The sequence below is a fragment of the Gossypium raimondii genome, chromosome 9, assembly GCF_025698545.1.
Source record: "Gossypium raimondii isolate GPD5lz chromosome 9, ASM2569854v1, whole genome shotgun sequence".
NCBI lineage: Eukaryota > Viridiplantae > Streptophyta > Magnoliopsida > Malvales > Malvaceae > Gossypium > Gossypium raimondii.
This window is the reverse complement of record NC_068573.1, coordinates 47,537,185-47,667,155: the sequence shown is the minus strand read 5'-3', so window position 1 is coordinate 47,667,155 and position 129,971 is coordinate 47,537,185. Positions and strand designations below refer to the sequence as shown.

The following is a 129,971-nucleotide window of genomic DNA, read 5'->3' as shown; positions in this document are numbered from 1 at the left end:
ATTTTAAAATCTATAAAATAAATGGATTAATTATAAAATAAAAGTAGAGAGCTAAATTGTGAATATACTAAGAGTATAAACACCTTGAGTGAATATTAACCATGACTATAACTTTGCTTAAGATCACAATCATTAATGTTTTCTTGGGTTTTGGATTTCCCCATTAATGATGCTTTTGTTGTGTCTTGTGCTTTGCTGAAGAACTCTGAATTCTACAAATTCTATAATATTTATTCTAACAAAATATTATTTTCATTTAATATAAGTTGAATATATATAGTTTTTTTTAATTTGTGGCTTGTGAATAATAATAATAAATGTTAAGATTTGGTTCTAAATTTACCTAATATTAAATTTTAAAATAATTATATGATTTCATTGATATTTTTAAGAAAAATGTTGAAGAAAAGAAAATTAATAGATATTCTAATTTTAATTAAAATAAATCTGAACAAAAATTATTTTGTATTAGTTGCCACCTCTCATTATAAGCCGATTGAGTCTTAACTTGATTGGTATCGGTATTATTGCTAATGCAAGATGACGTGGCTTCGAGTGCACTGAAGCTAGAGGTGCTCATGGGCAGGGCCGGGTTCGGGCCGGGCCCATAAAAAATTTTGACCCGGGTCTTAGGCCCGGGCCCGAAATATGGACCTAAAATTTTTCCCAGACCCGGCCCGAGCCAGCCCATTTTTTAATAAATACAAAAAATTTATTTTAAAAATTAAAAAAATATTTTAAAATTAAAAAAATTAAAACAATTAAAAAAAGTATTTTAAAAATATTTTAAAATTAAAAAAATAAATATATTTATTATATCGGGCCGGGTCGGGCCAAAAAAGTTGTGCCCGAGGCCCGGCCCATCGTTTTTTGCCCAAACCCATATTTCGAGCCTATATTTTTACCCAAACTCTCCCATATTTCAGACGGGCCGTCGAGCCGGGCCGGGCCACCCGGCCCATGAGCACCTCTAACTGAAGCGCATTATAAGAGTTAAGGAGGGGCTAAGAGTTAAGGAGGGGCTATGGTAGTTCTAAATATTGTATCAAAATGAGCAGATATGATAAGAACCTATAATGAGATTAATGTTAAAAAAAAGTTATAACCAAGTACAAAGCATAACGAATAATAACCAAAAACTATATATATTTTATAAATAAAAAAGGCTACACACTACCTTAGATTAAATTATTTGTGTATAAATAATAGATATTATTCACATTTAGTAAGGTATGATCAAAATAAATCTGAAAACAACTATTTATAATATTCACAGTTTTTGTTTTAACTATTCATATTTTTCCTTAATCATTAATAAAGTAAAAATATTTTTTCTTTTTCATAATAATTATTTCGTTCTGCTTTTTTTTTTTATTCAAAAAAAATAATTGTGATTAAGCTTAAATGCATATCCAATCGCACAACTATTTTTTGAAACAGTTGGTAAGCTTTCACACAAATCACACCCTCAATAATAAACCTAACTTGCTTAAGGAAGTCATATGCTTTTTTAAGTTAATTAATTAGAACAATTAAGCACTTGAGTGGTGGATACGTATTTCTACGTCTCAATAATAAACCATGTTTTTTTTATAAATTTTCCTGATATTCTTTCGTAATTGTATTATAAATAATTAATTTGAAATAAATGAATATACAGATATTTAAAATTTTATACATTTAAATAACATTTAAAATATTTGAATTTTATATTTATTAAAAAGCACACCACAAAATAAGCAATATAATTTACAAAACAAAAGGTTCATTACATTTAGGTCATATCTTGCAGACAAAAAAATATCAAATTTCTAAAATTCGAATCCAAGGATATGTTTTTTTATAAATTTATTTGGGTTCAAGGATTCATTATTGCTATTACAACTTTATTAGCTAAGCAAGTTGACTCTTCAATAGAAAACACTTAAATTATATTGGTTAAATCAAGACAACCAAAAATTGTAAAAATTACTCTATATTATTGATAAATTAAATAACAAATTTATTACTTACCACCTTTTCATCATTTTAGAACTGTCCAAATTCTTCAACCATTAATATGTTAGCATTTGATAAATTAAATAAAGTTCTTATTAGCTTGCATGCAATTTTTATATATATAATATTCATGTAAACTATTATTTCATTTTGAAACCTTCAACTAATTGATTTTCCATGATAATAATATTGAATTGGTTTAAATAATGGATTACTTGAAAAATCATGGTTTAATATATTTTCTTTTACAATTCATTTTATATAAAATCATGATATATTTGAAATTTTTTTATCTTTTTTCTTTAAGTTGTTTATTTCTTCTCTTTTGTTTTGTTCAGCGGCGGTGTTAACTTCCGGATTATGTATCGCCCGTCTTTTTCTCCTTCCCACTAACTCTCTCATCATTTATTCTCTTCATTCACTCCATGTAATTCTCTCTTTTCAGTTTGCAGATCTATTTTGCGAGTCTTTTTGTTGTATTCACAAGTTGTGAAGGATAGATAATGGTGGCCGATGGAGTCGGTGTCTGTTGTCATTGAAACTCCACCGGCCACCAACAGTTTCTCTTGAAAAGTGGGTGGCTAAACTGTTGGTAGCTTTTCGTCAATTTCTTAATTTATTTCTGGTTTGAGAGTATTTCAAAATAATAATTGATTTCACGAGCAGTGGTAAAGCCAGGAATGTTTTATAGGGGCCATAATTAAATTGTAATTTTTAAGATAGTAAAATGCAATTACACTATTTTTCTAGCCTATATCTTTATAATTTTTAAAGGATTAAAACAGATTTTATCATTTTTAGCGGGCCAAAGTATAATTTTACTTCTAATAATTTAAAATTTTAAAGGGCCTAAATGAAAATTTTTCTATTTTAGGGGGGTCGGGACCCCTGCCAGCCCCCTTGCTACGCCCCAGTTCACAAGTCAGTTTGGACCCATGTTGTCTTAAGTTTTATATATATTTTTGTTTGTTTTTCATCGTCTAATAAGTTTTAGTATTTGAAATTTTGTCTGCTCTTATAGCACATTTTTTAGTTTTGCTTATGCATGTAGTATTGCTTTTGCAAGTGATTTTAGTGATGGTTTTGTCGCCGTCCTCTCTAGTTTCATGGATGCTTGATTCTTTGGCCAGTTTTTGCCCGCCAATTTGGACCATCTGGGTTGATTTTCTTATAAATTAAGTGCTTGCTACCACTCCAGATATGTCATGCTTAAGTTATGACAAAGTCAACCGTCAATATGTCATAATATTCTATTGATGCTGAGACTCAAATATTTGTTGTGTTGGTGGAACTTATCATTCCCTGCTTACAACAAGTGTTTGTTGTTCTTTCGCTCCAAATTATCCGATCCCATTTATGAAATGAATTAATGAATTTTCCTTTAGAAGAAGTTATATATTTTAATTTCCGGTGTTTTGTTTATATAATGTATTTATATTAAATTAGTTAATTTAGTGGATTCAATGGTTACTTACACAAACTTACCATTGATGGAATTAATATATTTAAATCAATTTAGTTAAATCTAATTATACCGATTAATTCAATTAAATGGTCATCACTAAATTTTCATTCCAATAATATGGATTGCAAGTAAATCAAATACAGAATGGTACGGAAAGAAAATAATATGAGTAGTTATATTATAATTAACAATATACAATGAAATAATTGTCATTTTCTTAAAAGTGGTTTCCTTTATTAAGGTAGCTTGCTACTTTTCAATGGTGGGCCCGTAGAAATGTTGAAACTTCTGTCATTTTATAAGAAATCCATTCTCCTTTTAGATATTCAACTTTTCTTTAAAATAAATAAATAAAATTTGTTTCATTGTTTTTATAACTAAATTTACAAAATAAAAGTTTAAAACATTTCTTATAAAATAAGGGTAAATTTTATCCTCCCCTTCAAATTAGAGTAAACTCTTCTTAATTATTAGATCAAGAGGATTTTGGATTTTTTAATTATTAATTAAGAAGATTGTCGATTTTTTTATTCACGTTATTCACTCACGAAATTAGAGATACTAATAGATCAAGATAAGTCAAGGTCAATTCTTAAAAAATTTACAGACTCGAGCTCGGTTAATCCAAGTCTCCCAAAATGACCTATTTTATTATTTAAGTTTAATTATAAAAAATACATGAACAGTAATACCATTTTTTATATTTTTTATTATGTTTAAACAATAAAATAAATCAACTTAGGGTTGAAAAATATGAACCAAGGTCGCTTAAAACACCTTGGCCAACCAATTCATTAACACTTCTACACAAAATTACAATTATATATGTATATTTAAAATGCTATAAATACAATCACAAGTATAATTAATACACGTCCAAATAACTACAACTAAAATAATCATAACAATGTATAATCGAAATATATTTAAATCTAAATTAAAATAAAATTAGATAAAATACATACACTATAATACATTTATCAACACTACCTAAACTTCATTGGTGCAATTCTTATGGCAATAATTAAGTAATTTATGGACACATTTAAGGTAGAGATAAAACTACTCCTAACAAAGTGGTAGTTCGTCCATTAATTTTGGCCAAACTTTGGCCTATTAGTTGAAAATATTAAAATGCTATGGTTGACAAACTTTGTATTATTCACATGCTTCATTTACTATTTTTTTATTTAATTTAAAGGTAGGAAGGCAAAGTAACAACTATTGAAAGTCTAATGTACAAAAAGTAAAGGTGATATATCATAATCAATTTTTCATAAAAGGAAATAAAATGAAGTATTAGATGAGGGAAGATGCTTACCAACAATGGCCAATTAAACATGATTACATAAGGAAAGTGAATTTAAGGACCTTAATCATGATTTTTGGGTTAAAATTTTGAATTTTTTGGTACAATAAATTGGGTTTGTGTATAATTGAAACCCAAATTTAGGAAATTAGGTAATAAGTAATAACCAATATGTTCTTTTTAATTTCTTTTAGGTCTGCAATTAAATTTTGGAACTGTCCAAAGTCTAAAAATCAATACCGTAGAATTAATAATATATCCCCCACATGTACTGGTGACTAAAAGCTGGACCTTTGACTATGAAACTACATGTGAATCAAGTGACGATTATGCATCTTATCGATTTTGATTTAATAGATTTAATAAATTAAGTTTTAGTTTAATCGTTATAAAATGAAGAGTTTAATATATAATTTGATATTTGAGCATGATATTCTCTTTTTTTCTTTAATGTGGAATTTATGTTATTTTTATCTAATATGATATCTGTAGTTGATAAAATTAGACATTTTGGTATTCAAGGGTAATGGTGTCAATTTTCGTTGTTTAATTGGATTTAGAGTTGATTTGATGAAAATTCATATTAGCTTACAATATTAGCAATTAACTTTAATCGATCAACTATAAAACCTAAACTAAATCACTTCTATCGATTATGTTTGACAAATTAAACACAAAATCATGAAAAAACTAAACCTAATAATATTAGTAATTAACGTTTATCAAATAAATGCTAAAGCCCAAATTAAACATTAAAAAAATTAGCACCGTTACCTTTTTGGGTACCAAAATATATTTTTTTAAAAATATGAACAATTATTTTATAAATTATAACAAACAAATTAAATATTTAAACTAGCTTAAATTAAGCTCAAACGATTCTTAAACCGATTCAATCAACTTTGCATAGGTTCATTCCTCTAGTTTTATAATACCGATTCAATCAGCTAGCATGGTTCTAACATCCATGACGAGAACAATATCATAAATTTTCTTATCATCAATACAATATCAACGAAAATGATGAGTCATTTAAAAGTCGATCAAACACTCTAATCATTATTCTAAATAAATTATTCATAAGAATTTTGACTTATTTAATAATTTATATTACGTAAAAGAAAGGTATGTATACACAAAACAACAATATCATGCCATATAAGTCTAACAATTGGAATTTTGATAAATCATTAATGGTTTTTTAAACTAAATTTTGTTAATCAAAACTGATCTAATCCAAGCTACATTCATATCTATATATATATCAATGAAAGCATTGGCATTGGCTCATCACCAAAAATAGATGATAGGGTTACTTCGAAGTATCAAATTTAGGGGTTAATGATACGATAGGGTTACTGAAAATTTTGAAGTCTCGTATTCGAATAATAGATAGATTATTTTAGTTAATTGTAATTAATTAATTAACATCATTGAACTTGTTAAAAGTACGCGACTCGAAACAGAGAAAAACAAATAAAAGTTTACTTAAAGAATAGTTGGGAGTTACAGTGTCATATTTCTCATCCATTTTCAAGCACTATTGATGTTTACTCATTACCAAAGGCAAGCTGCCATGCTTTGAAGGCACCAGAAGACCTTAAACCACCGACACTTCAATCTTTTTCTTACCCTAGTCTCCTCTCACATCTACCTATTTCTTATATGTTTCGTATTAGAAAAGAACACACATCCCCGATTTGTCTATTCTATGAGGTCTCGTCGGCAAAAGAAAATTAAGAAAAAAAAAGCATTTTGTCTCACTCTAAATATTATTAGGTGTGCAAAAAAGTAGATGATGGATGAGAGTAGATGGAATGGGGGAGACTTTAGGGTTCACACCAATCTAAGCTTTTTGTTTAAATCAACCTTTAAATTTAATAATTATTATCATATACTGGGACTTAATATTTTAAAAAAATTAACGTTTTATATTTTCTTGAGCATAATTACAACTTTTCCAAGAAAATCCGAAGAAAGAAGACAAAGGTGGAGAAAGGGGAAAAGAGAGGATGAAAATGGGAATGGGGGCACCCACGCCGACATAAAGATAATAATTCCAGATTGTGTTATCGTCTTGTAGTGAAAAAGCCAGCTAGGCTTGTATCTATTGTTAGTAGTTTCACCCCCACTTGAAGATTCTGAAAAGCTCATCAAAAGTAAACCATTATTTGTTTTTTTGTTTTTTGATTTTAGACAATAACAATGTAAATTTTAATTAGGGTTTATAAATTTCAAAATATTCTAATTAAGTTTTTAAAATATTAATATTTTATCAATTAAGTCATTCGGTTAATCTTATCATTAATCTGGGCCTTAAATCACATTTAAAATTAGATTGATTAATATTGTAATATCTAATAAAATATAGATTCGAGAGTGTTTAAGTGTACATTTTTTTCAATTTAATAGTTTAAGGGTATAATGAGTAACGAGAATTAAAACCAAATAATTTATTCACACATTCTTATTTTTAACATGTTGAATCAAAACAATCAATTCAATAAATATACACATATTTACAATTTAATAAACATATTTTAAAATTCTTTCACATGAACCTAAAACGTTTTAAAAATTATATGATCAAATTAAAATTTGAACCGTATTTTGAAGGAAAGAGAATTCCCACATAGGGTGGGATGATGAAAGATAGAAAATGACAATGGGCTGTTCATAGGTGGTGGACATGGCCCATGATGCTTTGCTTCAGCAAGTTCATTACTTTCCCGACATGGAAAGGAGTGAAATTTGTAAGTTGGGAAACCATTTTCAGATATCAAATTCTGCCTTTTTAGGGTTTAATCTCTTTGTTGAAGCCACTATGCATCCCACTACTCAGACAAAATGCCTACATATTTTATTTCCCCCTAGTCATTGGAAATGATTCTGTTTTTCTACTCATCATTGTCTTTTACTACAATTTAATTTCAAAAATAAAATGATTTTGAAAATATGATCTAAATTTATTTAAGTATTGAATGACCTAAAATCCAATTTAATCTAATATCTTAAAATTCTTTTTAAGTTTATGTATACAAATCATATAAACCATATCAAATTTTATATAAAATTTGCTATACGTAACCTTTCCCAAAGATGATATAAGCGCTTGTATGAAAGAGAGGACTCAATCCAACAACTATTTGAATTGTATTAAATGGAACCGTTATACCTATTACTTTTGACATTCACACTCAATAACCAATCAAATCGTATTAAATGTGTCCATCACTCTTATCACTCACGTCGAAATTTACTACCAAACAAATTAACTCAATCTAATCATGTCCAATCCTGTCGTATAGGATCATTTCCCCTGTTAAGTGGGTCATCGTTCCCTAAAAAACTAATGATATATTTTTTCCTCGAATAAAGACCGTTGAAAATATCAGATGTTAGTTTCTCTTCTCCATAACTATTTTTTCTTTCTCTTAAAATCATAACATCAATTGTAACTCTCAGCACCAAACAGAATGTGAACCACCCTCAACCACCAATTCCGAACCAAGCATCAACAATATTGAGTATTAATGTTTCATCGTAGACTAAATATGATTAAAAAGAAAGAATAAACCTTTATAAAAACCCTACAAATTCCCAAAGAAAATAAAGTGGCCCCAAGTAAAAATGCCCATAAAATGATAAAATCACCAATGAATCTTGTTTTATGGTCGCCTTAGACCCACCAAAGCACCAACCCAGTCCATCAAATGCTAATCATCACTGGGATTCCTGGAAATTCCAAAAACAGAATTAATGAGGTGATACACATATCATTTATTTATATTTTATGTTTTTAAATATTTTTTAAATTAAATATACAATAAATAATGAATTTTAATTGAAAATTCTAATCGAATAAAATTAGAACAACAAATTTGCTGATCAAAATACAATAAAATATTTATAAAAATAAAAAGATTTTTTTAAGAAAAGCCTAGAAAACTTACCCTTTAAAACCTGTATATTAATTGACACATTCTTCAATAAAGATTAGTTAGTGTGACCCATTTTTTCATGCATGTACAAAATTATTTGGGATTTAATAATTCCTTAGATCCTTCTAAAAATTGAAGTTAGCTAACTCAATCAATGCTATTGGCCCAATTTCAAGCAAGAAGGGCCCAATGTTCAGCTGGGCCATACTCCACCACATTATTTCATCTTAGTGTTACTATATATTTCATTAATATAGATATTGCATGTTAATTTTGCATAAATTAAAAAAGTTTAAATATTTATTTTATACAAAAAATTTTAACCATTCAATAAAAATTAATTCATACAATATTTTAAACGATTCAAAATTTTATATACATAATCAGAAGTGAAAAATAGTATATTTTTACGAGAGTTGAAATGTAAATTTATCATTTTAATAGTTTATATAATTTTAAATACAATATTATCATATAGTAATTTTTTTATAAATTTTAATATTATCCTATAGACAAGATAAATTCATCCGTAAAAAGTTCAAATTTTAAACTAATATGGTTCAATAATGTTATCATCGCGATTAAGGGTTAGCTCTTCATTGCTTTTGAAAAGTGCTTTTGAAAAGTGCTGTGGAAAAATGCTTTTGATAAGTGCTTTTGAAAAGTTTGGTTTAAAATTTGAGTGTTTAGCATTGCTGTCAAAAAGTACTTTTGAGAAATAAAATGTTCATTTTAGACATGTTATTATCAAGTAACAAATATGCATTTAAATAATATTTAAATTAGTTAATATTATTATATTCTAGTAAGAATATAAAAAATTATTATAATTTGTTGTTAATATTTTAATATATGAAATATAAATTTAAAATATTTTAAGCAATAAATATTAATTATTTATAAAATTTAATTAGAATATATAAACTATATTTTAAATATTTAAATATAACCATTAAATATTTGTAATTAGTATTTTAAAAATATTTTTTATTTTTAATTAATGATTTGAACACAATTGTAATTAAGCACCAAGAAAAAAAAATAAAAAATACCATGTTATTGGATGGGTGAAAAAGTAATTAAGCACCAAAAGTGCTTTTGGGAAATGAAAAGTTAAAATTTTCAACTTCTGAAAACCTAAAAATTTCAGCCAAATGCAGCTTGTTATTCACAACTTTTTTTTCAAAAGTACTTTTAAAGTCAGAAGTACATTTTTTAAGCAATGAAGAACTGACCCTAAGTAGTTGGCGCATATCCCCAACATGGAAACTACATGATTGAAACTTGCAAGCTAGAAATTCTATCAATTTTGCAAAGAGCAAAAAGTTAAAAAGGAAAAAAAAAGGTTGGGGTGGAAATCGAATTACAATTTTTTATAAAAATTAATATGTAATTTATGTGATAGTTTAGTTCGGGTAACGATTGGTATGAATATTATTGTTAATGTAGGAAGATGTGAGTTCGAGAGTACTAAAGCTTGAAGTACATTATCTTCCTATTTATGTGCTGAGGAGAGACTATGAATAATTTTAGATATTGTATCAAAAAGAACAGATATAATCAGAATCTAAAATGAGATTATTTTTAAAAAAAGAATTTATTTATAAAATCAAAGTGACCCGAGTTTAAAACCAATTTGAATTAAAATTAAAATTTATTTTAATTGTAATTTTACATTGACGATGTAAAACAGCTTGCAAAGGAATAAGTCTTTGTTGATATAATATGTGATTATGATGCATTTGTCTACCATTCACCATTGGAAACTCAACATTTCCAATTAAGAATAATGTATGCCAACTTACGTAACACTTATGATTTTGATATACATGTATTTATATATTATTTTATACTATGATATGATGATAATTAAAGAGAACTCTCCTTATACACTTCAACTTCTTGATTTTGAGATTAAATTAAATTAGTCAATATTAAATTTTGTGACTATATTTAATTTATTCAACCCTAACATTTTATTTCTTTGTAATAAAGTTTTAAAAACAAAAAAAAGAGGAGAGAATAAAATCGTGTAAAGTAAGGTTGTCCTCGGTAGAACCGTGAAGGAACAAGGCAGATTTTTTATTCCATAAATGACAAACATTATGTTCCAATATTTAGCAAGTGTCGTAAATTTGTATAAATGCCATTGGATTCTTTCGCTTCATATATGCCATTATTTCACTATTATTTTAAATTTGAGATAATGTGAGATTTGGTATTTATATTTTTATAAAATGTTAAATATGACTCTTGTATTTTTAATTGTTTAATGTTGTATTTGAATTATTAATATGTATTTTATTATAAATAAAAATTCTTGATATATGATTAATAAAATTTTAAATTCTACTGGTAAAGTTGAAAGAATAACACATCTCATTTAGAATGGAATAAGTATAAATAATTAATAATCTAATAAAGCACGTACTAAGAATTGGAGGAAGGGGCGACGTTAAGGGGGTTGGCAAGATCTTGATTTGGAAAATAAAAATTGTTAATTTTTTTCTTTAAAGTTTATAAAATTTTAAATTAGTACATGGTACACAAAATGATAATTTTTTATTTAATATTTTAAAAAATTATGAAACTATTAGGTTTCATAAATATAAAATGAGCTTGCATAATTCAATTAAAATGAGAAACAACATAAAAAAAATGAGAAACAACATGGTTCACTAATATTAAAAGACAGAAAACGGGTTTTTTACAAAAATATTATAAAAAAATAAAAATTTACCAAAATATTACAACTTTTTTATTTACCAAAATATATCAAAAAAACAAAAAAAAAACAAAACCAAAAAAAAAAATCAGACTAATGTGACAATTTACTGGTCACGTCAATGGTATTGGCGGCACCAATTGGTATTATAGGGGGGGTCGGTGGTGGGGGCAGAAGGATTGAAAGAAAGAAAGAAAGGAGAGGAAAGAAAGAAAGAAAGAAAGAAAGGAGAGGAAAGAAAGAAAAGGAAAGGAGAAGAGAAAAAAGGAAAGAAAGGAGAAGAAAAGGAGAAGAGAAGAAAAAAGAAAGAAAGAAGGAAAGAAAGGGAAAGGAGAAGAGAAAAAAAAAAGAAGAAGAGGGAAGAAAGGAAAAAAAAGGGAAAAAGGTAATTTTATTTATAAATTTGAATTTTTTGTAATATTTGTGTGTTTAAAATTTATGTAATGTACATTATAGTTATTTTATTATTTTATTTAGCATATATATTTTATGAAATATATTTAGAATGAAAAAATAAGTTAAAGTACATTGTATGTTGATTAGGAATTTTTTATGAAATTTACTTATGAATTTGAAATTAAAATTTTAGGAAAATAACATTAAAAGAAAATGATAAAGAAGTATGTTTAAGAAAACATAAAATACGAAAAGAAAAACGAGAATTGTATATTTATCGAAAATAATAAAATGCGAAAAATGTACATGTAATAAATGTAAAACATAATAAATTGAAATAATGTAAAATTATAAAATAAAAATTACGATTTTTTAAAATAATAATATGGATAAAAAATACGAATAAATGGTCAAGTAAGATCAGTATTAGTAAATGTTTTAAAAATTCAGAAATAATTTATACAAATATTTGGAAAAAATGTAGTGAAATAATATAAAATAATAAAATACAAAAGAATATAGTTTTATTGAAAGTAATAAAATCGGAAAAATAATAATACGACCAAAGGGCGGGAAAGGGTTTATTTCGGTTATTTACCAAAATATTACAAAAAAAACCAAAATATTATAAAGTTTTATTTTATTTACCAAAAGAATAGAGGAAAAAATTGTTATGGAGGGAATAAAAGGCGGTACTAATATGTGGGTACTTACTTTTAATCCTTCTTATTTATTAATAAATTTCAAACATTATGCACTTTGAAATAATGTAAAATTATAAAAGACTAAGTTAATGATATTTTTAAAGTAATAAAATGCGGAGAAAAAATACGAACAAATGGCGTAAGTAAGAGTGTATTACTAACTTTTTAAAATTCGAAACAATTAATACAAAATATTTCAAAGAAAATATACTGAAATAATTTAAAACAATAAAATAGGAGAATAATATATTTTTATTTAAAGTAAAAAATTGAGAAAATTATATGAGCAAAGGGCGTGGGGTAAGGGTTAATTTTTACAAAGAAATTAATTTAAATAACACACTCGATTAATAAATTTCAAACATTATGCATCGAAAGAATGTAAAATATAAAATTAGGAATTATGATATTTTAAAGGAATAAAATGCTGTGAAAAAATACGAATAAATGGTCAAGTTAGATTTTTTACTAACTTTTTTCAACTTGCGAGCATCGCAATGGCTGAATTGATTCGAAGCGGTATTAGACACATATCTTATGCGACTAATAACGCGGTATGATTTATTATTTGTTAATCAGGAGTTCTATTTATTTAAAAAGGATATACACAATATATAGAAATAAATTATGCAATCGTAATATTTTTTCTGTTATTTAACACTATCAGGACTCCTTCCGAGTATTAAGGGGCCGCGTGAGTGTTTTAAAGATAGCTCCGGATGCACGATTTATGCCGTACCTGGAGCTAGCCGGATTTGGGTCAGTAGCATTGATCCGGTCCTCCGACTTGCGATTTGATTTATTATCCGCGCTAGTGGAGCGGTGGCGTCCGGAGACCCATACTTTCCATTTTCCGTGCGGGGAGTGCACGGTGACGTTGGAGGACGTTGCAGTGCAGCTTGGGCTCCCAGTTGACGGGAGTCCCGTTACGGGACTATCTTCATTAATCGATCCGGCTGCAGTTTGCTATCAACTCCTAGGAGAGTCACCAGATGACGGTGATAAATATTTTTCCGGCATAAAATTTACATGGCTAAGAGCCAAAATTTGTCGACTATCAGTGACCGCCAGTGAAGATGAGTTGATGTGCGCTGCTCGAGCGTACATCATGCATTTGATAGGGGCACTACTCATGCCTGATACAAACGGCGACAGTGTGCATTTGTCGTACTTGCCTGTGCTTGCTGATTTGTCCACGGCTAGGTCGTACAGTTGAGGTTCGGCCGTTCTAGCAACGCTATACAAGGAGCTTTGTCGGGCGACAGAGCCGAAAATTAAAGACATCGGCGGATGCCTCATACTGCTGCAGTCATGGGCACTTTATCGGATGCCATTTTTGGCACGCGTTAGTCACTAACCCTATCTATATCCACTGCCACTCAGGTGATAAAATAAAAATTGTCATTATTGTAGTCATAATATATTGAGTAATGTTACCAACCCTAAACCCTATACTATTTTTGGTAGGTAGACGACCCGTCCAGGCATCAGGAAGTCGTGTGATGTCCCGATATACCTCATGAGGATTGAATAGCATGCCCGGGAAGGGGTAAGTTTCTATTCTAATATTTATGACATACATGGTATTTCTATATGTTACTCACATGTTATCGGTCTAACTCGTTACAATGTTATTACTCATGCAGTTTATATGGATGCCGTACCGGAGGCCGGAGATTACAAATGTTGTACCCCCGTCCGCACTCGTTGATTCCCACACATGGTACACAAACACACCAATTATAAATTTCAACGTCGTCGAGTGGTATCACGGCGATCGGGTGTTTCGGCAGTTTAGCTGCATCCAACCTATCCCGGATCCACCGTGCCAGTTGGGGGGAGATCACGGCTTGACAAAGAGAGGAAGAGTTCAATTAGACTGGGGAATATATCACCGGAAATACGTCGCACTATGGTACGATTGATTGTGCTGAATTCCTCAGATGGTTATGGCTACCGGCCTGCAGCCATCTCGACCGTATTTACTTGGAGCGCAATCGACAATAATCCCCCCGTACGTTCAGCAAGTTGGGGGATCGGAAGCAGACGGCTCGATAGATCCGGATCCGACGGTATTTTATCCTTCACAACAGGCAGAGCCCGGACAATCAGAATCAACTGAGGAATCACATGGCTACCGACCGGATTTGTTGGGCAGTGAATATTATCCGAGCTACGCAGAGGGTGAATATGCATACGATTTTGAACTGTTTGGCTCCCCTCGGCCGCAGTACGGCATGCCCAGCCTGTCTAACAAGTATCTGCCGCATTATGGGACTCATGATGGTTCAAGTTCGTCGGTGGCGAACGAGCGACAGGACATTCCCTCTATGTTTTCCTCGCCCCCACCTGCGGACGATGAGGATGTTGGTCGTCGCCCAGGCCGTGAGCGTCGACCTCCGCGTAGGTATACCCCCCGGACAACACCATCGAACCATCAACTGTAGGGGTTTAATGCACTTTTTCTATAACTCGTACTATTTGTATTTTAGATATCTCGGATGTTCTTAATTTTATGTATAGATATCAATTATTTAATTTTTTCATTATATTAAAGCTCAATCGAATTATGAATGCCTCTATTTTCGATATAATCTTAATAATTCCACAACGCTCACATTGTATCTTATAACTTAATCTGGAAACAATATGGATACAATTTTATAACAACATACATAAAAATTTTATAGCTTTAGCTCAAATTTGCCCCGATCCCGACGACTGTCCAACATGAAAGTTTCGGTTAGGGCATTTATTCCGACTATGACCACTTAACCTACATATTTCACAGCGCTTTCCGTCAGATTTCTCCCTAATGTCCATCTCATTACGGATTCTGCTCGACTGCGGACGACCCTTTGGATTCCTCCGTAGCCCTCTGTCTGGGAGAAGCTCGAAAGTGATCGACGACACCTCCTACGTAGATAGGTCCGGCAGGACGGGGAACTCATTCTCCTAGACACGCAATGTGCGCTCCAGCGTGTACACATCATCGACATATTGTTCAGCATCAAGGTTGACTTTAGCACACGCTGCCACGACATGCGCACAGGGGTAATGAAGTGTTTCGAACTTCCTGCACTCGCACCGTCTGTTCTGGAGATCAACTCCGTAGGACCTAGGTCGACGACCGATGTTTTCAGTAACTCGAAACGTTTCCAGTCGTCGTGAATATATTTTCACGTTCATTGACCTCGCCAACCGACGGTTTACGACCATTGCATCCCTCACATGTTCAACAAACACATGTCCCGCCTGAATCTGGTCGACTTGCTGCTAACCCATTCTTGGCATCAAAGTGGCCAGCCTATAGAAAGTAGCAGAAAATACCGATGCAATCGGAAGATGATGTGTTTTCAATAAGACTGCGTTGATCCCCTCGACTAAGTTTGTGGTCATGTGGCCATAACGAAAGCCCTCGTCAGCACTTTGAGCCCACCGCCACGGCTCCATTATGCGCAATCATTGTCAAAAAGATGTGGCTCTAACTCGTACGCTGCATACGTATTAACGAAAAATAAGTTAAAGTAAGTCGATAACATCAAACATTACAGTTTATATTGAAAATATAAGGTTATCATTTACCCATTGCCACGACTTGTCTCTTCTAGTCTGCATTCTTATAATCTTTATGGAAGTTTGACGCAATGTGACGAATGCAGTAAACGGATCTCCACGGCACACCAGAACGCCTAATAGCTGTAATTAAACCCTTCCCTCTATCGGAGATTATGCAAATGTTATCGTTCCTAATAACATACCTCCGCAGATTTGTGAGAAAGAATTCCCAAGACTCCATGTTCTCTTTATCTACGATAGCAAATGCTATCGGGAGCACGTTCATATCGTTTTGAGCAACGCAATAAGCGATTCGTGTATATTTTCCATACAGCCAGGTCCCATCCACCTGCACAAGTGGCTTGCAGTGGGGAAATGCCCGCACACATAGATCGAACGTCCAGAACATCCGATGGAAAATCTTTTTTGCCGGCTCTAACTGCTCATCCGGGCCGTAAGATTGACTGGTCTGCAACTCAATCACAGTCCCCGGTATGTACTCTCGCATAGCAGCTATCCAGCCTTGAATCTCATTACACAACGAATCGTAATCCCTATACAGTTGCTCTATCGCCATCTGTTTAGCTACCCATGCCTTCCGATATGAGACTTGATACTGTAATCGTGCTTGCATTTCCGCAATGAGTACCGAAACTCTAATGGTCGGCATATCCTTCACCATTGGCATGATACACGTACAAATAGTTTTCGAATCAAGTTTTCCATGATCTTCTGTCATACGTGTTGATGTGCATGTATGAGGACCAACAAATTTTCGTATCTCCCACATCTGAAAACTTCTAATGAATGCAGCTCGTACCCCCCAATTGCAGCCTTCCGCTGCCTTCCAACACTCCCCAACATATATTGTCGGAGTAGACACGGAGACTTTATAATCCACCGATATCTTCATGCTGCACTGCTTAATGGCATATACGCAATCTTCTTTACAATCAATCTCGGCCTATGAATAACTCATCATCATCGATGTTACGGCCAAATTGAGAATGAACTATTTCGTGGTACTCCGAAACTCAAATACATACTGCTGCGTCGGGATCTATGAGCGACATGTGGGCCCAAGATTATTGTGTATCACAATACGCCGATCGCTCCCCGACCAAGAAGCGTTAATGCCTTCATCGTTGTTGACATCTTCAGCGTCAATATCATCAGGTACATCGTCCAAATCGGGATCAGCGTCATTATCGACCTCTTCATCCCAATGATCGCCACCACCTTCTTCTTCGCCGGTACCTTCTTCTTCACCACCAACCATGTCAACATCGGGTGTAATATTCAAGTCGATACTGATCCCACCCATAGTTGATTCACTATCAACGTATGATATTGGAGCCACCATCCGCGGTTCTTCAGCCCCGTCTTCTTCATCAGATGCATTTTGCTCCATACCGACTAACTCAGCAAATAAGTGAATCGGTGCATTCTTCTCACTCCCATTCCCATAGTAGAGATCGACCATTGTCTCCACGTCTTCGTCGTCTACAAGTTCCACTTCGACGAATTTGACCGGGTTTGTCGAAACTAGAAACTTGTAGAAAATTTTTGATATCTTTCTCCCACAACGTCTATGATTTTTGCATTAATCATTGCCTTCATTTCATCGAACGATACATTTCTATTAAATCTCATTGCTATTTGTTGCCGACATTCAAATACACATCCAACACTTGTTGTCAATATGACTCCATCGAAATAAACGCATACAAGAAACTTAGCATTCATCTTCAATATTTAATCTGTAAAAAAAAAAACAAAATCTCATAAAAAATCTCGAACAGTAACTGAATTACTTAAAAAAAAATTTATACTCAAAATAATATACAAAATAATACACACTAAAATTATTAAATTTATACTACGAATAATATTAATAATTTTATACTCAAAATAATACACACTAAAATTATTAATTTTACTAAAAAAACTAACTATAATAATAATACTAATTTTTACTAACTAGTTTATTTTCAGTAAATAAAATAATAAATAACCATAATAATAATACTAGATTTCTACTAACAATAATATTACTAAGTTACTTCTTAATACATTAATAACATCTTCATACTAACAACAACAACAACAACAACAACAACAACAACAACAACAACAACAACAATAATAATAATACTAACTAATACTTTTATTTTGAGTTTTATTAATCTTAATAACTAAACTAAAACAAAAAATATTACAAAATATACAAAATAATAACAACAATATAATCAATTATTTTAAAAAAAATACCTCGTTTTTATGCTCTTTTTCTCTTCTTTTCCGCGCCAACTCTTCTTCTTTTTTTTTTTTTTGATTTTTCTCTCTTCAGCTGGGTAGAGGTCGTATTTGTAATACGAGTAGTGCCACCAATTAGTTTGGCACCATTGGTGCCGCCAATGGCATTGGCACCTTTGGTGCCGCCAATTCCATTGGCGTCACCAGTAAATTGTCACATCAGTCTGATTTTTTTTTGGGTTTTTTTGACATATTTTGATAAATAAAAAAAAGTTTATATATTTTGGTAAATAAAAAAAAAGTTGTAATATTTTAGTAAATTTTTATTTTTTTATAATATTTTTGTAAAAAACCCACAGAAAACAATAAGGAAACAGAACATATGCAATATGAGTATTTTATGAACCAGGAAATAAAAACAGAGTCCTTTTGTTCTTAGCTTTTTCTCAAAGGTATAAATTTGCTCACAGTCCATATACTATTTTGCAGAATTGAAATTTATTTTTTCTACTTTTAATTTTAAGAATTTAATACTTTCTTTTATTGATTTAATAATTAAAGGATTGTATTATATTTAAAAAAAATTTGACATGACCAATCTAAATCAAGGTGGAAGCCATTTAAGAATAAAAAGTATTGACTTTCACTCGACTTATTTGAAACAATTTATAACCCCAATTTTAGCATTAAAAAATTACAATTTTATTTACTTATTTGACTTTCCATACATGTGATGTTGACCATGTGAGCAAATTTTTATTTTAAAATGTCACATAATCTAATACTCATTTGACAGTGTTATTAATTAGGTTTCAATTTTTAAATCAAAAGTCTTGTGAGACTAAAGTTAAAAGTAAAAGGACTAATTTTTAAATGTGTGAAGAATAAAGGTACTAAAGCAAATTTATACAATAAAATATAATTTTATTTTAGTTTTTTTCGAATGTCTTTTTTTTATTAAAGGTAAACTACACTCAATGTCACTAAACTATTAGTAACTTTACGTTTTGGTCACTCAACTTTAAAAAGTTATAAAATGGTCACTAAATTATTCAAAAATTTTCATTTAAGTCGTCAGGATCTTAAAATCACCGTTATGCAAGTTCACCTGCATGCACTAATCGAAACCTCTCATTCCCCTTCTTTTCCACTATTCAGTCTTTTTTGTGAAACAACCTTGAACGTCATGAATCTACTGAACAAAATCTAAATAGCTTTCTTCTTTGATCTTCGACACTGGCTGTCAAATTGACTTGGATTTAATGTATGTTTTTCTACTCATTGATAGGTACTGATCCTCCGTATCGGTAGTTGAATTGTCGCTTGGAGCTCGACAGGCAGACTTTAAAAAAAAAACTTAACATCTCAATGACTTGAATGAAAATATTCGAATAGTTTAGTGACCATTTTGTAACTTTTTAAAATTGTGTGGCCAAAACGTAAACTTACTAATATTTTAGTGACCTTAGATGTAATTCAGAAAAATAAAAAACGAAACAACCCCGCACCTTTCTTTCAAGTTTCATTTAAAAAAGTTTTTTATCTAAAATAAATAAAATAAAGAGTAAATTACACCAAAAGTCACTCAACATTAGTTAATTTTTGTTTTTTTTCCATTGAAGTTTTCAAACTTACAAAAATGCCAGTAATGTTATCACGTTATTACAAAGGTGTCACTCCACTCCACTGTTTTCTGTTGTTACTTAGGTAACGACATCTAATATGCGTTAAATGAGCCACATGTTTAAAAAATTTATTTTCTTTTTTTAATATTACATTATCTGTTTTCTTATTTTTATTTTATTTTATTTTTTCCTCTATCTTCCTTCTCTTCTTCATTTTCACCTGATTTCCCTTTCTCAGCAAACCCTAGCCAAAACAACCACTCTTTGGTGCTACTTTCAATGTTGATGAGTAGGCTTTTGATTCATCGACAAAAGCCAAAGCAACCCGAATTTGAATCATTGTCTATAATTTAACTTGCATTTAGAAAATTACCCGGATTTCGAAACAATGAAAAAAAAGTTATCTTTTTTACCCATTCCACAATGTTTCCTCCTTGTGATAAAGCTTGTTGGGTTTTTGCAAAGAGCTTAGCTAATATTATGGTATGTATTGCTCCAATTTTAGCAATAAGAGGAACCACAAAAAGTGTAGCCAAAGCTAAATGTCATATTGCTATGAAACCTACCATACAACCAGATACAAATGTTGTCTTGTAATGAATGAAATTGCCTAACTGCAACAAAAAATAAGGCTAAAAAAAGTGTTCAATTTTACCTCATAGAGACCAAAAAAGATTAAAACTTTAAGAATACCTTATCACTATCATCATCTTTGACCATAACAATATCAGTGTTGATACCAGTGTCAAAATATTGAATGTCTTGATTCAAAGTTGCTTATAAGTACCTGATTCTCATATTTGTTGTTTGTTTTTCACTAGTCCACATCCAGCATGAGATTTCTACATCAAAAAATTCAAACTTTTTTGTTTTCAACAATCAAACCCCAAGAACTTCTCTTATCTTTTTTATTAATCTGCCCATGAAGCACTCACCATAAGGAAGTAAAAAGGTAAACATTTACCTTAAAAATGCCCAAAAAGTACATGTGTATATATACAAATTACAAAATCAGACAAAAATAACTGTCATATGCCTTAAAATACGGGATTTTCCCCTAAAAATCAAAATAGGTGATAAGAAGGAGAGAAGGAAAAGAGAGAAAAATAAATAATAAATAGTAAATAATTTAATATTAGAAAAACATTTTTTTAACATGTGATACATTTAAGGTGTGATGTAACAAGACTAAAGGATAATAATATTTTTATAATAATGCGATTTACCTTGTAATTCTTATCCAAATCCAATTAAATTCTTCAATTTTGTTTATCTTTTCCGTTAAACTCTACCGTAAAAAAACCCATTCCTTTTTTCAGCCGCAAAAAAAGATATAATTTTTTAACTATTTCTCTCGGTTCCTTTATCTTTTCAATTACCTTTTTTTTTTTTTTTTTGATAATCAAAACAATTCAATTAACGACACCACCACCGACCCTCTTTTTTTTGGTTCCCTTTTTCTTCAAGTTATTCCTTATAGAATTTAATTTTAAGTCAACCTTTTCGTCCTGAATTTTAAGTTATTCTATGTTGCTTACTCTATTTTGCATGCCTGTTTCTCTTTCTTGGGTTTTAGTTAAAATTTTCGTTTAATTTTTTTTAATTTAAATTCTGGTTCATTCATTTCGGGTAATGGTGGGGATTGGGTCGTTTTCTTAGGGTTTACTTTCTCTTCTGTTTTTCTTTTTTTTGGGGTTTTTGTTCTTTTCTGTTTAGAATTATTTAATTAGTTGGTGACATTAAAGATTTTGTTTTTTTTTGTTAAAGCTACCAGGTTTCATTAAATTCGGGTCTAAACAAAAATCCAGTTTCCTTTTTTTTTTTAAATGCAAATCATAAAATTTGGGTTATAAGTTCACTTTTGAATACAGGGTTCTAATAGGATTTGGGGTTGGTGAAACAGGGTTTTTTTTATCCGATCATATTTATACTTGGTTGATATTTAATGCTCTTGTCCTGAATTGGGGAATCTTGCAACTTATTTTTTAATTTGAGTTTAAATTCCATTGTTATTATCAGTTTTGCAGTTTAAGGGTCTTTAATTGTGTTTTTTTATTTGGTGATTTTGTTATATTCTTTTAACTATGGATTTCAAAACTGGTGAGGAAGATAAAGGTATCAAGGCACCAAAGAAACAAGATGGACTAGAAGGAGGTGGAAATTCAAAGATGAAGGGCAATGGAAGCATTAGTGGCAAAGACATGATCTTTAGAGCTGATCAAATTGATTTAAAAAGCTTAGACATGCAGCTGGAGAAGCACCTGAGCCGAGTTTGGTCTAGGAACATTGAGAAACAAAGGCCAGCTGAGGAATGGGAGATTGAATTGGCTAAGTTGGATTTAAGGAATGTTATAGCTCATGGCACCTATGGGACTGTTTATCGTGCCACTTATGATAATCAAGATGTTGCAGGTAAATTTTCAGATTCCATATAAATATATATACTTGTATTATCTATGTTAGTTCTTAAGCTTTGTAACTTGTTTGCTTGGTGCAGCTTTAAAAATTATGTTTTGTTAATTCTTAATCTATATATATATATTGTGTGTGTGTGTGTTAATTGTGATTGAACTTTGTATTGATAGTTTTTCGAGTTAAAATATCGATTGGTAAGACCCTTTGTAGTTTATTCTGCATGTTGAAGCAACATGCATTATGTAGAACTGAATTAGGGCCTAAGGCATGGTGATAAAGGGTCCCTGTTTGGTCTGACCATCTCTATCCTTTGTGTAGAGCGCTAGCCGGTTCCGGTATATAAGATATCTGTGTGCTAAACTGCCAATCGAAATAAATATGGTTATATATAAATATTGTTTCATTTAATTTAGCTGTTTATATCTTTAGTGGAGTTCTCTTTGCTGTTCATGATTAGTAATACTAACACGGTTTGGTTTAGAATACTGACTTTATAGGAGCTGATAGTTTCTCACTCACTGGGCTTTTAGCCTTTGCTGAACTTAAAAACAATATAGTAGAGGACATGACTAGTGTTACCTCGAGGATTGGTGTAGTAAGGACTAAGGAGTTATGCTTTCGGGTTTCTATAGGAGGATATGGGGAAATTGTCTTAGTCAGCTCTCTTATAATATTGACTATTTGTAGAACTAATAGCCTCCTGACATCTTATTGATTACAAGCTCTCAGTGTGCTGTCATATATATTGATATTGTAGTTAAGCTGCTGGACTGGGGCGAGGATGGTATCGCCACAACTGCTGAAACTGCTGCTCTACGAGCATCATTTCGGCAAGAGGTTGCTGTTTGGCACAAGCTTGATCATCCTAATGTTACAAAGGTCCAAACTTTTTTTTTCTGCCTTGAAATGTTTATTTGTTGAAAATCATCATAACACCGGAAAGCTTAATGTAATCTTGGCCTTCTAACTGAAAATTTTATGCAATCTCTTTGCATAATTAAGCTATTCTCAACTTGGTAAAGGTTAAAATGTTAGAGTTCCTCGTCTTTTTTGAAAAAATTCTGTTGTAACCTATGTTTTTTCTCCTTAATTTTGAGTTACAGTTTATAGGGGCCTCAATGGGAACTTCAAACCTTAAGATTCCTTCGAAAGTTCCTTCGGCTGACAATCACAATCCCCTTCCTTCTAGAGCATGCTGTGTTGTTGTCGAGTATCTCCCTGGTGGCACACTGAAACAATACTTGATAAGAAATAGGCGAAAGAAACTCGCTTTTAAGATTGTGGTCCAACTTGCTCTGGACCTCGCCAGAGGGTAAGGGGATGCATCTTATCATTGGTTTTGAGAGTCTGTAAATGATTTTTTTTTTTTGTGCTGACTATTATTTTTATTCCAAATTGCAGTCTCAGCTACCTGCACTCGAGAAAGATTGTACATCGTGATGTCAAAACAGAAAACATGTTGCTAGATGGTCATAGAAACCTTAAAATTGCAGATTTTGGTGTTGCACGCGTTGAAGCTCAGAATCCACGAGACATGACAGGTGAAACCGGTACTCTTGGCTATATGGCCCCTGAGGTATGCCTTCTTAAATGTATTGATAAAGCATGAGTGGTTCAAAGCTTTAATCATTTATTTGCAAACTTGGCTTATGAAGAATTAATCCTCCCTCTCTCTGTGATATGCAAGCGGGCCTTGCATGAGGATTTGAGGGAACGTATTTTTTTTCTAGACACTTGGTCCTGTTTTCCATGTTAAAACAAGAAAGCTAAACTGTAAACTGTAATGATGTAGGTTCTTGAAGGTAAACCCTACAACAGAACATGTGATGTCTACAGCTTTGGCATTTGCTTGTGGGAAATTTATTGCTGCGATATGCCTTATCCGGACCTTAGCTTTGCCGATGTGTCATCTGCTGTTGTTCGACAGGTTAGTTCGCTTGTTATTCTATTTCATCAGTAAAGCATAAAAGATCCTTGTATCCTAATCTTGGTATCCGGCTGCTCTAACCATTGTTAATAATGTGGAGTCATTTTGCTTGTTTGCTATTCTATATGTGCTTACATGTATATTGTTAAATGATATTAAACCTATTTTTCATGGTATATCGGCAGAATCTACGACCAGATATCCCGAGATGCTGCCCGAATTCTTTAGCAAACATCATGAAAAAATGTTGGGATGCGAATCCGGAGAAACGCCCTGCAATGGAGGAGGTTGTGAGAATGCTAGAAGCTGTTAATACAAGCAAAGGAGGAGGGATGATACCGGACGACCAAACGCCAACTTGCTTATGTTTAACCTCGCTTCGTGGTCCATGATTCTCGCCTCACAGTCCAAATTCCGACCTAATAAAGTACCATATCGTAAGAGTGGTTGCATGAAGCACTTAGATGAATTCTAAAATTAAAAGGTTTTGATCTTGTTATGTAACTATCATACTTTGATTTGTGTTAATATTTCATTACCATGAAACTCCATTTTACATTTTGTTAATGAAATGAATTGAGTTAAAAAGCTATTCCTACTAATTCAATTATTAGTAAATTCTATTTGTTAATTATTTGAAAGTTACCATATGCTTTTTTTTAATTATCACCTGATTAAATGCGACAATTTTTAAAATTGTTATTATGCAATTTTAACTCTCAATACCTATAAATATTTTAATTTTAATTTTAATTTTTCAAAAGAAAAGTTAACCTCAATATTTATTCAATGTGTAAAAGTTAATTTAAAAAAAATATGAAAACAAATAAAATTTATTATTTTAGATTTTAGTGTTCTCATTTTTATGTCTTCAATTAAATTTTGTTGATAACTATGTTTATTAGCTTTTTAAGCGAACAGTCACAAAGAAAAATAAAATTGTAAAATTAAATATTTAATTAGATAACCATTTAATAACTTTCATAAATAAGTGATCAATAAAAAAGTTACTAATAATTAGACGATTACAAGTGTAATTTAACTAAAAATAAATAAACAGGAAATTTCCGTCGGAAAAACTTCAAGATTCAAACTTTGAGATCTCGAGTCCGAATTTGACAAATCCGTTTGACAAACAGAAAGGTATATGTGGTGGGAACGAACGGGGTGATGGGGTTAATGGATAAATACATGGTAATAGTAGTTTACATTTAATCAGAGGTATTGTCTTCTCTTTTTTGCCATTAATGAATTTAACTTTCTTGATGTTGGGTTTTGGAAACCAAGCCTTTCAAGGAATTCCTCAATTAACCTACAAATCCAAAACATTACTAGTAAGGTTAACAATGGAAAGCAAAGCAAGTGATTTAAGTATGGCAAAGGGTACTCACATACTGCAGATGGCCTTTTGTGATGAAGCCAACTCGTGGTCTGGAAACGATTCGTCCAAACGAAAACTCAACCAAACATAGAGTTCCAACACCTTCAGATGGAGCAAACAACAATAAAGTTGGAAACGATTCATCCAAATGAAAAACTCAACCGAAGCTTACACACAACGCATGAGAAAAACAAACTCATACCTTGTGAATGGATTCAAGCTCCTTGAGAGCAGAATGCGTTTTAGGCACCTGAAGTGAACCAGGTGAGAATATTTCTTTAAGACGAACGAGGCCTTTCTTTGCATAATTTTCGGCAAACTGATCCACAACGATAGAATAGAAAGCCGTTAGTTTCCATATTCAAGATAATCAAGACTGTATACAAATATTTACCTGTGTTAGACCCTGAGATGAAATTTCATCATTCATGTCAACTGGACTGCACAAAGATTTACCTGTGTTAGCCAGTTGATTCCAAGCAAGTTCATAAATAATAATAATAATAATAAGCAAACTCGAAACTGCATTGGTAAAACTAGCAGACAAACTCAAATAACAAAGTTCGGGTTGTTGGAGGGAGCAAGATTGAAAGATGTTACCTGAGGCAGAAAAGGTACTTATCTTGCAAGCTTAGAGGCAGTTCATCGATTACAGCAGCAACTTTCTGATGACAATAAACAGCCTTTTATCACTCATTGATTCATATTGTAAAAGCTAAATATCCATAACCAGAGATATTGTTATCTGACAAGAAATTTTGATTTGTAAAAGGGAACATGACTGAATAAACTTACCAACATTTCTTCACAGTTAGCGAAGAAATAGTTATCGGATAGTTTTGCATTCTCGAGAAAATCTTCCTGCAACAATCAAAAACAGGGCAGTGGGGTTCGAATTATTTTTAACCCTCAATGGGTTCATTTTAGCTGTCACTAAAAAAGGAAAAACGAGAGGAAGGAGATAGACGGAATAATATCATAAGATAACCTACCAATATCTGATAGAGACCTCTTTTCTGTTGTAAACGTGAATACATATAAATGAAATCAAAGGATGGAAATACTCCAGCTTGCTGTGTCGTAAAAATGACAGAGTCAAGATACAAAAAATGCTGAACCAATATGCAAATAAATATAAAAGCAGCTTATTCAGGTCCATTGAAAATGGAACGTCAGATCAAGGCGGTATTCTTAGGAAAGTTAGTGATAAAACAATCACCTGTAAAGTAGGAGAGGCGGATTTCAACGATGAATGAAGCAAAGGTAGATCTTCTGCATCTAAACAGGTTACTTCACCCATGGGATACTTTGAACCGTACCTACCACTTCTCCCTACAAGAATATAAAGCCGTCTAATGAAAATTTATCAACTTTACAGGGTCTGCCCCCATGGAATAAGAAAATTGGCAGTTGACAACTCGAGCAAGCAGATTCTTGTTATATTTTTCTACCACCCTTAGCGAATGTCTTAAGACGGAAAATTGACCAAAAAAGTTCATTGTTCATATAGAAATAAAATTTCAAAGTACAGCTAAAAATGAAATGGGAACCTGCAATTTGCTTGACCTCTGGTACTGTAAGATCCCGCATTTCCAGACCATCAAACTTTTTCATTGTTGAAAAAATTATCCTAGAAATGTTCAGATTAAGACCCATCCCAATTGCATCACTGGCCACAAGAACATCAAACTCACTGCTTGCATCATTAAACATCGTTGCCTGCAATCCTAAAGGCCGTATTAATAATAAACAAATATAAATAAATAAATGAGCAACAATGAGAATATAATTACCATCAGTCACACACACATACTTGGTGATCAATTAAAGCCAGAAAGAGACAATACCTGTCTTGTCCGAGTCTCTGGTGGCAATGAGCCATAAACCACGGAGCAAAGATGCTTTCCCCCAGTTTCAATTTTTTTCTATGAAAGATGGCGAAATCAGAAAGCATATTCAATTTCTTTTCTATGAAAGACACCACTGACACAAAATAGTAAGAAGAAAAACTAATGTTTTAACGTACTGAAACATATCAGTAGTTAGCCAAGAGAAAATAAAGCAAGCACTACTGACCTTCAATTTGTATATCTCCTTGCGTGAAAAACTTACAATGCAATCACCTGTTCTTATGTTTGAAAAAGAACCAAGTGGAACTTCCAAGGGAACTAATGGTAGAAGCCTCTCATAAGATCGGACCTGGGATTTTAGAAAACCATGTGATGCAAAATACCGACAATATAGAACAGATATATCAAAAGTGGGTCACGAGCATGGCCGCAACAAGAAAGTTATTCTTCTGGCTAGTCAGTAACGCTAGACACCAAATACCGGTAAAAAAACAATATTTCTACTTATCCAACAGTGCATTATATAGAAGAACAGCAATTCCATACTATTGCTTACCTGGACATCATCACCAGTCACTTTCAATAATTCTTGAATAAGAGGAACAGCAGCTGCATCTCCACAAAGATGAAGTTCGTCAGCAGCAATTCCCAACAGGGCACGTGTAAATGAAAAACCCCTAGTCTTACAGCCCAACATCTGCATGGAAAGAGAAATTTAACTGGAAACTAAGTGACTTGCCATTAAGGGAAAAAGCTTAAAACAGTTTCTGTTAAGTTGCACAAGAATCGTATAAGTCGTTCTATTCAATTTATGTTTAACAAATCTGCACGCACACTGAGAGAATAATTAACAGCAATGTTCCTTGTGAACTTGGTAAATATTGTATGTGAATCTTTCATTTAAATATGGACTTACCTGTATTTCATCAATAACGGCACATTCGTAATCAGATGTTACATCAGCCATCTCAACAGTTACAGCCTTATGCTTTGCACCATCCACTTCATCCTTCTCTTGTCCTGTAATTAGATCACAGGGAACTCTCGCTTTGTTCAACCGTTTTGCCACTTCCCATGCCAGCAATCTTAAAGGACCACAATATACACCTGAATAGGGAATGAACCAATGGAAAATAGTTTTTCAGTTTATTTTACTAGTTTCAATCCCGTTCAATCATTCACTGACTACCAAAAAAAAAAGTAAGCCAGTCCTGGTAAAAGTAGCATTGTAAATATACCAGAAGAACTTGATTCAAGTCGCTTCAGAGCATGGTATGTTTTACCACTATTTGTCGGACCTACATGCAAGAAAACCTTGCGTTGCTTTTTTCGAGCATTAGGATACCATGTATGAGGACGGCTGAGATAAACAAAAAATAATTTCACAAAAATGCCAATGATATACAGAAATTACATAACAAAATTCAGTGAGCAGAAACATCTTCCTTTCTTTTTTTATAATCTCCCAATTAATGGAAATTTTGAACAAGGACTATTACCTTGTAGTAAGAAAAACTTATAGCCAATAAGTTTTGAATTCGGAGAACGGAAACAGGTATGCTTTAGTTACATAATCCAGAAAATTAGTATTCGAAACTAAAACACAGATAATTAATCAAATTTAAAAATCTAGACATTTATATTTGTAGAGTCTATTGTCTTTCAAGATTTTGTATTCCTATAACTAGAATGAAATGGTGCTATTGGAACAAGCCTCAAATTGTAGATTTTTAACCAACATAATTCGAAACCAAAAAAAGGGCTGCCTATGCCTATCCAAGCCAAACAAATCACTATTAATAGCTGTAAGTCATATAGTTCTTACGTGAGATCAGTAAAATCGAACTTTGCAGTACCCTTTCCACTGCTGTAATTCCTTATTATTACACCAAATCTAGCAAATGTCCTGCAATTCGATTCCGGTTGTAGTCGAAAGGAATCACCATTAACAGCTGAAACATTAAACTTAAAAAATGTAAATCAAAACTGAACCAGAAATTTTTATTTTTATTTTGCTAATCTCCTGCAATAAAAACTAAGAAATGGGCAATCAAGAATTCCATCTATCTAATCAAATTTCACATGTTCATAATGAATCTATAACAAAAAGTGGGAAAATTTTTCCCTTTTCTCTTTTCAAACAAATAAGGTTGAAAGTCAAACCTTGAAGAATCCGGGAAACACCCAAAGCTGAAACTCTTCGTTGACGAAGAAGTAAAGACGCCATTTTTTTTATTTTTGAATATTAAGAATTGTTGTTTGTAGTTGCAAAAGGAAATGAGAAGACGAAGAAAATAGACATCATAAGACAGATACGAAGACCAGGGAAATATGCGGTAGAAGAGAAGGATCGCTGGTTTCTCTCCTCCTGAGTTCGCGGTTTCCGCCGACTCTAGAGCCGGAGGCCTCGCTGGTTGTGTTCGGCTTTGAGGGAAAAATGAACTTTCAGATGGATTAAGCCCAATGCATTGAAATTCCACATCGGTTATGGATCTGTTTAAGAATATGTACAAGAGTTATATAAGTTAGCCTCAAAAAGTATTGTGGGCTTATAGTATCTTTGACTGTAACTTGTGGACTAAATTACTTGGACTAATTTAGGGTTTTCACAGATTAAGTTATGGGCCTTCTAGGCCATTGTTTAGGTGATGTATATTTTGGTACATTGGTGATGAAGGTCCGATAACTGTGACATATGACGGATTTTAATACTATTTGTGAAGTTTATAAACAATTTAATGGCGTTTGAAGTATCATCCATTCAAAGTGGAAGCAGATGTTAACATTTTCTTACGTGTCCTTTACAGTCCGACTTGACCAAATGTTTTCGGTATATTAAATTTATCACTTTGAGTCGAAAAACAAAATCTCATAAAAACAGTACTGAATATGTTAAGAGAATTATTGACTTCTCCAAAAAAATTAAAAATACCTTAACATCAATATACTAAATAATAATTTTGCATGCATATTTTATATATTATTTAAAATAAAACATACTGAAAGTGGATAATATACTAAGCTTATAATCAAAGAAAGAATTAATTGATTACTTTTTCTTTAATTTAAGTAAAAGTAATATAACATAATCGAGCTTTTAGTTCAATTGGTGGTGTTGTCATAATAAGGAAAATGGGAATTCTAACATGCTTTCGATTCAATAGTTGGAAAAAAATAATACTAATAAATAAAAGTAGGATTTGTATAAGAAATAAAAATAATATAAAACGTGAAACAATTTTCTTAAAATAATAATTAAATTGGATTGTTTGATCATTTATTGTCGGAATTTATTTTTGTAAAAATAACTACATGTCCCTTTGGGAGAGTCTAATATTTGTCCAATCCCCGACGAAATGAAAAGTCATGGAATAAATGATTAACTTCACGTAGGATTAAGGTTAAAGAATATTCTATAGGAAAAAAAAGTCAAGGAAATATATGCTTATAATAATATAAAAGGAATTATAGTTTATAGTCAAAATATGTAAGACAGTAGAATCCATGGAAATCTGATTAAAGGAAAAAAATAAATGGGAAGTAGAGTTGGGTAGAGAGGGACATGAGGTTGAAAAAGACTGTTTGATGAGCAAGTGGTGTGTGTTTCTCCTGACCCATTTTTCTAGTTGCGTCATCCATATATACATATACTCTCATTGTATATTAAAGTCAATCCATATCAAAATATTCATCACTTTAATCAATTCATTTCAAGATTCCAGAGCTAGCTCTGGTCTCATGGATGCATAATCTACCCAAATTCATAAAATTTTAATTAAATAAGGAAAATTAAAAATAATAAAGAGAGTGGGTAAATAAAGAAAATGATTTTACTTGAATGAAAATCAAACTCAACATGCATTTATTATTAACTAGATATATTGATACCCATTCTATTCGTCGAGCTAAATCGACATGGAATATGAGTTAAAAATCACGATTATTAGAAACTGAATTGAATTATACTTTTATTTAATTTATAATTAATTTAATTATTTAAAATAACTTAAAAATCTTGAAAGTTATTAGAAATATTTATGAAAATAAAACTTTAAAATTTTATTTAATAACATTCAAAATCCCTAAAATAAGATTCATCTTATCAACATGAGACTAAAATGCAAAATAAAAATTAATAAAACCCGAAAATAGAATCCAACCGAATCAAAATTTGATGGACTATTTAAAAATTCAAAAATAAATGGGTAGGTTTTAGGACAATACAAAGAATTTAATGTGATAATTATTGAGAAAAGGAGATAACGAGTAATTATATTTAATTTGTTTTTAAGAGAAAAATAGCAAAATACATAAAAAAATCCTATTCATTTTATTATTTTATTTTTAAAAGGGTTGTTTTATTTTTCCATAATTAAATCGATGTCTCTTCTTCTCCTAGCTCAATCAAAAGTATTATAAATGACATCGAAGTAGATACTTTTAATTATTTTAATAGAATATTGTGTATAAATATTTTAATATTCAATTTTAATTTTCTAGTGTTTTTGTTTTTCATCAAAGACAATACCATTAAGCCAAATAAATTGTTTGTTATAACAAATTCATTTTCATTCGATTCTTTTTAAAATATTAAGTTTGAGACTAATTATGATTCAAAGTTTTTAAAATTAAAAAATTGAATTTACATTCTCGGTCTTAGCAATATAGAGTCATTACACTTTAATCATCAATTTATTGGTTTTTTTTTATTTTTTATGTCTATTTTACGATTCATATTCGGGGTTCATAACTGCTCCTCTCAACAATATCATCTTCAAGATTTGAATCTAGGTCCTCCCCTTAAAGATGTAATGTATCTTATCATTACATTCAACTATATTTTATATCATATTTATAATCATGCATGTAGCCATGACACATGCCAAAGAAAGTGACATATTATGAGCCGTAAACCCATACCTTAAAGAACAAAAATAGATAGAAACATTGGTAAAGAAAAAGATTTAAAAAAAAAAGCACCAATAATAAATTTAAATTAAAAAAAAAAAAACTCAAAGAGAAAACGACTACTAACCCTCTTTTGACTGCCTCGTAAATCATAATAATTTTAGCCTTTAAGGCTTTAACTTAAGATTCACCCACCAAAATACAAAAAGCATAAAGCATACAAAATCTTCTTCCCCATTCTTTATTGTTTTTTTAACCCTTTATGTTCTTCATTTTTCCTTCTCAAATACCTTATTTACATGAAAGTCATACTTTGGATATATGTTTATAAAATTATTTTTTGAAGTTTTAGATTCGTATGTTAGATTTGATATTTTATAATTGAAATTCTGAGAATTTTTATTGATAAACAGATTTTTGTTGTCCAAATGATTTTATATGGTTTAGGTGTTATCTGCAATTCATGATTTTATGGATGAAAGATTCTCTTTTATTGTGAGGTGACATTGATTATTATATAATATGTATATTCTTACGAAAAAATATTATTTTTGAGAAACCAATAAAATTTTATTACTACTAATAAAATAAACTAATTTGAGCAAATATGCCGTAAGTCAAAAAAAATTGTTCAATAATTTATTTAAATATTTTTAAATATCAAATGAATTGAATTTAGACTAGGACTGCACCATAAAACAAATTTATCAAGGGCAAGTTCTAGGGATGGAAATTAAGCATATATGCGTATGAAATTAGTAGAATAAATTTTACATTTTAAGTAAAAAATTCATTTATGTACAAACAAATAAAAATAAGTAAAAAAATGTCAATAACTAAACAAATAGTGTTTTTGTCTCCCATACATTGAGGCAAGAAAGAAAATGCTGCATCCAATTTCTTCTTTCATCATGTTTTACTTGAATCCAAAAGAAGCTTGTTCCTTAGATACCATCTCAATATATATATATATATATATATATATATATATATAGTGGAAAGGGTAAAGCCAATAAATTGTTCTAGGGTTTAAAACGAATACAAAATTTTGAAAGGTGAAAATATGATTTTATCATTTTACTAATTTATGATTTTTTAGAAATTAAAGGAATTGTATAAGCAATTTTCTTAATTTTAGGAAAACCAAAACCCCTACTAATTATGTAACATTTATCTATTTAATTTATTTTACTATAATCTACCTAGACACGTATTACACCTTTAACTAATTTATTTAAAAACGTTGTGGATTGAGTCTTAGCTCGATTGGCATAGACGTTGTTGTTAGTACAGGAAGACGTTGGTTCAAGTGCACTGAAACGGATAATCCTCATATTTAAATGTTGAGGAGAAACTATAAATAATTCTAAGTATCGTGTCAAAAAAAAAAAGAAAATAAAATTAAAACCTATAATAAAATGGTTCAAAAATAATATAAAAATTTATGTAAATTGAAGTACAAGTTGTGAATGCAAAAAACAGGGATTTCCCAAAGTAGGGTCATTCCTTTTGATCTTTAGATATCCAAATACCACAAATATGGCCCCTTTCTTCTTTTTTTTTCATTTGGTCTTTAATACAAGCAATCACTTTTTACATGTTGCTTTGTATTATTCAAGTTTTTGCTTTTTCTTCTTATTGCTTCAAATGATTCCCAACGAGACCCACATTAAAATACGACAGAACATTTCAGAAATTTAATATAATATTAAATTTTAAAGTTTTTAATTCTATAAATAGAATTAAACAATTAAAAATATCCAACATAAATCATAAAACGAACACAAAATTATTATTTAAGAAAAATATGTGACAACTTCTTATTTTTATTTGTGGAATTAAAAATATTAATATCGAATTATAATTATTTTTAAAATATCTAATCATAAAATCTGAAATCACGTCCCAATCCATTTCATGGAGTCAAATAATTTTATTTTATGCCACCGATTAAATGAAACGTTGTTGGAACAGATGGAAGTCCACTCATCATTTCATGCTTTGAAAAAAAATTGGGTGCAAGCATTTCCTATCGTTCTATGTTGATTCATTGCTATTTGAGCTAAAAACTTTAATCCATTTTGGTTGACCAAAAAAATAGTTTGTTTGGTATTTTCATCACCATGTTTGAATTTAGTTTTGTGATTATACAAAAACATTATTGGTTTTTCATAATTGCAAACTTGACTATATTAATAAACCCATCACGTTATTGGTTTAATATTTTATCTCTATATATCACGGGAATTAGGTGAAATAATAAAGATTTTTCCTACTTTAACAAATAATCGAAGGTTCGATCTTCGCTCTGGGTATAAAATAGTTTTAAATCTTGTGATCAACATCTATCTCCTTAATGAGCTTACAAAATCGAAGATTAGTTACTGAGCTCATTCTTGTAAATACCTTTAGAAAACAAGAAAAATATTCCACCTCTATATTTATAATAATAACGTAATAAAAATTTAAATTCAATAAACAAATAAAAATAAAAGAATTCACAATTTATAACCCTAATCCCAACATATGGAATGTTCTTCAGCAGTCGGCTCAATAAAGAAAAAAGCCCGTGAACCATATTCTAAAATGCAGTCTTTGCCAAGACTAGTCAAAATAGCAAACTATATGTATATATATACATAGCTTTAAAATCTTAAATGAAGCACATGTTTGACTGCATTTTTTTATATAAAAATATAAAGAGAAAATTGGAGTTTGTATAATCAAGGATTGTTTATGGCCCGAGGAGCCGCCCTAGACGGCGGAGACTTTAGAAATCTCCTCCACTCTACCATTAAAGAAATTTAGAATTAAGCTTGCTTTTTTCCCTAGAGGCTCCTCATTCGGCTCTCATAAGTGGCTGAAATTTAATAGAAAAAAAAAGCCCAGATTAGATAAATCCAAAAATGTGGTCCTATTGAAAGTAGCTTCTATTTAAGTAGTAGGTGTTTCGATAAAAAAAAAAAAAGTAGTAGGTGAGTGAGTGATGAAGAATAAATAACAGTGACACCTTAAAGACTGGGGCATTTGCCTTCGATTACAAGGCCATTAAACCCTGTATTTAATGAAAATAGTTAGATCGGTTAACAACCAAATATTCTATGGCCCGGATTTTAATTTAGTCTTTATCATATCAATCAGTACCATATCGGACTATTCTGATAATTAGTCCATTCAATTTTTAGGAGAGATATATTTAAGACGTGAACTAAATTATAAATATGTTTACAGTTTGATCCATGTATTTATGTTTAATGTCTAAATTAAAATTAAATTGGTTGAAGATTCTGGTTGATATATACAGATTCTTTTAAGGATTTAATTAGAGTGATTTGAAGTTGAAAGACTAATATGAAGATTTTAATGGAATTAACCCAGAGAAAATATTTTCCGGGGAATCTTGAAAAACCTCAAAATTTCTAGTTTTCTACAGACACAAAGACAGATGACCCTTCTTTAATTGCTTTTTTTACTTGGATGAAAGACCAATAAATGACTTCGAGAGTTTAATTTTTTTGATATCAAGACATGTTTCATAGGCTATTATTCATAATAAAGTTATTATTTAAAACAACATTAGTATGGGAATTAGAGGCAAATGTTGAGCATCTTGAATTTTCCTCATTGATCTGCGTTGTCATTTCCAATCCTTCTTCCTCATAGCATACGTTTCCCAGCCTCTTGATGTCCTCCACCAATGGCCTATATCTCCAGTTTACTCTTTCTGCCTTAGTGTCTATCGTTTGGTTTAGAAGCTTCCTGTTTTTCCCGATCATTCTCACTACCCAACCGCTTTTCTTAGCGTGAATAAGGGCTTCCCTCGGAGCAAAAAGTGATACTTGCTTCCTGTCCTCGTAAGCTATATTCCTACAAAATCGAAATCGTGTATGCATATCTACATGCAATACCTATATGCTTGTCTCCGTTTTATTTCTATCATTTAAATACAATCATGTAAATATTTTTTAATCTCAACTCGATATTTGATGAGATTTCCACATAATTTTTGTAATTTAAAAAAGCCTCGCTCCATAACAGTCCTATCTCCTTCTCTTTAATATCTGGCTTCAACATTTAAAATGGTAATTGAAAATTCTTTAATTTGATACTTCATTCTTTTTCCAAAATTAAGCACTTAAACTTAGTTTCAATATTTAATTTATACTTGAATTTTATTTTTAATTTTAATTAAGTATTTTGGTTAAATATTTATCAGATCAAGTAATATTATTTGACCTGGATATCAAATCGAATAATAAACCTAAACTCACATAGGAAATAGTATATTAGCCCAAAGTGATTCAAAGACAGCTTAAATTTGAAACCCCCCTTCAAACACTTTGCTGACCATAAACCCTTGTCGTTTTAACAGTACATGGTACAAAACGACATTACCTCTTTGCTTCATTCATGTTGAAATAGCCTGTAACATTAGATGGAACTAAAAAAGCCTCTCTATAAATTTTTAAATCTCTTAAAAGAAAAATCCATAAAAAAAAAAAAGCAAACATAAACAAGAGATAGTGTGACAGAGTTTCTCTCTATATTTATTTTGCACTTTATTCCATTCAAAATTTCATTACTTTGCTTTTTTACTGATAACGAGGTGTGCTGCTGCTCTCTTTATTTTTCTAACAAAGTAAAGAGAAGGAAGAGAGAGAGACAGAAGGGGCTGCTTTGCCTTTGCCTTTGCTTGTGTTTGTCTTACGAGCTTTCTCTCTCTAGACTTTCTTCCCCTTGCTTTCTCTTTATGTTTGCCCACATTGTCTTGTTATAGCTTCAAGAATCTCCCTTCTCTTCATATTATTTCCTAGCATTAAAGTGTTGTCTCTATCTCTCTCTTTTTCTTTTATATTATTCGTTGGAGCTTCATGTTTTCTGGGTTTTTTGAGCTTGTTTCTTTGCTTTCACTTACTGGGAACAAGAAACTAAGGCAAACCCATTTCTTGTTTAGCTCTCTTTGCTTTAGCTTTAGCCTTTGATTTTGAGGAAGGTGAAGGTAGGGGACTTGGGACATTTGTTTTCTTAGTTGAAGATTATCTGGGATCAAATAATTCAGCTTGTTTTTAATCTAAGTTAAAAAAGGCCTGAAATCGGGGAAGGATCGGTGGAGTTTGCTGCCTATATGGGGTTGTAGTAAGTAGCAACAGTGTTTTTTTTTCTTGGTGATTGTTAGCAAAGTTGAGAGTTTCGGGAATAGTAAAAAAGAGTAAATTTGGAGGTGTATGAAGCAAAAGTCCAACAATGAGAGATGGGAAAGCCAAGAAAAGCAAGGTTTTTCTTTTCTTTTCTTTCTTCCTCTTTCTCTCTTTCTGGTTTTCAATTCTCAAATTTGTGAAAGAACAAAAAAAATTGAAGGTTTTTAACTGACTAAAATTTCCTTCATTTTGTGTAGCTCTCATGGTCCAAAAAGATGGTCAGAAAATGGTTCAATATCAAGAGCAAAACTGAGGATTTTCAAGCAGATGATCATGTTTGTGGAGGAGGTGAGTACTTTGAGGAGCGTTAATTTTCACAGTGATTGCTTGGTATTCATAAAAAAAATAGCTAGGATCTCAAGCTTTCATGTCAAAAAAAGAAAGGGAATATTCTTCCTCTTATCTGTTCAGACCAAGCTAACTTATTTAGAATGGATTACTTGGTTATTTCAAGGCTTTATCTTTTCCTGGATTCTATTTTTAAGTACTCTTTTTCATGCAATTTCCCATCAAAACAGACAAGGCATCCTAAAAATGATTCCATTGTAACTTCAATTTTTATTCTTTTTGGTTGGTACAGTTCCTGTTCTGGTTCATAACATGTATATATAACTTTGTTTTTTTTGTTTTTAAATCTTCAGGAGGTGAAGTGGAATACAGGACTAGCTTCTCAGAAAGGGAGCCATGCACAATCAAAAAGAGTAAAACAGGTTCCTAATCTTATTTCACTAATTTTTTTGGGGACTATTTTGTTGTTTTTCTATTAATTGTCTAAATGCTGCTATGATTTGTAGAAAAATTTAGTAGGAATACGGAGCAAAGTCGGAGCCGGAGAGGGAGAATGAATCTTGATCACCCTCGAATCATAGATGTCGAAAATTATAGGTATGTTTTTCCTAAAAAAATTATATGTTTTTTTTGTGATGCATGAGTACCAACTGTTCTTCTATTGTCCTTTGGAGCAGCATTTTTGCATCTACATGGAATGTGGCCGGAAGATCGCCACCGAGTAATTTGAATCTAGAAGATTTGCTTCATGCATCATCTCCTGCAGATATATATGTCCTTGGGTATGTTTTGACGGTTTTGATCTTCATGTCTTGTTTACCAAACTTTGAATTGTTCATAGAATAATTTGTTTCCTCTTTGATTTCTTACAGGTTTCAAGAGATAGTTCCTTTGAATGCTGGGAATATTTTGGGCGCAGAAGACAATGGTCCGGCCAAAAAATGGTTGTCTCTCATTAGGAAGACTCTTAACAATCTTCCCGGAACAAGTGGAGGTGGGGGTTGCTATACACCATCTCCTGTTCCTCAGCCTATTGTGGAGATGGATGCTGATTTTGAAGGGTCATCTAGGCAGAAGAATCCGTCTTTCTTTCACCGCAGATCGTTCCAGACAACCAGCAGTTGGAGAATGGACAATGATCCCTCGATTCCACAACCACGACTTGACAGGCGGTTCAGTGTTTGTGATAGGGTAATATTTGGTCATAGGCCAAGTGACTATGATTCTAGTTATAGATGGGGTAATAGGCCCAGTGATTACTCCCGGCCTAGCGATTACTCTAGACCTAGTGATTACTCCAGATGGGGTTCATCAGATGATGATAATGGAATCACAGAATCACCAAGTACTGTATTGCACTCGCCAATGTCCTATGGTGGATCTGCATCGAATGAACCGGGATATAGGATGCCTGGACATTCAAGGTACTGCTTAGTGGCTAGTAAGCAAATGGTTGGTATATTTATCACAATTTGGGTGAGAAGCGAGTTGAGAGATCATGTTAAAAACATGAAAGTATCTTGTGTTGGCAGAGGATTGATGGGTTATCTTGGAAATAAGGTATTACTTGACCGTATCTAATTTACTTATCTTATGCTTGAGAATAAGAAGCACTTCTGTTTAACCTATATGTCTTGGTTTGCCAGGGTTCTATATCTGTCAGTATGTTGGTACATCAAACAAGCTTTTGCTTCATTTGCACTCATTTAACTTCGGGACAAAAGGAGGGTGATGAGCTAAGGAGAAACTCGGATGTTATGGAGATTCTTAAGAAGACGAGGTTTCCACGGGTTCATAGTGAAGCTAATGAGAAGTCCCCTGAAACAATCCTCGAGCATGAGTAAGGACTTGGTTCATATGCTAAAAATACCAATGTTTATGTTCTCATATGCTTTTTTATTTTTTATTTTTTTTGCATATACTGACTAATTATATATTAATCCAGTCGAATAATTTGGCTCGGGGATTTGAATTATCGTATTGCTCTCTCTTACCGGTCTGCCAAGGCACTTGTTGAAATGCAGAACTGGAGAGCATTGTTAGAAAATGACCAGGTATGCTTTTACTTCTCCATATCTTCACAGGCCCTGAATAACGTACAACAAATTCTACTGTCAAATTTAATAAGAAAACCTTTCATTGATGATAATTTGGCAGCTAAGGATAGAGCAAAAAAGAGGGCGCGTTTTTAAGGGATGGCATGAAGGAAAGATTTACTTCCCACCAACATACAAGTATTCAACTAATTCAGATAGGTATACAGGGGATGCTATGCACCCAAAGGAGAAATGTCGAACTCCAGCTTGGTAAGAAACTGCCTCCGCCGTATGGCACGATAAAGTAGTTAAAACTATAGCTCTGAAGAAGTGTACTGACTTGAACTTTTTTTGTATGAAGGTGTGACCGGATACTGTGGTACGGAGAAGGTATTCATCAATTATCTTATGTCCGTGGGGAATCTAAGTTCTCAGATCACAGACCGGTTTATGGTATATTTTGGGCTGAGGTTGAGTCAAGCCGTGGTCAACTTAAGAAGAGCATGAGTTATTCTAGTTCGAGGAGGATTGAGGTAGAGGAGCTTTTGCCGTATGCGCATGGATACACCGAGCTAAATTTTTTCTAAAGGAGGTTACGACCTGCATTCAATGTATCCTCTCTCTCTATACACACACACACACGTGAATGCCTATTTATATTTGCAAATATTTGTTTTTTTTAACCATTACTTAAGTGATTCCTATTGTTTAAACCAGGAGCTTAAATATCAATTGGCAAGAATTTCAATGTGCTTCTACCCATCAGCAATAATTTGTCTTCTGAATCAATCAGGTAAATCTAGTGCTTTTCCTTTTTCCATCTAGTGCATCAGATTTGTCTGAAATAAAACAAGTATCCATACTCAAGACTCCTTTGTGATTGTGGTCCTTGGACTTTAATCCTTTACTCCCATAGCTTTTAAACATGGAAAAGATTGCCTTCAACATATCTTCCTAGAAACTGAATCATGGCCACTTGACAATAGATAACGACAATCTACATGAAAAACCAGCTTTGAAGTGTTTGATAACGTTGGTCCCATGTGCAGGTAAAATTCACTTTGAGGAGATCCATTTTTGAGGGTGATAGAGACATTCCTTTGCTCACTAACCAAAAAAAGGTTGGTTCTCTCTTCTTTCTTCTTTCCCTTTTTGGTTTACTATTTCTTAATTTCTTCGACTAATCTTGTTTTCATGTTTGTTGATCAGGTGTAAACTTAACTAACTTGAATTCCAACTCAATCATAACATGATGTCAGCTTACAACATTCCAATCTCAATGCAACTGATTAACAAAAAAGTCCACTTCTAATCCATCTCGAAACAAGCTCCGATAGTTCTCCACAGGTACTGCTGACTACTTCTTCGTACTTAGAAAGCCAAAAATTAGCTTCCTTATACGATAATGATGTAACCCTTTTTTTGGTTTTGCAGGAAAAGAAGTTGAGAGAGGGTACTTGAAGATTGTTTTATTCATGATTTGTTTAGTTTTAGGGGAAATATTCTTTTGATGAACTAAAGAAAAGATGAAAGTATGGTCAAATATATAATCATTATATGTTTGTTAACTTTTTGTTTTAAATGCAAAGAGAAGTAAAGGGTTTTATGGATACTTACCAAAGTGATAGAAGAATTAAATGTAAAGAGAAAAAACAAAAGTGAAAAAAATAGAATCAGAATATGCTTTGTTTCTTCTCCATGCTGCTTTTGCTAATGATTTTACTGAGAAAAGTTGGTTTCATTGATAATCTGATAGCACCATCATTCTTTTTATACTTTTACTTTTTTGGCATATTGCTGTGGTGTATGAAACCAGAAAAAAGCAGCAGACAGATTTGCAGGCTTGGCAGGTTTATATGGAAGCCATGAGTATATATGTATATATATGTTGATTGACCATATTATTAGTTTGTTCTTACCTGTCTGGAATGTAGAGAAAGTAAAAAACAAGAGTGGGGGCTTTTCTACCAAAAAGAAAAAGTGGGGAATATTCCAATCACTTTTATATTATAGGTCATTTTTAGTACACCATTATTGCAGGTCTTAAATCTCACAAATAAGCAACCAAAAAAATTTGAAAAAAAGTTTAATATATCGATGTTGGACTTATGTTCATATTCGGGTTAATACCGAAATCCGAGTATAATGAGTATTTAAGATGAAAAAAGGGGGTAGGGGGGCAAATGGTGTATGTAAAATGCATGTGCATTCCATTCCAAATACGGTCAAAGAAGGGACCAAGAAAAAGAATTGCAGAAAAAGAAAGGTATATATGTTCACTTGAAAGCTATCAAAGGGAGAAACCTTATCAGTGAATAGTCACTTTAAAACTGAAGGAGTTGCCTTCTGGTCGGCTAATTATTAATTCCAAGCAAATTCACCAGATTCTGGCCACTGTTTGTTCATTAAAATGGCATTAATTCTATTACTTTTTGGCCAAGCTAACAACGGGACTGATTTTAGGATAGTGTGGTTTTTTGTTTTGTCACATTTATATACTCATTTCAACATGACACGTGACAAGACATGGGTTATCTTCAGACAATTTTTTGTTATTTGTGCGCAACTCTTCATAAGGAATTGTCCGTAGTAACCTTTTATGTAAGACAATCCACGGATGAACTCTTGATTATCTTATCCAAAAGGCAGCTTGTTATGCATCCCATGAAGACCATGAAGCCATAATAACCTTGTAAAACCCCCAAAAACGAATATATAAAAGCAAAATCACTCAATACACTTTATGATGACAATTGAATTGTAATTGCATTATCATCTAATTAACATGCACAACTTTACCGGACACCATATTATCGATTATGTGACACTAATCATAAATGATAAAAGATGACCTCCTATATAAGCCTAAATGCACGAGAGACTAAAAGGTTGGCTCCTTTTTCCCTGAAAGCCCTACACAACAACCTTCTCCTTCTCCATGTCCTACACTCTTTCTCACCATCTTTCCCTCCTTGTTAATTACTTGTATTAAAAACAGTAAATACCACAATAAAAAAGCCCTAAAACGGAGCCCTCATTGTTATTTTCTTGTCCTTAAAAAAAGGTGTTACAACCTGCAATATTCTATAATAATTGTTTGTTCAGATTCTTCAGAATGTTGAACTGAAACAATCTAACAGTACCAACTGTTTTCTTGTATAAAAGAATCAAATACCTAAAACCAACATGTCTTCTAATTAGACTGTGATGAACTTTTCGGTGTAAAAGTATCAGAACCTGCAACTGATATAATGAAAGAAACAAAAAAAAGAAAGAAAGAACATGACAGTTCATATACCTGACAAATTACATTGGCAAACTCATGATTTTAAGGCTTCTTTTTTTCCTTCTGAACCTATTATTCTTTCTCTATATATATTAATCCAAGGTTTTAAAAGGAAGTTTAATAAATAATTATCAACAATGGGGTCAGACCAAGTTATATGGTAAGATTCTTTTGGTTATATAATCTGAAAGTAACCCTTTTTTGTTAGTGGGCATTGGCTGGCAAAAGCATGTTCCTTTGTCTCTTGCAATGGAGACCATACCAATGAATAGCTCTTACATTCCCTCTGTAATATTCAGCTGTAGCAGACAATGCTTGTTGCTTAATCCTCTCTAAGGACACCCTTTTTTTTATTTCAAATCTATTCGGCACGAATTAGAATTTCGATACGATGATAGCTTTTAAAAAAACTGAATATTTGTATCCGATACATATCAGGAAAATGTCAAATTTGTGGTTCAAAATCTCTTTGAGGGTCTCATGTTTATTGGTAATTTGGGAACAACTTCATTGTCGATACCGTCCAAAGCTATTCGATCATCTCGGCAATCAACGGAGCAGAATGCGCCTAGGTAACTGCAATCATCAAACAATGATTCACTTTATACTGTAAATATAAACTAATAAACCCGAATATCCAACACTCATGGTAAAAAATCGTGTCTAACGTACCCATATATATAAATGTCTTTATCCGGTTTGAGTTTCTTCTTGCACAAGGAACAATTCTGAAAAAAGATCCCGAACCCTTCGTCCTTTTTCATCTCTCTTATTCTTTCGGGTGACCCCAACATAAATATTGTCTTCTTTGGCAGCTGCTGTTTTTTCGGAACCGCCGTTCTTGGCTGCTGCATCGGAACCGTGTTCGGTGCTCTTCTTACAGCTGAATGGGCCGGTGTCAGCCGATTCGATATTGGAGTTGGAGAGTCTATTGGCATTATCTGATTAAACAGACCTATTTCGCCTTGGCTCGATGAACGAATAACCTTTGAACGTCTTGAGGCCATTGAAGTGTTAGGATTTGCTAGGATTTTATTGTTTTTTGTTCTTACTGAAATTGGGTTGTAGGGTTCTTACGTGAAGAGAAAAAAAATTATTAAAAGAAAGAATCATCTATATCTATATATATAGTATATATTATACATGTAAAAAGGAATCAAATATGAATTATATTACATAAAAATAGGTTGCACTAAGTGCAAAAAGAGTTTGAAAATTATATTTTAACAGAATTATTATTATTATTATTATTATTAATAATGTACAAAAAGCAGTTCACTTTTTTTTTTTATATATAAAATTCTATAATTATTTTTCATTTGTTTTTTTTTTCTTTTTTGTAATTACTGAACTGAAGTTAATTGACTAACTTATTTAAAGACTTGTATAGCATAGAGGTGAGGACTGAGGACTAGAGGTGCTCATGGGCCGGGCGGCTCGGCCCGGCCCGATGGCTCGCCCGAAATATGGGAGGGTTTGGGTAAAAATATAGGCCCGAAATATGGGCTTGGACAAAAAATGAAGCCCGTTTAGAAAACGGGCCGGGCTTCGGGCATCACTTTTTGGCTCCGGCCCGGCCCGGCCCGATATAATAAATATATATTTTTTAAAAATTTTTTAATTTTAAAATATTTTTAAAATACTTTTTTAAATTTTTAAAATAAATTTTTGGTATTTATTAAAAAATGGGCCGGGCCCGGGCTTATGATTTTTTCCCGGTCCGGGCCTGGGCAAATTTTAGGCCCATATAGGCCCGGCCCGGCCCATGAGCACCTCTATTGAGGACCAACCAATTACATTAATATAAAATGGTTAAAATATGTTAAGTTTTTGTATTTTTGTAAATTTAGAATTTATTTCTTATACTTATATTTTAGGAATTTAGTCCTTAATTTTCTGATTTCAAAATTAAGATTCAATTGTTAACCTTGTTTAAAGTTTTTTTATTAACTTTGTTGGTGTAACATTTTGAATTAAAAAAATTTACTTGATAGCCATATAACTAAGAAAATGATGTAATATTAAACTTGAATTTGAAAAAAAATAAATATATAATAATATATAATATTATAATGTAAAAAATAAACAACATGCAAATTATCTAGTTTAAAATTTTAATAAAAATGCTAAATTGTTAAATATTGAATTAAAAATAATATTTTTTTGTAAAAATTGAAAATATAATATAATGAGCTTAAAACAAGCTTTTCAGTTAGTTATTTACCGATATCGGTAGGAATGAGAAAATTTTGTGACTTATATTTTGAGCTGAGCCGAATTTAATGAAAATAAATTGTGCTAATACCATACATAGATTTGACTCAGCCCATAATACCTCTCGACAATGGTACGATAACTTTTATATTAAAATCATTTAGTAACATAAATTATGTAATTTGTTTTTTCACGGTTAAAAGTACCATGGAGGCTCTTATACTAGGAGTTGGATTTTATTTTACCCCCTCTACTAAAAAAATGAGCAAACTAGTCCCTGTATATTGGATCAAAGAGTAAATTGGTCATTCTATTAAAAATTTCATCTATTTCTATTGTTAAAAATTGTTCCCTATTCGTTGGCATAAAATACATGTGGCATGACACGTATCACTATTTGGTTATTCTGTCAGTCATGTCAATTGTTAATAGTAGAAATGGATGAAATTTTTAACAGAAATGACCAATTTGCTCCTTGATCTAATGTACAGGGACTAATTTGTCTATTTTTTAAGTAGAGGGGGCAAAATACAATTTAACACTTAGTACAAGGGCCTCCATGATATTTTTAAATGCCAAGACATTATTGGTGAATTATATTGAATTTAGGGTGCATTGGGCCTCAAATGTAATGGGTTGAAGTGATTTTTAATAAAGCCTTGAGAGTCCACATTGGATCGGCCCATTTGTTTCACAAGTCCAAATTACCCGATTTTAATTTGCATTGATGTTGGTATAAAATATATTATTATTTGGGTAAACTACAAAAATGTCACCCAACTATACCTTTCATTAGATTTTCAATTTAGTCATTAAATTTTTCAAAATCAATATTTTAATCACTCTACTTTTAGTTGCCCTAAGATGAGTACGGGAAGCTGGCATGGGTTTTTTTTATTAGTCTAATAACAAATTTAATCCTCTGATAGTTACACATTCTATCAGTTTGATCCTAAATATAAAAATTTCAATAAATTTAGCTCTTAATGTTTACAAAATTAGTCAATTTAGTTTGAATTCTAAAAAATTAATAAATTTAACTCTCATCATTTACAAAATTTATCAATTTAATTCTAATTTTAACATTTTCAAAAATTAAAATTTTTTCAAAAAAATCATTTTTAAAAATGATAACAACGTGCGGCCGCTTCTTTGCTTAGAACCATGGTCCAAATCATCCATACTTGCCATTCTATTACAAAGACGAAAATTCACCATTCAAGGCTACGAATTTGGGTGTGTCACTCTTTTATAAGCCAGGTGCAAATATAATAATCTCCGTTCATTAAAATTTTCGTGGTCGGGTTGATTTTTATTTTTATTTTTATTTTTTTAACTCCGTGCCTTTGGAATAGCTGATGTATTTCAAGGACATTATTGGTAGCCCATATTATATTGCACCAGAAGTGTAACACCCCCTAACCCTAAACCGTCGTCGGAACAGGGTTACGGAGTATTACCGAATATATCAGATAACCTATAACTAGTTCACAAATAAATAGCAGGCATAGCATATTTGTATCAAATATGTCATATTAGTTCCATTCCATACTTGTAACAAATTTTAACATAGTTGTAAAACCATAATCACAATACTTTTATACTTAACCTATACATCACTTAGGTACATGCCCCATTATCACAAGAAAGGTACATCACTAAAATTTCTCTGAGGTCGGGTGTAACAGCCCGATTTTGACCCAAATCGGAACAGTGGTTTCGGGACCACACATTAGAGTCTGAAAAATATTTTAATATTTTTTTCTGTGTTTATTATGTGTGAATTTATATGTGTGAAAGTTTCGTAAATTAATTTTATTGTTTGAATGCTTAATTTGAGAATAGGGCTTAATCGCGTAAAATAAAAATTTAGTGGTTATTTTTAGAAGGGCCAAATAGTCGTTGTTCTTCTAATATGAAGGTTTCATTTTGCAATTTTACCATTGAATTAATGAATGGACGGCACTATGTATATATTATATAGTTTTTATAATAATTATAAAGGTTATAATAATAAATAATATATTATAAAGTTATTATAATAAAACAAACATAAGTTAAAAAGCCATTATCATTTTTTTGTTTCTACTAACCGAATGTAAAAGAAAAGAAAAAGGAAAGAACAAGCTAAGGGTTCGGCCATTTTGAATTTTGATTAAGGTTAGTTCTTTGTTCGGTTTTTGATAATTTTTACGTTTTTGATATCGTTGTTTTGTGTTCTTCAAAACCCATGCTTCAATTTTGTGAATTGATGATGATTTTGAAATGTGCCATTGATGGATGTTTGAGTTTTATGATGTTAGTTGATGAAATTGAAATATATGTGTTAGATTTACATGTTTTGTCTTGGGATTTTTGATGAATTTGAGTATTTAGGGCTAAATTGTGAAAATAAATTTTTGAGGGACTAAAATACGAAATAAATAAAATGCATGGACTTGTATGAGTATAATGAAGTTTCAGCCTAACCATAGTATAGTCAAAATTTGAATATTTTGTGTTTTGTGTAATTCGGACTAAATTGTGAAAAATGTAAAATGTTAGAGGCAAATTTGTAATTTTCCATTTATGTGTTTTTGGATTAAATTGAAGTTAATAATATTTAAACTAGCTCATTTTGAATATGTTTAGATCAAAAACCAAAGAAATCGGAGCTAGATCAGGAAAAAACCAAAATCGTCGACTAATTATCCGATTTCAATTTTTCACTATCCGAGGTAAGTCTAATAGCAATTTAAATGTTATAAATTTGAAATTTATATAAATATATCTATCATACATTTAGTAAGCTGGAACTAAAAGTATATAAATTGAATAAAACTTAGTGATTTTTCTATGTGATAGCCGAACATAGAAATTGATTTTGGAGGTTGATATTAATGGTATAGATTACATGTATATTAGCTAAAGTATGCTTTAAGTTCAATAATATGAAACTAATAGTAGAATTTACATGGATATGTAGTTTGAATGTAAGATTTAATTTCTTGAGTTGAATTTAAAGTTATGAATTATATATATAAAGTTTGAATGTATGATATAAGTTCTTTGAGTTGAACATAGTATTATGAATTATATATATATATATGCACATATGGTTCGAATATATATATTTAAAGTTCTTGAGCTGAATTTAATGTATGAATTTTACATACATATGTGGTTCGAATATAGGTTACAAATTCTTTGAGCTGAATTTTAATGTTGTAAATTATACATATGTGGTTCGAATGTTTGTTTGCTATGAATAATTGAATATAATTCAATTCTTACGAAGATACGGTTAGTGAGTAAAACTTATGTAAACATAAAGAATTATACATAAGATCATCCTTGTATTTGAGATTTTCAGGCTTAATGCCTAGCAGGCTTGATGTCGGTGAATTACATCAGGCTTTATGCCTAGAAGGCTCAGTGCCGGTGAATTATATCAGACTTTATGTCTAGCAGGCTTTGTGCCGGTGAAATGTATCAGGCTTTGTGCCTAGCAGACTATATGTCGGTGTTTTATACAAGGTTCTATGTTCTATAAATCTTATGTGAGCAATAGTAAAAGCAAATAAATGTGTTAAGAAAGCTAAATTATTTAGGTATGTGTTAGCCATTTGCTTAATTAGTGTTAAGGTAAGTTGATTATTTTAAATTGATAATAGTTTCAAATGAAATATAGAGTATGAGTTAACCATTTGAATATAAGCATGTTTTGGCATAATGATTTGTTGAAAATTTGGCTTTGTTAAATATTTATGTGTATCTGCCATATGGTTTGTTTATATGAAAATACAATGTGATTTTTATTAAAGTGTTATATGGTACAAAATATTAGAATATTTGGTTTATTTTAACTTAATGATGGAATAAGTATTAGTATATATATATGAATTTTTGCTTATGACTTACTAAGCTTTTATAGCTTACTTTGTGTGTTTTTGTTTACCTTTGTTTTATAGATTTTGGAGTCACGTTACGAGCTCGGGGATCATCAGCATTAGAGGTGCTCATGGTAGGCAAGTGTAAGTAGCCCGCTCAAAATATGGGAGGGTTTGGGTAAAAATATAGGCCCGAAATATGGGCTTGGGCAAAAAAACGAGGCCTATTTTCTAAACGGGCCGGGCCTCGGGCACCACTTTTTTGGCCCGATATAATAAATATATTTATTTTTTAATTTTAAAATATTTTTAAAATATATTTTTTATTATTTTTAATTTTAAAATATTTTAAAATTTTTTAATTTTAAAATATTTTTTAGGCTTATGATTTTTTTCGGTAGGCTGGGCAAAATTCAGCCCATATTTCGGGCAGGCCAAAATTTTATGGGCCGGCCGAACCCGGCCTACCTTGGCCCATGAGCACCTCTAATCAAGATAGTCTATCACACTATCGACTTCTTTTGGTATTTTGTTAAAGTTTGAACTTTATCTTATGGCATGTATAGGCTTGATTAGAGGTGCTCATGGGCGGCGGCTCCACCGACGGCCCTTGAAATATGGGAGGTTTGGGTAAAATATAGGCCGAAATATGGGCTTGGGCAAAAAATGAGGTCCGATTAAAAAGCAGGCAGACCTCGGGCACCACTTTTTGGCCGACGAATATAATAAATATTTTTTATTTTTTAATTTTAAAATGCTTTTAAAATACTTTTTTAAATTTTTAAAATTTAAATTTTTTAAATACTTTTTAAATTTTTTAATTTTAAAATATTTTTAAAATACTTTTTAATTTTAAAATAAATTTTGGTATTTATTTAAAAAAGCAGGCAGGGGCAGTTCAGGCTTATGAATTTTTCGGGGCCTGGGCAAAATTCTAGGCCCATATTTCGGGCCGGGCCCGGGCCGAAAATTTTTTGGGCCCAGCCCGAACCCGGCCCGACCCATGAGCACCTCTAAGCTTGATTATGTTTTTGGTTAGTTTTGGATCATTAATATATAAATAGCCATGCGAAAATGGTTTAATTTCCATGCTTGTGTTCGGTTTGGTTTAAAAATGGCTTATTCATGATCATTTTGTTTAAATTGGGTTTTATGTGTTTTTGAATGGGTGCTTGATGTCTTTAATTTTTATGCTTGAATTTGACTACATTTGATCATGATTTGAGCTTGCATTTGAATGAGATATTCAAGTTACATGTATGTGATAAATTTGGTTTATGTTAGATATTAAAGTCTTGTGATATGAGTTGAATAAAAGGTGATATTTAGTTATGTGTTTCGACAATAAGATTAATATTGGATGTTAGTTGAATTAAGATTATGTTATGTGATAATTAGGTATTTAGAAATATTGTATATACATGTGGTGTATTTAAATTATGTTTGATTTGAAAATGTAAGTGATTATAAGATTTAGTTTTGGGGTTCGTATTTATATTGATAAGTATGTGTTAAGAAAACATAAATATGCTATAGTTTGAGTGTTATAATGGCGAATATGTCTTAATTAATTTTGTAGTGATAATGAAATATGGATGTTCGGAAATGACCCATTTGGAGTACACACATGCACAAGCTTGTAATAGGTGAATAAGTGTTTAATATGTACATAATGAACTAGTTATGATTAGTGTATTAAGCCTACTTACATACGGACATGTTATATATATATTAGCGATGAGTTTGTTATAAATTGCTAATTATGGAACAATATATTTTAGTTCGGTACTATGCAATATCAATTATGTGCGATGTAATTTAGTTGAATGAAAATAGATATTTACTAAAACATATGAATTAGCAAGTTTATTTCCAGCTTTTGTATTTGGGTTTGACCATTTGAATAGTGACTTGTGTTATAATAAAACTAGAAGGGTATATGTGTTTTAAGTAAATTGGTTTTGTTATTTGAATTTTAATGACTAAGTTGTATGTAGAATTATAATGATAAGTATATTACATTCAGTCAATGTAAGTTATTGAATGTAAACGCATGATATGCCGATTATGAAAAAGTGATTTTTGATTTATTTGATATTTTCTTTTATGATTTATGTGACTATATATATGTTCGTTTTAAAATATGGAATAATTCATAAAGAGTTTATGTTAGCTTTATGATTTAAAATTTGATTGATTTAAGAGACTTGTTTATGTGTACTTGTAAATTGTTCGGATGTGTGCTTTGTTTAGTAATGCCTCGTAACTCTAATCCGGCGACGGACACGGGTCGGGGTGTTACATCGGGATTGCTTTGGATGCTAGACCAGATACTGACTTTCTATTAACCTGCGCACGGAAACAACCGTACACTGAGTATGGGTATACTCAGTGGTATTACCATAATTCAAATTAATAATATTAATTGATAAATTATATACATTTAATTTATGTCTACAATTATTCATTAATTATCTCATACTTTAAATCAACTTGATCATTAATAACAAAAAGTAATATTTCAATCTTGTATTTAATTGTATTCATACCTTATTTCACTATCTCAATTTTATTGGATTTTCACATCTCATTCCAATAGTTCATTTAAGTTCATATGCAATTCATTCAATTTATCACTATATTCAGTATCAATTCTATTGCAATTTGTACTCACTAATATCATATAACAAAAATTTACTCTTAATCAAATCATGAACTTTGGGTTCATATCTTCAAATCTCATATCTCGATTTCTAATTCACAATTTCACTTTCTCATTTCTTTCCATAGCTCAATCAATCACACTTATTCAATTTTTCTCATTCCAATTATTTACCCCTATTAACAAGACTCGGACATTGGAGGATACACGGATCAAACCAAACACACCAGAATGGCACCCAGTGCTTCATCGGATAGTTCGAAGCAATAAAGTGACACCCAGTGTCTCATCGGCAGAGCCGAAGAAAATTGGTACCCAGTACCTCATCAAAACTATCCGAAGAAATATAATGACACCCAATGTCTCATTGACTCTAGGTCGAAGTATCCTTGAACTCTTCCAATCCTATGGCATGCCAACTATATCCGACTCATCCCGACTAGTTAATAGGGTTTCCGAATCACATTTCAATTCAATCACTTTCTCATACTTTCAATTCAAATCATTCCAATTTAATCACAATTTAATTCAATACATTTTTCACTTTCCAATCAGTATACCATCAAATGCTCATATATATGTATATATATATATATATATATATTCATACTTCATTTTAATTTCATTCAATTCACAATTTCTCATGTTCACAATTTAAATCAATCTTTCAATCCAATATGCATTTCAATACCACATTAATTCTTTTAATTCAAATCATATCACTAGTAATTTCCATTCAATTCACATGCAATTAAATATCATTTAATTCAATATCGATATTTACCTTATTTTTATTTACTAAACATATTATTCAAAATTCAACAATTACTATTAATAAATTCAATACCAATACATATTTTTCATTTAATTCAATCATGATACTTACCTCAATTTGCTTATCATGTATATTAATTTAAATTTTAACAATTAATAATTAAATTCGAATTATGGTAATACTAACCGTAATTTTCTCGAGTCACTCCTTATTCACCTTCTCCTTTCCTTTCTCGGACAATGACTCTTGCACGATATTAGCAATTGAGCTTGGAACCTCAAAACCTTACTTTTCCCTTTTCTTTCTTTCTTTTTCTTCTTTTCTTCTCTGTTTCGTTTTGCTATTATGTTTCTATTCTCTTTTTCTTTTATTTCTTTTATTTCTTTACTTTATATTATAATAATATAATATATAAATATCTTTTACTTAATAAGTACATACATATATTAATTACAAATGTATACATATATTTATTACACATATATTTATAATTACCACACATTTGTCACTTTTTATGATTTAATTATTAGTTTAGTCCTTTCTCCTTTCACTATTCTATAATTAACTTTCACACTTAATTCAATTTAGTCCTAATACTCAATTAACTTTAATTCAACTAAATTCACTTAACTAAAATCCAATTGGTCTTATAATTAATTCTATAAATATTTTTAATAATTATTTACAAACTTGTTTCACTAAAATGGAGGCCCGATAATTCACTTTCCAATGCCTGCACTTTTTAGGTCGTTACAAGAAGCATCGAAGAGGAAATATGTACTAGATGTTTGTTTATATATATATATATTTATTTATTTATTTTTTAGATTTGTATATTTTACATGTCAAAATAATAATAAAAATATAAAAAATCTAATATGTTATAAAAAGCTAAAATATATAAAAAATACTAAAAAGTATGTCTAAAATGAGATGTATAAAATTTCTAAAATTTTTATTATTTTTACAGCGATGTCAAAATGTGATGTTGACACATGTTGCTATGTTATTGGTCGTCAAGATTATGTCAACAATTTTAATGATATTAGTCAAATATTCAAAGAAAATATCAAATTGATTTACAAGTTTAAGTATTAATTAAGTTTAAAAATATTTTAAATACCAAATAAATATAGGTTACTTTGTTTTTATTAACCCTAAATTTTAAGATTTTTTAAAAAATAGTCATAAAATTAAAGAGTCATGTCCCTAGCCCCTAGCCTACTTGTTTGTTTTAATAAACTAACATAGTATAATATTGTTAGGATTATATAAAATTATTAATGAATAAGTATAATTAATTCAAAATTTATGAAAAATAAATTACCATATTTCTTAACATGTGGCACCTTATGTTAGCTTGGACTGTATAACTTATATCCTATCATCTATATTGAATCCAAATCCTTACTTTGAAGTGTTTTAGTGAAACATTTTATTTTCCATTGTTATTATAAATTTGTATAATGATATTATATGTAATACTTAGATAATGTTATTGAAAACGAATAAAAATACCTCAAACTTTGAAAGGACTAATTTGTCTGAGCATCAAACGTACAGGATACCAAAAATATACATATCTGAATTTGTTCATATCTCCCGCAACTCATAGATCATCACCATGCACAGCAACATGTGTACACTTGAGTTGTCCTCTATCAACTCAAACCTTAACTCAGTGAATCGGGACATCTCTATCTCACTTTAAAACCCTTCCCAGTTTCAACACTCTTTGAATTCAACTCAGTCCACGTACAACACAACACGGTCCATCATCTTTCTGCTGTTAAAGCATCATCATTTCGCCCCTTCCAGTTACAGATACAACCATGAACCCCCCTGCAGCAAAGTTTGTCCGAACCTTGCTAGTACCACGTGAAGGGATGTGGCATCTCGATATCTACCCCCCACTATAAAAAAAGAAAGACAATATTTCGTCTTCTTTAATTTGCACACTCGTCACCTTGCATGTCAATGTCTTCAACACGTTGATGAAGATTTGCATGCAAAAATATCAGCTTCCACAGCTCCACCTTCTATAAATACATTACCACTCTTTGCTATTACCATCACACAGTAACAAAATACAGAGCTATCGTAATCATGGTGAGGAATAAGTCAGCTTGCGTAGTTCTGCTCTTTTCTCTTTTCCTTTCCTTTGGCTTGCTTTGTTCTGCCAAAGACTTTCCCGGCAGAAGAGGCGACGATGATCCTTCCAAGAGGTACGAGGACTGCCGGAGGAGATGCGAATGGGATACACGTGGACAAAAGGAGCAACAGCAGTGTGAAGAAAGTTGTAAAAGTCAGTATGGGGAGAAAGATCAACAGCAGCGCCACCGCCCTGAAGATCCCCAGAGGAGATACGAGGAGTGTAAGCAAGAATGCCGACAACAAGAAGAAAGGCAACAACCACAATGCCAACAAAGGTGCTTGAAACGATTCGAGCAAGAACAACAACAATCCCAGAGGCAATTCCAGGAGTGTCAGCAACATTGCCACCAGCAAGAACAAAGGCCGGAAAAGAAGCAACAATGTGTGAGGGAATGCAGGGAAAAGTACCAGGAGAATCCATGGAGGGGAGAGAGAGAAGAAGAAGCAGAAGAGGAGGAAACTGAAGAAGGAGAGCAAGAACAAAGCCATAATCCTTTCCACTTCCATCGCAGATCATTCCAATCTCGATTCAGGGAAGAACATGGCAATTTCAGGGTCCTCCAAAGGTTTGCTTCAAGGCATCCTATTCTTAGGGGCATCAATGAGTTCCGCTTATCTATCTTAGAAGCAAACCCCAACACTTTCGTTCTCCCACACCATTGTGACGCTGAGAAAATTTACCTTGTCACCAACGGTGAACATTCTTCTATTTCCTCTTCCCTTTATCAGCATATATAATATAACACCATTAACTAAAACATGGTAAACTGTTTACTTTCACAGGAAGAGGAACGCTTACGTTCTTGACACATGAAAACAAAGAGTCCTACAATATAGTACCGGGAGTTGTAGTCAGCGTCCCAGCAGGAAGCACTGTGTACTTGGCTAACCAAGACAACAAGGAAAAGCTAATCATAGCAGTGCTTCACCGCCCTGTTAATAACCCTGGACAATTCGAGGTTCCTACATTTTTAAAACATTTACAAATTTGTTTGGTTTTGATTATATAGATATTTACTTATATTTTTGCTGCAGGAATTCTTCCCAGCTGGAAGCCAACGCCCTCAGTCATATCTCCGAGCCTTTAGTCGTGAAATTCTTGAGCCTGCCTTCAATGTATTGCTCTTTGAACTAATTAATCAACTTTTTTTTAATAAAACTTGATTATTCATTGATTCATTCATGTTGTGTTGTATTAGACACGAAGTGAGCAGCTAGACGAGCTGTTTGGTGGGAGGCAAAGCCGTCGAAGGCAGCAGGGACAGGGAATGTTCCGTAAAGCCAGCCAGGAACAAATAAGGGCATTGAGCCAAGAAGCCACTTCACCAAGGGAGAAAAGTGGCGAGAGATTCGCCTTCAACTTATTGAGCCAAACCCCTCGCTACTCCAACCAAAACGGCCGCTTCTTCGAGGCTTGCCCACGTGAATTCCGGCAACTCAGGGACATCAATGTCACCGTTTCAGCCTTGCAATTAAACCAAGTACTTAAAACCAAACCACCCTTTATTTTCCCTCTAATTTCCATCATTATACTAACCAAAATCAAATCCTTTTTTTGTAGGGATCAATCTTTGTGCCGCACTACAATTCAAAGGCTACATTCGTGATCCTTGTTACCGAAGGAAATGGATACGCTGAAATGGTTTCTCCTCATCTTCCTAGGCAAAGCTCATATGAAGAAGAAGAAGAACAAGAAGAAGAACAAGAACAAGAACAAGAAGAGGAAAGGAGAAGTGGACAATACAGGAAAATAAGGTCCCGGTTGTCGCGTGGAGACATATTTGTAGTCCCAGCAAACTTTCCAGTTACATTCGTTGCATCCCAAAACCAGAACCTGAGGATGACTGGGTTCGGTCTTTACAACCAGAACATTAACCCAGACCATAACCAGAGGATCTTCGTGGCTGGGAAAATCAACCATGTGAGACAATGGGATAGCCAAGCCAAGGAGTTGGCCTTTGGGGTGTCATCGAGGTTGGTGGATGAGATATTCAACAACAACCCACAAGAGTCTTACTTCGTGTCTCGACAGAGGCAGCGTGCATCTGAATAAAGAGTTAAAAGGCAATAATAATCACATAGTCTCGTGTTTATGGACTAATGTGAAATTTTCTAGTTTTAAGCAGGCATGTAATGAAATAAAAATGGTGACCTATGTAAAGGAGGAGACCCTTGTTTTGTAGTGCAATAACTTGTATGAACTTTTGAGTGCGTTTTTTTGTCTTTCTATGTTAAGGAATAAAATGTTAAGTACTTAAGTAATTAGTATTATGTCATTTGATGTTGTTAATGTCTCTAAAAATTATACTAATACCAAAATTTTCAACCTTGAGAAAGGATAAATTTTTATAATGTTTGATAGTGAGCATTTATGGATTTTGTAATATTTTTGTGGAGCTACCCGATCTCATGTTTAGATCTAACCATTATATTTGATTGGTGAATTAGCTACATTCTATTTTAGGGTTGTTAGATCCCTGTTCTATCTTGTTCAACAGCTTGAGTTTAAGTCGAATGGAGCTTATGAAAAGCTTCTTGCATGAAGACATAAGGAGGATGCTTATACCAACTCTCAAGCTCTACAGGGGTAAGGTCAGGTTCGTTTTCATTAAATGAGCAAGTAACCCTTTATGGGTCATTTCGTAATTGGCTAGCCTGCTTATTGCTTGAGCCTTTTATTGCTATTTGGACTTCAGCCGGTGGTTATGACTCTAGGTCTAAACCCACATATTTTGGGTACAACAATAATCCCTCCAATCTGCTTGTCTGTAGCACAACTTTCTGAACAAAAAAAATTCCAACCGGAGGTTTTAGCTCCCCTCGAATTTCACCAGTGAGGTGAGTTTTATCAAATGCAACGAAGGTAAATGCTCCAATGGGTTAACTAGTGTTTATTATTACAAAATTAACCTTGCTTTAAGATATATATTTCTTTTATTATCCCCAATGCTCCATTGAAGTTTTTTTATTCATCACTTTTGCCTTTCTTTCTTTTCTTATATATATAAAATTGATTTAATTAAACAAGTTTAATTTTCACTAACTTTCATGTTCAAGATATGGTATAATATCAAGAGAAAATATTTCCTTTTTGTAATGAAAATGAACTTGCATTGCTAAGCAAAATGACATTTAATTAAATAAGTTATTTTGTCAGCAACCTCTAGACCTAGTAACAAAAACATTATATTGTAAATATTAAAGGTTAAAATCGATCTCAAACAACTTTATTCTCATTCTCATTTATAAAAAATTTAAACAAATCGTGAATCAAATTCTTTTAATATATAGTTAAAGTGGTATAATTTTTTTGGTAAACTTCAAGTCAAAGAAACAAGTTCCAGGCTACGTATGCCAACCTGTTGACTGTTGCATGGAGTGGGTATCGTTCCTCTTGTACGTATAATCAGATCCCGTTTTGCAGGTGTTTGATATCTGCGAGTATTGATTGTAACTTCCAATGGACATAAACTTGGCCAAGGAGGTACCTGCGCCGCTTCCTGTTTGGGGGGTATACAAACATGTTGAAAACCGGAGCCGTTGGAGATGACATGGTAATTGTCTGATAAATAGTAATTTGCAGTGAGTTTGGTTGAAGTGTTGTAAGGACGTAGCAAAAGTTAGTGGATAAGGGCTGTCAGTGGTAAGTGATGCTGCTGCGCCGTACGGTGAATCTTGGTGATTGTATTTGAAGGAGAATGTTAGGTGGTATGTGGGATAATTTCTGTTTTGAGGAGATGTGTTGTGAATCGAGATATTTTGTTGTGTGAACCGTTGATTCTGTTCGCGAGGTAGTCTGTAAGGTGCCATTCGTCTGCAAGGCCCCGTTGTAGGCATTATGATCATGTATTGCGCGGTTGATTAGCTCCATGAGATGGCTAAAGTGACATTGAACTTGTAACATTAAAAGAAACCATTATGACTTTTTCATAAATTTGGCTATTAATATTTGTATGTTTTGTTAAAATAACTTTAATTATATTTTTGAGTCTTTTTTAGCCATCAATATTTAACCTTTTTTACAAATTATATTTTCTAACATATTTAATGAATAAATTTAAAATTTCAATAATAATTTTAAAATTTATTTTAATATAATCTTTATTCTACTCATAACTTCTCTCACCCAACTAAAAAACCAGGTATAAGCATGCCTTCATTTTAAAATTCATTTTTATTTTTCAACATGTGACATGTTATCTTAGTTTTTAAATTTCAGTAGCATGAATTTATACAATTAGATTATATCAAATTCAAATAGTATCTATGTACATGTCTTAATTCGTTCATATCTCAAGCAACTCATCAGTCATCACCATGCACAGCAACATGTGTACACTTGAGCTGTCCTCCATTCTGCCCAAGTGCAGATAAAAACCAACTCAACCTTAAAACTCAGTGAATCGGGACATCAACTCGTCTCTAATTCACCTCATAAAACAGCCACATCCCACTTTTTACACTCTTTAAACTCACCCGAGTTGACACAAAGGACAACTCGGTCCACCACTCTACTGTCAAAGCATTATCACTTCGCCACTTCCAGTTACAGATACAACCATGATTCCCCTCTGCAACAAAGCTTGTCCGAATCCTGACCGTACCACGTGAAGGGATGTGGCATCTCGATAAAAAAAGACTCAAAATATTTTGTCTTCTTTAATTTGCACACTCGTCACCTTGCATGTCAATGTCTTCAACACGTTTATGGAGATTTGCATGCAAAAACATCACCTTCCACAGTTCCACCTTCCATAAATACATTACCGGTCTTTGCCATTACCATCGTGCACTAAAAAATACAGAGCTTATAGTAATCATGGTGAGGAACAAGTCAGTTTTCGTAGTTTTGCTCTTTTCTCTTTTCCTTTCCTTTGGCTTGCTTTGCTCTGCCAAAGACTTCCCCGGCAGAAGAAGCGAGGATGATCCTCAACAGAGGTACGAGGACTGCCGGAAGCGATGCCAATTGGAGACACGTGGACAAACGGAGCAAGACAAGTGTGAAGACAGGTGTGAAACGCAGTTTAAGGAGGAGCAGCAGCGTGACGGAGAAGATCCTCAGAGGAGATACCAGGATTGCCGACAACACTGCCAACAGGAAGAAAGAAGGCTGCGTCCACATTGCGAACAAAGCTGCCGGGAACAATACGAGAAACAGCAGCAGCAGCAGCCTGACAAGCGATTCAAGGAGTGTCAACAGCGTTGCCAATGGCAAGAGCAAAGGCCCGAACGGAAGCAACAATGTGTGAAGGAATGCAGGGAACAGTACCAAGAGGATCCATGGAAGGGAGAGAGAGAAAACAAGTGGAGAGAAGAAGAAGAAGAGGAAAGTGACGAAGGAGAGCAACAACAAAGGAACAACCCTTACTACTTCCATCGCAGATCGTTCCAAGAACGATTCAGGGAAGAACATGGCAATTTCAGAGTCCTCCAGAGGTTTGCTGACAAACATCATTTACTTAGGGGCATCAACGAGTTCCGCATTGCCATTTTAGAAGCAAACCCCAACACTTTCGTTCTCCCACACCATTGTGACGCGGAGAAAATTTACGTTGTCACTAACGGTGAATACTCTATTTTTGCTCTTCCCTTTTATTAACATATATAATATATCACCATTAACTAAAACATGGTAAATTATTTACTTTCTCAGGAAGAGGAACAATTACGTTCGTGACACATGAAAACAAAGAGTCATACAATGTAGTTCCTGGAGTTGTAGTAAGAATTCCAGCAGGAAGCACTGTGTACTTGGCGAACCAAGACAACAGGGAAAAGCTAACCATAGCAGTGCTCCACCGACCTGTCAATAACCCTGGACAATTCCAGGTATTTTACCTTTAAAACATTCAGAAACTTATTAGTAATATATAAAGTTATTAACCCCTTTTATCTGTATTTTGCTGCAGAAATTCTTCCCTGCTGGACAGGAAAATCCTCAGTCATACTTACGAATCTTCAGCCGTGAAATTCTTGAGGCTGTCTTCAATGTATTATTCTTTGAACTAATTATTATTTTTTGTTTTTTTAAATAAAATTCAATTATTCATTGATTCATTCATGTTTTGTCGTATTAGACACGAAGTGAGCTGCTAGACGAGCTGTTTGGTGGGAGGCAAAGCCATCGAAGGCAGCAGGGACAGGGAATGTTCCGTAAAGCCAGCCAAGAACAAATAAGGGCATTGAGCCAAGGAGCTACTTCACCAAGGGGGAAAGGTAGCGAGGGATACGCCTTCAACTTATTGAGCCAAACCCCTCGCTACTCCAACCAAAACGGCCGCTTTTACGAGGCTTGCCCTCGTAATTTCCAGCAGCAACTCCGAGAAGTGGATTCCTCCGTTGTTGCCTTCGAAATAAACAAAGTACTTAAGAGCCAAACAACCCTTTCTTTCCCTCCTTAATTCCATTACAATACATCTCTTCACACTAATCAAAATCATCCCTTTTTTTTACAGGGATCGATCTTCGTACCGCACTACAATTCAAAGGCTACATTCGTGGTCCTCGTCACCGAAGGAAACGGCCACGTCGAAATGGTCTGCCCTCACCTTTCTAGGCAGAGCTCACACTGGTCCTCCCGAGAGGAAGAAGAACAAGAAGAACAAGAAGATGAAAGGAGAAGTGGACAATACAAGAGAGTGAGAGCCCAGTTATCAACCGGTGACCTATTTGTAGTCCCAGCAGGCCATCCAGTCACATTCGTTGCCTCCCAAAACGAGGACCTAGGATTGCTCGGGTTCGGACTCTACAACGGCCAAGACAACAAGAGGATCTTCGTGGCTGGGAAAACCAACAATGTGAGACAATGGGATCGCCAGGCCAAGGAGCTGGCGTTTGGGGTGGAGTCAAGGTTGGTGGATGAGGTATTCAACAACAACCCGCAAGAATCTTACTTCGTGTCTGGACAGAGTCGGCGTGGATTTGATGAGAGGAGGGGAAGTAATAACCCCTTATCGCCGTTCCTGGACTTTGCACGCTTGTTCTAAGTAGTAGTTTTGTAAGGCATGTAATGGTGGAATAAAATAAGGGTGGCCTATGTAAAGAGGAAGAGCCTTGTTTTGTTGTGTGTTTTGGAGTCCTTTTGTTTCAAGGAATAAAATAAGAGGGAAATCTTTACTTTTTCCTTTAACATAATCTTGTGTTTTCCCTTTTATTAAAATAAATAAATAAATAATCAGATAGATTATATTTAGAGTGATAAAATTCAGATTAAATTGGTTAAAAGTTGGTTTTATTTAAAGACTGCATGGGCTATTGTTTAACAATGCACATTATTGTATGGAAAATCTGGGAACAAAGGAACTCCATTATTGTCAGTTCAGGTGATTTTAATGCTGGATCTAGGCAAGTACACTTTGGAGGGTGGTGAGAAGAAAGATTTGCTGGACCAAATTGAATATGGATGGCTGTAATTGGAGGCTTGCTTCGAGACAGAAATGGAACTTGGATCATGGGCTTCTCACGCAGCGTAGCATTGGAGCTTGGAGTTATGGGGTTGTGTCTATGAAGGTTTAAAAACTAGGCTGGAACAAATGACTGATACTTGAGGTTGACAACATCAGGATATAAGTTTCCTAAGTTTATGTATTATTGATGAAATATAAGATGCTACTTGTTGAAAACTATAGTAATATATTTATTGTTAATAGAATGATTTTTAAATATCTTCATTTAAATTTAATTATAAAAATATATAAATATAAATATATTTTATTATTTTATTATTTTATTATTTTTTAAAAAAAAGAATATAAAAATTTTGAATTCGCTTAGTCGAGCTAGGCTTGGGATCTTTTTAAAATCGAGTCTTAATCCGACCTTGCAAATAGCACCGCGTGTTACAATAAACCAAGTGTTCTTTCTATGACCAAACAGCCCTCGATCTTTCCCCAAAATTCCCCATTTTCCCACTCTAAGAACAACTTTTTCTTCAAGGCAGTTCTACTAACTTATATTAGCTTTAAAAGCCTCAAAATCAAACCTCAAAAAAAGAAGAAGTGAAAATGGAGTGCGTGTTCGGCTTCGTAGGCAATGGCTTTGCCGTAGTGGCGGCGGACACATCGGCGGTTCACAGCATCCTCGTCCACAAATCCAACGAAGACAAGATCATGGTCCTCGATTCTCACAAACTCATCGCCGCCAGCGGTGAATCCGGTGACAGGTTTCCCCCTTTTTCTTTCTCTCCCTATAAATCTACGTATATACTTCCCTGTTTTCCTTTCCTCCTATATAACCTTTTTTCCTTTTCCCTAGAGTGCAATTCACGGAGTATATACAGAAAAACGTGGCTTTGTATCAGTTTCGCAATGGTATTCCTTTGACAACTGCCGCCGCTGCCAATTTCACTCGCGGTGAGCTTGCCACTGCATTAAGGAAGGTATCGATACTAGTCATATATATAGTTTCAATTAAGGGTTATGCTCTTTAATTGCAATTTACTTGCTTGTGGAAATTTTACCGGCGAAGAGTAATGAATCTATGTGGAATACAATATTTGTTAGGGTTTGCACTAGTTTCAAATGATGTATTGTGCGTTGGGATTGAAATATTAGCTATAATCTGTGTTTTACCTCTGCTTGATTTCTCATTATGGTGATATTCCATAATTGAAGAAGCTTCCGGTTTGGAAACTATTTGTATAGAACAATGCTGGAAGGGTTAGATGAGTTAGAATTGGAAGCAAAGTGGTTTGATATAGCTTTACCATGCCCTGAAATGTGCGACGATTGGTGTAGCCTGATATGTGCTTTGGTCCCTCTTTTACCAGAACCGATTGCAATCACTTCTTTGCTTGATTTACAGCATAGGACATTGAACTAGTACCTAAGATAAGCATATGTTATGTTAAAGCCAATTTTTTTTTGGGATTCCTGGGTGATGGTAACTACTTTTGGGGCCAGCTGAGTTATTGAGTGCTTAGCTAAACCACAGGAAGTTTTGAAGTTGCTCGGCTATCATTTCCTTTGCTTACTTAAACATTTAGTGTTAACCTGTGGATTTGTTTTTTGGTGCAAAGTTTGGATGCTACCTCACTAAGAGACTGTCTTATTCATCTTGGCTTCAAGGTTTTATTTGGCCTTCTATCTCTACCCAGTGTTGTCAAGAGCACATGGGGCACTCTAGTGTTAGAACCCTTATATTGCCCAAGACACAAAGCACAAAAAAAGCACTTGACTGAGTAAATGCGCAATTTTATGTCTTTGTGTATATATAAAGCTTGAGGCATGTAATTATGATAATAAACTCTAAAGAGTGATGCAATTTATCTATAAAACATGCAAAGCTTTCTTTTATTTTTATTGGCCAATATGCTTGATTCCCTTACGGTCCCATATTTGTTGTCGAGTTCTCCAATACTGGAAGTAGAGGTTTTGATTTATGGGTTTGGCTCCACTCAATTACTTTTTCATCTATTAATATCCAATGCATGTTTAATCACCATTCACAAGTTGATTTTCACATTTAATAGATGGGTCCTACCATTTGAATGGTGATAATCATTGTATTGGATATTAATGGATGAAAAAGTAATGGAGTGGATCTTAGCCCTTGATTAATTCCCTTTTCTTACTAATAAATGTATATCCAGTGAAAATGTTTTTTAAAAAAAATTAAATTAAAGGGAACTTTAAAAGTATGCTTATGCACATCAAGCATGTGCCTGATCAAATGCACCTGGCCTGAAGAGATCTGAGGCTCTTTTATCTTTTGACGCTAAGATGGAATGCCTAGGTCCATCCCTTGGCAATACTAGTGGCACCTTCACTGAGATTTTGTGTCTGGTTTGTGGGTCTTCTAGTTAGTGGTTTCCCATTCCATATGTTTTTGAATGAGATTCCTGTAAAGGTATTCTTTTCAGCCGAGAAAAGATGGGTTACATCTTGTATTAAACAATCTAGGAAAATATTCCTTCAGATTTCCACTAGACAATCAGCTGTGCTTGCTCGAACTAAAATTTTTTGAGCTTGAAATTTATAATGAAATATGTAAGCTTGTTATAGGATTCAAAGAGGAGTTGATGCTTTTATGGCACGAGACCATTACCATATGACATTTTATTTCAATTTAAGGTGTAGTTTCTGATAGAACTTCTTGTCAAGCTTTATGGATTAATTGCTGTTGTTTTGGATAGGAAGATCAGATTAGAATAAGGCCAAGGAATTTTGAAAGTACAATTACAATACTCTGTGTTTTTTTTTTGGAGTTCCAATGATGACTCTTGGCACATGTAGTTTCTTTTCAAATCTCTGTTGATCTTTGTTGCTGCCATGCTTGATGCTCAATGCACTTATTGGTCTTTGCGGTTCTTGGATCTTGCAAATCTAGTTTTGAAGTTCCTTATTAGATTGCCTATGCATATTTTCCTTCTAGCAGTGAGTTTATTATTATTATTTATTTCTTGTCCTGTCTGACATGAGAATGCTGAATTAAGGTCTCTGCTCACCCGCCTGTTCGTCTTACTATCATTATTATTAACAATGGCATTTGGTTTTTTATAGAACCCATACTTCGTGAACATTCTTCTTGCTGGCTACGACAAAGAGACAGGCCCCTCACTTTACTACATCGACTACATCGCTACACTTCACAAAGTTGATAAGGGAGCATTCGGGTACGGATCCTATTTTTCTCTCTCTATGATGGACAGGCACTACCACAGCGGCATGACTGTGGAAGAAGCCATCGACTTGGTAGATAAATGCATAATGGAGATAAGGTCACGACTTGTTGTGGCACCTCCAAACTTTGTTATCAAGATCGTCGACAAAGATGGAGCGAGGGAGTATGCCTGGCGTGAATCCGTCAAGGATGCTGCAGTTGCTTCAGCTTGAAAGATTTTTATCCTTGATTTGCTCTTTCATAATGAATGTTTTAATTTGCATTTTAACAACAGGAAACAGTATGTTTGACTTGAGCAGCCAAACCTTTTATATTAAAAACTAAATTGTTGCTGTGATGGTGTTCGAAATCTGGGGATGTAGGGATACTGTATTTGATTAAAATATGCCATTAGTCTCTATACTTCTCAAAAAATTAAAATTTAAGCTTTGTATTTTTTCAGGAATTTAGTCTTTTTACCTTTCAGATTTCACAATTCAAATTCTACTTTTAAATGTTGTTTAACTTTTTTTTAATTTGTTAGTGTGATATTATGAAATAAAAAAAACTTACTTGATAGTCATATAATTTTTAAAAAGAAGATATAATTAATTTGAATTTTAAAAATATTAATATTAATGGTTAGACTTGAATTTTAAAATTTGAAAATAGAAAAATTATTTTTAAAATAAAAATAAAGAAGTTAACATTTAAACTTTCAAAAGAGTACAGAAATTTGTGGCTGCCACATCTTAACCAATGTATTTTGAGATGGAAATTTTTATGGAGAGCAAAAGATCTTTGAATTATGTTTCTAATCTCTTAGTAGCATATTTTTATATTTGAGTTCTATTAATTTATTGGTAAAAGAAAAGGATTGCCACACATTTTTATTTATTAAATTAGATAAAATAGATTATTCAATTGTTATTTTGAAATTATAGATTCACATAAAAAAATTTGAAGTTTAAAATAATTAGATTCAAATTTTTTACAAATTATTAATAATATTATTATCAATATAATATAATTTTTACAGTTATATATTACATATACAAATAATTTTATTAATATTTTAAAATGAGGAGGCTTCAACAACCCATATTTAAAATCATTTAAATTTATATTTTAATTATAAAATATCCCAATATTCTAAATTTATTCATTTATATTACTTTTGGTTACTTACTGGATATACCAAATTAAGTTTCTCGCTTTCTATATAAATTGATTGTTTTCACGCTCGAAAATATCACTTACATATATTAAACTTCTATGATAATTACCCAGGTGTTAAAAGAAAAGAAAAAAAACCCTTTTTTTGTATATTTGAAGATCATCTCTTCCAATTTTGTCAAAAGAAAAAAAGATCATCTCTTCCAAGGATCTCCCTGAAAGGTTATATAGCTCCCTCATTCTGGTATGTATTTTTAAGATTTATTCCTTTTAACTTGCTTTGATATATCTTAGCTAGTAGAATAATAAATGCATATTTCATATCTGAATCCAATAATAAAGTATCGAGTTTTTGAGGGCTGAAATTTAATTTTGATAATTGGAATTTTATAAGGGTCTTGGTCAGGAACGAAGTTAGAAAATTATTTTAGGGAGGGTCAAAATTAAATTGTAATTTTTACAATAGTAAAAATATAATTTCATCATTTTAACAACCTATATCTTTATAATTTTTAAAGAATTAAATAAATTTTTTTATCAATTTTAGAGGATTAAAATATAATTTAAAATTTTAAAAAATTTAAAGGATCTAAATAAATTTTTTTATTTAGGGGCAGCCCCTAGCTACGCCCCCCGGACTTGGTAGACAAAGGATTATTGCATAAAGGTAGAGAAGCTTTGGCATGTTATTTGTCTCACTATTTATGTTAAGATCACAACAGGATTGGATGAATTCGGTTTTTAAAAAAGATTTCAATTTCATGAAAGAACAAAATTAAAAAGAAAATTTATTTATTAAAAAAAACTAGGAGAGAAACTCCTATAAATTTCCCCTACAAAAAAAAATAGATACAATTAAAAATCAAAGAAAATTTAAAACTCATTTTATTTTAATTTCATTACTAAAAATAGAAAATTTTTGGACCCCTTCACAAGCCAATTGGTGAGTGTCATAATAACCAATAGGGTTTAGCCACGTCAGTTCTAATTATTAGTTAATACATTCATCAAAATGGAAATTAACTGTCTCTATCACTGAGAAAGCCAATTGGCTAAAAGAGTCATATCAGCCAATGGGATTTATTAGTAAGAATAAATAAAATATGTAAGAAGAAATTTTCTCTGTAAAATTTGTCAACTATATCTATGAGTTCCTTTTAATAGTTTGAATCAGGGTATTTAAAAATATCGAAAAGAATTTTAAATTTCAAATTAATTGAATCAGAGTTAATTTTGAATTTTAAATGATTTGCATTAACACGAATAACTCGATTCAAATTTTGAGTTCAAGTTAAGTTGAATTTCACAATTGAATAATGGTGTAAATACCTTTTAGTCCCTATCAACTTTGAAAATAAATAAATTGGTTTTCTCTCAACAAAATTACCAAATAATTCAAAATATTTATAAAATTTCAAATTTTATATTTTTAAAAATTATAAAATTTTTAAAAATTATAAAATTTTATAAAATAATAATTTTAGAGACCTAATTAATGATTCAAATTTATCATACTCAAGTATCTTATTATTATTATTATTATTATTATTATTATTATTATTTTGCTTTGAAAATTATTTTAAATATATATGATTTCAAATTTATGTGCTCTAACATAAAATTAGTCATTCTGTAACAATATTTTTATTTAACATGTTTAATTTTTTAATTTAACTTGAATAATTTCACTCAATTTGACTATATTTGAAAAAAAATTAAATTGAGTTAGGATGATAAAATAGGACTTGTGAACTTGATTAACTCAAAGTTTTTCACTTGATTCGATCGAACTCTCACCCTAATTCTAATTGTACTCTCAATTTCCCCATTATCCGTATTTTTAAAATTTAATCATTCTCTTTTAGTATCTTATTTGATTTAAACATTAAAATTAAAATTAAATTAATAACAACTTTAATTTATTTTTGTTGAAGTTAATTTAAATCCAATAAATAAAGGGATTAAATTAAAAAACTAAAAACTAGAGGATTGAAAGAAAAATTAAACCTTTAATATCTAAATTGTTTATACCATTTTTAATTAAAATTTACATTTTTATACTTTATTTTAAGTGATAGATAAGTGAAACTAACTTCCTCGTCTGTTTATGAATTCCCTGTTTTTGCCAAAAAATGAAATATATGAACCTATGTGTTTTTTTATTATTTGCAGCTTGTAGGGCAAAATCTGCTGATTGTGATGGGTCATATTATTTTTATTTTCCTTAAAAATTGTCTCTTTCATTTATTTTAATTAAAAAACTTTAAAAAACTGAATTCAAGGTTCATTTGATTTCTCTGCATTTAAAAAAAAGGAAAACCTCTCATTCATATGGTAGTTTCTAGCTTTGGTTTATGATTCACTGAGGTGAGTTCTTTTTCCTTTTTTTTTTTTTTTACCCATAGAGTAGTTCATGCTAACGTACTCTAAATGTTTATAATTTTGGCACAGTGAATTTGAATAATATTTTTTTCTAATTTTTTCTACATTGTCACTATCTTGTTTCTGGGTTTTGTTAATTTCTGCTTTGTGACCTTGTTTTTGCTTTTGATCATGAATTTTAGATGATCGTTATTGCCTATGATTCACGTACTGTACTATCTATCTATCTATCTATGATTGTATTATGTTGCATTGCAAAAATTGAAATGCTGGGTTTCTTTTTCTCTTTTTTTTTTATGACATTTGAAAATGCTTAAACTTGATTATCATCCTGCTTTATTTATGCATTCGTGTTAATTTCGTGTATTTTGTTGCGTCATAATCGTGTTTAAAAGTGTTATTTTATCGGTATATATATATATATGGTGGTGTACTGTATCTTACGAGTGTGTTCCTGCTTGTATAAGGGGTTTTTTAATGATTGCAGATTTGTGGATTTTGTTGCAAAGCAGTTCTTCCCTTTCTAGTTAGTGATGGGAACAGTTGGTGACAAATCCGATGATGAGTATTCGGTCATCGGGGACAAACGCGAAATCAATTTCATCGATTATGCAAACAACAAATCTGTTTTTGATTACAATCATGAGGGGGGTCCTCTCATAATTTCTGCACCATTCCCATTCTCGAAAGGGAATCCTCAATCTGTATTCGTGGGAGCAACTGCATTTGATTTGATCAGTATCGAAAACACCACTAGTGAACCGGTTGAGTTGTGGACTAAAATTTACGCATCAACGCCTAAGGATTCTTTCGTTCTTTCTTTGATGAAACCCCCGTCGGCAAATTCTGAAGACGATATGAGCCAAGGGTTTGTCGAGCTTTTCGATTTAGAGGACCGAATGATACAGCCTGGAGAGACTTTAACCATTTGGTTGTCTTGCAAAGCAAAGGAAATTGGCTTGCATACTACCATAGTGCATTTTGATGTGGAGGGTGAAAGATTGGAAAGAATGGTCTTTCTCTTGGTTGAAGATAAGATCTCACAATCTTTGGCTTCTAAGAAGCCATATTCCAGAGCTCAAAGAAAGAAGCAATTTCCAGTGGATGAATTTGTTACAGGGCCACGCCCGGTAAGGGCAATGGGTCGAGGTGTTCGAAATAGGCTTCTCCCATATGACATTCCGAAGGATATTAGAGAACTGGTCGAGAATAAGCAGACTACTGATGCTATTAAAGCAGGTCTTACAAGGGATAATTATGTATCTTACTTCAAACATCTCTTAATCTTGGAAGAGTTACAACTCGAGGTAATTCTAACCTTCGGTAGCTTAGATGGTTGATATTCGTGTTACAAAACTGAGAAATTCCCTTTTTTTGGCTTCAGGAGGACATGAGGGCCTATAACATGGAGAATATCAACATGAGGAAGAAAGGGAATTATTTATCACTTCAGGTCCCTGGGCTCGCTGAAAAAAGGCCTTCCCTTGTCCATGGAGATCATATTTTTGCTAAACTTGCATGTGAAGATGCTAGTGGATCAGGCAGAGTTTATGAGGTCTGCTTTACACGAAAAATACTATATGCTTTATCCTTTTATCATTGAAGTACTTCCTCTTTGGCTTAAGTGAGAATTTATCTCGGTATCTTCTGTTGTATACTCTTTCCCTTGTGTTCATTTAGTCTTTCCAGTCCCATGGCCTCTATTTCTTTTGGAGAATTTCTGTCTTTCTGACAAGTGAATGTGGTGATTTTCAGGGTTGTATCCATCGGGTAGAAGCTGATGAAGTGTACTTGAAGTTTGCACCAGAATTTCACTCGAATCACATAGATGAGAATCTTTATAATGTGCAGTTCACCTATAACCGAATCAATATGCGGAGGCAATACCAGGCCATTGATGCAGCAAAAAGCCTAAATGTAAGTCTCCTTTTTCCATCTGGGTCACCCAAAAGTAGGGTGATTGAAACCACTCCACTAGTGCCCATATGTTGTACACTTAACGAGGAGCAGATGTGTTCAATTGAGATGATCCTTGGCTGCAAAGGAGGACCTCCTTATGTGATTTTTGGGCCACCAGGTACAGGGAAGACCATGACAATAGTGGAGGCAATCCTCCAGCTCTACTCAACCCAAAAATCTTCTCGAATTCTTGTGTGTGCACCTTCAAATAGCGCGGCTGATTTCATACTAGAGAGACTCCTTAATGAGGAGTCTGTTGAGATTAAAGAGAATGAAATATTCAGACTAAATGCAGCTACACGACCATATTACGACGTCAACCCGGATTTTCTCCGGTTTTGCTTCTTTGATGAGCTTGTTTTCAAATGTCCTCCACTTAGTGTTCTCGCCTGCTACAGAATCATCATCTCAACTTACATGAGTTCCTCCCTTCTGTATGCAGAAAGTGTTGGTAAAGGCCATTTCTCTCATATTTTCTTGGATGAGTCAGGTCAAGCTTCAGAGCCAGAAAGCATGATCCCTGTAGCGAACCTTTGCCGAAGAGAGACTGTTGTTGTTCTTGCTGGGGATCCAAAGCAGTTAGGTCCAGTTATATACTCCAAAGAAGCCGAGAATTTTGGACTGGGGAAGTCATACTTAGAAAGGTTGTTTGAACACGAGTTTTATTCTAATGGCAATGAAAACTATGTGACAAAACTGGTTAGAAACTATCGATGTCACCCAGAGATCCTCTATCTCCCTTCACTTCTCTTCTACAATGATGAATTGATCCCTTGCAAAGATGACATAGGTTCATTATTGAACTCAGTAAAGTTTCTTCCTAATAAGGACTACCCTGTTTTTTTCTTTGGTATACAAGGTTGTGATGAGAGGGAAGGAAGTAATCCATCATGGTTCAATCGGATTGAAGCCAGCAAGGTTGTAGAAATTGTTAGTAGTTTGACAGCAAGTGGGATTCTGAACGAGAAAGATATCGGGGTGATAACCCCCTATAGGCAGCAAGTCCTTAAACTAATGAAGGCCTTCGAGAATCTCGACATACCAGATGTCAAGGTTGGCACCGTCGAACAATTTCAAGGCCAAGAACGAAAAGTTATCATTATATCTACCGTCCGATCAACAATCAAACACAATGAGTTCGACAGAACCCACTGTCTCGGGTTTTTGAGCAATCCTAGAAGGTTTAATGTGGCGGTTACTCGCGCCATAGCTTTACTTGTTATTGTTGGAAATCCTCACATAATTTCCAAGGTACCAATCTTCACTTGTGATTATCATCTAATGTCTACAACCAAAGGCTTTTAATCATTGATAATAAATGAATGGCAGGACCCTTACTGGAGTCAGCTTATATGGCGTTGTGCCGATCATAACTCTTACCAGGGTTGTGCTCTGCCTGAAAGGCAAGAGTATGAAGATGATGCAGAAGTTTCAACTCCGGAGGATTGTCGGATCGATGATGAAAACAGCATTGCTGAAATGTGGGGTGAAGATACCAAGGAAATTGGAAATCTCATTCCTTTCACGGATGAAGCCGAGTGGTCCGATGGGTGGAAATGAAATACACGCATCCTACAATGGTTCTTTTGCTTTTTTATGCTTTTGTTTTCACAGTAGCAAATGTGATGAACTTACCTGTTCACTTCAAGAGACAGTACGACGGCATAGTGGTAAAAGCAAACGAAAAGAGGAGAGATCTTCATACACTGTTACCATCTGTTTTTGATGATGTTTTTCTGCTAATAAAACTCTTTCCATCATATCATTTTGCTGATTACAAAGTGTTTATCGTATCAGTAAGTATAATCGAATGAAATCGGGAAAATCTTAGCTACTGTCAGACCAAGAATGAATGTAGATTAAGCAGAAAAATCACCATTCCAAGTAGGAACCAAGTAATATGCTTGTAAATCTGGTTTGTTGCAGAAGAAAAAACAGCTTCTTCTACTGAGGAACTTGGCGGTGTTAGCGACTTGACCGCAGATTCTGGGGGTGAGCTTGTTGAATCATTATCTAAACCTGTAGAATAGTTTTCATAAGGATTCTACCACCAATAACAGATCACTGATAAGGCCATTGCCTTGATATGCTTTTGGTATCGGCCTTTTACCAGTTTTAAAATCAGGTCTATCTTTAAAACAAATAATTTAGGCTTATATTTGGTCAATCTACAAGCAAGAACGCTGCAAATGAACATTTCCTTTTAGGTAATCTTTTATTACAGCCATGGAAGAACAAAATGCAAGGTTGGCCGGTTGGACGGGAACCAGCTGGTACACTAGTCTAGAGTAAGGGAAAGAACTGACTGACCTGCAAACCGGTTGAACCAAGTTTTATACTTTTTAATATATTTTACTTTTCAAAAATTTTATAAATTTTTAAATGATTTATTTAATTAAAACCAGTCTGATCATTGAATTAGTCTGATCGAGAACTACTAAGGTAGTAAGGTTTGACCGCCGATTCGGTTCCAAGAGGAGAAAAAATAAAAAAGAAAAGATATTCGGACTTTACTTACGAGAATTGAATGGTTTCAATATCCCTGAATCTGTGGTGCTTGGCAATGGCGGCAGCGCTGGTGCACCTAATGCATAATACTAATTAAGAATTGCATAATTACATCAATCAAAGCGTTAAATAACTATTTTTTCTTTTAATCAAAAGATTAAAATGGCCTTGAACCTGATGAAATTCTTAATCCGGAAATCCGTGAATTAAACAATTGGGTTTAAGAAAAGATGAAAAACCTGAAGAGCAGAGCGAGTCTAGAGAAGCAACGCCGTTCTTGGCCATGCAAAAGGAAGACAGTGAAGCAACCCTTTCTCTGTTCAACGGAAACCCAAAGATCCGCGGCTGCCGGAGGATGTAACAGAAACAGTAACCGTCGCCGGATTCGAAAGCAGAATTGAAGACGTCGCAGCACTGTGGAGCAACTGAGTCTGTGGCGTTGTTTGGTGGGTCTGATACAAAGGGCAGGCAAGGCGAAAACGCCACCAGCTCCTCCACGCAGCCTGGTTGCTGGGGTGCTGGTGGAAGTGGCTGCGCCGCCACACCAAGGAGGAGCAATATGAAGATGTTCGCTGCCATGGCGGTGAGAGGAAGTGAGAGACGGTTGATTATGGTAGTTAAAAATCTGTTAGGGAGAGGGTATTTAAGTAAATTGGAAATGAATATGGCGGGAATGGCCGTTAGTGAGGGGCCTAATAAATCATTTTAGTTAATTAGGTTAAATTGCGGTTACATCCTTATTGTATACTCAATTTGGATATTTAGTCTCTATACTTTAATTTATCATAATCTGATCCTCTTATTACTGTTAATCTTAGGGTAAACCACACTCGCAATCACCCAACTATTAGCATATTTATGTTTTGGTCACCCATCTCCAAAAATTTCAGATTTAGTCATTAACATTATTGACATTTAATATTTTGATCTCTCCTTTGTTAAATTATTATTTGGATGCTGACATGATCTATTTTATTTACATAATAACAAATTTAGCTCTACAATAATTACAGATTCTATCAATTTGGTCTTAATTCTAAAAAATCAACAAATTTAACCCTACAATGTTTGCAGATTCTATCAAATTGATCCTAATTCTAAAAATTCAACAAATTTAACCCTTAAATTTATGCATTCTATCTATTTAATCTTGATTCTAAAAAATTAAAAATAAAATGATAAAAAAACCTCTGGGATTTCATATTGAATTCCTTGAGAATTACTCAAATGGAACTAATAAACAACTTAATTTGCTAATAATAGAAGATCAGTAAGGTACCAATAATTTATGATCTTTTCCCATTTTCACATCAAATTAACCAATAAAAATAATCATTGCAGAAATAAAATAAAAAAACAAATTTTATTACTCAATAAATAAAAATTACACTAATATGTATATTTTATATAAAATGTAAAGTCACCCAATATTAGCTCTTAAAAGGCAAAACAATGGTTTTCAGTTCAAGCCACTAAAAGAATACCGCTCACCAAACAAATCAATCAATACATATTATATAATTAGTACTTGAAAATCACAAATCCCAATGTGAACACCAAAAGGAATGGTGAGAAACTGTAAGCGGGGTTGGCAGCTGATGGGGTGAGAACAGGGCGGCTCCCCGTTGCGGCCGTCGGGGCTCCCGAACCTGCTGTGGACGATGGTGGAGTTAGAGCCGGTGTGGTGCCGGAATCAGGCACCTCGGCAGATGGTGTCGGTTCCGGCACAATGGGACTTTGGGGGCTTAAAGATGGTGAAGCTCCAGGGGAGAGTTTGGGTGCTAGAGAGACTGGACCTGTCAAACGAATAAATAAACTAATAAGCAAATATAATTCAGTTTGTATTGATGGTTTATATTTTCAAAGGATTTATGAATATATCTATACCTGGAGCAGGAATAGGTGCACCACGGGGCGCTGCAAAAAAAAAAAATGGTTCAATTCGGATAAATGCAGTTTTAAATTTGTAAATTGAAAACTGAATTAAATCGAATATGTTTAACTAATAATCAAACTCAAATCCTACTTGAACAGGCTTGATTTTCAATTTTTTCTTCAAATTTATGATTCGTAATTTTGTTCAGGTGATAAAATCATAAGACATCAGTGAATATATGTACCATTGCATTGGAGGGGAACATTAGGCATGTTACAAGCTCGAGGAAGGGAGACGGCAAGGGTCCGGTTAATCGGAAGCCGGAAAGGTACACTTCCTGTGACGATGAGGCACGTGCAACCCATGCTACTGCTCGTGAGGTTTTTAAGAGCGTTACAACAAGCGGCGCTGGGCGACGTGGCGTTGGCACTGCTATTGGTGAGGAAATTGAAGCAAGGAGTGAAAGTGGTAAGCATAGCCGGAGTGCATGGATTGTTGATGGTCTGTCCATTAACAGGCAACAACAACATCATCAATGACATCAAAGCTAAGACGACCATAACTGGAACATGGTGAGAAGAACATGACTTGGAAAACTCCATTGTTGAGAAGAACTGGATAATGAGTTTTGAGTGTTGGGAATTAGATGATTTGGAAGGGAAAGGAAAGTGTGGATTTATAGGGAAGAAATATTTGTTTGGATTAGGTAATTAATGAAACAGGTGGTGGGGTTTTGAAGTTGGTTTATGAAGTTCAACTACCTTAACCAAATGTTTTGAATACAAAAGGAGATTGGTTTAGTTTAGTTAGTTTAATGGGCCCTATTTTGACTTAAACCTGCCCTTGGGATCACTTTATCAAATCATAAATCCATCAGTCACCATTATGGAACAAAAACTTTAACCCATTTTCAGAATAAATTTACATAATTTTTTATAACATTAATGTATATATTTTAATTTATGATATCAAATTAAATAAAAAAAATAGCGAATGAGGTGTTTGGTTTGGTGGCAAATGCTTGAGGACTCATACTCAAGTAAGTCCTACCTATATAGAATGTTTGGTGGATTTTATAGTTAGTTAATTAATTAGTTAGTTATTAATTTAATTTATTTATTAAATTAATTTTTGGTAGATAAAAATAGTATTAAGCTATTACACTATGACAATCAAATTAAAACATCATAGAAACATTATATTCCGTTAGTATTAGACACCGCATTAAAAGAGGTGGCTCTGTTAATAAATATAATCATGTGAACCCTGTACCAGAGCACTTGGCCAAATGGTTTGCAATTTCATTATGGGTTTTTAGAACATGGTGAATATGTACCTTCCAGCCCTAGTAAATCAAGTGATGTATTAGGCACAATTCCATCAAACTACTATCGACAAATCCACCAACCAAAATCATCTCCACCAATAGAGCATTATTACATTCAAACTCTAAATGTCGGTAACTCTTATCTCACGCTAAACATAGGCCCTTCAAGAACAACCCGTACTTTAATCTTGAATATTATATCTTGACCGAAGCTCAACGAAAATCCACATAACTAAAACCCATTCTCACCTCTAAACACCCCTCCAATAGAAACATACAAACTACTAGATGGTACTGCACCATGTGCATTGAGTTATTTATTTATTTCCATTAAATTGGAAAGACAAATACGAATGATAGAAATGGCAACGCACAATCAGCACATACATCCCAAAAACGATTCCATTAATAATTTATTATAAGTAATTTTAAAGCTTACCTAATATTTAATGTTTTACCTCACCAAAAAACCAATTTTATCCTTTACACTCACTTTCCTATACACATGAGGAAATATTTTTTCGAGGTTCTTTAGTTTTCACACGTGGGTTTAGGTTATAAAAGTATTTTATATATAGTAAAAATTAAATTTATAAATAAATATAACACTTAATAAATGCTCAATTTATTTATAAAATCTAAAAATTATAAACAATATATTAAATAATTATTTATAAATCAGTCCCCTCCAACTTTTATATCATGCTCTAATTAATGGCTCCAAAGAAGATTAAACCTAGAAGTTTTCATAGTAGGACGGTTTGTTTTTTGCCCAGCTTATTATTTGGGTAAAGCTTAGATTATTAATACATAATTTTTTAAATCAAGTCTTAATCCAACACATAAATATTTTTATTTCTTTTAGGTCTAATAAGTCAAATATAAATATGTTTAGTGTAATTAAAATTTTCAAAGTTTTCTCATATAATTGGAAAACATTTAAGACTCGTATTTACGTTAAATACAAATATCGAACACAAATATTTTAAAAATAAAATTAAAAAACACGGGCACTCCTCTCCGCTGTTTGCAATGTGAACTCTCTACCTCGCTAGGACCCAGTCTCCCCTGACAAATTTCACTTTGATCTTTTAATTTTTATAAAATTTTAATTTAATAAAAATAAAATTACACTTTAATTTAACCCTCGCCGTCAAAAAGTTTGTCTTAACCCTTCAAAAACCATATATTTTTTTTCAGACCCATTTTTTGTCACTGGGTATAAAGCCTACCATGAAAAGAAAAATTACTTTTTGGCTTTACGTTTAAAAAAACGAAAGCATCATAAATTTCATTACATGATTTAAAAAAAAGTATTTGAAGAATTTTAAAAAAAATCTGTATTTCAATATTTAGCTCTGTTATACTATGCTCTCTTTTTTTCAATTTTTTCAAAGCAAAATTTATTTTACAAGCTAAATAAAAATTTCATATATTTTTTCAATCTTTTTCCAAAGCAAAAATTATATTATTTCCACATATTTGATAAACATATATTTTTAATTAAAATCTATTGCAATTTCTAACTTTTAAAATGTTTACGACCTATTCTTAAAAATGAATAATAAAATAAACATTTTTATTTCATGTTATTATCCATTAAAAACACTAAATTATATTTGCAAATATAAAAAAAAAACTCAAGATTTGCTCATATTTGCAAAAAGTTTATGTTTTTGGTCATTAAATTTTAAAAAAGTTATAAAATAGTCACTAAATTATTCTAAATTTTTCATTTAAGTCATTGAACTATTTGGAAGTTTTTATCTAATTTATTAGGTTGTTAAGTTTTTCTTTTTAAAGTCCAGCTAGCGAGTTCCAAGTGGCGATTTGACAATAAATACAGTGGATTAGTACCCATCAACGAGTAGAAGAACATGCTTTAGATTCAAGTCGATCTGACGGTCAGTGTTGAAGATCAAAGAAAAAAGATGTATGGATTCTGATTTGTAGTTTCGTGATATTTAAAGTTATTTCAGACAAAAAACGGAACTGTAGAAGAGAAAAGGAACATGCCTGCCACATGGTAGAAGAAGTGTCCTTTGTTCCTTTTATATATAGGTATATAGATTTCTATAAAGTTATATAGATTACTAGTGCTAAAATGATTTTTCGTTCCTGTTAAAAATTTAGAACAAATAAATCTAAATACACATGAAGGTTTTCATAAAGCCAATATACAACCAATAATTATCTTTTACAAAAATAAAAATTAATTAAGTGTTTTTGATATCAAGAACTTGTAATATCAATTTTCAAAAACATAATTCAAAATAATCACACTAGCAATAACAATTTTGAATAAGAATACTAAATTTTTAATCAATATTCAAGAAAAATTGAAGATTTTATAAATGCAAATCAATCCTAATTTCTAGAAAGATTTGTATTAATCAATCTTTAAAAGTATAACCCAATCAAGATGTTATAGTAATATCATATAAAATCATTCAATAAACAAAAATAATCTTACATAAAAAAATTTTAAGCTTGAAAAGAAAAAAAAAGAAAGAATAGTTACCAAATTAGAAAACACTTGAAAGTATTGAAATATTGATAATTTATCTTATAAAAATTCTAAATAAAAATTCTAAAGAGAACTTGAGAGAATAATAGAAATTTAAAAGAAATTGTAAGTGTTGAAAGAAAATTAAAATTAAAGGGTTAGGATTTTTTGAGGTTTAGTGAATAGAAGCATATTCATTTATTTTTATATAAAATAATTTATTTTATAAAATAATTATTTTTCAAACAAAATTGGTGAGTTATTTTTAAAAATAATTATGAAGTTAAATTTTTTGGGATTAATTATAAAATTTTTAAAATATATAAAAATAAAGTTTGTATTGTTTTATGGGGTCAACTCATCTCACAATCTTATGAAAGGTTTAAATTAAAATCGATAAAATTTAGATATTCAATGCGGAAATCATAATAAATAAACTTTATTGAGAAAGGAAGAGAAGCCATAACTCTCTTCAGCAATACAAAATCATATGTACCCCATATGGATGGGGTACCAAATTATAAACATCACAATGTATTCAGAACCAATGGGAAAATAAGTTACAAAATCATAATAATATCATAAAATGTTTTTCAAATAGGATAGAAGATTCAATGTGATATGGCCACCATGAGGAAGAACAGCCATGAAAGTGTCAATTTGGCGGTGGTCATGCTTCCATTTGATGATGATGATGGCGGTGGTGGTGATCCTCCTTCCTCAGTGGATGGTACAGTTTTTGATCCACCTTCTACACCCATTTCCAATATTTATCAATGAACAAACTTATAAAGGATAGGGGTAAGTATTTTCATGCTATGCTACTCGGATTTGGTTGAGTATTAGATGCAAGAATGTCTTTAGTATAGCTATGCTCGATTTTTTCAAAGTTTTTTTATGCATTTAAAGGATTCTTGAAAGTCATATCTCCCTATCTATGTATGGGATATGAGTATGGGACACAAGTAATTCAATAAAATGAAGTGTCAAAGTAATATAGGCTTAAAACAAATGCTGATCAAAGCAACAACAATCATGTACCTGTAGGCATTGTACTCCCAGATTCTGGTGATCCAACTGGAGAGTCTGCAGGCGCTGGAGAAGCACCTAATAATACCAACCAACCAAACATGGTGTCAGCAGAATAGCAGGTTTCAGTAAATTAATTACAATTGTCTCTTAATTACTTGAAGACCTTCGAAACTACTACTGTTTTTCGTTTTTGGTTCATATATGCGAGAATGTGATTGAAAAGAAACACATATATAGGTTAATTGTATCCATACCATTACAGGCACTGATGGGTGGAGTCTGAACATTGCATGCGCCAGGTAAGGCCAAAGCTTGAGTCCGGTTGACGTTGATCCCCAGCGACGAACCACCACCATTAAGGACCTCACACAAGCATTGGGGTGACGAACTCACGACACTGGCAAGCTGTGTGCAGCATTGTTGAGACGGGGTCGACGAGTTTCCCGCAATGAAATTGAGGCAAGGTGACATGCTGATCAATACAGTAGTGCAACCGGATTGAGCTTTAGCTCCCGCATAAAACATGACCATTAGGACCATGACAAAACATGTCGCCATCTTCATGTTTGCCATTACTTTAATTTCTCTTAGTTTGATAAAATTTCTGGGAATTCTTTAAGGACTTTGCAATGGGGTTTGTATTGGTGCAAAGAGACTTTTATAAGGAGACCTTGCAAATGATGGTAGTTGTTGGTGACCAACTTTTGCTACTGTTTTATATATTGCAAGTGTTCAAAAATGGAGGTCTTAGGTTAACTAAAACTTAAAACCTCTTTGTCCCCTAAAATCAAGTATGTATGTACTAAGTTGTAATTCAGATTGATTCAAGATAAAAATCGAATTGTTATAACTTAAATAATTAAATTTGTTTACTCAATAAAAAATGTGTTCGAACCGAATTGAGTAGCTTGTGAAGATATATAAAAAGCTAAATTTTATTAAAAGGTGGAACAAAAACTCGTTTGGCTTTAAAACCCGTACATAAATCCGGCATCACATACCCATCAACTGATTTATAGGTTGGTCACCCACATATAATTTTATAAAGCCTTAAGCCTCCATTATTGAACACTTGGAAAGATATAAAGCCCGCAGTTGGCTATTGGTCCTGTTAAAACAGTAGCAAAAGTTGGTCACCAACCACTGCCATCATTTGCATAGGTCTCCTTATAAAAGCCTCATTGCACCAATTCAAGCCCCATTTCTTTGAAATTATCTAACCAAGAGAAATTAAAGTAATGGCAAATATGAAGATTGCAACATGTTTTATCATGGTCCTAATGGTCATGTTTTCTGCGGGAGCTAAAGCTCAATCAGGTTGCACTACTGTATTGGTCAGCATGTCACCTTGCCTCAATTTCATTGCGGGAAACTCGTCGACCCCGTCTCAACAATGCTGCACACAGCTTGCCAGTGTCGTGCGTTCGTCACCCCAATGCTTGTGTGAGGTCCTTAATGGTGGTGGTTCGTCGCTGGGGATCAACGTCAACCGGACTCAAGCTTTGGCCTTACCTGGCGCATGCAATGTTCAGACTCCACCCGTCAGTGCCTGTAATGGTATGGATGCAATTAACCTATCTATGTGTTCCTTTTCAATCTCATTCTTGCATATATGAAACCAAAATAAAAAACAGTTGTTTTAAGTACTTAAGAGATAACTGTAATTTACTCAATCTGCTATATATTCTGCTAACACCATGCTTGCTTGCTTATTATTATAAGGTGCTTCTCCAGCTCCTGCAGACTCTCCAGTTGGATCACCAGAATCTGGGAGTACAATCCCTACAGGTATATCATTGTTATTGCCTTGATCAACCTTTCCTTTAAGCCTATGTTACTTTAATTCCTCATTTCCGTCGAAGTACTCGCGTCCAACATTCATATCTTGCACATAGCTACAGAGAGAGATATAGCATGAAAATTACCCCAATCCTTTATAAGTATGTTGATTGATAAATATTGAAAGTTGGTGCAGAAGGTGGATCTAAAACTGTACCATCCTCAGAGGAAGATGGATCACCATCATCATCATCGAATGGAAGCACCATGACCAAATTGACACTCTCATTACTGTTCTTCCTCATTGTGGCCATATCACATTGAATCTTCTATCCTATTTGAAAAACATTTTATGATATTATTGATTTTGTTACATAGTTTCCCATTGGTTGTGCATACTTTGTGATGTTTATTACTGAAGAGAGTTATATGGCTTCTCTTCTTTTGTCAATAAAGTTTATCTACGTTTGAACATCCCTACTCTCCTCTAGTGATGGCAAAAAAACTTAAAATCCACGAGTTCCAAGTTGATCTTAGGGTCGTTTTCTTTAAATTGAGTTTTGAGGCAAAACAGATTAATTTTATAAAATTGTTAGATCGAGTTTAGCGTAAAACCACCCCGCCCTACCTTAAGATATTTATAAATTTATCCTTCTACATATTTAATATTAAATAAGTTAAAAATCTTTAAAATCTATCACTATCAACTTCATTTTATCACCTTTACTCCCATTGCACACTAATTTTTTTTAAATTTATTTTCCCAAATCATGTTTAGCATGATCTTTATTGAAAATAACAATAGCTTCAAAAGTAAACCATGAACACAACCATTTCAATGTTGAACAAAAAAAAATGAACACATCAAAACCAATGGGAAGTGGTGCCAATTTTTTTAAAATAATTAATCACAATTTCAAAAGAAAAGGTTTGAACTCGGGCCAAGTTGGATCGGGATAGGGTATACAATTAATTTTCGGGTTTAAGTTCAAGTGGATTAAAAATTTTAAGATCAAAATTAAGGTCAAGGCATGACAGTAAAGTATTAAATCATTGAACTGTTAAAATCGTTATTGTATAGCCTTCTTTATTCGCACCACTTACACAAAAAAAAAAAAACATCACTTCTACTTCTCTTTTACAATTTTTTTTTCATTAAACAATTTTAAACGTCACGAATCTTGAACCAAAATTCAAACATCTTTTTTCTTCGATTTTTGACATTAATCGTCAGGTCGACTTGAATCTTAGGTAGGTTATTCTACTCATCATTGGGTACTGATCCATCGAGCCGATTGTTGTATCGCCTCTTGGAGCTTACTAGTCGGACTGTTTTGACAAAAAAACTTAACAGATCAATTAAATAAAAATGTCTGAATAGTTCAGTGATTGAAATAAAAACTTTCAAATAGTTCAATAGCTATTTTGTAATTTTTTAAAGTTAAATGACCAAAATATAAACTTAGTAGTAATTTAATAACATTGAGTGTAATTTGCCCAAAGAATAAAAAAAAATATAGGTATATGCATGATGTAATGAAAAAGAAATAATGTCGACATCATGTCATAGAAAATAAAAAATAACCTAACCCTATATCGAGTTGGAGCAAGTGGGGAATTACTTAAATATTTTCTTCCACGATGTAACCTTGATCTTGATGACTTCGTGACCATGCAATAAGGTTAAGGTTGAAAATGGGGTCCAAAAATATTTCCATTATTGGACTATATATATCAATTCAAACATAAATGTAATATTATTTCCTTGTTAATTCAATTCTATTAAAGATAAAAGTTCGAACGTCGTTTTATGGATTAAATAGATTATCAAAGGTGAATATAGAAAGGAGAAAACTTATTGAAATTTTTCTTTTAATCCTTTTAAATAAAAAATAAAAGTTAATATATGATAGTCTTATAGTTTATCTCACAAAATAAAAATATTTTATTTAATTCCTTTAAAATGATAAAATATAAATTAATATAAAATAAAATAAAACTTTTGCTTTATAAAAATTTATAATTTAATTTTTCCCTCTTAAAAAAAATTAACTTTTATTGTGAAAATTATAAATAATTTAAAAGTTGTATTGAGATGTTGACGTGCTCCCAAAAGGATTTTTGAAGCTAAAACGGGTGATGGAAATCCTCTTGAGTCTATTAATGAATCAAGCTCCAATCCAATGGGACCTACATTGAGGTGTGGGGATGCCCTCTAGGCTCTACCCATTATTTTGGTAATTAAGGCTTTGATAAGACTAAAGAGTAGACTTCACTTAACAACAAAATTTTAGTGCATTTATAGACTAAACAAATTTCTTAAACCTAGGTGAGTAGTTGAAGCCTAGCGAGTCTACCAAGATAGCCTATTATTGTTGTATCACTCGTATAAATATCATTATCCGAAGTTATAAGCTATTAATAGGAGGTTATATATGTGTTTCTGGCAGACGAAAAAGGTAACATAAATGATGCAATGGGAATTTAGTTGAATTGTCATATAATTTAATTGAGAGCAAAGTTTCTTGAATGAAACCCAATTTATTGTTACTTTACATGCAAAAATGGAAAATGCAAAGGAAAGGTACTTTTCAGCCCAAACATGAAACCAAGAAAGAGGCAGTGGTGGTGAGTGGGTGACACAGCTTTTTGAAGTTTAATATTCACATGAAATTTAATCACTTTGTGGGTTAGTACCATTAGTGGACCTATATATTTCAGATGTTTTAATCATGTTGGGGGTAGTAAAAGTTGACATTTTTAGCTATTTTTTATTTTAATTTTATTTTGGGTGTGTTTTGTTTAAATTTATTTAGATTTAGATTTAGATTTAGATATATTTTGATATCCAATTTATTTATCAAACATATATTATTTATAATTGTATACGTAATTATACTTGTAAACTATTTTTAAAAAAACATTTTGACTATTGATCTAAAAAGTTGTTTTTGGTTATGAAAAAATATATACTTTTCAGCAATTAAGAAAATATATAAAATTAAATTATAAACTAAAAAAATTATGTTTATCTTTATTAACAAAATAAAATATTTATATATTGTGATTAATTGATAGCTTCATTTATATCTCATTTGAATGAGCAAAACCCCAACCAAAAGAATTTGAGTTTTTTTAACTATAAAAAAGAGCCTTTATTGATATCTGATGTATAAACAAAAGAAAATTGGAAAATTCCAAGTAGACAAAAGATTAAAAACCCAAGAAAGGCATTGCATAATTCTGCCCCAAAAGGATTATTGAAATGAAAATAATACTTAAAAAAATGAAGCAAAAGCTCCATACTTTAGACCTCTATGGCTATGTAATTAAGACTTTCCAAGAAGAAGAGGGTTTAGAACAGTGTGAAGAGAGTAAAGGAAGAGCAACATATAGAGAACTACACTGATGAACCCAACAATTAATGCTCCTTTAACTTGGTTGCAATACTTGGTGACTTGGTCACATATTGGTAGCCAACCTGCAATTGGGTTCCCTTTCTCCCCCACATAAGCAATCGCTAAGGCTGCTGATATGCTTGATGTAAGCAAAATTGTGAAAACCTTGCAAAAGAAGGGGAAAAAACCATCACTCTATAAAAATAAAAGCTGAAAAGTTTGGTGTTAAAATAGTTTAAATTGAATAACTAGATTTTTGGAGGGGCCAAAGTTTCATGTTTAATTAAAGCTAAAAAAGGATTAAATTGAAATGTTTATACTTAAAAGGCATTAAAAAGTGATAGTATACCATTTAGTCAAGGTCCCCATGGCTAAGTACATATCAATATAGTATCAATCAGATTGTTTTGTTAACCTAGCCATAAACTTGGGAGTTAAATATGACGTGAATCTCATTTAAAACACAGTGATCAAATTATAAATTTGTGTGTACTTATCGTATAGACAAATTTGATATGACATATTTAAAACAAAAATTACCCTCTTAAGTTTTAGTGACATCACTTGTTTTTCAACACGTTATATTCAAATTATCCATACGATAAGTACATACATTTTTTAAATATATTTCAAGTTAAATCCAAACCGACATTTAACACCTAAATTGATCAAATGATTTGATTGATAGAATATTGGTAGTGCAAATAACCTAAAAATTGAAGGAAAAAAATTACCGCATCTAGTGCAACAACTAATCGCCAAAGAAGACTTTTGGATGGAAGAAACAACACCAAGAACCCATAGATGCTTACTATTGCATTTACAATAACAAAGTACCTACAAATACAACAAGTTTTCAGTCACACATTAACATCAAAAGAATGGGGATGATTGCCCTTTGTGATTAAGTCCTTTGTGGGCACCCTCCACCAGAAAGAAAATGAAGTTGGAAGCTTGAAATTACTCACTTAAAAGCTGGTGTATCCGAGTATTTAGCTTCAAACGAGAACACCAAAACAGTAGCTCTTTGACGGCTAGAAATCATTATAATAACAGCTGAAAGTGTGGTGCAAAAGGCTATGAACCTTAGCAGGAAAGTGAAGATCCTCTTGGTTTCAGCCATGGAAGTTGCAGAGAAGGTAGGAGAGGCAGATGAATGGAGGTGTGGACTTAATAGACATGTTTGAGGCTTTTGTAGTTTACTTTTTGTTAGTTGAAATCTCCAACTGTAACCCCTCCACCGCCCATTGCAAAAATTTTTCTACGTTGGCTGCTTCCATTGGATACTTGTAGCTAATGATTATTGTGGTCATATGTGCAATTCTTTGTTTAGGTTAGGTTACCAGTTTCTTTCATAATATAGATATGTGTGTGTGTGTACATGTTTTTTTTTTTTCTCTCTTTTTGAATATATACATGTTGTTTTCGTTACAAAAGGCTCAGTTTGATGCTTTATTTCCAACCAACAGTGTAGAAGATTTTTTAAAAATAGGGTTAATTGCAACAAACACCCTCTATAGTTCAAATTCTTAATTAGGCTTCAAACTTTAATTATTCTTATTAACTTCTTAAAGTGTTAATATCATTAAATTAGGTCATTTTGTTAGTATTAGAGTCGTAGACAAGGGGACAAGTAGGGGCCTGTCCCCCTAATGATAAATCTCTCATTTAGTACCTTTAAATTTTGTTAAATTATAAGTTAGTGTAAATTACACTTTGGACTCTCTAAAACTTATAATTCATTTCTAGCCCTCTTAAAACAAATTTCTAGCTCTGTCCTAGTTAGTATATTTAAAACATTGATCAAATTAATTTAAACATATTTATACTTATCAAATGAATAATTTGGATCTAACGTATATAAGAAAAAAGAAGGGTAAACTACACCCAATTTCACTAAACTATTAGTTTACGTTTTGGTCACTTAACTTCAAAAAGTTACGAAATTGCCACTGAATTATTCAAAAGTTTTTATTTAAGTCACTAGGTTGTTAAGTTTTTTTTTTTAAAGTTTCGCTAGTAAACTCTAAGCAACGATTTGACTATCTGTGAGTTGAATATCCATCAACGAGTAGAAGAACATACCTTAGATCCAAGTTGAATTGACGGTCAGTGTCGAAGATCGAAGAAGAAAGTTGTTTGGATTATAGTTCGTATATTCGTAATGTTCAAAGTTGTTTTATGAAAAAAAAACTGAATTGTAAAAGAGAAGGGGAATGGGAGCTTTCGATTAGTGCAAGTGATATGAGCAAAGAAGGCCATATAACGGTGATTTTAACAGGCCAGTGACTTAAATGAAAACTTTCAAATAGTTTAATGACTAATTTACAGCTTTTTAAAGTTGAATGATAAAATCATAAATGTGCTAATAGTTTAATGGCATTAAGTGTAGTTTACCTAAAAAAGAAATATACAACTTTCATAGTGGGCATATGCATGTTTAAATTTTGATTAGCATGTTTTACATATGCACCATATTATATCTGAGTTGATCTCTAATGCCTAAGCTAATATTAGTGTGATAAAATGACCTAATTGATATGATATTAATACTTTAAGGATTTACTTTGAATGCTTTAAAGTCTAAGGGCTAATTTATGATATAAACCAAGATTTGAGGATACTTGATTTAATTAATTATTTCTCTAAAAATAGGATACAATTATGTTGTCAGAAAAAATACAACCATACAAATTTTGTTTACCTAATATTGAATCATGCATATTTTGCTTGGTGATTTTATTAAAGGAGTGTGTTCGTGGTTACGAAATAATTTTTCAAAGGGTCCCTACAAGTTTCTTCTCAACTGTGTCCCTGCTATTAAAATTCCATCAATAATTTTCACAAGGGTGTTTTAGGAAATTAAATTAAAGTGTATCATCATAATAATCAGCCATAGGTGGGTCAGGAATTGAAATGGGAGTTACGGGGGGTCCACCTTGAGGGCCCAACCTGGGCCCACGATCATGATTGTGGTGATGCAGGTTTACATGGGGGTCCCACATATTTATACGTTATATTATACGAAGGGCCCCACCTTTGACAGAGCGAACAACTTATACTGAACGTATTACATGAGCTTTTGAGTTACTGTAGATTCAATAAGTATACGTAAACATTTGTTCAAAAATAAATAAATAAATACCGATTTGACAAAAACGAAAGCTCTAATGTTGAATGGAATTGAATGTTCTCCGACTGTTTTGGTCCATTTACGGTTATTGCTTCTGTGAATATGGTGGCTAAATAATTTCAACGCATTACATAAGGTAAATATTATATAATTGTTTAGTTTTTCATAATATTTTTTCATTTTTCTGTGTAAATAATCTAATATTGGTTCACAGCTAACAATATATTCACCGTTTAAAGTAACAATGAGACGAAGAACACCATGCATTGATGGGTGGTAAAGCCCCATATTGACTATCATTAGATTTTTTTTTCTGTGGCCGATAAATTCATAATTTTTTTCTAGATTCATTCTTACATTAAGGGTCTGTTTGATTGAATGAATTGATTTTCCGGAAAATCATTTTCAACTTTTCCAGCGTTTGATTGGCGGAAAACATTTTCCATTTGGAAAATGAACTCCAAAACAAGGGAAAATGGGTTACATTTTAGGGAAAATGTCTTACCCTTTCAATTTCCGTAAGACATTTTCCGTGCTCTCCTCTCTATCGCCTCCTTCATTCCTTCCTTCATTTCCGTGAAAATTGCTTCATTTATCAATTTTCCAAGAACTTGTTTTTTAATTATTCAATACTTGTTTTTTAACACAATTATAAATAATTTATTTGATATTAATTTTTTCAATTTATAACGATTAATATTGTAGCTTAATAATTGAGTATTATTATAAATAAATCATTGCAATATATGTAAAAATAATTTAAAATATAAAATTTATTAATACATATCAATATATGTAAAATAATTTTTTCAAAAATATTTCAGAAATCGCCAAACAATGAAAATATTTTACATGATTCAATCAAACACCGTAAAATATTTTCCAGTAAATCATTTTACAGAAAAGTAAAACATTTTCCCGAAATCATTTTACTGAAAATATTTTACTTGCAATCAAACAGACCCTAATTGTTAAAAACGAAAACAAGTACATCAAAAAATTTTATGCGTTTGTAAATGGAAAATCGCTCAACTTAATTCAGTAACAAAATAAGTAATAAATCGAAATACTAGATTCATCTCATATATCAAAGTATTTCAAAATAAAGACTTTCGCTTTTTGTTTTCAATATTTGGAGTTGATACGTTAGATACAAATAGATCGTATATTGTAAATTTTCTCCACTTTTCTTTTCTTAATCGACCCCTCCCTTTTTATCCTTTCTTTTGTGCTCCTTAAGAACTAAAGAACTAAACAATAGGATTTCTTTCTTTTAACATAATGATAGACTTAATGATAATTTTTCTATTTTTTTATTACTCATTTTTTATCAGCATAATATTTTTCCTATTTTTTTTTCAATTATTGCTGGACTCTAGACTATATATAGTTTAGATAACCCGCAAAAATTTTCGACATATTTGACTGCGATCTTGATATAGACAGGGCGCTCATTCGTCTCAAAATCTTAATAGAACAATCTTTATTATTTGAAACGGTTCTTTCGAGCAATTATCAAAAGAGGACAATTAAGTTCGAGATTCACTCTTCGTAATTATATACATGGGTTTTGATATATAATTAAAAACTAAGTAATTAAAATACATTATTGACTAAAAATTTAAAATGCATTTTATCCTTATATGATAGGATTTAAAGTGTTTAAGTATTAAACAAAATTTTTTGACAATTAAACAAAAATTTAATCATTATTTCAAATAAAATTTGATAAAAATTAAGTTGTTAGCAAATTCCAAATGATAATTTGATGATCTATACAAATGGATCAATACCACTAACAAAAAAGACATCTTGTAGATCTAAATCGATCCGACGATCAATATAAAAGATCGGAAAAGAAAATTACTTTGACTTTTATTCATAAATTTGTAATGTTTAAAGTTATTTAATAAAAGAAAAAATTAAACTTTAGAAGAAAAAAAATCGAACATTCTATTATTATAAAAATATAAACAGAAAAAATTCAATACAACAACAATTTTAATATACATTCTATAATTTTTTAAAGTTAAATAATTTAGTGACTATGTTAAGCTAAATGTATATGGTTGAGCAGTCACGTCAGTCATCTTCTTTGAAAGCCATTGGTGGCGCTTTCCATATAAATGAGGCAAACCCCTCTATACGCTAACGATGAGACTAGCAATACAAATTTCCACTTCACTCCCCACTATACACACCATCAGCACTTGCAGATGATCAAAGCAGGTAGAGGAAGAAGAAGAAGCAGAAGAACACGAAGTAGTTTGCATCATTCATTTCTCATCTAAAAATTGAATCAGATTTTGATTAACATAGAAAAAAGCTCTCTCCTTTTTGTTTCTTCTTTTGTTCTCTCTCTCATACTTTCTGTTTTCTTTTTCTTTTTTTCTGTCCTTTTCCTACATTTGCATGCTAATTTTTCAGCACTGATGATGGAGAAGCTGAGTTTTTAGTGGGGTTTCAAAAATAAAAAAGAATACATAGAAAGAAGAGAACCCACTAGAAAAAAAGAGAGGGCAAAAGAAAAAAAAAACTGATCACCACCCCACATTTCATAATTCACTAGTCTTTTTGTTTTCTTGTTGGGTTTTCTTTGCCATTTTGGGGGTTTTATGTGAAAGTTCTTTTTCTTTTCTTTTTTTTTCCCTTTCCCTGGTTTTGTTGCTTAAAAATGGAGTCCACAGAGTTGTAACATACTACATAGGGACAAAGTGGTTTTCATTTTGCCTTTGGCTTTTATTTTTCTGGGTTTTTTTTTGTAAAGATGGTTGCTTTGGTTTCTGGTTGCTTTGGTTTCTTATTTTTGAAGCTTAAAACAGCAGCAGTTTCTGGGGGTAAAAGTTTCAATCTTTCCAGCTCTGTTAAAAAAAATTTTCTTCTTCATGTAATGTTTTATTATTATTATTAATATTTGTTCTTCTATTGTTTACAGTTCAACAATAATACCAATCCCAAGAAGCAGCAAGTGAAGGTATAAGGTTTTAATAATGGCAGATTGTGATTCTACTCTTCAATCTCCCACAGATAAGGTGCAAAAGAAGCCCACTTCATTCCCTAAATTGCTTACTGGTTTTACTTTAAAAGCATTTTCTGATAATACTGAGTCTATTATGAGTCCAAAATCTATACTTGATAGCAAGCCCTGTTCAGCTTTGAAAAACCCTTTTTGGTCTGAATCAAGTACTCCTAAAACCCCAGAACCTGAAGCCAAACACAAGCTTGATTCCAAAGGGATTGGTCTTGCCATTGTTGATTCTTTCAAAGATGATTACTTTGATCCCAACTTACCAAAACCTGTCCTTTTTGGTTCACAACTTAGGATCCAAATCCCATCTTTGCCCCATGTTCTTTCACCAGCAGAATCTCCAAGAACACCACCTGAGTTTAGCACCAAGACAAGAACATCTCAGTTGAGTTCATTTTCTTCTGTTCTGTCCCCTTCTTCAGTAAGGGAAACCTTGAATTCACCAAGGATCTTAATTGGGAATCTCCCAGCTTCTGAAATGGAACTCTCAGAAGATTACACCTGTGTGATATCTCATGGAAGTAATCCAAGAACCACCCATATCTTTGATGATTGCATTGTTGAAAGCTGTTGTGGGGTTGTTGGTTTCTCCTCTCCGAAGAGAAACGGGTCAAGTTACCAATCAGAAAATTTCCTTAGCTACTGTTATGCTTGTAAGAAGAATCTTTCTCCAGGAAAAGACATTTACATGTACAGGTTAGTCTCAAAGCTGTCCTTCAATGGAACTACTTGCTTCTTTTTGAATCTATATTTGATTAAATTTTGGTTCCATGTATGAAACTTGCTTCTCAGAAGTGAGAAAGCATTTTGCAGCAAAGAATGTAGGTACCAAGAGATGATGCTAGAAGAAAGCACCAACAAACTAGAATCTGATGACATCTTTGGGACTTATTCCTAACATTTGTTTCAAGTTCTCATCATCAGTCTTGCATAAAAGCCAGTCAAGGATTAAGTAAAACCAGCACAAATAACTTCTGTTTGTCAATCATCGTGAGAGTTTTTAATTGCTTTTAGCTGTTTAAAAGATGAAACTTTGGGTTTACTCTGTTGTATCTTCTTCAACAGGCTCTATGGTATTTGTAGAATTGATCTTTCTTTCTTTCTTTGCAAGTGATCTTTTGTGTTTTTTCTTTTGTCAAATAGTCTTTGGTGGTGGTGGTAATTGTAAATGCCAGTGATCATCATTCTGATTTGTGACTCTAAAGAAAAGCATATAATATTATATACTATATTTGCTTTATTTTATGTATATATTAGTCATCTTTCGATTAGGCACTAAGAACCAATTATTTCAACTGAAGTAGATTCTCTTCTTTCCTTACGTCAGCTTGGTTGCTTTAATGGAGAGTAGCTCTAATATATTATTTTTATATAGAAGCCTGATGTTATGACTTTAACCATTTTTAAAGGATCAAATAATTGAAACTAAAGGCCCCACCTCACCACCCCACTTTCAGGTGGGTTAATCCAAGGGGTAACAAGATTGCCGATATGATTTTTAACATCTTTAACATTATTTTAAAGTTGCTAGTTGAAACTTTTTTATCAGATGATGAAATAATTTTCTACTCTTGTGTTAGTAGTGGTATGAAATAATGTATAGGGTGTGAGTAATATAGTAATGTCCTTTTTTTCTTTAAGCTTTATCTTTGTAAAAAAGTATTAGGTTTAATGGTTGGTGCATTATCTGAAAACCTGTACACAAATTAATACGATCTTAAGCGCTCTCAAGCTCACTAATAAAAACCTGTTGCTCTAATCTTCCTTTATGTACACAAATCTCTTTGAACTTGTTTCACTTTCTCAAAACCAACCTATCTTGTAACTCAGAAAGTAAAGGTTAATGCTGAAACAAGCATTGAGAAAGAGCATGAAAAGGGGATACCCTTGATCATGAAATATGGATTGTTTGTTGAACCTTATGAATTGCGTGAAAGTAGGATATTTCAAATTCGGGAGTCCAAGAATTTTATAAAACGTTCTTGGTGGGAAAAAAATGTGGATGAAAGATCTCACTGAATTGAATTGGGACCATGAATCTAAAAAATAGTGAGAATTCTTGATCTCACATATGCGAATCGAAGATTTAGGAACGATCATCTGGGGTGAAGGTGAGGCAACAAAGGGGCATCACTGGATCAACAATCACGCTCTGATCACACATTCTCACTTCACCAACCAAACTAGAAATCCTGTCTCCTTTGAGCTAAAGGATACAGAGGTACGAGCCTATAGAACAGATCCTGTTCAGGTTAGGTCGTGCCCTCTAAGTGCTTAGTTCTGCTTTAAATACCACTCGTATTTGATATTTCCTTTTCCAGTGTGGGATATTGTTGAGCTCCTGACAAAGACAATCTCAGTGTTTTATCCCACACGGGCATTCTATAATCTCAAGCCGCCATCCATTCAACACAGTCAAACATAACTATTCAGCCCTAAATAGAACATAGTTTATTTTACTTTATATATCATCGCAGCTATTAAAATAAATTGATTACTGGAGTATATTCATGGCTCATTAGCCTGTTTCATGCTTTCTTCATAGTTTTCACCCTTACATCTGAATATGCTTTCTTCACAGTTTTCATAGTATTTCGACAATTTACTTGGACCAAATACAAATTAACTCAATATATCTCAAATATAGATTAAAATAAGGATTAATTTATCTATTTTTTAAGTAAAATAAATAAAAAAAACAATCTAATTTTTAATATAAACACTTCCAAAATACTTTTAAAGAATTTAAATTTTTTTATTTTTTAGATTTAATTGTTAATAATATTATTTTTTATTAATTCTATTAATGTAATATTTTAATATAAAATATGACAACATTATCGACATGAATTTAATAAAAGAAATTTAAAATTATTAACATTTAAAAGTATATTTTTAAATCTGAAAATTAGCTTAGGAGGAGTAAATCCCATTTTGAGAGGAAATGTGAAGTTGAAATCCATTCTAAGGACACTTTTGTAACTTTAGGCACGACAATTCCACTAAACGTTCATGCTTAAATTAAAAAAGTTTGGCGAACTCCAATCTAATGGCTCAGCATTCTCTCTCCTCAATCTCAATATTGCCGTCGCAAAACCCCATTTTGCCCTCTCTCTTTTTCTCCTCCTCTCTATCACCGCCATCAAATCCGCCACCGTAAACCGATAGCTCTCGTTGCCGCCTTTCACCGCCTCTTAAACCGTCGTAAATCTGGAAAAGAAACAATATGTCCGGCGTCCTCCCGCTTTCCTCCAGAGAAGACGAGCCATTTATAGGTGCTAGAAATAGTAAGTTTTTTTCATTTCTTAAAAAAAAGGAACAAAAATTGAAGAATTTGAATTTAATTTACGTTTTCTTTGAAGGTGCTGGAAATGGAGACTCGTTAGCAATCGAGATGGAGCAAGAGACGAGTACTTCGACGAGTTCTGGCGGGAGTTCGAGGAAAAAGAACAGCAGATTGAAATGTTTCGGCGTCGATCTGTCGCCAGATAATGTGGCAGTTGCTATGGTGTACTTCGTTCAAGGCGTTTTAGGCCTTGCAAGGCTTGCTGTTAGCTTTTACTTGAAAGATGATTTGCATCTTGATCCTGCTGAAGTATGTTTCCTATTTTCCCCCTTAACATTCAAGCTATTTTTATTGATAATTTGATAATTCAGCATTTATTTTAAGTTAGGCTTTATTTCGCGTACTTGGATGATAAAATTCGCCATTTTCTTATTTATGTGACATAGTTGTGGTTGAATCAGTATTACATTTTAGGTCAGTTGTTTACTCTAATCAATTATAGCAATTGATCTCTTCATTTTAATCAAGTATGAATTTTTTTTCGTTCTCTTTACTTTTGCTTTATATAAAACTTATAGATGTTTGCTTTATAGCAGCTTTTCAAGATGTATGTTGTTTTGGTTGTTCTTTTTTTTTGGCTACTTGCAGTTTGTATATCGCATTTTGCTTGCTAAAAATTGTTAAAAATAAACCCAAATGATAGATGTAAAATCAGAATAATTAAAAATGAAAAATAACTTAAAATTCAACACTGATTCTGATGCGATTGTATTATCAAGTAAGTTCATACCTTTTTCCCCAAAGGAGTCACATATCTAAAAGCGGCTTAAGACAAGCATTTTAATGAGGTTGCATTGTATTTTATTGCACGTGTATATAATGATCTTCTAAAAGGACTGACAGGATTTATGTGGTTGACTAGACAGCTGTGGTAACCGGTTTTTCTGCACTACCATGGCTTGTTAAGCCACTTTATGGTTTTATTAGGTGGGACTCTGTTGATTACCTGTTTCTATTTCTAATCATCTCTGCAAATTTTGAAGTATTTATTGTGTCTAGATTTGCTTTGAGCAATACTTTGTTTTGGCAGTGATTCAATCCCACTGTTTGGTTATCGGAGAAGGTCATACTTGGTTCTATCAGGACTTCTCGGTGCTCTTTCATGGAGTTTGATGGCCACCTTTGTTGACAGCAAGTATGGTGCTGCATGCTGCATACTTCTTGGATCTTTTTCTGTTGCCTTCTCGGATGTTGTAAGTTTCTTCTGTCTTGAAGAATTTTTAAGTTGTTCACTTAAAGTTAACTATTTCTATCGAGAGCGGTTTAGGATTCTATGATTTCTCATAGGTACACTTTTCAGGGGATGCTTGTTTTTTCGAATGATAATGTCTAATATGTAATCTAACATGGCTACGTTTCTAATTTAAACTGTCTATACATCCAATCTTTTTAAGAGAATGTTGCATGGGCGACTGCCTATATTTGTTAATTTAATCATGAATTGATGTCAAGCAAAGGTTGTTTTGGAGAATAAAATAGTAAGTTAATCCATTTACAAGTTGTAAAGGAACTGAGAGCCTGAGACTTTGTGCATGCTTGGGCTCAAGTGTAAAGCATAAAAATTCCTCAAAGTCTTGTTCTAACACATTCATTAAACCAAAAAAAAGAAACTTCAGTAGATTTTGAATTTGTTGTGACTGATTGTTAGTTTCTATTGGCAACTCGCACATGACTCCATGAGCATGTTCATGCCTATACTACAACCAGAAGCATTTTAAATGTTTGTCTGAAAAAGCAATTTATGCTATTCATATTCTAGTAATGTTTCTGAATTTATGCTAGAAATTAATACACGGTGTAGGTTGTAGATTCCATGGTTGTGGAGAGGTCTCGTGGGGAGTCACAAAGCGTGTCGGGTTCTCTTCAGTCTCTATGCTGGGGATCTTCAGCTTTTGGTGGAATTGTGAGTTCCTATTTTAGTGGCTCTCTGGTGGATGCTTATGGTGTAAGGTAGTTAGGCTGATTTAAGGATGACTGTATGGTATATTTACAACGATAATAGAATTTTGGCTAATCATTCTATTACCAATTTAATGTCTCAGGTTTGTTTTTGGTGTCACTGCATTGTTACCACTGATCACATCTGCTGTTGCTGTTCTTGTAAAAGAACAGCGTGTGATTGGCCAAGCAAGGGGGCCAAATGTTCCTTTGGGAAATTCTAGCTTTCTTAAAAGCTCAAAAGAAAACATTATTCAGTTGTGGAATGCTGTCAGACAGCCCAACGTATTTCTTCCCACAGTTTTTATTTTCTTGTGGCAGGCAACACCACAGTCGGACTCTGCCATGTTTTTCTTTACGTATGTTATGTTACTTTGTTTGAAGTTTTTTTGTCATCGCTTCATTTTTATGTCATTTTTGTTTCCCCAACAAAAATTTCTTTTGATTTCAGCACAAATAAACTTGGTTTCACCCCAGAATTTCTAGGACGTGTCAAACTTGTTACTTCAGTTGCATCGCTGGCTGGAGTTGGACTGTATAATGGATTTTTAAAAAATGTTCCTTTGCGGAAGATTTTTCTTGCCACAACAGTAACTGGTACAGTTCTTGGAATGACTCAGGTTTGTGTTTTGATTTACTTTTGCTTAAAGTTATTGGTCAAATTATATAGAAGGTCTTGTACTATATGTTTTTGGCAGACTTAGCCCCTCTATCATAATTTGATAATTTCTAGGCTTCTACTTTTCGAAATGTGTATTTTCAGTCCTAGGGTCAACTTTTTTTTTCCATTAATTCCGTCAAGTGGCTTATTTTTTTTAAGCATGTGGTGATGTGGCATATATCTTTTTCTACTTTTTTGTACATTTTAAATGTGCAAAAAAATTATAATGCTAAGGTGTATAACATTACAAGTCACGCTATCACATGTTCAAAAAAAAGTTATGTCAAACAATTTGACGAATTAACAAAAGAAGTTAGCTTGGACTGAAAATTTACATTTCTAGAAGTAGATAGATTAGAAATTATCAAATTATAGTAGAGGGACCAAAATCTGCCAAAAACATATAATAAAGGAACTTTTATAGAATTTGACCAAAGTTATTTAAGATCATTTGCATTGTGCTTATAGCATTATATATGCATATTTAATTTTGCGAATTCTTAGGTCTTTCTTGTCACGGGATTGAACCGACAGTTTGGAATAAGTGATGAGTGGTTTGCAATTGGGGATTCCTTGATTATAACAGTCCTTAGTCAGGTTAGTGATGCTCTTTCTTCTTAAGCGTTTACTTTAATTTGTAATTAGAGTTTGGAACGATATCTACATATGGCAGCCTTTGTCTCCATATTCGAGAATTCTAGGCAAAATTGATTGGGCTGTTTTAAGTTACTGCGTCATAGAACTGTCCTTTTAAAATTTCCCATTTTACATAAAACCTACAATACAACATAGAAGGAACTTCAAATGTGTCTACAATTATTTGAAGACTTTAATGAACTACAAAATTTAAGAGTTCCTTTTATATTTCTTTTGAGGTCCTTCTCTTCATTCTACTTTAGGCTTGGAATGTCTGTTATCTATTTTACTTGCACCTGGGTGTGAGTGTTAGATATGGGTATGTGCTTGACACAGGTATGATCAGATTATTTCAAGTTTTTCTGTGTTGGAAGATCTTAGAAGGTCATTTTCTCATACACATATGTTGACACGAGTACTTAAAGAAAAATGAAGAGTCGGATTAACATAGTCTATCGTAGTTAGATAATTATGATGTCATGGCATTACCCACTGCTCAATTAGCTTGGGGATTCGGAAAGGTTGTAGATGTTAAAATTTAAATACAAACATATTGGATTCCGCTTTGGATTAACTATATTCATTTAAATTCAGTCGCTGATTTTGTCTGCACCAATATTCACAGGCTTCTTTCATGCCTGTTCTCGTACTTGCTGCAAAACTATGTCCAGAAGGAATGGAAGCAACACTTTTTGCAACCCTGATGTCCATATCAAACGGAGGCAATGTCCTTGGTGGTCTGATAGGCGCTGGCTTGACTCAAATATTCGGTGTAACAAAGGATAAATTCGATAACTTAGCCGCCTTGATAATCCTCTGTAACCTCTCGTCACTGTTGCCTTTGCCACTACTTCACCTCCTTCCTCGAGATGATTCCGACACTGCTTCTAAGGTAAAAATGTAGATACCGAGATGAAATGCTAATTGAAAATTTAGCTGTTTCTATCCTTTTCCACGATGTTGAAGCCTTTCTTTTCATTAACTAGAGATCACACTGTAAAAACACATCAGTCATGGATCCGAGCAATCCATGTATACATATTGTATTTTCGGTTATTATAATTTTTACGGATACAGTCGTATATGCATGTTGTGTTCGTGTTTTTATTGTGTTTTAATTTTGCTTTTTATCTGTTATCCAAAATTATCAGGTTTACACAGAATTAGAAGAAAGTGGGGAAGAGAACTGTAAATATCATGGAACGGTTACGACTACGAGTCCCAAACTTTCCTCGATTGAAATGACTAACGACTTATGAAAGTTTGGTTCGCCTAATTTCTCACTTTTTAACACTCCAATTTCTTATCTAATTTATTCAAGGAAGATATTGTGTAAATTCGAGAAAAAAAATGATAATAAATAAATATAAAAATAATAAAGTTATTAACAAATGATTAATTCACGGGAGTTGTCTAACTGTATCTTGGAATTTAATTTGTTTTACATAATGTAAACATAAAAATAGTATAATATAGATATTCATGTTTGATATTCTTTGGCTGCATCAAAAGTTTTCATGAATGCGGCCTCCAATGTAAATGTCATCTCATTTCTCATAAATTTAACCCTTTTGATCTGTATTTGTTTATATATTTCTTTTTTGTTTTTAGAAGTGGCAACAATTGTTTCGATTGAATTGTGTTGTAAAGTAGAACAGAAAAGCAATACAGCCATAAAAGCTCCAATCTTACCTCTATGAAGCTTTAAAGAATTAAATCTCCAAACATTTTCTTAATACAATCAATAATTAAAGTCTTATCGCTGTACAATTGCTTGCCCTCACTTCCCCTCCCCTTAAATATGCTCACGTACAAGTGAATTAACTGTAACCCAACATACTGTGTGTCGGTAGCCTTTTATAGGCAGTATAAATGAACACTTCAACCGAAAACATATTCATATTATCAACTTGTATTTTAAATTTAAATAGCCCTTCGAATAAGTAGCTAATAAGCCACGTTTAATATCCTTTTCTTATCTGATTAGGTAGCCTCTTATTCTAAGCTGAAAAATCCTTTCAATGTTCTTAAATCGGAAATTATTTTCTGGTCTGTTCCCACCACATTACTTATGATCTGTTTTCAATTATTTAATAATATTTTAGTAAATTTCTTTATGTTATTGACACATAATTCTGGTAAATTTTTTACCCCGAACCCTGAACTTTGGATCCTGAACTCAAGGTTTAGAACTCAAGATTCGGGCTCGAGTTTAAGGTTTTGAGTTTGAGGTTTTTAGGGTTTAGAGTTCATGATTTGAGGTTTAGGGTTTGGATTTGGGGGTCAAGGTTTAGGTCTCAAGATAAAAAATATATATATTAAAGTTATGTGTCAATGACATAAAAAAATTTACTGAAATGTTATTAAATAATTGAAAAGATACCATAAACAATATGGTATGAATGGTCCATAAAATAATTTCTCCTCCAAAATAGCCTTCTTGAACTTTATACAAGTTTATCTACTTCCCCTTTTACAATAAAATCCCACGGATTTTGAATTACAAAACTACTTAATACATGAAAACAAGTCAAAATCATCCATTTATAAAAGCGTTACATTGAAACTCATATTATAACACTGAATTTGACGGAAACTATGTTTGAAGCTATTTCTGTCACAACTCGTATTGCAATATTGAGTTAGGCAGTCTATATTCCAGCATTTTCTATTAGAAATTTTATGGTATTGTTGGATGCTTCTGGTGGGGTGACGACCTTGATGTTCGAAAACTACTAGTATCTATGTTCATCAGGGAAGTCTTAGCATTAAACAAACTCTATTCGGGAAACAAGCTTGGAGACTCGTTTTATATTTCCTTTTAGTCACTTTAAAAAGGGTGAATGTATTTGGGAGGTCTCTCTAATAATAGAGATCTGGTCAAATTGGTCCTCTCATTATTAAATGGATTAGTTTAATTTCTCTACTATTAAAAATGATCCAATAAGGTTAAATTGAAATAGAGTTAGCATTTACTGTTTAATAGTGTTAATGTTTTTAAAGTTTTTATGGTTCTGAAAATAAAATATTTTATTTGAAATTAAAAATAATAATTTTCAAGACATTTTTATGTAATAATGTTAAATCAGTTACAAGTTGCATTTATTTTATTCTTTTAATAGTATAAAGACTAAATTGATCCATTTAAAATAAAGGAGCTAATTTAATTCACTTTAACCCATTAAAAATCTTAAATAACTACCCACTTCCAATTTTGGTCACACGTGTATAAAGCGTAAAATAATTATTTTCATTTCGACAACCTGCTTTTTATATTTTTAAGTTTTTTTTCAAAATATAATTAATTTTAACAAGAATTATTATTTAAGATTTTGAACTGGTCATTATCGGGTCAGTTTATTCGGTTCAGGTAAAACAATTTAGTCATTTTGATTTTGAAAACCAAAATCGAGTTAATCGAATTAATCAACTTTAAAATACTATTATTTTAATATTTAAAATATTTAAATTCAACCAATATTCAAATATATTATTCAAGCTCAAACGCTAAATAAATTCAATACGCACAAATATATTATTTAAGCTCTAACTTAACTAAAAATTAAACCCAATACCCAAAAAACATGGTAATGTCGGTTAAATCGATTTACCGATTGAATCAATTGATAAAAGTCGATTCGATTTATTCGATTTTATTTATAAAGCCAATCGATGTCAATTTAAAAAAAAAAATGAAATCGACTGAAGCCATTTTAAAATATTTTGAACCGAACCAATAAATTGCTTACCTTTATAAGTAGTAGTAAAAATGGTATAAAAAAATAACATAAAAGTGGTAGGTATTATGAATGTGGAAATTATGATTATTAACAATTATGATAACAATGATAATGAAGCATGGGTGAGTCAAAATGATGATTAATAATTTTAAGTCATGATCAAGCAATAAGCACATCAACTTATTTGTTGAAAGATTTTGATTAATCAGGCAGCAAAATCTTGGTTAAAGAAATCCAAGGGTAACAACTACATATTAATTAGTTGGGCAATTAGAGCTAATATACTAATTATAATTAGTAGAAGTTGGCGATAAAACAAAACCTTGAAATCAACGGGAAGAGAAAATGCATGTGATGTCCATGATGAGCATTCAATTTTCATTTTTTTAATAAATAATTATTAAATTGTTTTTAAACAAATTCCAACCTCATCCACTAAATGCATTCACCTTAATTCTAATATCAAATTTGAGAGTTTGGGGCTCTTAGTAATAGTTTCTCGGTTGACAAAGGTGTTCATCGTCAGATTAGTTTGATGATGGCAAGGTTCGGATGCAATATTTTACGGTTTAATCAATGTAATGCATCTTTAGTTTGTTTCCGACATCTTCCGATGTTGCAGATACTATTAGTTTCCCTGTTTCCTTTATTGCGAAACAATAGCATTTGTGTATCGATATGTAGTGCCTTATTTACCGTTTGTAGTTTGTACTATGTATTATGTCTTTATATTCTTATTATTCACAGTTCCGGATTTCTATTTAAGACAATATTTCTTTAAAAAAAAACTGTCTTTAATTAAAATATATAAAAAGAATTTATGTAAAGACGTAACATTTTGAAAAGAAAAGATAAATCTCAAAATATAAATAATTTTAATTTAGTGTAATTATATAAGTGAAACTTTAATTATGGTTCAAATATATACTTAAAACTCTAATTTTGATTTAATCATACAAATTTAAATAAATAAATACATCAATTTATTTTTATTTGTCTGCATATACAATATATAATGTTATATCAATAATTATGTTAATAATTTACAGAAATTAAATTCCATAAAATTTATGTATACAGTTAACCATTGAACCATAATTAATAACATTATAAAATAAATACATGGCGATAAAAGTCTAACACGATTAATAAAGAAGATACAATCTCTTGGTTCACATTATCCTTCCTCATTTAATTATACAATATTTGAGATCTTGAAATGTAATAAGCTTTCAATTAGAACACGAAATTGCATGTGTTCCTAGAAATTATAAATGCCATGCCAACTTTATTAATGTATAGTTGGGTAAGGCAACAAAATTTAAGCTTCATAACATTTGTTTGGGCATATATATATATATATATATATATATATATAGTTAATAGGTCTAGTCATTTCTATATGTAATTATTTTATATTTATATAATTTTAAATAAGTATCATGATTTTTGGTTTTTAATTTTATAAAAAAATTTATTTTAGTCTTTCATTTAATTTTTTATTTTCTAATCATTTCATTATAAGTTCTGGTCATGTTTGTTCTTTTTAACATAATGCTTAAAATTATCCATAGTCCCTCCTAACTCATAAATAGGAGGATAATGCACTTCAACACACTCGAATTTACATTTTCCTACATTAATAATAATGTTTATATCGAACTATTTTAATCTCCGATTTTTTCTCGATTTATTTTCGTCCTATTAGTAATGGTCCCACGGTTCATTTATTGGGAATAGCATGGTGGCCATTGGAATTTGCTGGACATGTTAGGGCAGCTATAGTTTACACTGCGTTAGCAACTCCACGTGCTTGGCCATGTCTTGTCCGGAGACTAATAAATAATATAGACCCGAATTTAAATTATAGTTGCATATATATATATATATATATATATATATATATTGATGATGTTTTTGAAATTAGATTAGTGGTTCTCTCGTTATTTATTTTTTATTTAAATTAAATAAATTATTAAAGTATTTATAAAAATTAAAATTTATTTAAAAAATTATAATATTTGATTTAATTAATTTATATCGCTTCATAAATTAATCGATTTTTATCTTGTTTTAGACTAATATATTCATCAATTCTTGACTTAACTGATCCAGTTCTGAAAACATTGCATAATTGCATACACAATGGATAATATTGAATGTGAAGAAAACAAATATTGATAAATAAAATTATACAAAAATAATAATAAGTGTAGCATCATGTTATGATATCTATAGAGCTAGATTCCTGGCTTAAAAGCATACTGTGGTTTTCATTTCTACATTGATGACAATATTTGACTGGTGTTTGGGAGTTCACATGGGGTCAGCTGGACAATGTGTTGTTAACAAAATGGGGTCTCATTGCATCACCATTCTTAAGAAAACTGGTCCATGGTTGGATACCCTATTTGTCTAATCACATATCTACATATATAACTTCAAGCATCGCACAAAGAAGTCAAACAAGAGTTTATATTTAATATGGGTTAAAATATGTTGTAATTTGGTCATGGTTTGGTTGATTTTGAGGTCTAATCTAAATATATAATAGGGTAAAAATTAAATATGATGGGCTTAATACTAAAGAAGTTCTAAAATCAATAGGACTTGATTTAAGAGATCATTAAAGTCTCGCTTAAAGAGATCTCTCCCAAAATATGATGGGATCGTCAAGGCTTTCATCAGGAATTATTTCTTCGCGACCGGACCATTTGCCTCAAATCATAGGACCTGCGACAAGATCCTACATGCATAGCATGTGTGTCACTGTCAATTGCAATATGATCTATGTAAGAACCCTTTGGCACGATAATGTATCCTTCAATCATTTTCAAATGCACGTATTAAGGGCCTTCGATGACTTGATTAATTAACTTCTCGTTAGCTTGACACTTGTACTATAAGGGAGACTCACCAAGAATGAAAAAGACAGAATGATTCGATCATTTACAGTAAGACACCTCTCATGTTGAAACTTCATCAAAATATATACAAAAGCCCTAAACATCCCCATGTGAACTTCCTTCCTCTTCCATAATTCAAACATATATTTCTGTAACAATCATATACACACTATACATAAAAATTTTAATTGAGTTGGTGTCACGAGTTTATTAAACACAAATTCAGTTGGAAAATGACTAAAAGCCCATTATTTTTACAAAATAACGAATATTAATACAAAAATATTTTTGTTGTTATATTTTTATAAAAAAATATTACAGTAAAATAACTTAAGAGACATGATTTTTAAAGGTTTAACTTAACTATATCAATCAAAACATCATTTAATTTTAAAATAATATTTTTATACATTATAATTTTTTCACACATACTTAAATATATTATAATTTAATAATATATAAATTTATATCAGAAAAATCCACCACATAAGGCCAAACAAAATGGATGATTGTAACCACCACATGTGTATAGAGGAATCTTGAGCTGAATTCCAAATCCTGTAATTGCTTAAAAACTGGCTAAACAAAACCATCATTGCTAATTGGAATTAAGGATAAACTCTTTTTTTTTCCCAAAACACGTGAATCCCCTTGGCCTTCACCAAAAAGTGCTTAACCTTTTTCAATTTCGCCCCTTTTAAAAATTATCCAAAACAAAAACTATAATATTATATTAAGTGGAAAGTTATTTTTATCCATGTGTACGTACAAATTAGACCATGTTTTTATGCGCATATTATGAAAATTTCACGTCATTCGAGGAGCATTTTGAAGATTTGACTAAATAATGTTAAAATGGATAAGATTAGGTAAAACGAAAAGTAGAGGGACTATATGTAGAATTTGACCATGAATGGTTTGTGATGGATGAAATTCAAGAAATGATGATCAATTGAATAGCATTCTATAGTGGATGTGAATTGAAATCAAGCTTTCAATATGCATGGGCCATTTTCTTTAGTGGAAATCATCAAACAAAGATCTTACAAATCCAACCAAGTGGTGGGTAATCAAGGATTAATCATTTTCACAGTATTTAAAAGTGCAATTATCATCTAATCCTTTATTTATTTTCAAATTATAGATTTTATGGTAAAAGGTAATTTTATTAGTAAATTATTTTATAATTTTATAATTTTCAAAGGATTTTAATGTTTTATAGGAGCTAAGATTTTTGTCTACCCTTGTATTTGCCCCTAGTCTTAAAGTCACCATTTAACTTTTGAATTATATTTGTTTTCTCATTTTGATATCAAAACTTTTTATTGTCCCACTTTAGTAACAAAATTACAAATTTCATCTCAATTTACTCAAAGAATTACAACTAAGAATACGACACGTGACATATTTTGGCTGAATGTCGATAAGTTTTAAGACAGAATAGGATGGAAATGATAGTTCAGAAACAAAAATAGAAAAAGAATATAATTCAAAGGTCAAATCTTGACCTAAAGCTAAAAAAATAAATAATAAAATGTAAATAATAATTGAACCAAGTTAACTATAGAGTAATATGGTCATGCCATTGCTTCCATACCACGTTGGGACATTTTCTTAATTAAATATCAAAGCCCCTTTGGGTAGTTTGTTTGGTAAGAAAGAATTATTGTTGTATTTTTTGGATGTTATAGTCAACTTGATTGGTTGCAACTACATATAATTATGATAGCAAAATACATTTTAATGTATTTATTTCATACTGAAAATCATAAGTAGAAAATACTTCCCACTGTGACCACGTTTTTCTTTTAGAAGATTAATAATTGCTGTATTATGAAAAAACTTGGTAGCACCTTGTTTAGGGCACAAAGACTTTGAAAACAAGCCCCCCAAAAAAGTGGACTACTCATCAATATAATAATATTTTTAAAAAATTGAAAGTTAAGTAAGTGATATACTTTTGGACTGGTCAATTGAATTTTTTACAATAAATTAATATTAAATAAAATTAAATTTAATAAAATGTGCATTTGAGTTCATCTTACGTACAATAAGGTTTTTTTAATTATTATTATTATTATTTTTCATTCAACTAGATTTCATAGTTTAGGTAACCTTCGGTTAATGATGTCTATCAAATTGAATAGACCGTTAGTTTTTTTAATTGATTCAATTTTTTAAAAAATTAAATATGGTTGAATTTTTAATGCATAAAATTATAATTTTATAAATAAATAATATCATTTTAATACATTTATTGTATAGACGAGTAATCATGTTTTTTCATATGAAAATATTTACTTTTAAAAATCAAAATATATAATTATATTAAATTAAAATTCACAGTTTAAATTATACATTTGATTAAAATTTACGTGTAATTTTATAATTTATCAAGTAAAATTTGATGTTGTTAGCCACATGTCCCAATCGGACATTGCCTTTTGCCAAATTAAGTCAACATGATTAGAAAATTTCAATTTTAGGTGAAAGCTGCCCAAACCAACCACGAAAATTATAAATGTCAAGCCTAATAATAGATAGGAATTTCTTTTCTTCCCCTTAATTTGTTTATAAAAAATAAATTACAAAAGTAAAAAAAAAATTTAATTAATGGTAAATATTGAAATTCGAATTTTCATTTTACTTCATGTTTTGATAGATCACTAAAAAATGTTGTAATCGAATGAGATTATACTAAATCTTAATTTTATAAAAGTTGTAGGGAGTGAAATTTAAATATAATTTTATTTCAATGTTTTGAAAAATATAGATTTATCATTCGAAAAGCGAAAAATACTAATTTTTATCCGAAAAATGAATGTTGAAATTTGAAATTATTAAAACTTTATGTTTAATTTTTTGGGTTCAACATATTACGAGAATTGGAAAGAAGTAAATGTCCCATATCATCATTATCATCATCATCACATTTTATATTTAAATCCAAACATTAGAATCTTTGATCTTGAAGGAGAAGCTTTCATCACTCATGCAATTTGTAGTTTCAAAGAAAATGGGAAGAGAAATAATTATAATGAGAAAATGGAGGAGATGATGCCTTTGGGCACAAGTCAAACCTCTTCCGAGTTCGGGTTTGAACAATAATTTTTAATTTTTAATAGACTCGTTTAGTTTAAATTCAATTTAAATAGTAAAAATCATTAGAAATATATTTTAAAATATTTGATTAATATATGAATAATGAAACGAGTTGGGTTTGGATTTAAAATTTTAGGAACCTGATCAAAGTCCAACCCATTTAGGCAGAATAAAATGGAGATCAAATTAGACTCGTGTTATTCAAATAAATGTCTAGGTTAACATAAATATGCTTAATTTTTTTAATTTTTATGTTTAAATATATACAAGGGGCAGGCAAAGGTCTTGGTCCCCAAAATTTAAAAGAAAAAGTAACTTACCTCTCCATAAATAATTAAATTATAAATTAAAATATATTAAAATTACACTTTGACTCTCTAAAAATGAAAAATTAATTCCTTTAAAAATTTAAAAAAATATATAGAATGAAAAGAAAAGGTAATGTGCAAATGTTGTAATAAAGCTGAAAAGTTTGGTTAGCATTATTGGAAGAAAATGCATAAAAGCAAAAATCATGGTGATGTTGTCATTTTCTCAGGTTAGGTCATAATCAACTCTAAACATATGTTATTTCCACTAATCAAACAGGATCTAACTGGTTCTTGATAGAGATTAAAATAAAATTAACTATCTTTGTAAATCCAACAAAATTTAACTATTTTCAATTCCCCACACTTTTTTCCTACTATTTTGTTTGAATCATTTATGGGTATTTCAATATGTTATTAAAAGGTTAATTTATCACCTTTTTATGAATCCTTAGCAACAAAGATAGGATAAAAAAGGAAAAAAACAAAGAAAAAAAAAGTGGAAGATAACCAAACAAAATCCTGGCTTGAATCCTCAATCAAAGGTTCATGAGACATTAAATAATTAACTAATTCAAACTCAAAACTTAATTACTCACTATATTAGTAGTAGATTAATTGTATTTCTTTCTTTACTCATAAAAATGGGTAAATTAGTCATCAAGGAGTAAACTGGTCCATTTTATTAAAAATTTTATTCATTTCTACTGTTAAAAATTGGCGAGACATGCCACGTATATCCCATGTTAACGTGCAATGATTAGTTTAACATTAGAAATAGTGAATCCAACTCCTAATAGAAAAATTTTCATGGTATTTTATCGAAATTAAAACAACCTGAATATGCAAGTGACCCAAACTTAAAATCGGTTCAAAATGAAATGATTTAAACTCAAATTAAACCGATACATTATCAATCATTATTAAAAAACAAAAAGAAAAAAAACCACCTTGGTGGGGTTTTTAAATGCTAGAAAGGGTTATAATCCAAAGGCCCCCTCCCCGACAATATTGTCACAATTTCCACTTGGCCTTGTCTCTCTTAGAACATGGAGTAAATAATGGAAGCTTTCCCCTACTCTATAACTCCAACTCCCTTTCTTTCAGACCAACCATAAAAGCTATATAATCTCTCATACAAAACATCAAACACATATATATTCTTACACACACTCCTTGTACCAAAAAAGAAAAAAGAAAATCCCACTTCCTATTCTATCATTACAATCAAATCCAACTATAAAAAAAAAATAGCAATGGAAATTGACTCCCATCTTTCCTCAACATTCAAGCAAAGGGGTGAAATGGCTATGGAAATTGAATCAGTTAGATGTGAGTGTTGTGGATTGAAAGAAGATTGTACCCAAGATTATATCAATGAAGTTAAGTCCAAATTTGAAGGGAAATGGTTATGTGGGTTATGTTCAGAAGCTGTTCGAGATGAAGTGAGTAGAAACAAGAAACAACAATTTGGGGTTGAAGAAGCTGTTGAAGCTCATATGTCATTTTGTGGCAAATTCAAATCCAATCCAGCAGTTCGTGTAGCTGATGGTATGAGACAGATGCTGAGAAGGTCTGGGGATTTTTCAAATAATCGTAATTCACCATCTTCATCTTCATCTTCATCTTCTTCTAAGAAGTTCACAAGATCAGCTACCACAAAATTGTACTAATTTGTCTAAAAATCAAAGAGGAAAGGGTTTCACTTTTACTTTAGATGAATAATATTTTATAGCTATAAGTCCTTCTCTTTTGGGGGCTACTACTTTTTTTTTCAACTTTGTTTTTGTGCAGGAGATGTAATTACAATGAAGGCTTCTTCTTCTTCTTCTTCTTGAACTCCTTTTTTTTTTCTCTTAGCTTATGTTGATATATGGTATGCATTTTTCCCATCCTTTTTTTCTTTTTCCTGTTTATGAAAGAAAACAAAAAACCATTTAACATGAAATGATTCTAACTTTGGTACGTACTGCCTTTTTCCCTGTTTCTTTTCCATGACATGTTTTCTTTTTAATGTTTTGTTAATGATGGTAAGTTATTTAAAGGTCAGATGATTGAATTGATGAGGGAAATGAGAGAGCTATTGGTTTGTCTTCGATGATATATTATAGGGTAACAATGAAGGGGAGAGCTATTGGTTCTTGACACACAACAGTTATTGTTTTTTATTCGATAAATCACATCAATTCACACACCACAAATAGAATAATCTCTATCTCATTAAACTAATAAGAGCTAGGTTCCACAACAGACCTAGTTAATTCTCAAAGATGTTAAAATCAATTACAAATCTATACTTTTCAATAGGGTTAATTAATTTTTGGGCTTGAATTTGAATTTGTTTTTTTTTTTGTCTAATTTTTAAATTTGACAATTATTCTCACATTGAGACTTGAACTAGACAGTTGTTCTTACATTGGGTCTAAACTTCTTCTTTTTTGTCTAAACCTTGGAACTTGACAATTATTCTTACCTTGTGGCTTAAATTTTTTTGAGTCCAATTTTTCTTTAAGAAAATAGCAGGGACTAACTTAAACCCCAAAAAAATTTAAGTCAAGAACTAACTTGATAAAAAAAAAAGTTTAAGCCTCAACATAGGAACACTTGTCAAGTTGAAACCCTAAATAATGCATTAAGCCTTTTCAATATTACTACATTATGGCACACCTATGATGTAGAAAAAATTATGTAACAAATATACTTATTGAAAATCATATAAAAATCAGATGATGTTTTGATTAAAATGACAAAATTAAAAGTTCAATATGTATGTACCTAAATTTAAATTCCATCGTACTATTATTTAATTAAAGATATAAAAAATGAAAATACCCTCCATATTAATATTTACATAAAAATATTTTAGTAATACCTCAATTGAGTTAGCATCTAATAATCTCATTACACAACTCAATTAAAGACTTGATATAAATATAGATAATATACATCAAAAGTCAAACTCAACCAACACTGTTCCCATATGGTTGAATGATTTGAGCTAAATTATGGTTATTTTCCACTACAAGCAGTAAATGTGAATTTGATAAGTAATTTTTCCCTTGGCAACAAGATGCAAAACCTTTGCTTTAACTACGCTCTAAACATGGATATATCAAATTCTTTTATGGATGGTTATGAAATGCATTAACATTATATTTGTTTATGGGTTAAATTATTTATCAAGTTTGAAAGGTGATTCAAATATGAAAAAGTTTGGAAAAAGGTATAAAGCTTAAAATAATAAGTTTAGGTAAAATATTAGATTAATTTAAAATATGGATTGAATTCAGTTTGAACATTTAATACTCAAACTCGCTCAAACTTATTTTATATTTTTGTAACATATTTTATTTTATTTCTATATATTATGTAATTTATATCACATAAAAATAAATATATAATACAATACTATGAAAACATTAAGAAAATATGTTAATTAATTTGTCTAAACTCAAAATTTTAATAAAAAGATCTTAAATCTTAAATTAAAAATAATATAGACAGATATAAAATGAATTTGGATTAGTCATTTATAAATATGGACAGGTCTGGCAAAAATTTAGGTCAATATTTTAGGTTGAATCGGGCTTTCAACAAATATAAAATGTATTAACATCATATATAAGTTTGGCCGAAACTTAACTTAACCCTTCGGCCTTATCATGAACACTTTTTCAACTCTATAAGCAAGGTTTAAACAATTCCAAGTGTCCGCTTTTTCCGAATATGATTCAAAACATGTGCTAGTTTTAAAATATCGCTTATTAATTTATAAAACTCTATTATTGGATAATTATTTTTTATATATAAAGAGTTTTTTAGTCATATTTAAAGCCTTAAATGTTGGTAAGATGATGTTGGATATGTGTTCAACATTAGGATTTAAAAAGCCCCTTTTATGTTCCAAGGATTAAGACAAATTTTGTCTACAAGCAGGCAACAACCAGAAGCCTCGCTCCTTTGATTTGCTTTTGGTTTACCACCTCTCAAACCTTGTCAGAGTCCAAGTGAAAAGCACAAGTCTCCTGTCATTAGGCTATCAATGCAAACAGATGCTATAACACTACTAATCACAATCTGTAACATCAAAACTAAACACCCTCACATGTTTCTTTGAAAACATGTCACAGAAAAATAATCTTCAATGTCAGAAAAGTCTGGGATCATTTGCAGGCATTCTCAAAACCTGTTTGGGCACTAAGTTAATGATGTTGTATGTGATTCATCACTAAATTAGTTATAGATAGGTCAACCTTATACTTGTTTTTTGAGGTTGTATGTCTAACCTTTTAAGAGTCAACCAGTGGCACTTGGAATCAGATTCCAGGTGTGCAGTGAAAGAAGAAACAGATCATTGTTTTTTAGACCATAAATTAATAGAAAGCAACTGCAGTAGGAGATCCCTGGAAAGCAATTAAAACAGGTGGTTCAATCCATTTCCTTCATCGATGAGCATCTCTTCCTTACTCTACATCCAAATATAATATCATTAACTGCACCAGAATTAATCTCAACCCATCTAAAAGGAGCTTAACGTGTAAATTAATGTACATACATCATGGCGGGCATTGAACATGACATTAACACTTGAGAACTAGCAAGGTAAGACCTGCATTTTTCTGAATTTATAAGCTTTCAAGAACCTCCATTAGAGGTTTTTTTTAAGGCGTACAAGGCCTTGTGAACCATACTATGATATAACAACAACTAGCAAGGGTGTGGTGATAACACCTTGAGTTAGAAAGAAGATGCTAAGCTACAACTATGGAATCTGTTTTCAGTTTTGTTATATCTACATCTCCTGAGTTTATTTTATTTCGCAAACCCACGACCTTGTGGATCAAAAACCATGCAACCTCCTCTACAGACGATAGTGCAGTAGACATGGGAAATCAAGCAGTATTAGACTCTAAAGCAGTACGTATTTTTGAGCCATCCTCAACCAGCCCCTGCATGATGTTACTCAACAACATTATTGGCATATCCCCAATGTATACCAATCACATTGATCACACTAATCAAAATATTACCTTTCTTCTTGTCATTTTCTCAAATACCTCGCTTGCACTATCTAGGCACTCACATTTGGCATGCATAAAATCAGCATTATCAATAAGCTCCTCCAATACCATTCTTATCAACATATATTCATTGCATCTATATTCAACAATTGTTTTAGTTTACACAATGATGCAAACAAAGTTATAAATACTAATATAATTTAGAATATTTTGTCGTTTCTCTTCATCCTCAACAATTTTCCAGCTCTGCACTTCATCTAATAATCCATAGATTAGATGTATTAACAATGTATATATCCACACATACATCTTTAAGAATATTTAAAATAAATACAGAATATGACATCACCAATATATAATTGTGGGCAATGCTAATAGCACTTGAAGATAATTTTAGTAACCAAACATGAAATATATATATATATATATATATATAGTTGATGAGTTTGAAATGCAGAATTACATGTAAAAGAATAATAGATGCTATAATAGTGTATCAAACAGGCTTATAAACTACAGAGGAGGGAACAATCCTAAGTTTTGTTGTATCAGCCAACCACACATCATCCTTGGCGATGTCATAAGGAGTAAAGCTTCTAGTCTCCATATTATATACACCCACGTCTTTGGTATTCTTTAACGCATATGAATTCTCTAGAACCATCGATGGAAATAAAAAGTTCTCGTAGTCATCTATGAAGTATATGCAATTTGATTGACATCCACAAAAATCGGATGCCACCACAGATAAAGAATTGTTATCACCCACGAACAAAGCACAATCTCCTATGTTTTTCATCTCCCTCCATTCCCATCCCTCTGAATCTAACTTCAGATTCCAAACTTTGGCTCCTTCTGTGTTATTATATCCCACATTCTCACGCCAATGCCGCATTTTTATTTTTTGGACCAGCAATAGTTCCCAGCAGGCGACTCCACAAGATATTTAATTTCAAAATTTTCTAGATCTACATTATGATTTATAGGCAGATACTTGAAAAACGATCTATCAGCCACATTAAAATAAATAATTTCACCCTTGTAATCAACTGCACAAAAGTGATCTCGGTAGTATATAAGATAATGAAGCACACCCCAATTATGATGAACGTAAATCCATTATTTATCTCTATTTGGTCTAATATACGCTACGTGATGATCGACATTGAATATAGCCATGACCATATAATCGTCGGGGCTTGATGCCGGATTAGCAGAAAGTACAACCTTGCGAATGTGATTAAAAACAAAACATGGAGGGTCCAACGGAGGAAGAGTAATGTAAGTATTCAGATCGCGATCAATTTGTTTCCCAAGGACCAAACACAACGGGTTGAGTAAACGAACAACTAAACCATCGTCCACGGTGACCAACCATCTGTTGGAAGAGCCGACAAATCGGTCGACGTATGGTACTTGGAATGGCAAGGGAAGAAGCTTGTTGTCTTTGATGCTATATAGGCTCCAAACGTCTTGGGCATTTAGAGGGACAATGAGCATGGGGTGCTTTTGGGACAACAAGTAGTTGATGTTCTCCGTTACAACGCGTGCCACGCCGTGCATGTTGCACCAAATCGAAAATAGTCTGACACTGAAGCCAACCTTTGTAATATCAAATCAACAAGCTCACTAGGTAACCCTGCCTAATCTGTAAGTAACAAAACTAAACATTATTCAAGTTACAAAATCGCTTATTTAAAATAACTAATGATTTAAGAATACTGCAACTCACCTGAATTCATGCTTATCTATTTTAACGAAAACTACGATAATATATGCTTCCTGTCGTAGAAAAATGTGGTTTTGTGAGATAGCAGCTCAAGTTGATAATTATGGCTTAATACATATACATATATATAAGTTGGAAAGAGGAGAGTAATTAGACCCAGACTCTAATACCTTGTTGAGTTAGGATTCATTGAAACCCAATTCGATTAGACTTAGACTCCAAAGCGCTGTTGAATTAGGATTCGTTGAAACCCAATTCAAATCTATAAAATTTTCTTTGCATGTTATGTTCACTTTTTCGGTAATATTTTTTAACAGAAACGGTTCGTCTAGGGTTGTAATATGTGTTTTCTGGTATTGTATATTATGGCATTTGACATTTGACGTTGGATTTTGTTTTTTTATTTTGCCCCCTTGATCTTTTCATGCCTCTGAATCCCCCCTCTGTATTTGGGTATCATTAATTAGTTGTTTCTTACAAATGTACAATGTTGATATTCCTGTGTCACTGTAGGTAAGTGTAGAGCTGTTGTCATGAAGTGTAGCAATAAATTTTCTATATTTTGTACGCAGTGCTTCGTTTTTATTAATGTATTATTTAAACAGAAAGGTTGTGTTTCAGGTGTGCAATATATGTTAATCTGGTAGATTTATCTTATGTTATATCATTTGATTAGGAATTTGTTTTTTAGGTTTTTTCCCTTACTGATTTGATGCATCCTGAAGGCCTAGTTTCTATGATCTCCTCTTCTTCTATAGGGTTTGTTCTAGTTTGTGTTTGTCTGTCTAGTTCCTATTATATTATGAAGGGATGTCAGATATGTGAAGGCACATGTTCAGAAATGTGTTTGTTGTTCCTACAGCTGTTTGAGCATTTACAGAAGTATCTAGGGGTCAAACATGAGCTAGAAGCAGGATTTTCATGGTCTCTTCTTCAAAGAACAAATACAGATTCTGATACAATTTCCAGGGGACTTCCACAGGGGGTGGAATGCAATTCTAAACTAGCTGTTGCACTGAATGTGATGGATGAATGCTTTTTGCCCATCGTTAACAGGAGGAGTGGGATCAACTTAATCAATAATGTTGTTTATAACTGTGGCCTTTGTATTTTTTGTCTTGCACATCAATTTTCTAACCATTTGCAAATGCTACTTTTTATCTTTAAAGGTCCACTTCAACCGACTGAACTATAGCGGCTTCTACACTGCTATTCTGGAGAGAGGTGATGAAATAATTTCTGCAGCATCAATCAGGTACACGATTTTTTGGCATACTATGCTACTCTTTTCTCTCCTTGCAGCTATTTATCTTTGGTTGGGTGGATAAACACGAGGACCAGAATCACCTAACATGACATAAGACCCTGACTCTTGGAGTACATATTATAGGTTTAGTTCTAGTTAAAATTGTGTGATTCAAATTCTTGTGAAAATATAATATAAGTGGCAAGATAGGAAGATTTACAAGTGGCATCCTTATAGAAGTTTACTTCTTCTATTTAAAGTTTCTTCTATTTAATGTTGATTAGAATAAAGTGTTTTAACCAACCTATAAATAGACATAGTCGTCTTTCCTATTGTATTATTCAAATTTGACATAGTGAATTATCTTCTCTACTGTCCATGATTGTTTTCCCGAAAAGATTTTCACATAAAATTATATGTGTTCTTCTTCTTCTCTTTTCGATTCGTAACCATTATCGACAGTCTATTTTTTACACATGTTGGTTATATCCTTCATATAAATGCTTACCAATTTGATGTCCTATTGGCTTGTTTAAGTTCCATGGAACTATGCTGGCAGAGATGCCATTCATTGGCACTCGCAATATATATAGGTGTCAGGGAATGTGTCGTTGTCTTTTCTCTACTATTGAGTATGTAAGTTGTGAGGAGTACTTCATATAACTTATTATATTTTTGTATTATTTATTTCTTGTTACCCTATGCTTTTCATCTCCTTCCATTCCCATCCCTCCGAATCCAACTTCGCATTCCAAACTTTGATTGATTGTGTTATTATTATATCCCACATTTCCATGCCAATGCCACCTTTTTATTATTTCAACCAGCAATAGTTTCCTGCAGGTGACTCCACAAGATATTTCGTTTCAAAATTTTCTAGCTCTACATTTTGATTTATAGGCTAATATTTGAAAACTAATTCATCCACCACATTAAAATAAATAACTTCAACTTTGTGATAAAATGCACAAAAGCGATCTTGGTAGTATATAAGATTATGAAGTACACCCCAATTATGGTGAACGTAAGTCCATTCTTTGTCTCTGCTTGGTCTAATATACGTTGTGTGATGATCGACACCGAATATAGCCATGACCATGTAATCGTCGGGGCTTGATGTCAGATTAGCATAAAGCGTAACCTTGTGAATGTGATTAAAAACACTGCATGAAGGGTCCAACAGAGGAAGAGTAATGTAAGTATTTGGATCGTAACCGATTTTTTTTCCAATGACTAAATGGATTGAGTAAATTAACAACTAAATCTTATATTAAAAATTAAATTGAGTACAATATATTTTGTTTTTGTAATTTAAAAAATTATTATTTTTATTAATAAATAAATTTAGTCAAAAATTATATTTTTAGTTATCGAGATTATATTATATTACATTACATTATATTGTATTATATTTTTATATAAATGCACAATTAAAAGTAGATTCAAAGAGAACAAACATCCACATTTAGATGATAGCATGCTTTTGAGAACACAACAAAAGAAAAGTAATAATGATATGAAAATATTAATAAAATTTATAACTTATTAACACCGATTAACACGATATTTATAAGGGTAAACTACATTAATTATCCCTAAATTTGTTTGAAATTATATTTCATCACTTAATTTTCAAAAGCTACATAATAGTCACTAGTATTATAAAATTGCTACATTTTGTCACTTGAATGTTAACTTTCGTTAGTAACATTGTACTTTAAGTCAAAGAGTTAATAGTTAATACGGTGCCTGAGTTATGGTTAAAAATTTGTTTTGATCTTTTTTTAAAAACAACAATAATTGTAAAATAAAAATAAAATAATGTAACAATAAATAGAAAATCATATAAAATTAATTGTAGCTAGGAAAACCAAGGTTTTGCAGCTAACTTTTTCACATCCAATCTCATAAAGAATCACCGTTTTGAACTTTCACAAAAAATATTAAATACCCATTCACTTTAATCCTACTCGTTTTTCACTTGCTTTGTGTATTATAAATTTAAAAATTTAAAATCTAAAATGAAAGTTACTCAAAACTCAATCAATCTAATAATGGGAATTACAGAAAATAAATAATAGGTTTAGAAAAAGAAATAGAGTACTTTGCATTATAAATTAAAAGAAAAAATCTCGAATTTCAAAAATTTAAACTTACCAAATAACCTAAACAATATAGTAGAACATTTTGCTCTTTTCTCTTGCCCTCTTCTTTCTTATTTTTTTCTCTTTTTATTTTTTTTCATAATTAACAAGGAAATCCTGCAAATAGGTTGTTGATGGTAGAAGTTTTTATGATTCTCGAGAATGAAAGCAGTGTTGCAGGCCTAGATTTTATTTCTTGAAAACTCGAGAAGCACCAATCGGTCTAATAGTGGAATCTAAATCTTGCATTGAAATGTATTTTGCTAGGACTTTTTGGCTTTGAGAAAAAAATAAAACAAAATAAAATTTGCAAAGGAATTCCTAGATAACACAACATGAAGTTGATATGATTAAAGGTATTCATCAATGGTGGAAAACAAGTGAAATTTAGTTTGAAAATTTTAAGTATTTTTATATAATAATTTGCTTAAAATTTTTAAGGAATTCATGGATAGCACATATACGTTCCTAGCTTGAATAAATTTGTGCTCTCTCAAAGTCTTTTTTCTCTCTCTTAGGTACTCTTAATAATCAATCCTTTAACCTAACTAGTCAAAACTTAAGTTTTGCTTACATAATAGTTATAATCTAATCAAATTTCTATAAAGTAAGGCTAAAATCAGCAAAAAATAATACTTCTATAAGAGTCTCTGTGCAATCCAAAATCTTCAATTATAGTAAGTGACTTTACTTGTTCTACAAGTAACCAGGTTTAATTCGCAAAAAATCAATCTTCATGTCTTCAATTCAATTGATCTTTGTGTTTTGGGCTCTAATTTATCCAAATAACTCAATACTTTTATTCTAAGAAAAAAAAAAGGCAAGTTTGGTAATGAAACAATGCTTGAATTTGTAGTCACTGTTTTAGCCACAAAATATTTGTTGCCATCAATTATATCAATAATTTTTAGTTTTAATTTTAAGAAACTTTTAGATTTATACATATTTTAAGTGTTTTTTTATATTTTTAAATTATGACTGTTTTATTTTATAGATTTTCTAATAATTTTAGCTTAAGTTTTTTTTAAAATTTTTTACAGTTATTGTTATGAAAATTTTAGAAAGGTCAAAATGATTTTTAATTATAGCTCAGGGACCAAATTAGCTATTAAACCTTTGACTTAAGGTGCAACGTTGGTTTTTTAACATAAATTAACAATTGAGTGACAAAATATAACAATTTGATAATGTTAGTAACTATTATATGATTTTTAAAAGTTGAGTGATAGAAATGTAATTTTAAATAAAATTTAGAAACAATTGGTGTAATTTACCCTATTTATAAAAATATTATATAATTAATAATTTTAATATTTAAATTCTTTATAGATCTCCATATTGGTTGGGTAATTCATCCAGAAAAGAAATTTGGTAATAAAATTACCAACATACAAGATTATGGGACAGAAGTGGTACCAAATTTTAAAATTTCTAATTAAAATTTTCAAAATAATTTTACTAAATTTTCAAAATTGTAATTTTTCTATCTGTTTAATTAAAATAAGGAGATCATATAAACATAAAATAGTTTAAAACTTGTCATAAATAAAGCTGTTTTTAATAGATTAGTAAGAAGATGAAAAATCAAATATTTATAAATTTGAAATTTAATTCTTGTATTTTTATTTTTAGAATTGAATCCTTTTATTTTTTAGATTTTAAAATTTAAATTTAATTTTTAACGTTAATAATTTGTATGTACTTTCTCTACCTTTTATTCATATAAAAAATTAACATGAAAATCTCTTTAAATAACTTTTTTTTTTTATTTTGAGACATTCTAATGAATATTCAACCTAATTGTTTGAATTACATTTAATTGAAAAGGATTATACAGTACAAGTTTGAACTTTGAACCAAAACCGCGTAATATGACTAGAAATGATTGCATGAATGTTGGGGTGCTTCCAAAGTCGGTTAACGTTTTGAAAGCAGCTTCCAATCATGCTGTAAATGTGATTAATTTCTTAATTATACCCATATTTTCACAACATCAAACCTGTTTTTATTTTTTTTGAGGGTTTTTTATTTAAATATTATAAAAGAATATTGATTGAGATTTAACACGATTAAAATCGGTATTGTTGTTAATGTAAAAAAAATTTAGTTCGAATAAATATTGAAGAAGTAATGACTAGATTGATCAAAAATTATCCAATCGATGGGGTCAAGTAAAGTTCATTGAGTTGCAAATATTGATGTAGCATCCTCCAGTAGACGATGTGATTGATGAAGAGCTCAAGTAGTATGTTAGAGCATGCATCTTCTCAACTGGTGGTGTGAGAATATTAAATTTCTAACCTTACAAACAATGTTAACATACAATGTAACATAGAGAGTCCAATTAGCACCAACTTACTATAATAGCAACCATAAACAATAACACAACTTCCTTTTAATATACTTATAATATATTTAACAATCGGTAAACAATAACATAATATTAGTTAAAAAAATTATAAATTTACCATCAACAATTGGTAAACACGACAATAACATAATATTTGTTAAACTAGCTTATGAATGATAATTTTCATAATACTAATTTATGAACCATGGGAAAATAAGTTACATGATAAAATTTAAATTTTGAAAGTGATTGGAAAGTTTAGGCAGCTTAAAATACATGATAATCGAGTTCAATGTGTAACAAAAAAGCTTGATCTTGACACCCATAAGTGTTGAGGTCCTACAACATCAAGTCAAATCCGTCTATAACAACAAAATATAAAATTTTTAGAAGAATGTATTCAAATGGACCTTGACACCCATAGATGTCGAGATTATTGTAATATCATTTATCATCAGAAAACAATTGAACAACATATTTTTATGTAACTATTCTAATCCACAACGGAACTTAACACCCATAAATATTCAACTACTCTCTCGTATATTTACATTATGAAAAAAAGAAAAAAAATCCGTCTTTTCCCTTCTATCTCCATCTTAAAATAAATAAAAATAGTTTTTATTACTAAATTATTTTAGTTTTATGAGCACTAAAATCATCAGGAGAAAATATTTGTTTGCTATGAATTCGAAAACTTAATCCCATTAACTCAAATTTAAATCTAGTTAATTTTAATTTAACCATAAAAACTTAATAATTTATATTTATCTATCCAAAATTTGAAAAACAAATCCGAACTTAAAATAACATAAAATTAAAATTGCCCAAATTCAAAATGACCTTGAATTATTTTTTATGTTGACTTCAAACTAAATTGATTCGAACCAAAACCACCTAAACAAGTAAGTCGAAAAGACCAAAACTCAACACTCAAATCCGAATGACAAAACTAGAAATCGCCCAACTCGAAAAACTTAATTGGCAAATTTGAAGGCACTAAACTTAAAACAACCTAAATGGTCAAAATCCAAAATGGTTCAAACTTAAAATGATCCAAAAAATTTAAAACCTAAATTGACTAGTTCCAAACTAAGGTTGTATTTGATAAACTGAAAAATTAAGTGCTGAATAAATAAGTATCAAAGAAATTAAGTGTTGAATTTAAGTTATAAAATTTGTTTGGTAAATTATTTAAAATTAATTATTGGATATAATTAGACTGTTTGATAAAGGATACTATAAACTTAAATGAAATAAAATAAAATAAAATAACAATTGAATTTATTTTCTATTAAATGGTAAATAGGTCGTAACTTAACTTTAAACTAGACTTGTTTAAGGACTGAGATACATACTTAGGGTCTGTTTGATTGCCAGTAAAATGTTTTCCGTAAAATGATTTCGAAAGATGTTTTACTTTTCGTAAAATAATTTCTTGGAAAATATTTTCGTGTTTGATTGAATCATGTAAAATATTTTCATTGCTTTGCAGATTCCTAAAATATTTTCTAAAAAGTTATTTTACATATATTAATATATATTAATATTTTTTTATATTTTAAATTATTTTTACATATATTGCAATGATTTATTTATAATAATACTCAATTATTAAGCTACAATATTAACCGTTATAAATTGAAAAAAATTAATATCAAATAAATTATTTGTAATTGTGTTAAAAAAATATTGAATAATTAAAAAAATAAGTTACTGAAAAATCGATAAACAGAAGCAGTTTTCTACCGAAAATGAAGGAAGGAATGAAGGAGACGATAGAGATGAGAGCACGGAAAATGTCTTACGGAAATTGAAAGGGTAATACATTTTCCTTAAAAAATAACCCATTTTCCCTTGTTTTGGAGTTCATTTTCCAAATGGAAAATGTTTTCCGCCAATCAAACGCTGGAAAAGTTGGAAATGATTTTTCGGAAAATCAATTCCGTCAATCAAACAGACCCTTAAAATCAAAAGCCCACCCAAAATTTAGAATAGGTTAGATAAAAATGCTAGTCCCAAAATTTACTTGAACAAACACATTTAAAATATGGATCAGACTCGAACTCTAATATTCCAAGCTTAAGCCCAACCTGGCACGTTTCAAGTTTATATTTTGTTATTTTATATATAATATAATTTATATGATATGAAAATTAAATATGCTATATTATAAGGGTAGTAATTAAAAGATATATAATTACTAATTATATAAAATAAAATTATTATATGTTAAAAATAAAAATAGCATGGAAGATTCAAATAGGCTTTAGTTAGCAAATTACAATTATTGGTGGACTTGAACAAAATTTAAAGTTCATATTTTAGAGTTGAATATATTAAAAAAATATACATATCACCTTGAACATTTATATATTACCAGTTTATAATATTACATGAGTTACATTTAATTTTATAATTTATTAAATGATATAATTTTAATTTTATGTAATTAAAGTAAAGAACTAAAAAGCATAATTACCAATTAGTTTGATAATTAAAATATTATAATAAAAATAAATCATTATTAAAATATTTGTCCAATACAAAATATTGGCATATTCTGTGCTAATAATGCCCATGCGCTTCAAATTTTTTCCTTAATATTCAATAAATGACGAAAATAAATTATAATTAATATATAATTAATATGTAGGTTAGCATCGATACATCGATAGTGTCTTTTTTATTTCACAAACAACTTTAAAAATTGTCACGTGTCTTTTTTTTCTAATATTTTATTATATTTCTATAAAACACTTATCAACCTCTAGCTCTCTAACTTTTTTGTAAAATCTAAAAACTTCACTAGCAATGTACCAAATAAATTACACGAATTATATAAATGAATTATTTATAAAATTTTATATATGAAATATAAAGTTACTGTATAAATAATTAAATTTTGGTATTTAAAATTAAAGTAACATATATTTTCCTTTTATTTTTGTAGTCATCGGAAAAAAATTTTAAAGATAACAGAATTTAATAAAAATTAACAAAACAATTTTAATATAATCAAAATTTTATTTGTAAGTATCAAAATCTTCTTGTCAAATAAATTTACTTAACCAAATATTTTTAATAAATGTGATAAATCTTATAAACAATAAAATCTATAATATAATAAGGGCTATTATTTTGTACATTGGTAGTGTACTTTTTTTATTCCACAAGTAGTTTTAAAAATATTTATAGGACATTTGTCAATCCTCTTACTCTATATGTTGAGTTTAAAATTTCACGTACAAAATATTTTACATATATTATAAGAAAACAAACGTAAATACGCAAACCTACAAACTCAGAATGCCAAAAATATGTTAAACAAATATAGATAAAAGGGTTTGTTTTATTATTTTATTTATTTATTTCTGGTTTATAATGAAGCCATATCTCATCCTTCTTCTAGGAAGGAACATGGCAACTTCGTCCCCCGTCCTTGTATGCAAACCTCATGTCAAGTACAGAATGTTTGATTTTCAAACCTATCTTCAATATTATTTATGGGAAATAAAAAGGTGATTTTATTTTTCAATATATGAATTAAATTGATTTAACATCAACTCAATTTTAAAAATTATTAATAAAAAATTGAATATTAATACAATAATATTTTTTTATTTCTTTTACATGAATGTTGAGATGAAACAATTAAAATGTAAAATGTAAGGTTTAGACTCGTACGAGTACCAATAAAACTTCTCACTCCTTAACTAAGGTCATGCAAATCACACTTCTGGGAATTCTATTTTACTGTATGATATTTCTACGAATAATGGTCGAATTAGGAAGGAAAATAAAATTGAGTGTATGATGTAAGTTAATTTTATTTGATTGATTAATCTATTGCCTTATTTTCAAAAAAGAAAAGAGATTCAATGCGTAATAAATGTTTACCATTTCACCTATAACTCAATTATTACTTATATTTTCGTAAATGTAAATTTAGTATCAAGTGTTTATTTCACTTATTTAAGTGAGTATAACAAATTTGTTTGGTTTTTTTATGTACTTTCATTTATTAGACTCTGTTACTTGATTCATGATATTAAATTACAATTATAATGTATACTCCTCTATAAATATTTTATAAAAGGAATTATTTTCATAATATAAATAACAAAATACAAAATTAATTATTTAACAAATTTATAAAAATTTGATATAAAAGTTAAATATAGCTAGCGATAAAGTTGAGAGAGCGAAAGTTGAATGTTTTGGATTTGAATTCCGTATTTTTTTCTTCTAAAGTTTATATGAACATATAATAAGACAAAAATACTCTCAAATTAATATTTATTGCTTTATAAAAATAGTGTAAATTACATTCAGTGTCTCTCAATTATTAGTAAATTTATGTTTTGGCCATTCAACTTTTAAAAGTTACAAAATTGTTACTGAACTATTCAAAAAAATTTATTTAAGTCATCAGGTTGTTAAATCATTGTTGTATATGATCTTCTTTGTTCACACTGCATGCACCAATCGAAAGCTCATATTCCCATTGTTTTCTACAATTTATTTTTTTTATGAAACAACTTTGAATGTTACGAATCTGCGAACTGAAACCCAAAAAGTTCTCTTCTTCGATCTCCGACATTGGCTATCAGATCAACTTAGATCCAAAATATATTTTTCTACTCACCGATGGGTATTGATCTTCTGTACTGATCATCAAATCGTCAACTGGAACTCGCTAGCTAGATATTATATATATAAAATAATAGTTTAATGACTTAAATTAAAACTTTCGAATAATTCAATAACTATTTTATAACTTTTTAAAATTGAATGACTAAAATATAAACATAATTTATTAACAATTTAGTGAAAGAAATAATAAGATTTTAGTAAATCCACATTTGAGTTATTACTTAGTTAATAGATAGTAATACCTTTGTGAAAATCTAAAATAATTGTATAAATATAGATGAAATGGGAATCAAAGAGCATTAAATTTTACAATCTAAAATAGTTATCTACTTAATTTTTATTTTTACTTTTTTGCATTTCATTTTGCTGTGTAGATTTTGGGTCTTCTAATAGGAATAATAAATAATATAATATATTTACCCATGTGTTAGATTTTAACTGTGTACTTTGTAGACAATAATCACTAAATAGTAATTATCAAAAAATAAATCACTAAATAGTAGTTCTTTACCTTTTTCCTGTAAAAAGAAAATAAATAAAAGGAGGTGGGCTTGATAGGTAATTATCTAAAACTTGAGGGACCATTAACCAAAACCTACTCTCTTTATATGCTATTTCCGGCTATAATTTAGCCATTGGCTCTTAGTTTTCCTGCACTTGAATAAAAAGCCAGATTTCTGTGTTTCTCATACAATTTTGTTTCATATTCTTGGAAAAAAAAACCAAATCACAAAATCTAATTGCCCCTTTCAGCCCTCAATCTCCAAGAACAATTTTTTTTTTTAATTTTTAGAATCCTTTTCTTCCATTTTAGTTTTTATGTAACCCTTTTTATGGGTTTTTATCAAGATCTTCCCAAAAAAGCAAGAGAAAAAAAATAAAAATTTGAAGAATTGACACCATTGCTTTTTATGATTCTACCTTTTCCACTCACAAACTTGATCAGGGTTTTGATTCCTTTCCAAATCTCTTCACTTTTCTTCAAGAAAGCATCTTTGTTGTTGTTGCTATTAATAATCTTGTTCCTAGCCTTCTTCTCCTTTGATTTAAGTTCTTCAAATCTTTGTAAAAAAAACCAGAAGGAACCCAAATATTTAATACCCTCAAAGAGCACCATGAGGATCCATCCGTTGCCGAAGAAAAGGAACATCACCATCCAATACGAGATGAACCCAAGGACCACAAGGTCTCAAGCTGAGACCTTGTTGACCGGCGGGTCCAACAAGAAGCTCCGGAGGTTACCCCACATCTTCAGCCGCGTCCTCGAGCTGCCTTTTAGGTCGGATGCAGACGTGGCGGTGGAGGAAAGCCCTGACTGTTTCAAGTTCGTGGCGGAGACGGATGGGAGGATCGGCGATGTCGTGAGGGCTCATACGGTTGAAATCCATCCTGGGGTTACTAAGATTGTGATTAGGTCGAACAGTTTGGTGGATTTTGGTTTGCTGGATGATTTGGAGCTTGATATGTGGCGGTTCAGGCTGCCGGAGACGACACGGCCGGAGCTGGCGAGTGCTGTTTACGAGGATGGGGAGCTAATTGTGACGGTGCCCAAGGGAGGTGAAGTGGAGAATTTGGAGGACGGTGGTGGTGGTGACGAGTTGAGAGGAGGCATGGGAAATGGTAATAACAACAATAATAACAATAATAGGCTTGTTCTTGTACAGTAAGTAATAAATATGGAACATTTAGCTCTGTTTCCTTAATTGCATGTTATTTTCATTTTAGTTCTTGAAGGTCACTGGTGGAGCTTAGCCCTTCTTTTTTTTTGTATGATTACTACCTTTTATTACTTAATCAAATCAAGAATTGTTCTTCTCTGAATGATGGACATTTGGGGTTATTTAGATGATTCCTTTGGCATGATTTTGATGTTTTCCATTGGAGGATTTAGCTACGCTTACAATTTGCAGTAAAATATATATTTTTTTATTATCAATGTTTTGTTTATATTAAGGTTGCTTATGATGCTTTTTGTTTCATGGGAAAGTATATGCTTTGCATAAGTTATTGTCTATGTGAAAAAATGATTATAAGCATGATTGTGGATGTGTTTTGATCCTATGTTGTTTTTTATTTACTTCCATAGAGGTGAGAATCTATATGAACTGGTTGAAATTAGGCAAATGGGGAAGCTAGGAAAGGCCTCCCTTAGGTGCGAACCATGTGGTAGCGGAGTGGCATCGTTGATTGGTTTTCTTTGGTATGTTTCCTGTTTTCATATGCAGTAGCCAAGAACTAAATAGTTTAGATTTAGAGCAAAGATGAAATCACATTCTGAGTTAGGATATGACATGTTTGCATTACAAGGTAGCGATTAGCTAAATGATTACTTCCCCGTCTTCGTCATAGGGATTTGTTGTATATGAAGTGCTTGCATTTTTCTTGTTTATACATCCTTGGTTGAAACCCAACCAGAAACATGGTAAAAGCAATAAGTAACTTTGGGGGTGTTGATGTTGAGAATTGGTTCCCTTCTTACTTTGTGGTTAAGAATCTATGCTTTTGGTGCACTTGGTCGGTTTGCCACCAAAGCTTGGACTTGAGGGTTTCGTATTTTGCCTTGTGTGTTTTTTGGCAAGTAATGATAAAACTGCATTTATCTTTTTGGGGGTCTTTTTATTCATACATTTCATTCATTCTTTTTTCATATTATGATGAATCTTTTTGGTGATCAACTTTCTTTCTCTAAAGTAAAGCTTAAAGAAGCTCCATTGTAGATTCATGATGTCAAACATACATCCGTGTTGCTTTTTTTTTTTCTTCTTCTTTTTTGGTTATGAATGTATTGATCCGAAAGGACAATTCGGACAACCTTCAACTCCTTTTTGCTTGTCACTATCTTGTTTCATTTTGATTCACACCATGGCAGAAACTCAATTTCAACATCAATGTTTCGCATCTTTGATTGTCAGTTGTTGCTGAGCCTGCATTCTCCTTCACTTAGTGCGATATTTATCAAGCATTCCATCTTCCCAAAGAGACGTAAACTTTTATCTTTGTAGTGACCATTCAGGAATATCTTTGTGGGGGTAATGGTCATGCTTGTTGGGTTACTCTTGAGTCACCCAACTTTTAGGTCCCTAAGCCCTGGAGGTGAGGTAGGGGAAGACCAAGACCATGACCAGGGTAATAGACTTACCTTGCGGGAAGATGGGTCAAGCTAAAAAAATTTGCTGGGAGTCAGATGAATCATAAAATTTTGGGGATCAAAGTGCAATTTTACTATTATATTACCTTGTAATTTTATAAACTTCTAAGGGACTAAAAAGCATACTTACCATTTTTGAGGGGGCAAAGGTCACTTATCTCTAGGAGATTATGAGGTTTGAACTTATGATCAAGATGGCAGATAGGAACTTTAACCGTTACTCCATTTTTAGTCTTAGCTTTACCTGAAATATGTGTAAGACGCAAACTATATAGCTTTTAAATTTTAAATGCTTTTCCTTGAGATTGAAACACTTGTATTTGCTATGATTTTTGATTGGTAGGGTTGCTGCTTTTATGGCCAAAGGTAAGATTCCTTTATAATCACAAATGCTGTATATTTAGAAGCATCAATAATATTATTGGGTGAATCCAGGCTAGGCTCCATTCCTGCCTCCGTTATGCTAATTCCTTGTACCAATATAATTTGTCAAAGATACCCTATGTTTCTTTTTTAACTCATTTTTACCCTTCTATCTGGTTTTTTATTTACCAGGTTTAAGAAATTCTGGTAAGATTTTTTTTTTAATAGAGTTAATTGCACTAAACATCTTCAAAGTTCGAACTATTAGTAAGGTTTTTCTGTTATAAAATTGTTAATTTAACTTTTAAACCATCGATGTTATATCAAAATTTTAAGTGTTAAATGATTTGTTGGATCTTATGTGAAAAAATGGATAAGGTTTTTGAAGTTTTAGAGAAATAAGTATTCACTATTTTTCTTCTCGGTTTTACATTTTCTTTGAGTTATGAGGTAACATTTTATGTTTCTTTAAAATTATTATTTAAAATTATGTTATACTGAAAGGACCGGAGTAATATAATATTGATAGTTTAGAGAGTAATTAAAATATTTTAAAGTTGGGAACTGATTTAAAATGAAAACAGAAAAGTCATTTGAATAAAAAAAACTGATATATATGTATTGTTTTAAATAGAATATTGACTTGAAAATGATATGAATATACAATCATAATATTTTTGTTCTTATCTATATTGTTATAAAATTCAACATAAGCTCAGAAAATAATTTTATAAAGACAAAATTTAAATAATAATAATAGAACAAATTATTTGAAGAGAATGAAAGAAAGTTGTATTTGGCCTGAATCATAAATTCTAGCGTATACTACTAGGACTATTGTATATAATGGCTTGACCAAAAATGCATAAAAAGTCATGAGCCTTCTTACAAATTTCAATTTTGATCCTTCTATTACTATTATATTTATAACCACTCCAAAGCGATATGAAGCATTAGCCTTTCAAGGTCCTTGCTTACAAGGGCTAAGAGAATTTCTTCCATGGTGTTGGTCAAGATGGAGGAGGTCGTGAACA

At 31.5% G+C, this 129,971-nt stretch overlaps 17 protein-coding genes, 1 long non-coding RNA gene and 1 other non-coding gene across 23 annotated transcripts; 13 read left to right on the top strand and 6 right to left on the bottom strand.

Annotated features, from left to right (window-relative positions):
• The first annotated feature begins 13,035 nt into the window (after positions 1-13,035).
• Positions 13,036-13,754, top strand: LOC105797761 (protein MAIN-LIKE 1-like). The gene is made up of 2 exons (XM_012627685.1): positions 13,036-13,092; positions 13,206-13,754. Exons 1-2 carry the CDS (start codon positions 13,036-13,038, stop codon positions 13,752-13,754), a joined length of 606 nt encoding a protein of 201 aa, XP_012483139.1.
• A 7,649-nt stretch (positions 13,755-21,403) lies between these two features.
• On the top strand, positions 21,404-24,907 carry LOC105800537 (serine/threonine-protein kinase STY13). Its single transcript, XM_012631732.2, has 6 exons — positions 21,404-22,389; positions 23,150-23,271; positions 23,496-23,704; positions 23,794-23,968; positions 24,185-24,319; positions 24,505-24,907. The coding sequence occupies exons 1-6, from the start codon at positions 22,062-22,064 to the stop codon at positions 24,709-24,711; spliced, it is 1,176 nt and encodes a 391-aa protein (XP_012487186.1). The 5' UTR covers positions 21,404-22,061; the 3' UTR covers positions 24,712-24,907.
• A 366-nt stretch (positions 24,908-25,273) lies between these two features.
• On the bottom strand, positions 25,274-30,029 carry LOC105800536 (DExH-box ATP-dependent RNA helicase DExH16, mitochondrial). Its single transcript, XM_012631731.2, has 16 exons — positions 29,714-30,029; positions 29,376-29,502; positions 28,789-28,910; positions 28,467-28,657; positions 28,107-28,247; positions 27,777-27,899; positions 27,548-27,625; positions 27,251-27,419; positions 26,920-27,032; positions 26,693-26,773; positions 26,496-26,561; positions 26,301-26,365; positions 26,095-26,140; positions 25,903-26,019; positions 25,711-25,802; positions 25,274-25,631 (listed from the first exon to the last, which is right to left on the bottom strand). The coding sequence occupies exons 1-16, from the start codon at positions 29,775-29,777 to the stop codon at positions 25,535-25,537; spliced, it is 1,692 nt and encodes a 563-aa protein (XP_012487185.1). The 5' UTR covers positions 29,778-30,029; the 3' UTR covers positions 25,274-25,534.
• A 6,947-nt stretch (positions 30,030-36,976) lies between these two features.
• Positions 36,977-41,679, top strand: LOC105800535 (type IV inositol polyphosphate 5-phosphatase 7). Of its 2 annotated transcripts, none has more exons than XM_052621395.1 (14): positions 36,977-37,732; positions 37,854-37,944; positions 38,298-38,366; positions 38,451-38,541; positions 38,622-38,726; positions 38,817-39,504; positions 39,591-39,784; positions 39,890-39,998; positions 40,102-40,250; positions 40,342-40,572; positions 40,698-40,773; positions 41,030-41,101; positions 41,190-41,327; positions 41,415-41,679. In XM_052621395.1, exons 1-10 carry the CDS (start codon positions 37,703-37,705, stop codon positions 40,565-40,567), a joined length of 1,752 nt encoding a protein of 583 aa, XP_052477355.1. In that variant the 5' UTR covers positions 36,977-37,702; the 3' UTR covers positions 40,568-40,572; positions 40,698-40,773; positions 41,030-41,101; positions 41,190-41,327; positions 41,415-41,679. The 2 variants fall into 2 exon arrangements, with proteins under 2 accessions (XP_052477355.1, XP_052477354.1); XM_052621394.1 differs by having other exon boundaries at positions 36,978-37,732; positions 40,342-40,591.
• Positions 41,680-47,558: 5,879 nt separating this feature from the next.
• On the top strand, positions 47,559-49,484 carry LOC128032474 (uncharacterized). Its single transcript, XR_008188669.1, has 3 exons — positions 47,559-47,640; positions 48,112-48,197; positions 49,431-49,484. It is a non-coding gene; the product is annotated as an uncharacterized LOC128032474 (long non-coding RNA).
• Positions 49,485-54,852: 5,368 nt separating this feature from the next.
• Positions 54,853-57,202, top strand: LOC128032413 (vicilin C72). Its single transcript, XM_052620443.1, has 5 exons — positions 54,853-55,634; positions 55,724-55,899; positions 55,976-56,056; positions 56,140-56,421; positions 56,502-57,202. The coding sequence occupies exons 1-5, from the start codon at positions 54,893-54,895 to the stop codon at positions 56,991-56,993; spliced, it is 1,773 nt and encodes a 590-aa protein (XP_052476403.1). The 5' UTR covers positions 54,853-54,892; the 3' UTR covers positions 56,994-57,202.
• Positions 57,203-59,724: 2,522 nt separating this feature from the next.
• Positions 59,725-62,074, top strand: LOC105797759 (vicilin GC72-A). The gene is made up of 5 exons (XM_012627683.2): positions 59,725-60,504; positions 60,594-60,769; positions 60,850-60,930; positions 61,018-61,302; positions 61,396-62,074. The coding sequence occupies exons 1-5, from the start codon at positions 59,760-59,762 to the stop codon at positions 61,924-61,926; spliced, it is 1,818 nt and encodes a 605-aa protein (XP_012483137.2). The 5' UTR covers positions 59,725-59,759; the 3' UTR covers positions 61,927-62,074.
• An 815-nt stretch (positions 62,075-62,889) lies between these two features.
• LOC105800533 (proteasome subunit beta type-2-A) lies at positions 62,890-65,958 on the top strand. The gene is made up of 3 exons (XM_012631728.2): positions 62,890-63,101; positions 63,194-63,317; positions 65,440-65,958. Exons 1-3 carry the CDS (start codon positions 62,944-62,946, stop codon positions 65,770-65,772), a joined length of 615 nt encoding a protein of 204 aa, XP_012487182.1. The 5' UTR covers positions 62,890-62,943; the 3' UTR covers positions 65,773-65,958.
• A 3,034-nt stretch (positions 65,959-68,992) lies between these two features.
• LOC105800532 (probable RNA helicase SDE3) lies at positions 68,993-72,871 on the top strand. Its single transcript, XM_012631727.2, has 5 exons — positions 68,993-69,082; positions 69,585-70,404; positions 70,482-70,652; positions 70,853-72,307; positions 72,386-72,871. The coding sequence occupies exons 2-5, from the start codon at positions 69,631-69,633 to the stop codon at positions 72,614-72,616; spliced, it is 2,631 nt and encodes an 876-aa protein (XP_012487181.1). The 5' UTR covers positions 68,993-69,082; positions 69,585-69,630; the 3' UTR covers positions 72,617-72,871.
• On the bottom strand, positions 72,701-74,143 carry LOC105800534 (non-specific lipid transfer protein GPI-anchored 25). The gene is made up of 4 exons (XM_012631729.2): positions 73,804-74,143; positions 73,575-73,640; positions 72,933-73,075; positions 72,701-72,826 (listed from the first exon to the last, which is right to left on the bottom strand). The coding sequence occupies exons 1-4, from the start codon at positions 74,141-74,143 to the stop codon at positions 72,701-72,703; spliced, it is 675 nt and encodes a 224-aa protein (XP_012487183.2).
• A 770-nt stretch (positions 74,144-74,913) lies between these two features.
• Positions 74,914-76,076, bottom strand: LOC105800531 (non-specific lipid transfer protein GPI-anchored 20). The gene is made up of 3 exons (XM_012631725.2): positions 75,685-76,076; positions 75,452-75,481; positions 74,914-75,360 (listed from the first exon to the last, which is right to left on the bottom strand). Exons 1-3 carry the CDS (start codon positions 76,040-76,042, stop codon positions 75,086-75,088), a joined length of 663 nt encoding a protein of 220 aa, XP_012487179.1. The 5' UTR covers positions 76,043-76,076; the 3' UTR covers positions 74,914-75,085.
• A 3,607-nt stretch (positions 76,077-79,683) lies between these two features.
• On the bottom strand, positions 79,684-80,918 carry LOC105797989 (non-specific lipid transfer protein GPI-anchored 5). 2 transcript variants are annotated; one of them, XM_012627850.2, is made up of 3 exons: positions 80,560-80,918; positions 80,315-80,380; positions 79,684-80,024 (listed from the first exon to the last, which is right to left on the bottom strand). In XM_012627850.2, exons 1-3 carry the CDS (start codon positions 80,876-80,878, stop codon positions 79,885-79,887), a joined length of 525 nt encoding a protein of 174 aa, XP_012483304.1. In that variant the 5' UTR covers positions 80,879-80,918; the 3' UTR covers positions 79,684-79,884. The 2 variants fall into 2 exon arrangements, with proteins under 2 accessions (XP_012483304.1, XP_052476656.1); XM_052620696.1 differs by having other exon boundaries at positions 79,684-80,021.
• A 594-nt stretch (positions 80,919-81,512) lies between these two features.
• LOC105797988 (non-specific lipid transfer protein GPI-anchored 5) lies at positions 81,513-82,558 on the top strand. Of its 2 annotated transcripts, none has more exons than XM_012627848.2 (3): positions 81,513-81,862; positions 82,028-82,093; positions 82,281-82,558. In XM_012627848.2, the coding sequence occupies exons 1-3, from the start codon at positions 81,544-81,546 to the stop codon at positions 82,406-82,408; spliced, it is 513 nt and encodes a 170-aa protein (XP_012483302.1). In that variant the 5' UTR covers positions 81,513-81,543; the 3' UTR covers positions 82,409-82,558. The 2 variants fall into 2 exon arrangements, with proteins under 2 accessions (XP_012483302.1, XP_052477352.1); XM_052621392.1 differs by having other exon boundaries at positions 82,272-82,558.
• Positions 82,559-85,297: 2,739 nt separating this feature from the next.
• On the bottom strand, positions 85,298-86,771 carry LOC105800530 (CASP-like protein 1C1). The gene is made up of 3 exons (XM_012631724.2): positions 86,451-86,771; positions 86,217-86,319; positions 85,298-85,647 (listed from the first exon to the last, which is right to left on the bottom strand). The coding sequence occupies exons 1-3, from the start codon at positions 86,603-86,605 to the stop codon at positions 85,414-85,416; spliced, it is 492 nt and encodes a 163-aa protein (XP_012487178.1). The 5' UTR covers positions 86,606-86,771; the 3' UTR covers positions 85,298-85,413.
• Positions 86,772-90,762: 3,991 nt separating this feature from the next.
• Positions 90,763-92,883, top strand: LOC105800529 (FCS-Like Zinc finger 8). 2 transcript variants are annotated; one of them, XM_012631723.2, is made up of 3 exons: positions 90,763-91,452; positions 91,551-92,339; positions 92,439-92,883. In XM_012631723.2, exons 2-3 carry the CDS (start codon positions 91,606-91,608, stop codon positions 92,539-92,541), a joined length of 837 nt encoding a protein of 278 aa, XP_012487177.1. In that variant the 5' UTR covers positions 90,763-91,452; positions 91,551-91,605; the 3' UTR covers positions 92,542-92,883. The 2 variants fall into 2 exon arrangements, with proteins under 2 accessions (XP_012487177.1, XP_012487175.1); XM_012631721.2 differs by having other exon boundaries at positions 90,766-91,452; positions 92,436-92,883.
• A 796-nt stretch (positions 92,884-93,679) lies between these two features.
• On the bottom strand, positions 93,680-93,904 carry LOC128033020 (small nucleolar RNA U3). The gene has a single exon (XR_008189355.1). It is a non-coding gene; the product is annotated as a small nucleolar RNA U3 (small nucleolar RNA).
• Positions 93,905-94,665: 761 nt separating this feature from the next.
• Positions 94,666-99,801, top strand: LOC105800528 (folate-biopterin transporter 1, chloroplastic). The gene is given in 12 exon segments (XM_012631719.2): positions 94,666-94,758; positions 94,760-94,853; positions 94,856-94,930; positions 95,006-95,238; positions 95,852-95,916; positions 96,020-96,182; positions 96,791-96,939; positions 97,032-97,286; positions 97,379-97,547; positions 98,093-98,185; positions 98,850-99,116; positions 99,376-99,801. Coding segments are annotated over 12 exon segments (1,737 nt in total). The 5' UTR covers positions 94,666-94,692; the 3' UTR covers positions 99,484-99,801.
• A 9,478-nt stretch (positions 99,802-109,279) lies between these two features.
• Positions 109,280-110,119, top strand: LOC105800527 (uncharacterized). Its single transcript, XM_012631718.2, has one exon. The coding sequence runs from the start codon at positions 109,537-109,539 to the stop codon at positions 109,951-109,953; it is 417 nt and encodes a 138-aa protein (XP_012487172.1). The 5' UTR covers positions 109,280-109,536; the 3' UTR covers positions 109,954-110,119.
• Positions 110,120-126,066: 15,947 nt separating this feature from the next.
• LOC105800526 (uncharacterized) lies at positions 126,067-127,247 on the top strand. The gene has a single exon (XM_012631717.2). The coding sequence runs from the start codon at positions 126,338-126,340 to the stop codon at positions 127,091-127,093; it is 756 nt and encodes a 251-aa protein (XP_012487171.1). The 5' UTR covers positions 126,067-126,337; the 3' UTR covers positions 127,094-127,247.
• Positions 127,248-129,971: the final 2,724 nt, after the last annotated feature.

Excerpts from the sequence above, each read along its gene's own strand:
- LOC105800529 (XM_012631721.2), top strand. The coding sequence starts at position 91,606 with ATGGCAGATTGTGATTCTACTCTTCAATCTCCCACAGATAAGGTGCAA. Across the intron at positions 92,340-92,435 it reads AAAGACATTTACATGTACAG|AAGTGAGAAAGCATTTTGCA; the intron begins GTTAGTCTCAAA and ends CTTGCTTCTCAG.
- LOC105800534 (XM_012631729.2), bottom strand. The coding sequence starts at position 74,143 with ATGGCAGCGAACATCTTCATATTGCTCCTCCTTGGTGTGGCGGCGCAG. Across the intron at positions 73,641-73,803 it reads AGACTCGCTCTGCTCTTCAG|GTGCACCAGCGCTGCCGCCA; the intron begins GTTTTTCATCTT and ends ATTATGCATTAG. Across the intron at positions 72,827-72,932 it reads CTTGGTTCCTACTTGGAATG|CAAAATGATATGATGGAAAG; the intron begins GTGATTTTTCTG and ends CTTTGTAATCAG.
- LOC105800536 (XM_012631731.2), bottom strand. The coding sequence starts at position 29,777 with ATGGCGTCTTTACTTCTTCGTCAACGAAGAGTTTCAGCTTTGGGTGTT. Across the intron at positions 27,033-27,250 it reads AGAGGTCAAGCAAATTGCAG|GGAGAAGTGGTAGGTACGGT; the intron begins GTTCCCATTTCA and ends ATATTCTTGTAG. Across the intron at positions 25,803-25,902 it reads AGCTTGAATCCATTCACAAG|GTGTTGGAACTCTATGTTTG; the intron begins GTATGAGTTTGT and ends CTCCATCTGAAG.
- LOC105800532 (XM_012631727.2), top strand. The coding sequence starts at position 69,631 with ATGGGAACAGTTGGTGACAAATCCGATGATGAGTATTCGGTCATCGGG. Across the intron at positions 70,405-70,481 it reads TGGAAGAGTTACAACTCGAG|GAGGACATGAGGGCCTATAA; the intron begins GTAATTCTAACC and ends TTTTGGCTTCAG. Across the intron at positions 70,653-70,852 it reads GATCAGGCAGAGTTTATGAG|GGTTGTATCCATCGGGTAGA; the intron begins GTCTGCTTTACA and ends GGTGATTTTCAG.
- LOC105800530 (XM_012631724.2), bottom strand. The coding sequence starts at position 86,605 with ATGGCTGAAACCAAGAGGATCTTCACTTTCCTGCTAAGGTTCATAGCC. Across the intron at positions 86,320-86,450 it reads TCGGATACACCAGCTTTTAA|GTACTTTGTTATTGTAAATG; the intron begins GTGAGTAATTTC and ends TTGTATTTGTAG. Across the intron at positions 85,648-86,216 it reads TAGTTGTTGCACTAGATGCG|GTTTTCACAATTTTGCTTAC; the intron begins GTAATTTTTTTC and ends TTCTTTTGCAAG.
- LOC105797988 (XM_052621392.1), top strand. The coding sequence starts at position 81,544 with ATGGCAAATATGAAGATTGCAACATGTTTTATCATGGTCCTAATGGTC. Across the intron at positions 81,863-82,027 it reads ACCCGTCAGTGCCTGTAATG|GTGCTTCTCCAGCTCCTGCA; the intron begins GTATGGATGCAA and ends TATTATTATAAG. Across the intron at positions 82,094-82,271 it reads TGGGAGTACAATCCCTACAG|TTGGTGCAGAAGGTGGATCT; the intron begins GTATATCATTGT and ends AAATATTGAAAG.
- LOC128032413 (XM_052620443.1), top strand. The coding sequence starts at position 54,893 with ATGGTGAGGAATAAGTCAGCTTGCGTAGTTCTGCTCTTTTCTCTTTTC. Across the intron at positions 55,635-55,723 it reads AATTTACCTTGTCACCAACG|GAAGAGGAACGCTTACGTTC; the intron begins GTGAACATTCTT and ends TTACTTTCACAG. Across the intron at positions 56,422-56,501 it reads CAGCCTTGCAATTAAACCAA|GGATCAATCTTTGTGCCGCA; the intron begins GTACTTAAAACC and ends CTTTTTTTGTAG.
- LOC105800531 (XM_012631725.2), bottom strand. The coding sequence starts at position 76,042 with ATGGAGTTTTCCAAGTCATGTTCTTCTCACCATGTTCCAGTTATGGTC. Across the intron at positions 75,482-75,684 it reads TGTTCCCCTCCAATGCAATG|CGCCCCGTGGTGCACCTATT; the intron begins GTACATATATTC and ends TTTTTTTTGCAG. Across the intron at positions 75,361-75,451 it reads TGCACCTATTCCTGCTCCAG|GTCCAGTCTCTCTAGCACCC; the intron begins GTATAGATATAT and ends TTCGTTTGACAG.
- LOC105800533 (XM_012631728.2), top strand. The coding sequence starts at position 62,944 with ATGGAGTGCGTGTTCGGCTTCGTAGGCAATGGCTTTGCCGTAGTGGCG. Across the intron at positions 63,102-63,193 it reads AGCGGTGAATCCGGTGACAG|AGTGCAATTCACGGAGTATA; the intron begins GTTTCCCCCTTT and ends CCTTTTCCCTAG. Across the intron at positions 63,318-65,439 it reads TTGCCACTGCATTAAGGAAG|AACCCATACTTCGTGAACAT; the intron begins GTATCGATACTA and ends GGTTTTTTATAG.
- LOC105800526 (XM_012631717.2), top strand. The coding sequence starts at position 126,338 with ATGATTCTACCTTTTCCACTCACAAACTTGATCAGGGTTTTGATTCCT.
- LOC105797989 (XM_012627850.2), bottom strand. The coding sequence starts at position 80,878 with ATGGCAAACATGAAGATGGCGACATGTTTTGTCATGGTCCTAATGGTC. Across the intron at positions 80,381-80,559 it reads ACCCATCAGTGCCTGTAATG|GTGCTTCTCCAGCGCCTGCA; the intron begins GTATGGATACAA and ends TGGTATTATTAG. Across the intron at positions 80,025-80,314 it reads TGGGAGTACAATGCCTACAG|AAGGTGGATCAAAAACTGTA; the intron begins GTACATGATTGT and ends AAATGGGTGTAG.
- LOC105800535 (XM_052621395.1), top strand. The coding sequence starts at position 37,703 with ATGAGAGATGGGAAAGCCAAGAAAAGCAAG. Across the intron at positions 37,945-38,297 it reads TGATCATGTTTGTGGAGGAG|GAGGTGAAGTGGAATACAGG; the intron begins GTGAGTACTTTG and ends TTAAATCTTCAG. Across the intron at positions 39,785-39,889 it reads GAAACAATCCTCGAGCATGA|TCGAATAATTTGGCTCGGGG; the intron begins GTAAGGACTTGG and ends ATATTAATCCAG.
- LOC105800537 (XM_012631732.2), top strand. The coding sequence starts at position 22,062 with ATGGATTTCAAAACTGGTGAGGAAGATAAAGGTATCAAGGCACCAAAG. Across the intron at positions 23,272-23,495 it reads ATCATCCTAATGTTACAAAG|TTTATAGGGGCCTCAATGGG; the intron begins GTCCAAACTTTT and ends TTTGAGTTACAG. Across the intron at positions 23,705-23,793 it reads GCTCTGGACCTCGCCAGAGG|TCTCAGCTACCTGCACTCGA; the intron begins GTAAGGGGATGC and ends TCCAAATTGCAG.
- LOC105800527 (XM_012631718.2), top strand. The coding sequence starts at position 109,537 with ATGGAAATTGACTCCCATCTTTCCTCAACATTCAAGCAAAGGGGTGAA.
- LOC105797759 (XM_012627683.2), top strand. The coding sequence starts at position 59,760 with ATGGTGAGGAACAAGTCAGTTTTCGTAGTTTTGCTCTTTTCTCTTTTC. Across the intron at positions 60,505-60,593 it reads AATTTACGTTGTCACTAACG|GAAGAGGAACAATTACGTTC; the intron begins GTGAATACTCTA and ends TTACTTTCTCAG. Across the intron at positions 61,303-61,395 it reads TTGCCTTCGAAATAAACAAA|GGATCGATCTTCGTACCGCA; the intron begins GTACTTAAGAGC and ends TTTTTTTTACAG.
- LOC105797761 (XM_012627685.1), top strand. The coding sequence starts at position 13,036 with ATGGCTGAATTGATTCGAAGCGGTATTAGACACATATCTTATGCGACT. Across the intron at positions 13,093-13,205 it reads CTTATGCGACTAATAACGCG|GACTCCTTCCGAGTATTAAG; the intron begins GTATGATTTATT and ends TAACACTATCAG.